Source organism: Diplotaxodon limnothrissa, linkage group LG13 (assembly GCF_057381915.1).
Source record: "Diplotaxodon limnothrissa isolate DT_005_m linkage group LG13, D_limnothrissa_male_GT1.1, whole genome shotgun sequence".
Lineage (NCBI taxonomy): Eukaryota > Metazoa > Chordata > Actinopteri > Cichliformes > Cichlidae > Diplotaxodon > Diplotaxodon limnothrissa.
In genome coordinates this window covers 916,712-1,028,121 of record NC_140608.1, presented here as the reverse complement: position 1 = coordinate 1,028,121, position 111,410 = coordinate 916,712, and the positions used below count along the sequence as shown (strand labels likewise).

Below are 111,410 nucleotides of genomic sequence, written 5' to 3'. Positions count from 1 at the left end.
TTATGTCATTTGAAACTCACCATACTGGAATTAATTAGCAACAGTGACTACGGCTTATGGGGTTTAGCAAATGGTCAGCTTAAATTTAACATTTCCTCTCTGAACATGCTTTGACAGTTTTACAATTGAGGCAATAAGTTGTAACACAGAAGTGACAGAAGACGATGTACTGATGGATGCATGAGTTAGTGCTGATTACACTCTACAGCAGCAAGCCTGCTTTTTGTCAGCTCTGGTTTTTGTGGGCTCGATGCAGTGGCGTTCATCTAAGCAAAAAGGAAAATTCAGGTAAAACTTTAGCAGCTTCTCTCTTACCTTCTCCAAAAGAAACATTAAACATGGTTTGGACAATTGCAAGTATGCACAATCACTAACGAGTGGAGTGGATTCAGCCGTCCACAGCAGCGTCCCGACCTGTGATCGCTGAGCAACACGCCGTTTTATAAAGTGAAGAAAGGGAGCCGAAAGCCTCGGACCTAGTGTGTTGCTGTGTGTTTCTGTCTGACTGTGTGAAAATGTGCATCAAGTGTTTGTGGGACTTTGCCTGTGTGCTTCTGCCAGCGGCAATCTGTGTTCAGTATGAGCTACAATAGAAACAGTTTGGGCGCTAAACTTCTCTGACGTTTTAAGTTAATGTATTTTGTCCTAAAAAAAGAAAATGACTTTTTTTCGTCAAGTGACATTTAATTCAGCTCATAAAAATGTAAAATACCAGATCACGGCATTATCAAAACAGACACATACCACAGAGGAGATGGAGTAACACCTAAAAGGCTGCCCAAGTGATAATATGTAGCCATTACTGAACTCACTGTGACTTTTAAGCGAAAGATCCCACCTATAGCCTCAACACACAAACAGACATGGGTGAAAACTGATCAGACAACTCTGAAAATTGATGTTCGTTTACATTGCGTTCCAAGAGTCACACGCTGTGGTTTATTGGAATGTAGTCCTCCAGTATTTTCTCATCTCTGCCCAAGTGAGCGGGGTACGAAGCTGTTTTAAATCACCTCTTTCTCTGACTAACCCAACGTGAGCACACAGTCAAAACTTGAATTAACATGTATAGCAGATCACTGTTTTAGCACACAGCAGCAACGCTAAAAAAAAAAAAAAAAGAGAAGAAAGAAAGAAACAACAAAGCTTTTCAAAAATTCATTAAAAAAAACAACAACAAATCAAAGCAGGAATTAAAAGACAGAATCCAAGAGAAAAAAGTACAACAGGTCTAACTGAAAAGAAAGGATATAATTCCTTGTTTGTCTTCTTCTTTTATACAAATGTGTTTGTCAGTCTGTTTGTTGCTGGGAAGTGACGCAGCTACAAATTGCCTTGCCAGGAAAGCACCGGCAGGCTGCAGTACCACAGCCAGAACAGCGGGGGCAGCAGGGAGGCCAGGCCCTCAGGCCGTCTGGAGGCAGCCGAGTTTCTCAGGATGGCGTTGGAGGTACTTGGACCATCTATCTGAGGGTCCTGTTAGACAGGTAGACAGAGATTGGAGAAAATGAGCTCAGCGTGGTTCTGAGATGTCCCAGAAAGATTATGTTCACAATATGCAGCTGGCATTGCAGAGGAAATTAGGAGGAAATGCAAATGCCTCAACTTTTGCTTATTTTTATTTTATTTTGTTAATATTATGCCTACATACTCATGTTCACAATGTTTAAAATGTCTTCAGCATTCATTTGGTGTGGCACACTAAACCATGAAAGGTTGTTTTTATAAGTAAAATGCCACCGTGGAAAGTTAAAAAGTAGAAGTGTGTGTGCGTGCTTAAATTTGCATGTGCACCACGTGCTGGTATGTGTATACAGGACTTCACCAGCGGTCTTTGGCTAATAAAGCTGCAAGCTAACGGCTGGGTCATCTCCCCAAGACCTGGCCCTGCCTCTATTAAATGTCAGTCCAGTGCATAACAGTGCCTTATTATTGTACAATGACATTTACAGTGAACTTTAAAAGCCACCAGATAAGCAACGATCCCATTTCAGCCTCAAAGGAACTACAAAGAACAGGAGTTTACAAAGAAGGCAGGAAGGATTGCTGTGGCAATCACTGTCAGATGGAGGTCAGAGACTTTCAGCTGGGTCAGATTAGAATTGGTGATGATATGATAACTTGCCGATTGCCTTGTGGTCTTGAATGAAATTGTCGTATCAAATGAAAGGGCATAACAGTTTGAGCTTTCACCACCGAAACAAGTTATAGGTTCTCTTTGTGTGATACTGTATCTCAAAGCAAATCTTTAATAGCAGTTTTAACCTGTAACATCAATATAAACCAAACGGCCACCGTAATAAAACCTCCCGTCTAAAAAAGCACAGGTCCCCCTCGTGTCACCAAAATAACCCTGACGCTTCGGAGATAGATACAAGACCTTTATGGTGAGTTTTCTTAGTGTGCTGTGGTGTAGATGCGGGGATGTTGGCAGCACATCTTCTGTTTCTGTTACTTTAAAATGAGTGAGGAGGAGAATACCTCACACATATTGTGGGATACTAATTTGGACTCAGGGCTGGGTGAAGACCTTATGATCATGTGAACAAGTGTGATATTATTTATTTGGGTGGTATGTGTCACAGTAACACCCACATGTATACCAGGAACACGTTTCCCTAGCAGAATCATTAAATTATAACGAGATTATCAATGTTAGTTACTTTGCCTGTCAGGGACAGCGTGCTGTGGATAGATACTTGCAGAGCTGTGAAACATACTTTAGATGCATGCTTTCCACTCTAGTTATTAACTTTTACTTTAATGTCAAGGTTTTGGTATAACTCTTATCAGAAGGTCTACATTTTGTTGTTTTGTAGATGCCTTTTTAACCGTAAAAGGTTTACTTAAATACATCTCTAACCTTACTCAAAACACATAGTTGCTCTTCATGTGCTAGACATTCAGCTTATGCTTATTCTTCACTTTATACAATAGATTTGTAGTACAACATTCACCGACATTGAACTTACCACACAGATGACGCCATCGGCACTCGAGTTTGACTGCGATTTCTGAGCCTGCAACAGAAGGATACAATCAAACATCTCAACCTACAATCAAGCTTATATCTGCAAATGGCAGTCGGGTTATACGTTACTGAAGTTTCAAGGTCGAGAGTCTGAAGTGTGCATGTTACATCACAAAACAGAGACTGTCAGCAGAGAATCAGAAGCAATTCATTTGCTTGTTCAACAATCAATGCAGCAATATAATTTTAATTAGACTGAAAATATTCTGTCAATGTGTTTTCACAACAGGTGAAAACACACGGATCGGTGTTCAAACACTGTGACTGTGACTAAACTTCAAACAACTATCACATTCATTCTGTGCATTTATGAAAGCTCGGTGCTGCTCTGATCATAAAAACAGATTGGAACCTGAAGCTGAATTGGAAAAATCTACAGTAACCTTGCAGAGTTTACGCTGAGAGCCTGTTAAACTTTTAAAGCCTCTGATATTTACACAAGAAGAACGAGAGTGAGCGCAGGGGGACAGTCAAACCCCCACTCTGATTTGATCTCAGATTTATCATTCAGCAGCTGTCACACACTCAAATACACTGCCTTTGAGTCCCAGTCTGTCACACACACACACAAACGCTTTCACCATGTGCGTAAATGAAGGTTAGGGACTGTTCTGTGATGACAACCATGACGGATAATTTGAAGGCTTAACTTTTTTTCATGATTATTACGAGAGTACTATTAAAATTACAGCATACGTAGATATCATACCAAACGCAGAAATGCTCTGTGATGCAGAATGCAACTCTGTGGTTGAGCTCAGCCAACCATGACCATCCAGTTTTTCAACAAAATGCTTGCTGGGTTACTTAATTACTACTTAATAACTGTGTGTCAGCTAATATTAGTGTCTTTCATTTTTTATTTAGGAAAAAATGTAGAAATGTATTTGTATTTTGTTAAACAGTGTTGATTATATCTAACAATATATCATACAATCACATAAGGCAAAGGTACTAAACTAGAAATTGCTTTTTACATCTCTAGCTGGTATTTCAATCATACAAAAACATACAAAATACAGTCCTGATCAAAAGGGACGGTCGGTTTAACTGGAAATAACTTTTGTCATATCTAAGAGATCATCTTTAAAGTAAAGAAGCAGCTTCATTATGACAACTGTGGTTTCAGTGTTGAAGTTAACCACCAGAGCCCAGAACGTAACATTACTGAAGGTTATTGTGGCATCATCTTGACAGAAAACAGAACAAAAAGTCAGCAAACATCCAAAGACTGGGAGTTTGAAGTCTAGAATCCAAAATTCAAATAGAACAGAAACTAATGCGCCGCAACCAGTGTTGGAACATACATCAAAACCTCTGAGTTCACTTTGCACGAGATAACTGTGAACAGGGAATACAAAAGAACATATTTAACTGTGTTGAATTCAGCGTTACTCGGCACAGTACATGAAAAAAATATATAATGGAAAAAAAGAAACATATATAACATCGTGACAATCATGTCCTCTGGGTCTAAGCTCTTCAGGCAAATTTCTAAACAGATTAGAAGTGATTACCACTTTTGCTGATTGCAAGCCCACCATGAGCTGATTTACTGATTGGCAGTGTAGACCTTGTAATCAGCATGTGAACATCTTGTATTTTTGTTGTGCATTTGGTGAATTAAGCAGCTGGTTATGAGTTTGCTACCTGTTTTTCTTTTCTACCTCCAAGAAAAGAAACTTTATTTTTCTCTTTTCTTCTAATGACCTGCACACTGAATATATGTATTGAGGATGGATGCTGTAAGTGAAACGCCTGTGTGTATACAGGAAGTAGGTGTGACAGCATAATAAATGGCTCCTGTATACAGTATAGTGAATTCAGGCCAAAAATAGGGACGCACAGAATGTAGCAGGCATAGTATTATAGAAAGTGAGAATGTGTATTTTGTTATTATACCCATGCTTCAGCGCTAAAGTGGAAAAAAAAAGGGTTGGGTGGAATGATGTCTATAAATCATGGTGTATTTGCAGGCCTCTGCACAACGACCCAAACAGCAGAACAAGCTGAGATTTTAAAGCATTGTCAAGGAAAAAATAACAACACAATGACTAAGCACAACTTGCTTAGTCATTGTGGGGTTGTGTTTCCTGATTAAGGCCCATCTGTGTTTACCGCCATTGTGCTAAACGTTTCCCCGTCTCATCACTGAAAGAGACGATAAAGTTTTACAGCTTGTTGCTGAAGTTTCGAATCCCGAGGGCACCGAGTGTTTCGCTGCAAAACGTTGGAAAAGCTTAATCATGTGAATGTGAACCTTACATCGCACATAGATGTAGGCTTCCATCTGCCACTTTATTGCTTTTATGATTGCAACATCTTCATGATGACTAACAAATTCAGCAATTTAGATGCAGATATTTGTAAGATTTGCATTGTTGCAACTGTGAATATTAGTCATTCGTGTCTTTATAAGATTTTCTGGTGATGTTAAAAGTGTAATGTAATAATAATTGTGATTTAAAACTGACAAACATAGCAATTGAAACACATTTATTGCCTTAGCTTCCTCTTGGACTTTTGAGCCATTTAGAGTTTTCGTCTTCTTTTACAAAGACATCAAGTCCGTTAACAAATATGTGCATGGGTGGAGGTCAGTGAATTCAAATACACATCGCTGTTCTTTGTTTTGTTTTTCTGATTTACTTCCCTGTTTGGAAAAGTCACATTAGCATGTAGAACATTTCCATATTTGTCCAGGGTACTTCCTGTCTGCTTTGGAGTCAACTATATTTATAACAACAAAAAAGAAAAAAAGAGAAATCAGGCTGACAAAGCCCTGCGGTTTTTAAATGTGTGCTGATCTGCACACATTTATGTGTATGTGTTTCTCTGAACATGTGTGTAAATTTTAGCCCTTTTGTGTGAGGAAAGAAGAAACGCGGCAATTCTAGTATCTTAATTTCCTGTAAAAACTAAAGAGGATGAAAGCGTCTTCACATTACCGCCAAAACAAAGACACACAGTGGGGAAATTAAACAGAGAGGAAAGTACCCTCTCCAGCACAAGAAACGAAGACAAGAAAAAGGAAGCTGGGTCTCTTCTAATTCAGCTGGCAGCTTGAGAAAAACACTGTTCAGCCACATGTTTGAACATTTTATAAAGGAGCCAAGTTCGATTTATAGACACTGATAATTTGAAAGGTCTCAGGCTGGTTATTCTCCAGCCCCTAAAAATATAGATCTCACTGGGAGGTGAGGAGCTTTCAGCTTTTAACACCTTCAACATTTTTTCTCTCCACTTTAATTTTTTTCGTCTTTCAAGCCGGGGTAAATGCACTTCAGATCTGCCAGATTCTCACTGGCTGAAACTGGAAAGGTTTTGAGTCAGTGTTTAATGGTGATTGTTCTGCATGTTTGTGCGTCTGTGTGTGTGTTTGTACAGGAGAGAGATCAGTGAGGAGAGTAGAGTGAGTTTTCTTGACAGGCCTGTCCCCCGAGTGTGTCATTTCAACAGCATCGTCCGCATTGATGCTTACATACACACACACATTTAAAAAAAAAAAAAAAAAAATCACACACATACATGCAACAGCACTCGAATATACCACACACACACACACACACACACACACACACACACACACACAACAACTCTCTCATTAACTTGTATTTGACGTGGTATCAGAGCAGTGCCAACAGCACACACGCATCAGTACACTACCAAAGCTCATTATCAGTGCAGACTGGGTGTTTGTGTGAGTGCGCTTGCCTTTGTGTGGATTTGTGTGAACAGGCTTGAGTGTGTAATTGCATCTATCTAGAATATCTGTCTGTTAACTTAACTTGCAGGGCTTCATGGCTGCTTATACTGTCTGTGCCTACGTGCATACAGTACAACCTTCCTCACCCACATACATATTATATGTTGCAGCTATCACTTTCACATAGATTAAAAGCTATGCTATTCTCATACTGAGTAAGTAATGTGGAGAACGGCCCAGCATAGCCAGCTACATTGCTACTAAGACACTTTGAAGTGTTGGTGTGGCGCTCGGTAACATCACCTCAGAACCACATTACTGGTTGATTCTTCTCTACATCACTGAAAGCAGCCACTACTGATTTGTCCTGCAGCAACAAGTGTTGTTCAGTGTCAGGTTTAGCTCTTAGCAGACTTTTTCACCTTCTAACCTCTGATATACATACAGCAGACCTTTGTAGGACTTTGAGCACAATGGTATGTAAGCCAGGTTTGCAAAGTCATCCTTTGTCATTCTGGTACATCACTGTAATGCCAGCCCACATCAGATCACCAAGCAACTGGCCGATTTTATAAATGGCATGCTATTTGTGCATCTGCACGCCACTTTGCAACTTGCTCAACTTCCTTCATGCAGTCAGTCATAGTTTGTCTAAATGTGCGTCTGTAGTTTCATAAAAATCAAAAAGATTAAACATAGAAAATATACACAGAACTAAAAGTAAAACTAGCTAAAAGCAAAAAATGGTAAATTTTCATAATTATTACTTTTATTAATGAATTTTTAATGTCACAGTTGTTCTGCCTTCAGTCAGGTGCCCAGTTTTCCATGATTAATGCAGCTCTGGCTTCAGTGTTGTGCTAATTAATATTTTAAATATTTAAATAAAACATGTTTGGTAGGTTAATTAAATTCTAAATTGGCTGAAGATGTTAATAAGTAATGAATGTTTGTCAGTCTTGCTTTATCAGCCATGTGATAGACTGGCAACCTGTCCAGGACGTACCCTGCCCTGACTCTATAACGCTGAACAGTCACGGGTTCAGAGTCCCCCGTGACTCTGAACTCCATAACTGGTTGATTAAATGGATTAGTAACATAAATAATCGATTTTGTTTCTAAAAAGAAATAGGTGATTTCAAATGACAAGGCTACATAGATCTTATGTTATCACTCTTTATTTTGGCCGGTTTGTCGTGGGTTTAAAACCCTCAGCTTTACTACTGTGGTGCACTCTTACTACACCCATCAAACAGGTTTCTAGAAAAAGCAGCAGTAAAAGCTGCAATAAACTCGGCACCAAACTGCAACCAAAGTGCTGACTTAAATCGCTAAAGACCCAGTCATTTCCCTCAGAAGATGGAGGATCTCAAAGGAGGCTTAAATTTATCAATCAATCAATCAATCAATCTTTATTTATAAAGCACTTTTCATACAGAAAAAATGTAGCACAAAGTGCTTTACATAGTTAAAAGCAGCCCACCCCACCCTCCAACTCACTCCCCACACTCTCAATACACATATATCCCCCCACCCCCACCCACACACACATACACACACGCGCACACTTAAAGAGTAAAAATTGGGCTGGGCTCGCATGAGCCAAGTGAGGAAACATTATAACAGGGAGCCGTCTGCACCGGGAGCCGGTCACAGACCGCAGCCTCCGGGCTGGGCACACAGCAGGAGGGAGGCCAAGGAGCCCCCCAACCAGGCTGAGAGGACCCCAGAGACCCAGCAGCCACGGTCAATAACAGCCCCGGTGCAGAGAGCGCCCTCCGAGGAAACACTGGAGATATGAGGCAATACGATATATACAGGGTAAAATGATAAAATAAATAAGAACAGGATACAATATAAATATAAATATAAATAGAGTAAGAAGATTAAAAAATGAATAAGAATAAAATCAAAAAATATTAGGTAAATCCTAAATTAATAATAGAATAACAGGATAGAATAAATAAGCATAAAAAATAAATAAACGCTAAGTAAAAGCTAAATTAAAAAGGTGGGTCTTGAGCCTGTTCTTAAAAACATGTACGTTCTCTGCGGCCCTGAGCTCCTCCGGCAGGCTGTTCCACAGACGAGGACCATACCACTGAAAAGCTGCCTCTCCGTGAGTATGTGTCCTGACTTTAGGGACAATCAAAAGGCCAGTACCAGAGGACCTCAGGGTCCGCGAGGGTTCGTATGGTAAAAGCAGATCTGAGAGATAAGAAGGCCCAAGACCATTAAGACATTTAAAAACCAATAAAAGAACTTTAAAATCGATCCTGAAACACACGGGGAGCCAGTGCAGCGATTCTAAAACCGGTGTAATGTGGGCCCGCCCTCTGGTCTTCGTCAGCACACGAGCTGCCGAGTTTTGCAAGAGTTGTAAAGTTGAAATATTCTTCTTAGGAAGACCAGAGAGCAGGGCATTACAGTAATCAATGCGACTGGTAATAAAAGCATGCATCAGCATCTCCGTGTTGGCCCGAGAGAGAATAGGGCGGACTCTGGCTATATTTTTTAGATGATAAAATCCAATTTTGGTTACATGTTTAACATGTGGGATAAAACCAAGCTCAGAGTCAAAAATAACACCCAGGTTTTTCACTTGTAGCGAAGGACATAGTGAAAATGCCTCTAATTTAGACAAGAGTTTCTCTCTCTGAGCCTCAGGACCGACAATTAAAACTTCAGTTTTGTCCTGGTTAAGCTGTAAAAAGTTTTCTGCCATCCAAGATCTTATATCCAAGATACAGTTAAAAAGGGCATCCATTGGTCTGGTGTCATCAGGAGACACGGAGATGTACAGCTGCGTGTCATCAGCGTAACTGTGGAAGTTCACTCCATGCCTCCTGATGACACTGCCGAGAGGCAGCATATACAAATTAAAAAGTACAGGGCCTAGAACCGACCCTTGAGGCACACCACATGTCATTCTATGGATCTTAGAGGAGCATGTATCCATACTCACCATAAAAGTTCTGTCAGAGAGATATGAAGTGAACCAGTTGTGTACAGCACCAGAGAGGCCCACCATGTGTTTCAGTCTGTTTAAAAGAATAGCGTGGTCTACTGTATCAAAGGCTGCGCTTAGATCCAGTAGCACCAGGACTGAGAGCTTTTGGGAGTCCCAGTTACAGGTGGCCAGAAACACGTCTCCCAGTGAATCGTAATGTTGTGTGTGTCCACTGAATGTGGAAATAAACAGTCTAAAAAACAATGTTAATAATTGTCTAGCACTTGTTCAGTTTCTCTCAAACAGCAGAAAAGAAAAAAAAATCAATTTATGAAAGGCTGGGTTCAAAGGCTGGGTTTTTAAAAACGAAGCTAATTTTGTTAAGTGGAGTTTATCCTCTTTAAAATTTGCTGACTGTGGATTTTTAGCGGTATTACAAAGACGAAACCAAAACTATTCAGAAACGGCCGAAACAGGCACATCATGTGCAAATATAAGATAAGGATAAAACATGGTGTTTACAGTTAAGATTTCTATTCACAAAAAGAAACGATTAAGGTGAAAGTGCCTGTAAACAATAACTTTAACAGTTGCATGCTGCTGCATTGGGTTGTGGTATCGTTATATGTGAAATGGCCCTCTGAGGCTCTGTCATCTCTCTGCTGGTAATCACAGTGTTATCCTCATTTCCTCCCTGACCCAGGAAGAGCCCGTCACCAGTGTTCAGGACTGATCCCTCCATTTAGTCAGCCAGATAACTGTTGTTCCTGTAGTGCAGAAGAAGCTGCTCCAAAGGACAGACTGACAGTTTCAGAGCCTTACAGGCCAAATTAGGGAATGTGTGGATAAATGCATAGATACACACATGAGTGTGTCAGTTAATGAAGGGGCACGCCTAGAAATCTACATAGGGGGTAAACATGAATAATCCCACTAGAGAAAATATTCCTGTCCACTTAATACAATATAATCTCTGATTTGACCTAAGAGGAAAATCTCCCTCCATATCCCCATCGGCAACTTTTTAGTACCAACCTGGCAATATGACAATTAAAAGAATCGTAATGTTGAGTAAAGCTGCAGATGTTAGCTGGTATTCTCAGTCTATTTGGCAGTAAGGACAACACCCCACATTTATTTGTACTACAGTACTCATGGATCTAGGGGGGTGGTCTTCACACGACAATGAGGAGAATACTATGAACCAAAGTTATATAAGATTATTCTTTTTAGAATATTAATTAGAGAGAGAGAAATGACATTTACCAAAGAGTTGCAGATTATCAGGTCAGATAAAAAAGAAGGAAACTTTAATACCTTTTAGAAAAAAAAAAATCCTTTTTTACAAAGTAAAACTATCTTGCACCTGTGCTACATTGACTAGAATCCAGCAAAAATAAATTTGGGGCATGCTGAAGGAGGGTTTCAATCTTGATATGTATAACCTCAAATGTGAGACTCACATGTATGGTGTCATATGGTGTCTAACTGAGAAATAACACCGGGAAAAAGGGAAAAAAAAAGGTCTGAGAATCATTTTCTTACAGACTTCAGCAGTCATTTTTTTCCTTCTTATAGTGCTATTTAATTTTCTTTGTGATAGCCTCTATAAAATCCCCCTGAAAACTCCTTGCCGGCTCGCTTTGTGGTAGTTTGCAATTTTTGAGGGGCAGCATTGGAGGCAAAAGATGATGACAGGTTGAACTGCAGGATGACAGCCTTCCCTGCCATCTTCAAAGCCACTGGATAAACCCAGACTAAAAAAAAAAATAGTACCGCTCCTGCAGTGTTGATCTTTGAAAACTAGACACAATAAAAAATGTTGGAGATTGGCTGGATATGTGGGACATCTGGTCAAGCTAACCTGCGTGTGTGACCCACCTGTAGGCTGCCGCAGAAGTGATAGATTGCAGGGTCTGTGTTAATGTGGTTGTCAATGGTGTTGGGGTTGCGTTCACGGTTTCTTTGGTAGGGGGTGGTGATGGAGGTGGTGGTCTGGACGGGGGACATGGGCTGCCACACCCCGACATCAGTTCCATTCCCGAAGGCCTGGATGGCGTTACCTACAAAGGGAAGAAAAGAAATGATTATAGGTTTCCTGTCCAGAAAACCAAATCCAGGTAAGTTAAGTTATTTCATGGCTCAAATGCACGATAATCCCCGTGTTAAAAGTAAAACTGTATTTTGCCCAAACCACAATTATAGGAGAGTTAGTGGGTACTTAAGTTTTGTTATCACTTCCCTCCATTATAAATTCACCACACCATCAAAAACCTGAGTGCTGATGTGGCTATTTACCATTAGAGTCCATTAGCAACCCTATTAATAGCCTTCTATGGCTTTGATGTAAAACACACACACATGCATATACACACACATCAGAGGGAAGCTGAGCCTTACAGAGCTGCTGTTTGAACGTAATGATATTCTTCCCTCCAACAGTGAATTATGACCCTGAAAACTGTGGTAAAGGAAGGAAGAGCTGATCTGCATAACTGCTCTTTAACCCCACTCAAATATTCATACTTACATGTGCAAAGACACGTGATTATGTCGGTATGATGAACAGCATGCAGTATTTTCATATTGCATGTTCAGGTTTGTTGGTTTCCGCAATTTTCTTTGACAAATCCAACGTCAAAAATTAAAAACGCAGTTGTGAGACAAATTTATATAAATATTAGTGTAAATTATTACTATAATCTGTGTTTAAAATTGATTGCCTACATAGAGCATCAATGCAGAAACGCAGTGTTGCTTTTAGAGGGGAGCTAAAATAAAGTGCTGCAATTAAGTTTAAAATAAAATGTGTTTTATTAGCAGAATAACCTATCAGTCTTTTCTAGCTCTTATTGAGATATATCTGTATTAAAAAAGATCCATCATAATTCATTAATGATAAAAGATCTATATTTGAGAGTAAAAGCAGATTCATGGTTGCAGATTCATGTACCTTAAGGTATAACATGTCATTAACCTGCACCTGCAATAACTTGCAATGCATTAAATACATTAAAAAGATCAGTCAACGTTTGACATTAAAAACTTTGCATAAAGTCCTTAAATACACCCAGCTGGACTTGATAAGTTCATTTGTGAAATGATGTAATGTAACACACAGTAATGTTGTTACTTTGAACATAAAAATGATAAAAAATTAGTATAATGACATTTAGTTGCTGAGTTACAGATGGTGTAGCAGGGGTTTGAGGAGAAATAAGCATACATACATAAAGACAGATATTTTTTGTATTATAGTAAGAAAGCTCATACTGACTAATACATATATGCCTGGTGATTTGCCTTGTATCTGAATATGATGCTGACACCAGTCTATGTTGTTGCTTCTGGAGAAAATGAGGCTTTATTTTCTCCAGTAGTTCAGGAAACATTCACTCCATTAAAGAGAATATGGACACACATCCATAACCAGTTTAAAGGAGGATCTAAAAACCAAGTGAACCTGTTTCAGCCTGCAGACCTGTAAATTTGCTGATTCAATTCCAGGCCTTTGTAGAGTGGCATCCTTTAGACCGGTTGTTTCTTTGCAGGACCAAAGGAGTACCAGCAGCCGTGTTAGCAAAATTAATTTGTGAAAACTGAAGAATGGCTGATATCAGATCTGAGAGAAACAATCCTCGTAGTCTTTTCTGAACACAGCAAGACAGCGTCCCCTAATTCCTGCTGACCCAAATCTACTCGTTTTCTTGTGCAAGAGGAATGATGGGATCCTCGGTGTGTGCCTGGCATCTCAGAAGGTGATAATGTTCTCAAAATGTTTACCTCTGGCTACATGCATTAGAAAAGTCTGGATTTTAAGGATATTTTATGGAATTTTATGCAATCAGATTTTGTTCTGATCTGTTTGAATAGTCCATGTAAAGAAAATGGTGAAAGCTAAATGACTTAGATTTAAACAGAGTTTCTTTGAAGCCACTGAACAAATCACGATCTTCCGCTCCTCTGGTCTTTCCTTTCCTTCCTCCTGAGAAACTGATTTCCAATTGAACTCCCCATGACCTAGAAAGAACCTTTGAGTTAGTTCCAGTCTGCAGATTTAATAAATGTGACTAGTAATCTCGAACTAAGCAAACCCAGAGGCTTCTTCACTTGATGTGCCTTGCCAAAGTGAGCTCTGGTAAGAGAAAGATCTCTGACACAGACAAACAGCATAATGTTTTCATTAATGTAGATTCTATAGAACTTTATTGTGAAGGTCGTTGTTGTGATTTGGCACAACTTAAACAAAACTACTTTTTTGTTTAGTTTAGTTTTATCAGTGTAGAAATCACATATAATGGCAGAAAAAAAAAGGCTATGATTGTGTTTTATTTATTATTAGCTATAACAATAGACATGCCTTTTCTGTGTGTACCTTTCATTTTGACAGTGACAATGCAAAATATTATTCCCTCAACATATTTGTTTAACATTTCACAAGAGATGCGGTAGCTGAAGAAATTGGCTGGCATTAATTTTTGGAGATGCAATATTCAGCACAAAACAAGTAATTTTTGTCAATATCCTGCAGCCCTGATGCGTGCGGCTCTGCTCAAGCACGTGAATATTTAATTTTTCGCCGATGTGTGTGTATGCGATTGCGTAGCTGGTAGCTTTGTGTCGAGACAGCAGAAGGCTGATGGGGATATTGGAGGTGTTGATGGGCTCTTTTTTGTCTCTTCTGTCTGTCTCCTCACCTAAGGCCTAATTACAAAACACACTCGCAGCACAGTGAGCGAGCGTGAAAAACAGGTTACATGTCAAATTAAGGCACAGGACATCAGACCTGCATGTGTGCTCACTCCACTCCTTATTTTTAGATATACAATGTTTTGGAACCTGTGTTTTTTCCTGGCTCCTCTCTGACATTTCCACTCATTTGAAGTGTTTTTGGCAAGGTGACGTCTTTGACTAATTATTCAGCATGCTATTGTAGAAAGAAATAAAAACTTTGTTCAGAGATTAAAAAAAGGATTATTGATATTTCCTTAGTTTCTGTTGGAAGAGCTCACATACAAATATCTGTAAATATATCTACAGTTACAACAGTGGATGCGCATATTAAACATGACCACAGTTTTAAATATTGAGGTCAGTATGTGTATAAGCCAAATACTAAGGATTCGAGTTTTTTTTTTCCATTTTAAAATCACACTAAGAGCAGAATTTCATACTATAGTCATTTTAAACATTAGTGCAAAAGTAGCACTAAAACAGTTTCTTTCAGTCAGAAGATCAAGTGAGTGGCTGCACAAGGAAAAGGAACCAATGATGATTTTGATGTGTGCATCATGCAAAGTCACTCTCGTGAGTTGGCAATGAGGATAATAGTTCCCATTCTCAAAATTAGACAACAACCAAAACTGAAAAACAAAATACAAGCTAATCTTCTCTAAAACATTATAAATGCAAATACAGCTAGGTGTTATGCAAATTATTTTTGCAAAATACCACATTTTAAGCATCAGAGCTGTTTGCTTACCAGCATTTGCAAAATAGCAGTTAATCAATATTTGATCTTCTTATCTTGAATGAAAAACGAAACCTTTTTGTACTTATGTGAAATAGCATGTGTAGCTTTCATTGTGAGTGAAAATGTCATCAGCACACTAACCAACACGAGCATATTATTCACTAAGGTGACACTGGGCAAGTTCACACTCGTACCTCTGACATTCACACACTACCACACAATTTCTATGGTTTCACTTCACTTCCTACAGATTAAACTTCAAGAAGAGAAAGTATTATGTTAAGGGAAAAGCATCAATCCTTGAGCATATTTGCATAATAAACCTAAAGACACTGAGCCTTTGGCTTTCCTCAACACATTTGATACAGAGCTAATGGAAGTCCTGCTACTATTTACTCAGGATACATAAAAATGACTCTGTGGCATACCAAACAAAATATATTCAGTACATTAGTTTTCAGATACTGTTGACTGTATGAGATTTATGTGGCCAGTTTGATGTCACCCGCTGGTTTTGGACTCCACATTCTAAAGTTTCAGCATCAGCCTTTAATATGCACCCATGCTGTTTTTCTGAAAAGAAAAATGGCCGCAGCGACAACGTAGAGCGTTAAATTATCAGCTAAAGCTAGAAAGCAGGGTTGTTAAGCATGTCTGCCAATTAGTGCAAAGTAACAAACTAAACAGGTTAATCAAAAAGAAATTCACAGACTTTTTGAGTGGGCTACACCAGCGGTCTCCAACCTTTTTTGTGCCACGGACCGGTTTATGCCCGACAATATTTTCACGGACCGGCCTTTAAGGTGTCGCGGATGAATACAACAAAATAAAACTAGTACCGGTACCGAAAAAAGAAGATTTATTCATAACACACGTGAAAAGACCCAGGAAAACCAAGTTAATGATAAAAACGATAACAAAATAACGCTGAAAACCGATAAAAACTATACATTTCACACCTGAGCCTCAACTCTCAGGGCCCGGTACCAAATGACTCACGGACCGGTACCGGTCCGAGGCCCGGGGGTTGGGGACCGCTGGGCTACACCACACAGAAAACCATATTATACCTGATATAACTTCATTAATAAAAAACGACTAAAACCACAAACACAAGACGTCCAGTTCAGTGACTCAAACAGGCAGAACTGATGACTAGTAAACAGCAAACAGCCACGTGCATAACTCCAGTATCCAAATGAATGAGTCAAATTAAACCGGAAGCCTTTTTATATACACTAAGTAGCAAATCTCTTTCAAATAAACCTTTCTAAAACACTAGGACAAACAATGATTTAACCTTCATCAATGCAAACGGCAATGTGCACTAGAACAAACATGATATCATCTTCCCACTGCAGCAGATATTGGTGTTAGTAGTATGAGTTTGCCTCATGCAGATGTCTACATTACCACTTTATCTCACTTTACATGTACATGGATTGTTGTAATACTAGAATTATGTTGGACGGCGTGACCTTTGCATATGCAGGAAACAGGGAGGAATTACACTAAAAAAGCTTTGAATATATTAAAGTTACAGTGTCTCCTTGAGAATATTAAAGCAGCGGATCCGAACCTGGGGGTGGGTCACACAATAACCGAGAAGCTGTATAAAAAAATTACAGGATAGGAATGCAGAAGGAGGTGTGTGCTATAATCAACCTCAATACTCTGAAAGCTCACACAACAAAACATACACATTTAAGGAAGTCAGAAGCTTAGAAAGATACAAACCAATGTAATGCTCAAAAAACCTCTTTTCTGTCTTTTTGTCTAGTCTTTGTCCTTCCTCAAGTTACTTTCTAGCCATGACCCTGTAGCTGGTGTGTGTCAAGATTGTCAGAGTTGTCAGTTCCACTTACTGCTGAGCAAGCCTAATGAGAGCAGAAGGAGGGAGGGCATGAAAGGATGGAGATGGAGACAAAGAGTTGGGATGAGCAGACAGAAGTGGGATGAAGCATGAGCTGGAGAACAAGGGAAAAAGAAAGGGTTGTAATGGGAAAAATAAGGGAGCAGTGAAGAAAAAGGAAGAACTGAGACTAATAATGAAGAGTCAGAGGAGGCGTATTCCTTCTCACTTTGAACTATGTTCAACTTCCCCAGTGAATAAAAGCAAATAGTAGATATAGAGGGTGTGTTTTAACCCACGTTAACCCCCTTTGATCTTGGAAATCTCACAATGACACTTGAACACACAAAATCATGCCAGCACGCAGAAGCAAAGACTTACAATACGTTTCATGTCTCCCACGTGCACTAACTGGGTGCAGACTCACACACACGCACGCCGACTGCAGCGGCCCTTATTATCTAGAGCAGAGGAACCTTGTTAACCCTGACTGGTAAAAAGACAACGGAGTAGAGAAAACAAGAAGAGGGAGGGGAAAAAGATAATAGAAGAGGAGAAGACAAATGAAAGCGTGAAAGAGCGAAGAGTTGGTGAAAACGAGGCTGCCTCTTGTTGGTGTTTTCTCATCTGCTAACTGCCATTCTGACAGAGGAAAATCAAACCACCCACTCTGCTCATGTAGAGCCGAACAACTGGCACCAACTCATTCCCCTCATTGTGACTACAGCTCATTGTCTTCAATGCACACCACTTTCTACAGCACACACCCACGCATGAACACCCTGCCCAATTGACTGCTTGCCACACGGGTCTCGTGGTTGATTGCTTCATCAATCGAATACTGAATTTTTAATTAAGGTGACTGTACATCTTGACAGCTGCAAATAGATAGTGGTCAATCTGTGCTATGTTGCACAAAACTAATTCATCATTCAGACCAACTTTCACCCAGTGACAGGTTAAAGCTGCTTGTACCACAGCAACGTGAACAAGATTTCAAAGAAGCTGCAAGTAGTGTTAACTCATTCAAATTGCCACTCGAGGCTTTTTCAGGAAAAAACAAAAAACACTGTACATTACACTGTACATCAGGATCAAGCTGGTGAATACAGAGGGACCTTCAGCAGCTGATAAGACAGATATTCTCACTGGGAGTTGGCAGAGATTAGAAAAAGAACTGAAGGACAGTTAAATATTGAATTAATATCTACCCTGTGACCAGAAACACAGCTAATGGCAGCGTATGAGATGTGATTATAAAGTTACGCAATTCCGCCCAGGAAACATAACTTTCAAATCCTCCTGGTGCACTGCTGGACCACGTCAACAATGGCTGCTATTTGTAAATGCCACTGACATAGTCCTGAAAAATGTACTTGTATGGGAATTTTAATGAACCTCCACTTCTCTTTCAAAGGAACCCCACTTTTATACCGAGGCTCATTCACCAGTGATGATGAGAGCTGGGTTACCATCTACAACACAGTGGGAGTAAGTACCATGTTTAGCATTTATAGAGTTCAACATTCTTATCGTAAAGCTGACATGACAGCCGTCTGATGGACTGGCTACTTGTCAGGATGTACTCAGCCTCTTGCCCTGTTAGAGTTGGGATAGGTTCTTAACCTACTCTGAACTATATAAGCAATGCAGAGGCCGCATTACTGAAACAACAACCAAGTTTTATTTTGATATGTTTAATTTTTTTTTTCAATCACATAAATAACAATTTGCAATTTTAACTGATTTTTGCTTGCCGACATAATTTAAACCAAAATGCCAATTAAAAGTGTCTTAAAGTAAAATTCCAGAGCGCAAGAAAAGCTGGAATCTTTAATAGGAGATTTGTTTTTATCAACACTTAACCCATGTCATACCAGCTACCACACATCAGAAGCTACATTAAACATACTTTATAACTAAAGCAGGAGATGGCAGCGACACTGTCTCATCAAAATCTTTGCTGATTAAATGAAAACATTTTCCAATTTTAAGTTCACCTGATTGTTTTCACCTGTTTTCTGCTCCCTCCTGGTTCTTGTTGAGTTATTAGTCCACTGTGTGTCTGTTCCTGCATTCCTCTTTCCTGAGTCAGCTGTTATGCTTCCCCTTATGATGCTGCCCTGCCTTGCTCTCCCTCTCTCTTGAAATACGGTGACACCATGAGGATAAACATTTGTTTAAGACTCTGCATTTTGAAGCCTCTGCATGCCATGTCAGTTATTTGGAATAGCATTTGAACGAGAGGGTTGCATGCCAAGTTCCCAAGTAAAGCTATTATTGTTAGTTGCATTATACCTATGACGGCACACTCAAGCACACATATCTGGCAATTAGTGCAAAATAGCAAACCAATGAAATATTACAATTTCACTCACAAAAACTGAAGCATAAAAGTGACAACAGCATCTAAAATGCTCTAAAAGGAACCACAGAATGGTCAAGTGGTTCGGGCTCAGGAAAGAGGAAGCCTAGCAGAGAGCTGCCACCTACACCTGCCTGGATCAAGACACCTGTAATCCAAAACCAACCACTTTCACAACTCAAGTGTCTAGAGGGATTTTAAAAACATCTACACACCATTAGGCCAAACCCATATTTTAGAACCAGCTGTAAATGTGCTTTTTAATATTGCTAAGATGGGTATTTAACCTCCTAAGACCCAAACTCTTCCACGACATGCATTTTTTAATTTCTCTTTGATATTTGGGCATATTGGGACCCGATGAAAGTAAAAACAAAGAATTACCAGGTTTTTCTTTTTAACCTGATTTTTGTTTCTAAGATAAATGAGAGCCACAATGAGGATATTCGTTTAAAATTTCGATAGATCAGTGGCAGTATGTCCTCATAAGTGGATATCAGGCCCTTGTAGAGCAAAAGTGAGTATTTTGGGCTAAATAACCCAAAATGTGATGTCCATATATGTGGACGCCAGGTCCTAGGAGGTTAAACATGGGAATGTGTGGAAATGTACTCACTTTTAGAGCCAACCTCAAGTGGCTGCTACAGAAACTGCAGTCTACAGTTCCACACTGCCTTCATTTTCCAGCTGCTCGGTGAGCACATATGCTCATCCAGCATGGGTGTCCTTGAGGGAGATTGTCTTCCAGCTGTGACCCTGTCTCCTGACCTCCGTAGAGGAATCAATTAGGAATCACATTACACTTAAACTGTGTTGGGGAGGAAAGAAGCAGCTGACTGCCACTGAGTGTAGTATCAAAACAGAAGGAGCAGAACCAGTTTAGATTACAAGGAAACTCAAAGTGAGGCTGGCTTACATGTGCACAGACCCATATTAATCTGGTTAGAAACAGGTGTGTTTACACTGAATGTATGTGGAAGAGAGAGAGAGAGAGCGAGAGAGAGTTTTCCCGTCTCCATGAGTTTGAAGACATTTTTAAGACTCCAAAAGTGGTTTTAGTGTCAAGGTTACAATTAGGCTATGGTTCCATTTATGCTAAGGGTTAGTGTTAGGCATTCATTTTCGATGCTTAGGGTTAGGGTCAGCAGCTAGGGAAATCATTTTGTCAATTAAATGTCCCCACTAAGATATGAAAACACGATTGTGTGTGCGTGTGTGTGCGTATGTGTGACTTCAAGTAGGTTTGTTAATTAAAGTCATTGCGTAAGAGGGTTTAGATGGAAAAGCCTCTTTCTGTCAAAGATCTGGAGCAGGAGTTCTGCTACACATTGAGACACTCTGGTGCAATATGACTGGCTTTTTTTCTGTTATGCTGCTGGATAACAATGCAAGCATGGCAATGGGATATATTTGGTAAGAAGGAGATACTGGAAAGAAAGGAAGGGATAAAAGTGCACAACAAGAATATGACCAGCAGAGCAGAGTAGGTGAAAACAGACAGACACAGAACTCAGAAGAGCTGCTAAGACTAATCCACAGTCAAAAAAGAAAATTGAACAGATAACAGCTGGTCAAAGTAGAGCAGCACAAGAGGAAAACTTACGTAGGCAGGTGTTCTCTGTGAAGAACTCAGTGAATTTGTCGCACTCATCCTTATTGTTGCCGCTGTTGCTGCAGTCGCAGTGGGGAGAGACACTGATTTTGGGTGAGCGCAGGTAGTTGGGAGTCATGACAGTACCTGGAGAAAGATGATAGAATGATTCACTGATTATTTTCAGTAACAAATGTGGTCCATAAACAAGGCTTTATTGTAAACTGTTCAACCCTGAATGAGCTGCTAACTACCAATTAAAAAAATAAAATAAAATAAAAATTTAAAGCCTTCAAAATATCAGGTATCATCATCGTGCTGTGTTGATGATAAATGTTTAGCAGTGATGATTTTTATTTTCTACAAGAGAAACGCAGTCTGGTGGAGTTTCTCCAGGAAGCAGAATGCAGAGAAGGTGGAGTGAAGAATAGGCTCTCTCTCTGCGAGGGAAAGTAAATAGCTTCAGTCAGTGATTTCTCACTCCCCCAATGGATTGTTCCCTTGTGCTGGCTGCAGTCCAGAACAGGCCATTTTGTTTTGCAGTAGGCAGAATGAATTGGCGCTGTGTGGACAGTGTGTGTATGCGTGGTCAGGTTTGGCGACTTGAGAGGACCAAATCTCGAGTGTTGCAGTAACTGTTGTCGGGAAGAAATCAAGAGTGGGATTGGTCCACGTTGTGAGTGAGATAGCTACAAAAAATTACAGCTTGGTTCTTCATGTCAAAGCTGTGTTGCATTTTTAACAATGTCTTAAGCAAATTCTCATATTTCAAGATCTTAGAAACTGCAGTTAATCCCGAGTCAAACCTGACCGGTCACAATCGAGCGAACTCACCAATCAGACCCGAGTAGGCAAGGAGGCAGTCTGCATAGTTCTCCTTCAGGCAGCCTGACAGCGAGCGGGGCTCCGGCTGGCAGTTGACAAAGAAGTCAGCGAGTCGTGACCTAAAACACACACAGATCAAAAACTATTTTGTGATTATAGCTCCAGCAGATAAGTTCAGACGGCCAATGCGACTGTAAATGAGCAGCAAAAGGCCCGGTTGAAATTAGTGTCCACTGGAAGTCATTTGTCTCAATTCAATTAGCCTTCTTAATGGCTGACTTCAGTGCAGTAAGATGACCCTTTATGCTGCGGCTGGTTTGTATCCTGGAATGAATGAAGCTACGGACTATTCTCCGCCCAGTCTGTTCTGTTTCATTTACCTCCTTCAAAAATGTTTACACTTTTGCACCAGGTGCAGTGGTTTGTGAAATTGAAATGGTGTTTGTAGTCCCAAGGAATTCACAATTTGAAGTGAAATTACGTGTGATATAGTGGCTCTTTGACACAAAGCTAACACCTTCAGACTCAAACATCTTTAACCATCTTGGTGTGTTGGTGCAGTTTCGGCTATAAATCCTCTCACTACTGTTAAAACGTCAAACTAAGCTGAGACATTTCCCAACACGGTCAGAACAGGTCAGAAAATCAAAAGTTACTTGCACAAAACAGCAGATGTTACTGGATAGATTTTCACATTTTTTGTACATTTTTTTAAAGTAAGTATGACACATTTTTTCCAAATGCTTTTTTTTGGTAAAATACTGTTAAATGGTTTTAAATGTCAGTAAAAAGCTTCGCATAGCTTGTGTTCCTGCACTGTTGCTGAGTAAAAGCAACAACAATAGCCAAAACTGCACATAAAATTCAAAGGTGGTATGCTGAATGTGCAATAATTGGTCTCCACCAACTACTCTTGCTTAATTTGTGTGCGTGTTTGTTAGGACTTGTTTAATACCTGTAGTGACTTCGAAGGAATTTAAAAACTGGACACCAAAGATCGTCTTTAGTTCAATATTTGATCAAATGTGAAATATATTCAGTGGTGTTCTGTTTGATTTACTAGGAACAAAAAAGTCATTGAAGAATATTACAATGCCCAAGTAAAGTTGATCTTTGTAATATAAGTGAGTTTGACCAAGTTCATGCCAAACATGAGATGTTAGGTTTTCAAGGACTTGATGGACAGCCTGGGTTGTATTCATCAAATTCAAAATGAGCATGTTTAGTATTTCTCATTTTCAGCATTTAAGATGCTCTTTATACTAGTTTCACGCATCCAGATACAGTTCAAATGATTTGCAAAGCAGTGTATCCTTTTTCCTCCCTCTCTCTCTTTTGTTCCTGTTAGTTTTTTTGGGCAGCACGGTGGCACGGTGGTTAGCACTGTTGCCGCACAGCAAGAAGGTCCTGAGTTCAATTCCACCATCAGACCGGGGTCTTTCTGTGTGGAGTTTGCATGTTCTCCCCGTGTTTGCGTGGGTTCTCTCCGGGTACTCCGGCTTCCTCCCACCGTCCAAAGACATGCAGCTTGTGGGGATAGGTTAATTGATTAATCCAAATTGTCACTAGGTGTGAATGTGAGTGTGAATGGTTGTCTGTCCCTGTGTGTTGGCCCTGCGACAGACTGGCGACCTGTCCAGGGTGTACCCTGCCTTTCGCCCTATGACAGCTGGGATAGGCTCCAGCGCCCCCCGCGACCCTGACAAGGATAAGCGGAAGCGAATGGATGGATGGATGGATAGTTTTTTTGGACATGGGGTTGTATCTGCACTTGCAGTGTGATCCGTCTTATCACACCAATCTGGTGCAGAGCTGAGCAGTGCCTGGCGAGAGCTGTCAACAGCAGCCAGCATACTACACCTGACATATGGTGAGGGAACTTGTGGAAATGCATGGCTTTAATCTGTCTGTGCTAACTGACAAATGGACCGGGAGGAAGCCGTGCTGCAGTGAGACCTGTTGTTCAAGCCCTGAGCATATGTGTGATGGATTGAGTGTATGGAGGGTTGAAGCTGCCAAAATCAAAAATGAAGAAAAAAAGATAAATGACTGAATATGTAAATATGTTACAACAACATAAAAATAAATGCAGCCATTCATTGTGTTTCGTTTTTGATTTACGTTTATCAATATTAATAAAATGACAAGTCAAAGAATTTGAAAAAAAAAGTATTTATATATGCATCCTTTTCCTCTGCATCCACCATACTAATGTCCTAAAACCCTCCAAATTCAGTATCTTTCTATATTTCTGTAATCACTTTAAAAAATTACCTTATACAAAAATAAATGCAGAAAATTTACATTGAATTCTTAGTATAATAAACTAAATTCTGGCATCTTCGGTCCTTCATAGGAGAGTTCCATTGGGAGAAAGATGGACGGAAGAAGAGAAACTTGCAGTATAAATTTACTACTGCTGCCTGCTGTTAAGCAGAGACAGAGGGTGAGGCGAGAGGGAGGGAGACCTGAGGCCACAGTCCAAATGGAGCTAATTTATGATGCCTAATGCCTCCATTTAATCCCAGAGACCCACAAGACTGCTGGCTCAAGCCTCCGGAGACTGCATAACCACATATACACACACACTAGTGAGGGCAGTGTCAGATGTCCATCACTGAATTACTCTTTTCTGACTCTTAATGCAGGAACCCTACAGTGTACGTGGGTGTGAGTCTGAGACTTGAGGCATAAAGGCAGACAATTTATTACTGCTGGTGCTACACTGACTACTACACAATGTAAAGAGGTGTCTATGGGGCATGTTAATGCACAAATGTGTTTCACAAAGTGGGGACTTGCCTCAGATTTGCAGACAGAAAGCTTGTCTGCACACTGTAAAGAATTCGATTTTAGGCTCTGTGAGTTAAGATTAGAGTAAAGCCGAGGTCAAAGCATATTTGCTGCAAGCCACTTTCGGTGAAATTTCCCTCTAAGTGAGGACATACAGTTTTTTTTATTTAGTTATACTGTTGGAGGTTTTGTTCCATTTCTCTATATAAGGAACGACAGTATGTCAGTGCACTGTGTACAGGCAGCTGCCTTGTTCATCAAAGAGCCAAAACACAAAATGATACTGATCTTTTTTCCAAGCTTGCACATATATAGTGCGTCCTCACCAAACAGAAGGGTAACCCTTAAAAGAGCCATGGTTAGCCTATGGTTTTGACTGATAGGCACAGGATGCTACCACATGATGAAAACTAGTTACACAGTTGATCACAAATCGCTTTTCCTGCATATCCTACATCGTCGATTTGCATCTAATGCCAGCTTAAAAAACACAGTTAATATCCAGAGCACACAGCATTTATCTCAGAAATAAACCATGGCATCACATGGCATCCAAGTTACAGTATATCTGGTACTTATTGACCATATTGACATAAAAAGGGGTTCCTCACTTGCAGATGTAGTTGGTCTTGCAGGATGCCTGCAGCTCCAGACAGTTGGGTTTCTGTTTCTCTTCGTACGAGCAGACAGGAACGATGGTTTGACGTCTCCTTTCAGAGCATGCGGTTTGGTCGCTGAGCGGGCATGAGCAGAATAGCATGCCGTAACTGTGCTTGGGAGGAACCTGTGTGGCAAAAGAAACCACGACATTAAGGATAGAAATTAATTCCTTTATTAAGACCCGCATTATTACTCATATTTTAGCATTATTCTGGGCTACATGTTGTACCGTCTGTGCCTTTAGACACATTTTCTGGATTTCTTTCTTGATGTGGTCTGAAGTAGCTGTTTTCTATTCGTTTTGATGGATTGTTGTTGTTGTTTTTTTTAACTGCTCCTAACTTTATTCAGTATTTATTGGTACAAACTCACCTTGCTGCAGCTCATTTGCAGCAAGATGGTTTAACATCGCTTCAATAAAGCATCAATCAAATCTGACGTTCAAGTTGAAAGAAAATGTAGATGTAACAAATGACAATCGGACCACAATAGGAGAATGTAATGATACTTTAATCTCCAACACAAAGAAAAGCCTAACGCTCAAGGCTCTTTACGCAAAGACATCTCTATTATGATAAAATAAAGAAAAATTATACATCACACAAAGATTAACAATGTCACACTTTCTCTGTAACATTTCTATTTATTCATCTTGTTGCTTTGCAGAAGCAGTGCCAAGTAAAGTTATTCAAAAAGGGGCATCACAGAAGCTGGGTTGTAATTACAATGCTTCACATCATTTTTCACAATATGGAACAGACAGCAAAAACATCTTTTGTGTTTTATGACTGAATCAATGTCAAAGCTTGGCGCTGGAATAGCATACCCTGAACAAAAAGACCCACATGATTATTTATTGTGAGTTTGACAACCCCTCAAACTTATGCACTTCAAAATCGTTCTTTCTTTTGAAGCAGGTCCTTTGTGCTGGACATTCAGCTTTTATCAGATATCAGTCATTTGGAAAACCTCCAGTGTGTGTGTTCTTTTTCTTTCTGTTTGTTTTTTGATAAGCTCGTATCAGAAGTGCCTTGCCTTGTCAAAGAACTGCCGCAGGGCCTTGTGGCACTTCCTCTTGTTGCAGACTTCAGCTGTGGAGACGCGGCTGGTACAGGGGCTGATGTAGGCCGAGCGGTACTTCTTACACGTGTCGTTCAGGTTGCAGGCCTTAGCAGCATTGAGACAGTTGTTCTCTCTGGCCACTGCAGGTTCACCTAGTGACATAAAGGGGAGAGGAGACATTGGGGAGAGGAGAGGATGAAAACAAGAAAGAAGGGTTATAATCACAGAGGTCATCAAGCATGTGATGCTAATGCAAAGCAACCCAGAGATCACTAGAAAAAGCAGAAAGCGCTATCACTGCATAACTTATTGTCACATTCTTCATAAAAGTGACTGTGTGGGAGTGAGAAGGAGGACCCAGGTGCAGACACGGAAGGAGACGGAACTGAGTGTAAACAAAAGGCGAAATGTTTGTTAGGCTGAAAAAACATGAATACGAAAGCAAAGCAAGGCGAACAAGGGGCGAGAACTAAAACTAAAACCTAAACTAGGAGAACTAAACTGAGATAACTATGACATTAGACATGAACAAGATTCTGACCTGAGAAACTATAATGAGGAAGAAACAAGAACATGAAACATAAACATGACCTGAGCAGAATCATGAAACACAGGCACTGACACGGCGTGGTGGGAGGAAACACGGACGACCTGACGAAGACCGAATGAAAACACAGACTAAATACACACAGGAGGTGATCAGGGGAAGTGGAAACACATGGGGAAACAGCTGACTGGAATAAACATAATGACACTGTGGGGGAAGTAAAACTAAACACATGAAACATGGAAACACCAGACTTTTCAAAACTAAAACAGGAAACAATGAGAAACGTAGACATGACAACACCAGCTAGACACTTGAGACGTAAAACACGTGGCGAGACAAACGCACAGGGATAAGTGAAAGTACAACACTGAGGACAAGACAGACCACATAGAGACAGGAAAGACTCATAACTAAGGAGACACAGAAGAACCTAAACTAGACTTAAAACTCAAGAACTTAACATCCTTTCAACTGAACATAAGAAATCACAAATACAAAAATAAACTCAATATGCTGTGTCACAGACCCAGCCCCTGACACTTATTGTATAATGAACAAAGCATACGAATCCTCTGCATCAAAAACAATCACAACAATGCAATACATCGTCAAATTAAAAGTGAAATGTATTAGCTTATGTAACACAACTGGTTTTCTTTAAGGCCATGTGAGGTGGCTTGTTTTCGGTCAACGAGGTTGTATCCTATCTCAGCTCCACATAAAAACACTTTAATTGTGGACCAAGACAATTAGCCAACTGTTCCAAAATAACTGCATTTTCATCTGGTGTAAGAGCTTACTCAGGCAAACACACATACACAAGCCTGGCCTTTTTAATTTGCTCCAACAACATTTTATGCCATTCAAAGTATATTAATGAGTGAGAATTTCTTCCTTTGGGCAATTGGTGATCTAGCCTAGGTGCCAAATCTATGCTATGTGTATCTATATGTGGACAAATTAACAGCGACCACAGGCAGGCTAAAGGAGCTTAAACAAAGCTCGGTGCATAAAAGGGCATCAGCTGAGCCAACAGCACGGAGATCAGCTGGAGTGTTGCATAGCTTCCCTCTCTGGGCTGTTGAACTAATAAAGTTCAATTTGTTTGTGGAAAAACTGCATTAGGACATCATATCTTATTTAACTATTAACAATCAATACGTGTATTACACTAGAAATGCAGCATCTAATAAGCTCTATGGAGCACACAGATTACACCTACAGATCATTACAAAACCGAAGCATATCAGCTGCAAAGGTCTCTCAACAAGAGAAGTAACAAAAGACTCAGAGACAATGTAAGAAGCAGAGGGCCGGCAGTCTAATAATGTTTTCTCAAACGAAGCAGATAACCTCAGCAACACATTTTCAACCTACATCGGTGTTTGTGTGCCTTAGTGTTTGCATTTCTGTCTTTGGAAGTGTATGTGTGCATATGCTTATGCTAATTGTACAGAAGACCCCATTTGGAGTCTCACTTTCTGTTTAGCCTGTAACAAACAGTTGCCTTCATCTCCGTGGCCCTGCAGGCTAACAGGCATGCTTTTGTGTATGCATACAGTCGAGGTTCAGTACTTGTCACAGTCTCCAGTGCAGTGCATCGCCTGCCTGTCAGCCTGCACTAATTGCCAGGGTTGTCCTCAATCCACCATTAATTAACATTTTTATACACCCCCTTAAAATATTTTCTTAGGTTAAAAAAAAGGAACAAAAACAGCATTTTTTTTCCTTTATGACAGCGTCAATTAAAATGGGTGCAGCCCAGTGTGATAAACATACCGATGCTGCAGTGGGGGGGGAGTATGGTAAGATCCGTTATCAAGTCGACAAACCCATTGGCTGATGAGTGCCGTGTTGTCCTGAGCAAACTGTGTTAATGAGATTCAACACATCAAGGCGAGGGTGGAGGAAAAAAGAGGGAAGAAGATAAAAGGGACCCAGAGACATGTGGGGATATGAGCTGATAGTCCAGCGAGGTATTAATTGGCGACATGGTGCTGTTTGCTTTACTACAGAGGAGGAGATCCTTGAGGTGAATGCTTCCCAAAACCTCCAGCCGACTCAGAGGAAAACCAGTGCTGACTCACTCATTGCCAGTTTTTACTATTTCTTTGCTTTCATGCCTTCACCTTACCTTTCACCTTTTTCTTCCAACATGGAAAAACAACAAGCTTTTCCATTTACAAGACTTTCCCCCCTCTCTGTTTGACCTGCCTCATTTGGTCCACACCTCCCTCTGTTAGTTTTCAGGCTCATTTGGTGGTATTAATTACAATGTATGCAATTTGTTTTGGTTTGAATGTTTTTGACAATTTTATATTGGAATCAAGTTTAAATTGCTTCATTGATTATTAATTTAGTTTTAATGCTGTGTGTATAAATGTCTAAACTATGAATAGTGTTATTGTACATCATCCTAAACAGGCGCATTCTCTTCTTTGTCTGCTATTAACATGATACTGTAACAACTCATAATAAAATTCTATCCATCCATCCATTCTTATCTGCTTATCCAAACCAGGGTCCCAGGGGTGCTGGAGTCTATCCCAGCTAACATAAGGCAAGAGGTGGGGTACACCCTGGACAGGTTGCCAGTCTGTCACAGGGCTAACACAAAGAGACAGACAACCTTTCACACTCACATTCGCACCTATGGGTAATTTAGAATCACCAGTTAACCTAACTGCATGAAGGAAGCTGGAGTACCCAGAGAGAACCCACAAGGACACTGGGAGAACATGCAAACTCTAAACAGAAAGGCCCAGGAATTTATTTATTTTTTTTATCTTGCTTTTATTACAGAGTGTTTTATGATCTTATTCTTTCTGTTTTATTTGCATAAACAAAGAGCCATGTTTAAGACAAATTTCTATTCAGTTACTGGCTACTGTTTTAACCCTGTCTCAAAGATGACTTCTGTTATAATGATAAGTCTGACCTAAGCCCCTAAAGATATTAGGACTTAACCGCAGGAACAGGGGACAAGACACAGTCACTTTCAGGTATTTCTTTTACACTCTGAATGGTTCTGTGACATCTATAGGGAAGATTAGAGACAGCAGGTCTAGTTGAGGCTGGATATTCATTCACTGTACCCCATTTCATTTATAGTTATTTTAAATATAGCATGAGAACAAAGACCTGAAAAATGAATCACTTCCAGTACTGTAAAATTTGCTTTTCTAACATTTAAATGGCATTTTTATGTCACATGTTTATTTTACATGATTGTTTGTGCTTTTAACTCCCCCGTATCACCCCCACTTCTACACAATCAAACATGTGAACTTTTTTTTTCCTTTCACTTGCTCAGATCAACTGCCTGACTCCAAAGTGTCCAATCTGTAGTTGCCCCATGCACTGCTTTAAGAGGTTTGTTTTTTCCCTTGTTTATGTTCAACTCTATTAGTACAAACTGATGTAACTAAAAAAAAAAAAAAGCTTCACAAAGCTTCATTTTAGAAAGTCCAAGACTTTTGCAGTTTGGGAGGCTTGATCTAAACTAGAATTAAGTATAAAAAGAGCCTCTTGTTCTCTAATTAGATTCACAAGTTATTTTTTTTAAAGTGTTCTCATCAAAATAGAGTTTTTAATGTTAGGGACGCAATATTTCCTGAAGGAGAAAAAAAAAAAAAGCTTGTGTTGTAGGATTAGTACAAATCAAGACTTTTCAAGACCCTTTGAGGTTGAAGCCAGCTAGTATTTTCAACTATTATGCCTGCCTTAATAAAGGCTTTTAATGTACTTTGGATCCTTACTCTGGCTCAGAGCCTGAATCGTTTTTTAATTTTTCCTAGCATTTAGCTTCAAAAGTACTAGAATTATTCATGGACTAATATTCATGGACGATATATATACATGTATAGAGGTACAGCTGACTGAACCCTTTCCCTCTGAATTCCTTTTTCTTTTCATCAGATATATTACTTTTGCTTTGATATCTCTCATCTGAGCCTGCATCCGCCATAACAGCACATGATTGACAGTCCCATGGACTCTTCTCCCTGACTAGATGAACACGCTACTTATTCCTCTGCCATCAGTTGTCTGATTTTCGGACCGTAAAAATATGGCACCTGTTCAGACAGCATCAAATTTCTGCCAAACTATTCCCTCAGATGAGTTTGTGAATACATCTGAGCCAAGAAATAGGTCATGCACTTGGAAAATTGGGCTTTGTTTTACATCTGTTAAACCGTGTTTAATTGTTTGTTGACAGGCACTTTCAAGTTGCAGCACAGTATGTCATCATCTAAACACTTCTTAGTGAAATCCGAACACACCTGATGTGCTCTGGAATTATGAGACTTAAATGTATCTGCTCCATAAGGAAAGTGACAATTCTGACTAGTTCTACGGTACTCTAGATGTTTGGACTTTCAACAATTAGTCAGTGTTTGACTGGTTTCAAATGCATTTTGAAACATGACAACCTAACGTACACAAGATTTTCCTGGCTCAAAGTGGGTCTTTGAGGGGTGAATGAGCAAATAAGGCAGTCTGCATGTAGTAAAGGCAAAGTATCTGTGTTAGCTTACTCAACTGAAATCTGTGTAAACTAAAACAATTTAGTTAATCCAGGCAACACTAATATATTCAAAAGAGAACAGCTTTATTCATGTGCAATAATTTAGATGTATTGTCATGGTTCTGTTCTGGGTTTTTTCCACGCTTTCTTGTGCACATGGAAAACTAGAGGCAACAGCAAGATGCCCACACAGAACAGAACTAGCATCAATAATATCATGTTTAACGCTGATTAAGTTATTAAATACAGAAGGTGGGTTGCAAAGTGGCCTGCAGATGGCTTGTAACTATGGAGTAGCATAAACACCATGTCCTGTATGAGAATTGCCAGTTGTATGTATAGTGGGGCTGTTCAGTTAGTCAAATTTACCTTCACTTACAGTTCTGGCTGTAAAAAATCTGCATACAACCAGAGCAACAAGCAGCATTCCCCCTACAGAGACTTGATCCGAAACATCCTGGAATCTGTCCATCATTGCACAGAGAGATAGAAGACAATGTAACATGACCTAAATGGTAACACTGGGAAAAGGTTTCATCCAAACAGACTCACTCGGTTGCTCCTCAGTGACCAGTGGTGCTTTGACAAATAGCCGCAGTATCATGGCTTTACCCCAAGGGCCCATTAGGACAAATACAAAGTTGGACTGCATGCAGTGTGAATGTGTGAATCAAGTTTTTGTGGATACATGCCCTTCCTGCATCAATCTGCCCACATCCTTGAGTCTGAATATGTCTGTTTTCCTCACGCAAACATGCACAAAAACATGTTTGTAGTATTTTGCTTATACCAGCCTGCGCCCCTAGTGTCAGCAAATACATTTAATGAACTCCCTTTGCACTCCTGGCAGATGGCATTGTCTCTCCAAAACACAGGCACACACACAAACACACTGCGTGCTATGACAGGGCCCATACAGGGTTGGGGCCGGGGCCATCTGGAGGCCTGGTAGGGGGAACGAGGCCCCCCCAGTGGCTCATGTTTCCGATTCAGCCTCAAATTGATTATCATGTCGCCTGTTTCCTCCAGTCCCGCTGCCACCCTACCCACCACCCCCACTGTCTAATTTCAATTACCACGGGACACCACAGGGTCGAATCCTGACCTCATCCACCTCTGTACTCCCCCATGCACCACTTGTTCAGCCCCTCTTCTCATCTTTTTCTTTCTTCTCCTTCTCTCTTTTTCTGTAACTCCCCTGAATCTCCTTCCCTGTTTCTCTTTTCTGCTTCACTCTTTGTGCTCCTCTTTCATGTCTTTATCCATGCAGCTCTGGATGTATTCCAATCAATACCTCCCTTCCTCTTTCTCCATCATAATCATCCATCTCTAGACTTCTCTCTTGTGGCTTCCATCGCTCTTGTTTTCCGGTATCTCCTCTCCCCTCTGCCATCTGTCCTTTATTTTGTCTTTGGAGTGAAGTGTAGCCATTTAATGGCCTTCGGTGGCCTTTGTATGACTTTCAAATTTTCATTATTTACCTTATAGGAAGGGTTTTTGTACTGCAAAAATTTGTGAATTTAAAACTACCCTTCCTTTTTTCTGTTTTTCTCTGTCAAGGTTGTACTTTTCCAGGCGAATATTGACTTTTGTTTTATGATTGATATCGATTGCTAAGGAAAACTGTGTAAAAATGTATGAGTCAACCCTGAAATCCAACTTGACTTCAACCTCCACTGGTGGAAGGCATGTTTTTCACTCTCCATGTCATTGATATGAGCATACCATTGTCCTTGCCTTGAGCCTTGCTATTGTTGCAGTATGTAACTGTCCTTGTTATAGCTGTTTTAAATATAATGACATTCTGTTTTCCCAGCAGTGTTTGTCACTATCGGTTTTACTCCAGTCTGACAGAACATATTACCGCACTTTATCCAGTCATTTGGGGGTCAGCGAGGGGAAACTGGGAGCACTTGACAGGTGTGTTTGTTTCCACTACTCATAGCTCTGCAGCAGTGGAAACAGTCAGTAGTTCCATGCTGTGTCACTGGGTGACTGCTCATAATTCACAGCCTCTTTGTTTGCTAAGTACAATAAATGCGCAGGGATTTGTCCTGGTGGTGTGGCTGCAAGGGATTAAAGAACAAACAACGTGACACCCAGGGCCAAGCAGACTTCATAGACAGTGAAAGGTGACAGCTTTAAAACACTACATATTAAAGTCTAAAAATAAATATATTTCTGTTACTATTTTAAATATTTGCTTCATGACTCTGCTTTCAAACTGCACCAACTCAATTATTGTTTTTATTAATTACTGTGTGGAGGACTTTCGGCTTTTCAGAGCTGTTGTTGTTGGGTTTTTTTGTTTGTTTTTTTTAAACACATTTTGCATTAACTCTTTAGGAATTGTTGCAAGTGCAAGTGAGCTAGGCCATCAGTAGACCTAAAAAACAAAACAACAACAACAACTAATGAATAATGAAGAGAGAGCAAAATCTTAAAGAGTAGCCAATTCACCATTTTGGTACATTCTTAAAAAGAAGGAATGCAGAGAGTATGTGAAGGCAGCTGCAGTAAATCAGAATGTCACACAAAACAAGAGTGGTAACAAAGCACTAACACAAATTGAAGCAACATGAGCCTCAGTAAAAACAGTAGCTGCTCGGATCTGAAAAAGGGTCGGTACGTCATCACTTAACAAGCAGATATGGGTGATTTCAATCTGTTACACATTATAGGCCTTGATTTTAAAATGTGATGTTCACTTTTTATTTCCCCTTAGAATTTTTCCCAACCGTAAACTTAATTTGCTCTGCTCTTGTCTTGATTATTCATTGTCTAAATTATTTTCCTTGCACCTCCTTCCCACTTTGAGAAATTACCTCGCAGTCAGATTCAATAGAAAAATCTAACATAATAAACGAGGCCTGAGGTCTCTTCTCTGGGAATCTGCTCTCTCCCTCTCTCTGTTGATTATCAGTGGTGAGTTACACTGCCATCTGCTTTAATGGGCTCCACGCTTGAAAGTGCAAGACAAGCAGAAATGGAGAGTGTGGTGTGGTGAAGAAGGAGCCTTAAGGTTTACTCATCTTTCTTGGCCTCTTTCTATTTTTCTTTCCTTTCTAAACTATGTACCTCGTTCTTTTCTCTGTGCTTTTCTGATTCTCTGCTGGCTTCCTCTACCTCCCTTTTACTTTCTTTCAGTGTGGTTAATAATCTCACTCTTCCTCCAAACACTGTCCCAGTGCAATAAAGCCACATGGCACTTGGTGCAGCAAATACCATAACTCACAGTTCCTAGTAATTGATCCCTGTAGTGCAACAGTCTCTTTCTCTTTTCCCTTTCATTCCCACCCTTCCATCTATATCTTTTCCTTCCCACCTCTTGTCATTTGTACCAACTTTTCCCTTCCAATTTCATCAAATGCATTGAGGCTAGTCCAATAAAAATCCGCCAAAGACAATTATTTCTGTCTCTCCCATTAGCTGCTTTCTGTTCTCAGTTTCCTGAAATCACATCGCACTGCAGTGTTATACTTCTCCCTCCGTCAAGAAATCCCTTCACCTCATTTCATCCGTCCTGCTTTGCTAAAATTACAAGCCAGGTCCCGACAGGAGTGCTTACCTGATTACTTAAACTGCTCTCAGACCCTCATCAGGTCTTCCAATTTCATACATGAAAGGTATTTTCTTGCCTGAAATTTTGCCTTTGGTCCAAATTTGTCCTCCTCAAACCCGGGATTTTGAGAGCTGGAACTGAAAGAGGAGCAGCAGTACAACCCTTTGGCAAATGGTGTATGCTGGCTAGAAAAAAGTTTCCCTCCTCTCAGCTTTATGTTGGCCCTATATCCCAGCCAAAACTTATTTCCTTTTGAACCCCCCGGTCTACTTTGCAATATCAACAAGCTATTAGAAGCATACCTCTCATGGTTGAGTGGTTACCTTCAACACCTCTGGAACTAGATGTTCCCCACATGGCTGGAATCCCAGCCGAGTTTTACTCCTTTGATTCCCTTACTTCGACTTTGTCCCAGCTTTCAAAGAGAGGTAAGAGATAGCATGTTAATTGTTGATTTCTCTTTAATGTTTTCTCTAAAACAACTTGTTAATAACAGTTTCATGAATTTGGCTAAATTAGCATGACAGAAAGAAAGAGTTCTAGTGTGTGAGCTAACCAACTGCAGAGCAAGTTATGGGGCTAACAAAAATAAAATCAGTAAGCTGAATAAGCTTACCTTGTTTCCCTGTTAGTTTGTTTGCTATGTTGGGTTAGGCCTTGGGATTCAGAGGGAACAACATGTTGTCAAACTACGATTAAATTCTCTCAGTCCTTCTGGGATAGGAGAAAAGAAACTGGCAGCAGTGAGCCAGTAAGACAGTCATATTGCTGGGACAAAACCCTGAGAAGCTCTCACGTGTTTGAACCAGAAGCACTGCATCACGTTCAACAGAACAAAGCTCTGTGAGAGAGGAAGAAAAAAAACTTGAGGCGGCAAAAGAAAAGGGGAGTGGGAGGAAAAGAGAGGGAGAATTGCCTTGGCTCTCCACAGTGATGAATCTCCAGTGAGGCCTGTTTCATAACCCGTCTGCCAGTGTGGAGATCAGCCGGTAAGAGCAGGCCCTTTGGGGCTGCAGGAGAAATATATGGCTCTTTAATAATCTCCACAAACACACTCCAGTACAGTATTGTACAGTGTACCACCCCCACACAACTCCCACCCTGGTCCAACCCTCTGAACACTATCTACACTCTTAGAGTTCTTGTCATATAGATTTTTGTTATGTATAGATTTTGGTGGCCAGAATGAGGAAAAGTAACCCAATGTGTCGTGGTCTGGGTGGTTTTCCACAGCATCAGCTCCTCCCCACTGGGTGGAGTCTTTGTTGTTCCTCACCTGATGGCAATCGGACCAGCAGTATTTATGACCGGCGCACTCAACTGGTCTTCGCCAGATTATCTGCCAACTTTAGTCAGTTCTCGGCCTCACGTCCGTTCCTTGGTGACTAATCGTGTGTATTAACCGTATCTCTGTTTTTTTCGTCAGCCTCTGAAAACCACCTACCAAGCTCTCCTGGATACCAGTTTGCTGCCACCGGTAATCCCTCTCCGTTTTGGAGCTGCCATTTTCTCCTGCCTGCCTCCCTGCCTTGCATGCAGCACCCACCTGGACCTCTCCTGCCTCCCCCCTCCACGCAACCCCCACCTGCAAGCTTGTAAGACAGCTCAGTGTACTATTTTTTAGATTCACTCGCAACCCTCTGTGGGATTCCCCTGACTGCTCTGTCCTCTGTTTCAGTGCCCGGGCCCGCCACAGTTTTCCCTGCCCAGTACCTGCACCCAGTTATCCCTGCCATCTAGTTTTCACCACAGTATTTTTCTCTCGCCTCAGACACCTAGTTTATGTTCATTGATTCTAGTCTGCACTTTCTGTTAGCCTCTGAGCATTGTAAAAATAAAGTCTCTTTTCGTTACACCTCACCCCTGGCCTCTGGTTTTGAATCTGCGCTTGAGTCCATCCCATGTCCACGGGCCACTGCGCCTGACACAATGTGGTAATGAATGGGAAAAGAAAATCTATTGTCTGAGTTGTTTTGCTTTATATGACCGTTTAAAAAGTGCCATAAAGATGCCACTATGAAGCTTAGCATTTGAGATTTTATTTATATATATATATATATATATATATATATATATATATATATATATATATATATGAATGAGAGAGAGAGAGAGAGAGAGAGAAAAAAAAGACACTGTTTGCCAGAAGCACCTGCTCTAAAAGCAAAAACGGTAAGAATTGCAAGGTCCTTCACTCTCATTAAGTATTTTTAGTTCTGACACAAAAATATACTTCAGTGGAAGATTCAAACACTTCATAATGACTCAGCACATTAACTGATATTTAGAGAGCTTTGCCAATTCCTATACCCGATTAAGAATCTGCAAGTGGAGGGGTCAAGTGGTTGTATGCGCTGGTTTGTTCTAGAAATGTTGGTATAAACACAGATGAACTGCATCATATGTGTCTGCTCAGACCTTCTCCTGTGAATACAGCCATCTATTACCCGTTTTGTGGTCTACGTGTAAAAGTTTAATTTAAAAGTTGCTAAATGAGTTGGGAAAAAAAGGCAGAACATTTTGAGTTTTTAAGTCTAAGTCTGGTGTTGTAAAATAGCTGATACTCTACCTATCACCATGTTGATGCTACTTCTACTGACCATAAACAACACTTCAAACAGTACTAGCCTTCTTATTCTCAATTCACTAGATCCAGGCCATTATCTTGATGCCAGACTTTGTGGCCTCTAGTTCAGTACCTTAAAGCTAATGCATCATCGCCCTACCTCACACCAACTGCCACCCTCATATCTGGAGAATACCCCTAATACCCATTTCCTTCTGCTTAATATACCCAGCCATTCTGCTTTCCACTGGTCCCCTGCTCGAATGGCTTGTCCCTTCTCCCCAGCCACCAATATGTCCCAGCCCTTCTGCCTTTACCGTCCCCAACACGCGCTCCCTCTTTGAACATCAAACAGTCCGCTGCAGAGATGGATGTGGACATCTAACAACTGCTGAACCTGTTTACTCCTGTGTGAGTACAAGTTGCAGCACAAGCACATGGTGCATGAATGTATTCAGCACCTCACTTGCGTCTGTCATATTGATTTACAATAGTGGCAATGATGTGCCAATGAATTTGTTACGCAGTCGGGAATAAGCCGGAGCTGGAGGGGGGCAGTTATTGTTGTCCGTAATTAGTCCTGCTGGTGCCCTCTCAGGTATCTATGTGCGAGAGAGTGGTGAGCAGATAAAAAGAGAATGAAACGGCAAGGGAAGGCCAACAGGAGAGGCAGAAAGAGGATGCAGTTCCCAACAAAAAGTTAAATGCAGAGACTGTCAGCACTTTTCTTGACGAGAGAAATTGAGAAAAGACAGAAAGACAGGATGATTTCTCTTTTTTATCCTGCAAAAAAAAAAAAAAAAAAAAAAAAAAAAAATCAACAAAAACATCACCACATTCCCCATCAATCCAGGTCATAGACTCAGCAACAGCACCACAGCCATGCTTCCTTCAGCCATCGTTCATCTCTTTCGGACCACTAAAAGAGGGAGAAATCTGTGCAACTTTCCCTTTATGACAGGAGGAGGTGATGGCTGCTGAAAGCAATCTGACGGCTCAGGACTTTCCGATCGATACTAAGAGGCGGCAGCGCAGTCAGCTAGTGCAGTACTTGGGCAGAAAGGAAAAAGAGAGAGAGGCTGTCACTGTCGAGCCTGGATAAATAGATCACCGGGATTACCAGCAGTCACATTTGACTGCTAACCACACTCTTTTTAATCTTCCAGCCTGACAGAACTATCTTAACCCAAATGAGAGCTAGGTAGCAATTCATGAATCCAGGGAGACATTTGGGACTGAAAAGTATGATTCACTATAAATAACTTAAATTGCAGGACCTGTGGATCAAGCCCTTTAAATATTCATCCTGCCTAAGTGCCCTGGAGCAATCCAATCCAATCTAATTTTATTTATATAGCACCAGTCCGTGACAAAAGGCGCCTCAAGGCACTTTGTACTATGAGATAAAGACCCTACAGTTTTACAGACAGAACCTGAACAATCAGATGACCCACGATGAGCAAGCACTTGGCGACCATGTTGAAGAAGAAGTCTCTCTTAACGGAAGGAGACCTCTGACATACCGAGGCTTAGGGAGGGGCAGCCGTCTGCTGTTTGATTGGCAGGGTTGGGGCAATAAGACAGAAACAAGGAGCAACAAACAGAAACTAAAAGAGAAAGTAGAGAGAAGCTAATGATATGGAGCAGTAGCATAGAAACTCATGGGAAGTGAAAAGAGGAAAAAGTAGAGGAAATGCTCAGTGCATCATGGAGGGTGTAGGAACCACAAGCATCCCTGCACTCTGACAGCAAAGTTCTCTGTTGAGATTATATAAGGTCTTTAAAATAAGGATTTTAAATTCAGGAAGCCACTGAAGAGTAACTAATATATAAGAAATATTTCTCTTTCTTGTTAAACTGGATCCACTGAATGCTTTTCAGGGAGCCTTCAGGATGACCAAACAACAGCAGTTTGTGTCTAGAAGTCACATATGCCTTTTCAGCATTAATCTGAGAGTAATTTTCCTAATTTCGTCAGCACTGGCAGGTAAAAGAAGACAGTGCAAGGCATGGAACTGCAAAGAGCTCTACAGGTATATAGATAAACATGTGCTCTATTATGTAACTAATCACTGAGACATCAAGGATTTTGTTTAAGGGAGAACAAACAGGTTGCTGATCCATGCCTGAATACAAGCATGCTGCCCTCTGGAGACTTATGCTGCTACTATCATGACTAAAAATATTCCTCATTTGGTGTAAACACAATCTAATGATAACAAAATAGGCAAAATGATTCACATCAAATGTAGAAAAACACTGTTTACCTAATGGAAAATACTATCAAAAGTGAAAACAGCCAATAAAATGTGAGGCACTGTCGGCAGAATGAGATCATTGTGAGATCTGGACAGTGTCTACAAGCAGTTTTAGGCTGCTATATGTTCTATATGTAAACTTAGTATTTTGTTTTTAAGGTAACAACTTGTGTTATAATGAAAACATTAGAGGCAACATTGTGTTCGCACATACTACAGTGGGGTTGCTAACACATGTGTAGACATAAGCTGCTGGGATACTTCACAGAAACTTGGTGTTTTTATTTTTCAGTATTTATTTATTTATTGTCATTGTCAAGAACAATGAAATTGCGTTTGGGGCTTCCATACAACCCAAAAAAAGAGAAGAAAATAATAAATACCCCCTAAAACCCAAGTGTACATATTTAACCCAGTGTGACTCCAATGCAATAAGACAATCCTTAGCAATAATGTTCGTAGAAATTCAGACAAAGACCTGAGAAACATGACAAAATACAACAATGCAACCCATTCAATATTATTGTACTGTGAGATATGATATCAGATATGATAGTTATCTATTTAAGAAAGAGGGGGGGGGGGGGCAGGAGGGGGAAGAGAATAAAGATATGATGCACCAATGCAGACCAGTTCATTGCTATTAAGAAGTTGGATATGGTTATTGTCCGTGAGAGGGGGGCAGAGAGTTCAGGAGCCTCACAGCCTGTGGATACAGGCTGTTGGCCAGTCTGGATGTTCTGGCCTGTATAGACCTGTACCTTCTCCCTGAGGGCAGCAGATGGAAAAGGTGGCGCGCAGGGTGATGTTGGTCCCGCAGGATACTGTGCACCCTCCTCAGACTAACCAAAATGCATTTTCTTAGCATTTTAGCTTTCTGTTGCTTTTCATGGGACTGAAACGTTCTCCCTCTAGTTAGCATGGCTTCAACAGTATTGCATACTTTGTTCTGCTTTTATGGGGGAATGGTGTGTGTTTTATGAGTTATATGTGTGTGTTTCTGTAGCTCAAGTCCTCTACCAGAGGCCTGACAGTTTGAGGGTTCTGTGCTGTATCTTGGCTTTTCGTGTGTTTGCACTCTTCTGGATAGAGACCACTAATGTTCTGCATGGAGTCTGCTGGAGCCACTCTTCCAGTTTCAGGGTTACAGCTCATAATGCTCCTATTACCAATGGACTAGCTTCTGCATCTGCTCCACTTGTTCCTTTAGTCCCTGGTCCTTTTCTACTTTCTCGTCCTCCTTCTTCCTGAAGTTGCTGTCAATCATCACTATGCCCGGTTGGTTGGCCAGCAGCTGTTTGTCTGTCTGGAACTTAAAATCCCACAGTACACTAGCCCTGTTGTTCTAAGCCACCTCTGGTAGCATCTCCCATGGGGACCTAGAGACTTCTAGTCTATATGCAGGACAGGTGTTCCTGTACACTATCCCAGCAACGATCCCAGAGGTTGTGATGCTCAATGTCCGCAGTTATGGCTTGCAGGTACATCCTGCCACTATGTGTTGGATAGTCCCCGGTAAATCTACCTGGGAAGATTATGACATGTTAAGACACACCTGAATGCTTCAGACAAACAAACTGCCAAAACTGTTTCCATATGGAAACAATAAGGATGTACTTACTTTCTCACAGGACTGCAAAAAGTCTTCTGAAAACGTTCTTTTTCATCATAACTATCATCACAAGGAAAGAAACTAAGTTGAATCCTTGGCCATCAGATCAATGAACTGGTTAATGAAGTGACTCTGTGATAGAAGAACTGCTCCCTGGATTTACAGCCCAGATATTGAGTCTATCACATATTGTGATGTAGAGTACATAAACATGGGTTATCTTGAGGAGCAGACACGGACGTGGTCTGTCACTCAGACAATCTCTATACCTCACATCAAGCCAGTGAGATATTTTTATATGTTTACATCTCTTTGCTACTGTGTTTCTTTTGTCCATAAATACATGTCCAAGAAAACAAATCCCTTGCCATCCCAAACTCTTGCCCTCCCTCGTATAACTGACATAGAGATGGGCGATATCAGCCAGTGCTCTCTCCTCCACAAGCCTTTTGCAAAGGCATGGGAAGCTTTTGATTGATGATGTTCATTTTCCAAGCTGTGTCTTGGACACTTTAGCTGCATACGACCCACTTCTTTTGGGCTATATGTTTTTAATTTAACATCCAGACGTGTCAAAGTCTGGCTTGAAGATGGATGAGAACTCCTCTACCTCTGCTGGCAGGTTGAAAGAGGAAAACTGAGTGGGAGGGGTGGAGTTGTAGTTGGGGTGGTGGTGGTGGAGGAGGGGGCTGAATAGTAAGATACAGAGTGTACAAAAGCTGCCTTATAATGAAAAAGAAAGGAAAGTGAGTGCTGCCGACGCTGTCCAGACTGCTGACAAAGGCGGATGAGATGAGAGACAAAACGAGTGAGCAAGAAAGAGAAAGACAGAGGGAGAGTGGAGGAGAATTGAAATGGAGAGACAAAAGCACAACTGGCATTTGGGGAGAAGAAACTTTGTGGGAGATGGGCGAACAATGATGGTAAAAGTGGAAACAAAGAAAGATAGACAAAGAAGAGGAAGAGTGCACGCATTTCCCTCATAGGGGATGTTAGTTGTAACAAAAGCTTTTTTTAAATCACAGGCAGGGCTACAGTGAAACTCATTTTCTAACGAATATAAATTCTATTAGTTTGTACAGGAATTATTGAAGGGGAAAACTGAAGTACTTTAGAAGTCTCCAGTTTTGCACACAAAGTTTGTAGCATACTTGGTAAAAAAAAAATAAATAAATGAAAGGTTCTTTTTTATGGTCCTTGTTTGCATTCTTCTGCAAACACGTGACATCGGTGCTTCCTCACTTAACAAGACATTTCCAACCATTTGCACATTTTATCTTTCTAGATGTTTGATTAGATGTCTTACATTCTTTTCAGAAATTAAAAGTCAAACTTGCATCAAATAGATAATCCATCATGTGTGTGAGAATTTGCAGTAAGCAAACGCAGACTTTTCAGTTATGCTACGATAAACAAATACACCCAGACAGCAGACACATTTAGGCTACACACTTGGGGGCTACTAGGTGCCGTAAATGACGTGACCACAAGAAAACTGCAAATGTTGGCAACATTTGAGCTGTATTTGATGATACTGGTATGACAAATGGAAGACGAGCAGATGATCAGATTTCAGGTCAATAAATACACACAAATCTGGGCTCGTATGAAAAGTAAAGAAGATGCCATTACTGCACTGGGATCTCTCTACAAGTTGAGCACACGTTTTAACAACAACATATAGGAAAGCAGGGAGGACTTGTCTCACTACAGGGGCACTGGGCAGAAGTAATTTAGCAGAAAAGACTTTATTCCAAACAATAACGCCACAGAAAATTTGGTTAACAGAAGTCAGTCTCACAGTGCCTCATTTGCAGCTGCCTAGCTTAACAGTAGAAGACGAATATAACATCCAGGGCTCAAAAGCAACGCAGGCACAGAAGTGCCTTTAACCTTAATGTCCACCAGGAGGCTTCCAGTTCAATAGAAGTCTACGGGGAAATGGGCTTGATTTCCGTAAACACTTTCCTAATGAGTTTATGAGCTCACTTACTCATTTCAGGTCATACTGAATAAAAAAAATCTCTAAATTTTTTTATCATCTTGGTGGCTCTAAGTTTCAGAAAGCGACTGCGGTAATGGTGCTGCAGCCAGTGGACACACAAATCAGTCATCGGATTCTAGACGACTAGTTCATGAATATTTTACTGACAATTTTGTCTAGTTGCACCTCAAAGACTGTATATTGCCAGCATTTCTTGATGAAACAAATTTCCCTTCATGCAGCCTTATCCTAAGAGGGAAATACAAAAGAAATGGTTTTACCTGGAAAGCCAATGAGCAACATGAAACTGCAAGCTGATTTTAGAGTCGTGTACTGTGAAGCTACACCAGACAGTGCTGACATTTAGTTTACAGTGTAAGGCCAGTGAAGATCTGTGCCTGTAGTACCCATAAAGATTTCTCCCATAGCACAGGATCTGGTGGGAGTCTGGGGGCTGGGGAACAGAAGGGTTGTGTGATGAGTTCATGATTAAATGAGATTAGTTAATGATTACCTAATGACTCGACAGGCGACCCCAGCCTCATTTACTGACCAGCGACTTCCCCTGCATACTCTTATTTGGCATCATGAAAACAATGGGTCAGTGTGCTCAGACAAAGCCTAATTACATTGACTGTGGATGCTGTCTCATTTCAAACCTTATATTTCAAAGAGTAAACCCCCAAAAAACAAAACAAGAAACCCACCTCCATAAGCTTAGAATTAGAATTAGAATTAAACTTTATTGTCATTGCACATGCACAGGTACAGGGCAACGAATCTGAGCCAGTTTAGGTTTATATTCTTTGCTTTCCCACCCTTTCTCTGTCTCGCTTTTAGACCGTCTGCATTGCTTACAGTCCATGTTTCATTCAACAACTCTGTTCTGTACCTTTCAGTAAAATCAAACCAAATAAAAAGCACTCAAAGGAAATCAGCAAAGGCTCCAGTGCCTTGACCATCCATTTGGTCTCACTGTAGAGGTTTAAACACAGTGGCTCAACTGATTCTATAAGGCAGTCTGCTGAGTGACTCAGGATCCATGAGCATTTCCCATCTATTACCAGGTGAAAGTGAAATTGACAGAGTGAAGAAGAAAGCTTCTGGAAATATATTTTGAGTGTGGGCTGCCCTTTACTCTTGCTGTGCCAATAAAGTTATTTGTCTTTTTTGACAATCCTGCAGGACTTAGTTTGTTGTCAGTTGCTTCTAAAATTTGAAGCTTGCAAAGTTACAGCTTATCTGCTTTGACCTCCAAAAGTGGACTTTTTAGAGACTTCAAAGAGTTTTTGTAGTTGTTGTTTTTATGTTATTTTATTCCTCAATTATTACTGAACTGCAGTGGAGAAAGCACATTTTGGTATTTTCCACTTAAGCCAAGCTTACAGTATATACATATTGTTTGTTTGTGTGTAGCTGAAGCTGGTAGAAGACGCCAGTTAGTAAGACAAAAAGTTTGTGGCTCAAAGACACTTAAAGTGAAATACTGAACATGAAATATAGGAGTTACTACTATCACATAAACTCATCTGTTAACCTCTTGTAAAAAGTTAGTTTAAACAAAACAACAACTTCTTTTCAAAACAGAGAAAGTCACATTTTATAAAATGAAAACAAAAGTAAGTCTCATCAACAGCAGACAGAACCAGGCAGGACTGACTGTATATAAAACTGTTAGACGGTTTATACACGAATTGGCCAATGGGGGAAACTCATTTGTTTGCAAACAGCAATTAAATTGTGCCAAATCCATCCTTTACATACAGTCTGTGGTCTCACTTCAGCCAAATGATGTTTAAAGTACATAAAAGCTGAATGTAATAGATGGAGCATCCTCCTGATCAAACCTCCCCAAACCTCAACATGAATTTAAAGCTTTAAGCTGTTCAGAAACAGCCGTTTACAGTCGCCATTAAAAGAAATGTTGAGTCACTGACATCTTATAAAGAAACATAAATGTTTCTTTCCATCCATTTTGTTTTGTTCTGAATAAGGCAGCTGAAATCTTAAATATTGGCTTTTTCTCTTGCTAACTCAGGGTGGGCGCGTGTTTTGTTATTAAATTTAATGAAGGAAAGAAAAAAAGAATCCCCTTGTTAAAAAAGAAAAATAATAAAAATCTGTGTTTTTCACGTGTTCAGAACTTTCTATTAGCCTAAATGCATGTGTTTGCTTCAAGTTCCTTGATCAAAAGATTGGCCAACCAATTATTTTCTTATTAACACTTTCAGACATCGTGTAATGCCGTGGAAGTGTTTGACTTGTTCAGAAATCCTCTGTTTGAGTGACAGCTGCGATTTAGCTGCTACACAGCACACGTCAGCAAAGGTTTGTTCATCCGCTTTGCTTAATCCTGTTTGTTATCTAAATCCACTGTTTTCTTTATGACTGAAAAGGGATAGAGGTGTGTGTGTGTGTGTGTGTGTGTCCATGTGTGTTTATAGTGGAGTATAAATTTGCAAGTTTAGCTCTGTGTATCATTGCGCACTCAAACCCCTGTTTATGACTGCATATTTGCCCACGTGTATGCGAGTGCAGTCATATAAATATGCACATTTACCTGTGTGTGTGTGTGTGTGTGTGTGTGTGTGTGTGTGTGTGTGTGGTTACTCGGTTCTGTCTAAATGCCTGCCTGTGGTTTATGGATATTCATTACAGAACCATTACAGCAGAGGTTACACAGGACGGGGGGATGTATTATCTGCTAATGCATAAAATACAGTCTCCCACAAACACGCGCGCACACAGACACACACATACATGTCCATATCTCTTCACATCTCAGGAATGAAAGCATCAATCATCCCGTGTGGAGGATCGACCCGAGCGTCTACGACGCCGTGTAGTGAGATGATGAGAAACAAATCACCCAAACACATTCCTATCTGCTACTTCCCGGACAATTGAATCACTGCAAGTCACAGCGGCAAATCACCGCCTCGCAGGCCCGACATCCGTAAAGACGACTCACTTGTAATTGAGCTTTATTAAAATGGGAGCGCGTCAACGACAAATAGATCGCAGTCGCTGGCTTTTCACGAGGCAAACTTTCATTACATTCAACAGCCGCTTCACTTCCTCACAAGGTCGATCAATCCCGTATTCCTCACCGGATCGATGGGATTGATCTGCATAGCCGACTCCATCATGTGACAATAACAGCTGGCTGATGTCCCGCCCAAGGCGCTGTCAGTTGAAACGATGGGTGTTTTTATTTACTACTTGCTTCATCAAAGTGAAACAGAGTAAAACTGTGCCTCATATGCTCAGGATAGATTTCAATCATTGGAAAAATGAAAAGAATGCCACGGAAGTTATGGAAATATCAATGTGCCGAGATATTGTGATATAGCGGGAATTTTAAATCTATAAGTTGAAATTTGTTCATGAAAAAAAATCCAGAACCTTTAAATTCAGTGATAAAATTATGCCCAGGAATAAATAACAAAAATAAATATTTGTCTCAAATGTGAATGTAAAGACCAAATAAGCAGAGCACATTACTAATAATGGGTACAGAGACACAGTTTCTTAAAACTAGGTCTTTCAAATGTAAGTATTTGAGGTTTCTCATTCCTGCTGAGTTTCAGGCATTGTTTAGTTTAGCTCTTTGTTTGGTGAAAGTTATTACAAAAGAGGCTGAGGGCTGTTTGACTTTGTTAGAGCGAGCGCTCCCCGTGTGCCTGCGGTCATGTTCAGGAGATAAACACAGGACATTAGCTTCAGGTTGGATGAGCCTCAGGGGCTACATGAACTAATCTCCTCTAATAGACAGCAAATATTCACTCATTACACCCGGAGTGTTCAGTGCTGGTCACTTCATCCCTGTTTGACTTGCGCAAAGACGCTGAGCTATAGTTAAAACAAAACCATAAAGTGTGAAGTAGAGCAGAAGTTAAACGTTAACCATTGGCAAGGACATGGCTTATAACCAGAACCAATGACAATGAATAATTATCCTCATTGTCTTAGAAAATCCAGCCTTGACAAGAAAAAAATAAAACTCGATGGAGGTAAAGTTACTGAATGAACAATGATGCCGGCTGTGAGTTTAACCTCATATTTTGAGGTCCTCATTTTTTGGTGTTTATTTTAATAAATTAAAAGAATGGAAAATGCAAATTGATCAGTGTTCATTGTGAACACATACACACAAAACAAAATCTGATCTGCTTATTTAATAGCATCTGTTTGAAAACTCCAGGTACGTTTTGGTTTGTTGTTAAACAAATATTTCTGTTGTTCATCCCTTAATTTTTATCTTGGTACTTAAAGTGTGATTTTCCACTGACAAAATGAAATAAAGATTTAAAGAAATTTTTGAATTCTGAAAGTTGGCGTGTAAAACGGTCGCAACTTGGACAAATACAAAGACATGCGAGTAACAACAACTAGAAGTAGAAATTGCATCATTTCAAGAGCGAAGGAGGCAGAAAAGTATGTTTTGTCTTTTTTTGTGAAAGGGCCTTTCCACAACAGACAGCAGAGAGGAGGAGGACAGAGGGGGAGAGTGGCAGAGTGGGACAGACAGAGAGACACTGACAGACAGAGACAGATGGAAGCTGAAAAGAAAAAAAATGGTATGCACGAGAGGAATGTTCTTAAGGGGTTTTCCTCCCGGACAACGAGAGATTGTTGATTTAAACTGAGATTTAAGCAGCTGCAGCAGTGGATTATATATGTAAGTCGTCTTCTACTGTCCATCATTTCACTTTTTAGCCAATTTATCTACACACGTTCCAGCTTCATTCCATGTGAGCACGTTTTTGTTGTGCATGTTCCTGTGCGTTAACCAGGTACCATATATCTACGAGAGTGTGGTGCAGAGCACAGCTGTGGAAGTGGAACGCACACTGCAGCAGCAGTGATTGACCATATTCCCCCTGGAAGGAAACATAGTGTCTGTGCATCTCTGCATGCATCACGCACCGAGCTGGGAGAACACTGATAAACCTGCCGCAGCCTGATTACCTGCCCGCCAGATTCACTCACTCAACAAATCCCGCTTAGGCCGAGGCCACATTGCAGATTTGTATTCATCAACGAACACTTTACCCGCAGTCAATCTCCATGGTGTGCGCTAATCAGGACCTTCAGAACAGCACTGGAGACTATTAAGCAGGACTCAACACAGTCGAGCCCACTCCATTTCCGAAAGCACGCCTGGAGAGGCACCGATGGAGCCATCACCTCTGCTGGTTGTTAATTCACTCTTTTTCACGCCGTTGCTCCTTGTCTCCCTGTAAGTCGCTCTTTCTGTTCGTCTTCCTGTCTCTCTCTTGCTAACTGCTCCTCAGTGATTTGCTTTTGCCAGGTTTGATTCATACAGACTTCTCGTTGCCTCTCTACAATATTTTTGCTGATTTTCTGTATTTCCTACAGCAATTCTCTCTCTAGTGTCTGCATGTTGATGAGGGGACCTGTATCGAGCGCTGTGGCTGTATTAATCAGGGGCACATGGAGCCATTCCAGGGACTCTGGGCCCATTACTGAAACATTTAATAATTGATCAGGTTACTCAAACACGCACAGGCTCTCGCACACAAGCTAGTACATCCACAGAGAAACTGCATATGTCAACGTTTGTCAGGACTGCAGTACAAATTAGTCATCAATTCGAGAAGGGAGCCGTCAGGTGAGGAGCTGAAAGCTGACAAAAATGTGCATACAGTTACTTAAAATAACCAAATATTCAAAATACACTGTTGTTAAATATATATTTTTAAAAAAAAAACCACACAAAAAGAAAAACTCTCAGCTTCAACTGCTTGTTTTAGTTTTCATGTTTTTTCAGTTTTGTTAAAATAAATTAGAAAAGGCAGTTTTAAGTCAAATAAGCCTTACTGCCAATTTTACATGTCACAGTCAATCACAGAATTAGTTTTATGGAGAACTACTCAGCCCGTGTAAAGAGTCACAGATGTCTACAGCAACTTTGGAAAAAACCACCCACCCCTGGCATCGTTGCCCACCTCTCAATTTTAAATACACGTAGACATTGAGGGCTAGCAGGAGGGACCATGCGCTTACCTGCTGCTCTCTGGCAGGTAGCTCCAAGCCCTCCTGGGTTTTAAATGCACCTTAGAACACACATGCATCAACACTACAATGAGCGGGTGGAGGGAGGTTTGGAGTCTTCTCTCACCCCCGTTCTCTGCGACCTGCTGGAGCAGGGGGGCTAGGAGGAGGAGTTGGCCGTCCGACTGCGGTCTGGAGTGTGGAGCCTTCCTGCTGCTGCGGAGTCGGGGCGGTCTGCCTCCCCCCACCGCAGGGAAAAGGGAAACACCACCTGGGTCTGGGTGCAGTTCCCCCCTCCAGGGGCGAGGGCACCTAGACCCGGTTTGTAGAGTATGCTTGGGGAGTGTGATCGTGTGTACAACGTCTCTTTATGTATGTCTCCACGTTGGTTGAGTGTGGAGTAAGTGCATATGAGAGCATGAGGGTGGGAATGGATGTTTGTATCTGTGTGTGCCTGTATGTCTGTGTCTATATGTCAGGTTGGGTGTCAGGCGCCACCTCTCTGGGGACATCTCAGGCCCTCCAAGGTTTGGAGGCCTATCTCCCCCTACCACCACTTCCCCTGCCAGTGGCGGACCCCCTCAGACATCGGTGCGTTGGTGGTTCTTTGTGTCCGGGGATGGGCGTCCAGGTACACACCGGCTCACTCCTTGGCGGCCGCTTATCGGGGCCTGGAGCCTGGGGCTCGCTCGGGCCACTTCGGAGGTGGGGTGCCCCCGGCCTCTCGGCCTGGGGCTCGGTCACTCAGGCGCAGCTGGCTGCCGGCGGAGCTCACGGGCGCGTCACTGCAACTCCCCCTGGCTTCTGCTCCGCGGCTGCTGAGTGAGCCCTCATCTGGGACTCTCCTCAGCTCTTTCTGGGACAGTGGCGCAGCTGCCCCTCTGTTGGTCTTCCTTGGTCTCTTGTGTTCTGGGGGCCTCTGGATGTCTGGAGTTTTGATCTCCTCCACACCTGCTTCACGCCCTGGAGGACGGGGCTGTGGCCCCCCCACACCCTCTAGCAGATTATTACATGAAGGAACCTTTTAAAAAACAAAAAACCAAGCGCGTCCATGCTCACAGGTGTACACACGGGTGATCACACCCACAAACTACACCCTTTTTGGCTCCTACCTCAAAGCACACTGTGTTCTGTTGATCTTATGTGCTGCACAATAATGTTTAACACAGGGGCGGAGCGTGGGGGTGGCTTACTGGGCTTAAGCCCGGGTTGTTTTGTCAGAAGCCCGGGGTCTTTTGGAGTGTAATTTTTTCATAGTTAGATGCCTGGCTGACAACTGTATAAAACAAAAAGTACACACAATATTCGAAGCACATAGTGCACACTATGGGAATTTACGACTGTGCGTGAATCCCCCCTGATATTGGTATGATCCGAGCTCAGGCACTAAGTGACTGAGCGAGGGGGCGGGGCAGCTGCTGCCTGTGTGCGCTGTTGGAGAAACGGAGCCAGGCATACTAAGGAGAGCTTAAGTTTGACCAGTTACCAAAGAAAATCATTCATACCGTACAAATAATGTAAATATGACGGTGCATCACGAAAGATTGATATCAAACTGATCACTTGACCAATATTACGTTACTCGCTCTTCAAGTGAATCAACAAATGGCGAAATGAAAAGCCGAACAAATGCTATTTTTTTAGAGTCTTAGCTTACGTGTGTTTATTTCATATTTTCAGTTCTTACCCTCCCCGACTAAATCGGTTTCAGTTATGTACTGAAATATAAGAATGGACATTAGAGGCTTCTTTCAAAGAAAAAACTCAGGTAAATGTTATTTTATATATTATGCTTTGTATGTTGTTCAGTATATTTCTATGCAAAACAAGAGGGATTTCAGTACACAGCAGGATATTCACATTTGTAACCAGATATTTACACTTTAGGGAGAAAACATAAAACATTTTTACTGTACAACATCAATTTAGAGTAAACTTTTGTTTTAGATAAATATTGAAATATCTTTTGAATTAGTTAAATGTCAGAATAAAGAGAGAGAGAGCTGTCTATTTTTTATCACTTTGATCAAATTTAGGAGTACATATACATTAAGTTTATTGTTAATTAGTAAGAAACTCCAGACGATTCCATTCTGAGCTGAAGAAGCTTCTGATAGGTTAGTAGAGTCCATGTGAGTAAACTGGTGGCACAGCTGTGGATGCATATAAGGCAAAACACAGAGCCTGTTTTTTTGAAATGGGAAAATCAAGAGATGTCAACCAAAACACCAGGAAAAGAACTGTGGAGCTCCATAAGTGTGGCTCAGTTTGAATACAATTTGGTGCCATTTGCAATTAAGAAATACAGATAGTTTCTCTCTTTACTCTTAAAGTTAACAAATATGTTTTTTATATTTATCAATCTAAAAAAATAAACATTTAGTCCGATTTGATGTTACAATTAAAAAGTGTTTGTGTTTTGATCTGAACAGTACATAAATATGTGGTTTCAACTGTATATTTGATGATTGTCAGCACAAAGAGGGAGAGAGAGGAACAGAGAGGGAGATGGAGAATGAGGACAGAACAGAGATGAACAAGAGCAGGTGAGACACACATGTTAGTCAAATGATTGTTTACCAAAAGTATCATCGTATCATAGGTCCTCATGTATCTCGTACCTAGTGTTTCTTTTTAGGTTTGCTATTTTTCAAATTCTATATTTATTAAGTTATGCAGGCTTGTTCGCACAACAAGGATAAATAATTATATAAACTTTTCTCAATCTAAATAGTGGACTTTGGTAGAATTAAAAAAATAAGTGTAGTGCAGGTCTATGATGATTTTTAGTGCTACTATCATCTAGTTCTGATTCTGGTTCTGTCTTGGTTAAGTCCTCAGTAGTCCTGATTTTGAACTGTTGTAGTCCTGTTTTAATTCAGGATCAGTTCTGCCTGGTTGAATTGGGGTTTAGTCCCTGTGTCTTGATACAGCCCCGACTTTGTTCTGCCTTGCTGCTTAATTAAAAAACTAGTTTAAGATGTCCTGCACATGTGATATATATTTTTCCCTATATGAAGTCATTCTTTTTTGAACAAAACTCAAAACAGAGCCTATTAATCTTTCAGTCATTTCTAACCCCCCCCCCCAAAAAAAAACAAAACAAAAACAAAAAACCACATGCATACTACCCTTTAGGGCTAAGCCCCGGGTGTTTCAAATGTCTGGCTCCGCCTCTGGTTTAACATTTAGTATTTACTGTCATATTCCCATATATCATTGTGATGTTGTTTATTCTATTACTCTTGTTCTCTTCTGCTTGCTTTCTTTTTTCTTTCTCAGCAGGTGATCCAGGTGATTGATATATGCATTTTTTTTTCTCTGCCCGTTCTGTTGGTTTTTGTCTTTTGCCCTTCTCCCCCGTCCCTCTTCTCAGCTGTTTCTCTTTCCCTCTTTCTTTCTCCCCTTCTTTCCCCCAGTCAAGTCTGTCCCGTATTCAGTAAGTGAAAATAAAATAAACAATAAAAGGTGAATCAAATGGACCATTACGGCAAGGCTGGGATGGTCAGTTTGATAAAGTAAATCCGTTGGGCATCTTTCTTTGCCTTTAGACAACAATTCTGATGCAAAAGAGCCAAACGGGACAGGCCAAAAAAAAAAAAAAAAAAGGAAAAAACTTGAGGAGCCTGAGAAAATAACCCACTTTACAACCTTTGCCTGGGTCTGAAGCGTATACATTTCTACAACAAACCATGAATGGATTTCCAAACTTGACCAGTAATAGAAGCCGATAATGTCACGGCCGAGTCCGCTTCAATTCTGACCGCTCTTGCCGTTGCCTCTCAGAGGTCACGCAGGGGTATGAACATGCAATATGAAATCCCTGCAGTATGTTGAGATAACACTGATGACAGATTATCATGATAGCATCATGATTGGAACACAAACCTCCCTCCTCCATCACACTCACATTTTCTTAACTCTGTCCCCTCTGGAAGGTGCTCATGCGGTTATTACCAACAACACCATTTCACCCAGCTGGGGTAATTTCATGCTCACCAGAGTCACACACAAGTGTCCATGTGGACTGTGGCATACATTATGCTGGAGAACTCATGATGTAACATCTGGTAAAACTTTTTTTCTTTTAATCTAAACCACTTTTAGAAAAGTGGAAATTGAGGTAATAAAAGCCCCACATAGAAAGACAGGCAAACTAACTGCTTCCCTCCGTATAAACACTAGGCATTTCAGCCCATCAAGGCCTTAATGAGGAATTTAACATTACAGCACTCTTGTGATTGAATAGCCTGCGTCACGTCTAACAGTGGTATGTCGGTTTATTTATCAGACAGACATACCTCTAATAGGTGGAAAAATTAGGAAATTAGGAAAAAGTACAATCCTTGTTGCATGGCTGGAACATAACATTGATATATTTCTCTGTACACCTGTTCATTGTATTTTTCTACTAATGATAACTTGCAACAATCGAGGAGTAATATCAAATCAAATCAAATCAAATCACTTTTATTGTCACATCACATGTGCAGGCACACTGGCACAGCACATGCGAGTGAAATTCTTGTGTGCGAGCCCCACAAGCAACAGAGATGTGCAAACACAACAACACAAACGAGCAAAATACAAGAATGGCCAACCTAATAAATATATGTACAATATATAATAGTGTATGCATTTCTGGATGTGTATACTAAATATTTTCCTACGTGTGTGTGTGTGTGTGTGTGTGTGTGTGTGTGTGTGTGTGTGTGTGTGTGTGTGTGTGTATACACATTTTTACAAATTAAATAGTAAAAAAAAAAAAAAAAAAAAAAAAAAAATATAATAATAATAATAATAATAATAATAATAAAATATATAAAATATACAGAGTTGAATATGTGCAAAACAAGTGGCATTTATATACAGTGTGGAGTGCATAATGTTGAAAAATGAAATATGAAAAATGCTGCATGTGTTTTGTGCTCGAAATGTAACACAGCAGTTAAAAAAATCCCTGTCATGTGTTTGGAATCGGAATTAATGTATTTCCAAATCTACTGGATTTATTTGTTTACTTATTTTTATTGAACATTGAATGTTCGTCTCTTTTTTTGATCGATTTTCTTTGTACGGTGCCACGTATTACACAACTGTTTTCACTAGCTAAATGACTGAATAATTATCTGATCTCCAGTTGTATAACTGGTGAAGTGGCCCAGTGTGGTTAATACGCCATCGTTGCTTAGAGCTGTGAGCTGATTGGCTGTTACTGTTATGCAAAAACTAAAGTTTATGCAACTAAAACTTTGGGTGAGGTTAGGTGGGTTAGTGTTAGTGTTTTCAAACTGTTGCAGTTTTAGGTCATGAATGAATAAGAAAATGAGTGAAAAATAGATTTTTAAAAAACATCTTGAAACAAATAAAACTTCCTTGCAGTAGAAAATGTCTTTGCATGACTTGACTGAACCCAGAAAGCAGATGTACAGCAGACACCCACCCACCACCCGACTCAGCTCCCTTACTTTTTTACTGCATTATATCAGCAGAAAACTACAGTGCTTTGTGTTCCTGTCTGCCCTGAATAGCCTTTCATGAATATTTCTCATATTTTTTCACACTTTTCATGTTTACTTTGGCTTTAGCACTTTGTTGTTTGCATTTTAAGATGTGTTAATTTAAAAAAAGAAAAAAAAAAAACCTTCAGGAGGACGGCCAATCCAAATGGTTGGAGCTTCATTACCCATCAGTAAGTAGCGTAGGTGATGAAGAGTTTCATATGCGACTCTCTTAAAACCCCTTGACCAGCTACACAGCTTCAAAATGACTGCTTGAAGAGTATGAATGCATCTAAGAGAGTGTTTGCATAACTAAGCAAATAGCTTTTAAATAACCCTGTCAGAAGAGGCTTCAAGTCACCATATATGAGCCCTCTGGTGATAATTTAAGATAATCATGTGAAGCAAGATGAAAAAGGCTGATGAAAAGATGAAGAGTTACTGCTGTAATTCAGTAGCAACCCTGCAGGTATATATAATGCTTCAGCCACAGAAGCGCTTATTATTTCCAAATGGTGTGAAATTCACTGTTATTTCATTTCGATACAAACGTGTCACGAAGAGCTAAAAACAAACGGTTGAAAGTCAAATTCAAGCAATGGAAGCGCTCTTTGGACTTTTTTAGTAAAGAAACAGCCGCTTCTTGGCTTAATATATAAACAAGAGCAGTCTACACTGGCAAAGACACCACACTGTAATTCTCAGTGTGAAACCTTTTTATGGTTCAACAGTGGCACAAACAGGAGGTAATCTCTGCAGGTACAAAACACTTTTCCCACAGGCTGCTTCCTCTTCACTTCCACACAGCATAAATCACATGATGAAGCCACAAAGATGATTTTATGTGCATGTGTGAGACGAGGAATGTGAGCGTGCCACTGGATGAGCACTCATGTGGCCGAGGACAGAATGTCCCCCAAAACTGCTTCAGTTTAATTGGTACTTTCCATTGAAGTGGACCTAGTACAGTGAATCTCTTGGACTTTTTTAATAACTTGAGCTCCAAGTCATCAGTGATGATGAGAAGTTGCATATCCCCAACTCCTGACTCTGTTTTGGAGAAAAATAAAGGATTAAAAAATAAAATGGAAACAATTTCTAAAGTTAAAGTTAAAGTTTGTCCTCCGATTGTCGAGTCCTTGGAGAAAGATGTTCAAAAATCTAATGTTTTGATGGTCTAGAGTCAGCACTAACAGGCCAGCATGATTGCATAGTATTGGTGCCACAGTGAGCTTTGCAGGCCATCGTGTTTTAACAGTTTATGTGTAACAAATAGTAATTGTGGTGAATTCTGTTGCTGCTACTTGTCCTCTTCAAGCCAGCTTTCTTTTCCTCTGATCAGTCTTCTACATTTGCATAGCACCATCAACATCAAGCTTTTGAAAGACAAGCACACAAGTCTTTCTTTATAGCCTCTGCGCTGGTTGAATTCCCACAATTCCTCATTTGCACTGCCAAAGAGACATGTAAACTGACTCCAGTGCTAGAACATAAATCCTACAAAACTTGAATCCAGCAACGCAACTAGAATAAAATCTGATGGGAAAAAAGAGAAATAACAGTTGATCAGATAAGCAGGTAGGCTATAAGCAAGCCAGTTTAGCGTGCTTAAAGCCTGAAACATCTTATTTGGATCTAACTTTTCTAAAACACCTCACATTAAAACACTTTACCATAGAAGGATATGTCTGAATTACCCGTGATACCTGTAACATCGTAAAAAGAGTTCATATACACGTGAAAGTCCTCTCATTAGTTCATTGTCACAGAGTGAAAAAATCCCCTCTGTCCATTAGGTAGACGGCCTGCTATGATGAAGGAGGCCATATAGGAGCAAGTGATGCTCCACAGATCCAGCTGTCTACATACAACCGGTGAGCGTCACACCATAGATCCCTGTCTGTTTGAAAGAAGATAATGCAGGACACATTAGAGCGCACATGCACGTACACACACACAGCTTAACTTGTACATTTGGTCAAATCTGTCATCTGAGGTAACAGAGCTTAGTTCTCTGACACTGTTTAAATAACAATTCCTGACCAAGACCGAGCAGTTCTGCGATGAAGTGAAGCGATCACACTGTGACCTTTGACCTGCAATAGCACTCCAGAAAACAATGACTAACCTCTCTGACATGCATCGTTTTTTTTTTTTCACTTAAAATAAAAATCTCTGCATATACAAAATTGACCTTTTGAAAAATTCAGGACAATTTGTCTCTTATCCTCTTATCCTTAAAAAAAAGTGCTTATCAGGTCTCATAAAGATCTCATAATGAAAGTGATTTAGCGAAATTAAAAAAAGCCTCTTGCACTTTTGAAGAAATGAATAACGGGAAAGATGTGTTAGAGTAGTGTGGGTAAATCTAACAATAGTGTGTTACAAAGTACATCCAGGCTGTTACTTCTACTACTACCTTTAAGAGGCCTTGGAGAGGTAGTAGTTTGTCTTTAAGGCATGTTCCCAATTCCCAGCTCCCTGCTACAGATACCGCTGCACGACTAGATGTTTACTTTTACTCGTAATCCGAAGAAGCCCTTTCCCTCTGTCATTCCTCTGTCGGCGTTTACACCCAAACCCTCCATCTTCTGGACACAGTCCAGATGTCAGATTCTCTCCACCCAAGTGAAAAAGTGGGGATGTTCCCAGGTTGTAAAGATGACAGAGAAGATAAACAACATGGGGGAGCCAGAGAATCAGCAGGAGAGAATAGGGTCCCCTGCTGTTTTGCTTGAGCAGCCATTCATCAGGTGTTCAAGTTGTTGGGCAATCTATTTCTCTATCCTTTTCGGCCATGTTGCTGAGATATGGCCTGGCAGACCTGCGGGCAAAGGAAATGGGCTGCCTTTTTCTTTCCTCCAAGGACCTGGATTTATTTCCTTTAGTGGGAGGCTCAGAGAGGATCCTGCTAAACACAGAACTGGATGAACAAAACAATTGCCGCCGTTCTAACCCATTGCTCAATTTATACTCTGCAAGGGGCTGAAAAGAAAACTGCATAACAGCTATTCAGTCAAAGCTACTAAAAGCTACTTATGCATGACAACAAGAGTCCCTGAGGATGACCTTTTGCAGTCATGCATTTAATGATTGCACTCTCCAAGGGTTAACAGCAGCTACAGTGTGACGTCAACCATAGCTTGCCGTAAACGTCTTCGGGAGGAAGTTGAGTTTTACGGTTGAGCATATAAACCGTCAGACTTGAAGAGCTTCACCAAGTAGTTAATTGTCACAGTTTTAGATTTTGGTTGTGTGTCAGTGTCATTTTTTCCTTTTTTTTTTGCAGGACTTACAGGGGTCTTGCAAAGTGCTAACAAAGTTAGCTACCGTATGAAGACTTCTTAAATTAGTATCAGTGACACTAAGCACCTGCCCTTTGAGCTCAAGCTCATTTTGGAGGTAAACTTCGACCTGGACAGGCTTTTAAAAGGGAATGAATAGAAAAAGTTACACAACAAATCAAATACACACATTTTACATGGCTTGATGATAAAGATCTTTCAAACAAGAACAAATCCATGTGAATGTCTAGTTATTAAAAACTGCTTTATATTTGATATAATCTTTCGGTGCAGAGGAAGGATTTAAAAAAACAAACAAACAAAAACTAATGTTAACATTATGACCACAACAAGATGAATAAAACCACAAAGACCTCAAAGACACCAAAGCACTTGCCTACAGGCATAAAAGACAAATGCGTTCCAGTGTACAGTGTTTTTGATCAACTAGTGCATCTAAGGCATGAAAGAAAAAACGTAAGGCTCAGAGTCAAAGTGTCAAGGCGCCACGCTGATGCACTAGAGAGAAACTTTCAGCGGGTCTAAATAATATTTGACAAGCTAAAACACCTGACTTACCGCGGCTCTTCTGCAGCACTGGGTTCCACTTAAGTAATATGTTTCCCCTGACCATTTGTAAAGCGAGAGCTGCTCTTGTTTCTCACACACAACATTTCCAGCCGTGAAATACAATTTCAATCTATCCAAATAGTGAACCTGTATCTATTTTCCTCTTTATGTGGCCTCAGAGACAGACGGCAGTGCCAGGGCGGCTGGTGATAAAAGCAGGAAATCGGGGCGGTGGTTTTATGATCACCTGCTGAGTTTTTGATGTGTGTCAGTGGCCATGTGAACATGATGGTTGAGGGGAACAAAGGAGCTGCTCTTGTGAACTTTGGTTCAGTAGGAAGCTGATTGCAGCTGTTGATTTAAGAATAGGTGAAAGCCTTTTCATTTGCAAGTGGGCCACAGCTGAAGACTAACACAGACACAGGGCTGGGAAGCAAAGGAGTGGATGCACGCAGCACACGTGAGAAAAGCATAATCGACATAAACATATGTCAGTGCGCCCCAGGGTGGCTGTGGCTACAATGTAGCTTGCCATCACCAGTGTGTGAATGTGTGTGTGAATGGGTGGATGACTGGATATGTAAAGCGCTTTGGGGTCCTTAGGGACTAGTAAAGCGCTATATAAATACAGGCCATTTTACCATTTAAACATGCAAGAACCGGCTTGATTTCCTTATGGACAGAATTAAATATAAAGGAGATTTACTGTGTCCATAAGGATAAGAAAATACAGCACATTAAAAGAAACCTAAAACTCTATCATATCCATTTCGCTCCAAGCTATTTATGCAAGAATCCCAATCAAATGTACCTTTTATTATCATGGTTGGCTCTAATAATCATTCTAAGAAAAAAAAAACTATTTGAGAAAGCAACAGCTTTATTTATTCAATTAAAGGAGACAATGTCAGAGCGGAGACTTAATTCTCTTTTAACCGCTGCCAGCACAATATGGCTCAACCGACATCCATATTAAAGACCCTAGTGCATTAATTAAAATGTGACGCAACCAGTGCACTCAACTGCAATTTGAGCACACAAAAGAATCCATTCATTTGGCCTAAAATAATCATTAAATGCCGCATATCCTGTTCCCTAACTCATTGCCGAGTTTTCCTGTTATTTATTCATTGAATGTCTATTAACCTGAAGGCATTTCACAGAGAGTAATTTATTATTCAATAAGGGTAACACTGGGGTGCAAACACTCTGAAACAACATTTATTTGAGACAAATGTGAAATAAATCTCTGCTTGAAGGACCAAGAGAAGGTGAGGAAGACAGAAGAGAAAAGAAAACTTTACCAAGATTTAAAAAAAATAAAAAAATAAATAATCAAGTGCTGAATATACCAGTGTAAAATTTCAGTTCCAATGAATCAGTGTGCATGTTTTCGTGTGCTCTGCATGCCAGCAAACATTCCTAACAATGATGCGATTTTCAGCCTCCAGGCTACGGCCAGCACAGCTTCACATGTTATTGACCGTCCAATTTGCTGGATATGAGTTGACCTTGACATACACATACAGATCTGGGTCAAACAGCTGCACATGCTAACATACATGCAACGTACACACATACCATCAGAGCCGTAACAACCCCAAAACCAATCCCTTTCCATCCCTGTAGCTATATTTTAATTTGGTAAAGCTCACGCAACTCAGGCTCATCTATTTTATGTCATGTTCAGCATCGTAATTCAATTCCTTAACATGTTATATGACCCAGTTAAAATGTATTGTAGGCTTGTACAGTGGGAACAACAGTGAGCTGTATGGACACAATGAGCCATTGAAAGTATTTTTCCTGTTGTGAAGATCTCTTGTATTAGTCGCATTTTGTTACCAGATTTTAATTATCTTGAGAAAAATGCATCACATGATCAGAAATAGTCACACATATGCAAAGACTTATGTCACATAACAGAACATGACAATATTAGGAGGATCCCCTCTCTATGACATCATAAAGATCCAAGAGTCAAAAAAACATTGTATGAAACTGAGCTTTTTGCTCACAAGAATTCCTTGTGCACACACTGACATCATTACTTGGTAGGACCCACTTTTGTAAAAGCTTTTATTTGACAAATACTAAACAAAATAGGCCTTTAAGTTCATAAGTAATTTTCATTTTCAGTCACCTTTCAATTCATTGACAGCAAATTTTTCTTGCATGACTCTCGGAGAGCAATATCATCCCACTTTGATAAAGATGTATTATTACAGTTGCAGCCATTGAGAAACAGCTTCATATCCTGCATCTTTTATTCAAAAAGCTGAATCCATATATTTGCCATATTTCCACATATATCAGGAAATGGTAAAGCCCCAAGTTACAGTAAAGCCTGATGGAACATTTCTTGCACCTCTGGACAGGCTTAAATCAAAATCATTTTTTTCTCAGAGGTATAGGAACACTTTCCTTATAGCCAGTGCTGAGGTCCACTTTTTATACTCTGCTTAAAAGTGCAATGCTTATCATTTTTGATAAGTTTTCTGCAGACAAATGCAAGTCATCCCACCCAAGTGCACTCCAGGTGGACTGTTGTAAAAGAAGAAGAAAAAAATAGCCTCTCAGACTCCATTATTTCCTTGGCCGTCTTCCAGTGTGTGGACACGTTTCAGCATTTAGCCAGAGTAGTGAGAGAAGATAAAACAAGCGCACTGCGAACTGTTTCCGTCAAATTTCCATCGTGCAGTATGATAGCTGCAGGTGGAGAACACAGGCAGCGTGTTTCTCTCAAGAAATCTTTCTATTTAATTTCCCAGGCTGCCCGCCTGCTGCCTGCCTGCCATCCAGAGAGGATATGTTAAATGTGCTTGGCCTGGGGATGTTTGATTTCTCTCTGCTGCGCTCCCTTCCATCTGACAGATTGGAATAATAAGGAGAGCTAATTGGAGAGGCTGCTCATATGCTTATTAGATGGGATTTTTTAAAAAGCTCCCACCTCTCCCTTTTTTTTCTTTTTTTCTTTCTTTATTTATATACATTTATTTATATACACACACACATACATACATACACACACATACATACATACACACATACACATATATATATGTGTGTGTGTGTGTGTGTGTGTGTGTGTGTGTGTGTGTGTGTGTGTGTGTGTGTGTGTGTGTGTGTGTGTGTGTATGTATATATATATAACCCTATATATGTACACATGTATATACACGCGCACATATACATTTTCTGTCCCTCATAGTTCATATACTGCGGCAAACTGAGTGTGTGTGCCTGTCTGTGGGCGTACGTCTGTCCTTATATATGTCCAGAGCTTTGCCACGACTCTCTCCAGCTTTCTCCAGCCAGCTGATAACAGCATATTGGGACACATTTTCAATTTCTACTACTTAGCATTACAACGCTTCTTAATCCGGGAGAAAATCAATGCCTAATAACCTATGAAAATGTACAATTGCTGTTTTACCATTGCCAGAGGCCTCGTCTGCATCCCCTGGGCATCAGGCTATAAATATGCCTACATTAGCGCTTAGAAGAAAATAAAAAACACAGAGACAGGCTAAAGACTGAGCTAATACTGAATACTCGAGCTGGGCAGAAAACAAACACCCCTCTTGCTCTTAAAGTTGTTTGAAAGCATATTGTAAACTGCTTTTAAGGTCACACCATTTGTCGGTAACATGAATGTGTCTGGTAATGCTACCTTGTACATTTTAATGATGGAACTTGTGCGCCACTTTGAAATAAATCTGAATACCTAAGCCACTTAAACATTAATGAATTTAAAATATACACTGCATTCAGCACTCATGCACCAGTGCTCTTCATTCAAACAAGAACAAAGACCACACAGCTCCTTCAAAAGATGCATTTTATTTTGCTCTGTTTTTTGAGCTGAATTTTCCAGACCTGCTTGTATGAGCTCTTTACTTTTGCTTCCAATGCACAGTATATTATTTTTAAGCAAGCTTTTCATTACAAATTTGCTGTCTGCCATTTCTCTGATATGGAGTTAATATTGACTGATGTTAAGCAAACTGAACCGCTCGTATGGATTTATCCTTTGAACGTCATCTCATGTGTTTTCCTGTGCAGCGATGAAAGTGTGGCTTCTGTTTAGCTTCAGGAACAGAGAGAGTTTGCTGACAGTTCAACCGGCTGAATTCATTACTTTAGCTCATCTTATTTGCCTTTAAGGTCAGATACCTTCCTGTATGTTACCTTTGAAGTGCTAATTACACTTTTGCTTTTTTTAACTACATTATTAGTTAAAAGCATGATTTAAACCCAAGCATGTGAGATTGTTGCATCTACATGCATGAACATTTTCATTAATTATTAACTGATAAAACTAAAAATCTGTAGAAATTCTTGACAGTTTATGTCATAACCTAGTAATTCATAACCCAGAAATACCAAAGATTTGCTAGTTCAAAGAACTATACATGGGTTTTGCAAATGAACAACTAATCTGAAGCAGATATAAATAATCTGTCAAAAAAAGGGTTTATGTTCTCATTATAATCTCAAAAATAACATGGATGGTGTAAATAAAGTGCCAAAGTTAAAGTTTAGTGGTGGAAAAAAAAAATCAAACCAGAACATCAGTGCTGCTGTGGGTGAGCTAGCTCATGATCCATCACAGTTTACAGGTGTTTGCCTTTAAAATGACAAATGTGATGCTGACCTTCAGCACAATTTGGGTAAAGAACCATTAGGTTGCAGGTTTCACTTTAATTAATTTTAAATCATGCTTTTTATTTGTTCTTGTTTCTAATGTCTCTGTAAAGCACTTTGAATCGCCTTGTTGTTGAATTGTGCTATACAAATAAACTTGCCTTGCCTTGCCTTGCCTTAATTTGAATATTCAAGGAGGATTAGAGATGAACTGTGAATGGACAGGATGGACAATGGATGACTCACCATGGCCTGAGCTTATCGGCTGGATGAGCTAATGAAAATATCCACTTTTAAAAAAGAGGGAAAGGGGGGAGATGCCTCTTCAGCTCTGTTCCTTTTTTCACAGTACTTTCGAATGCCGCTTCCTGCGCTAGTGACATTGTATTTATTTGAACCTCTTTTGGCCATACAAAGGTTTTCACTGAGAAGCCTAAGTAGTACTATTTCAATTCCATCTCCTATCAGTTGCTGATCATTGTCACATACTTTTCACCACGTCAACAATTTGAACCAAACTCGCAGACTCAAGATCATTGTTGTACCCGAGTCTAACTGGGCTAGGCCATTACCCCAGCTGTGATAATGAAAAAAAATCAGAGCTCTCCTGAGCCTGCTGAAATCAGGGTGGGTGCAGCATTCTCCACAGACTGTTTGCGCTACACTTTTTTTGCTGATTTTTTTTGTCAAAGCAAAGTGTTATGGAAAGTGTTAATTGTAGATGAGAAATTTGCTAAACAGCAAACTTCAGTTAGCTGAAGATTTTTGTTACAACTGAGAGTGAGACAGACATCAATCTGAGATTGTAGATATTAGTAATTATTTCATGAACAATTATGCAAATCTCCCAAATTGAAAAAAAAAAATCAAATGCTTTCCCCTCACTGACCTTTGCCTCAATACTTAAAGTGCAGTTTATTATTAACACTTTAAACAGACTTACTTCTTTCTGTTCATCAGTTAAGCACTGTGACAGTATAAACCTTGCCAGACGGCACCTGTCTTTTTGTCTGTGTGGGTCTATGCACGCATGTTTGGGTTCTCTGCAGCAGTTTATCTTGTGTTTTGGTGAGTTGGAGGAGAGATTTTCCCTGGTGACACAGAGCAGGAAAGACCTGGCTTTACTGGATGTAAACAGGCATGCCGGCTAGGAGGATGAATGACTGCAGAGCTTTGCTCGGGGCTTCATCAACGTACCCACACACACACACACACACACATCACATACAGTACATCACAAATACCTGCCACCTCCTGCAAGCAAAGCTCTCCATCTTAGGGGAGACAAAGTTCAACTTTGCTCAGTTCTGCTCTCATGAATGCATATGGATGCTCGTTGCAGTCCGAAGCTCATCGCTAGCAGGTACGCTATGAAATCCATCAGCTCTTCCTCCTCCAGAAGAAAGTGTAGCAGCATTTCCCACTTTAAACACTCACACGCAGGGTGACAAATCAGTTTGCAAACACAAACACACCTCTGAGAGAAACACAGGGCCCATGTGAATATCCACAACCTTACATAAGCAGAATGAAGCAGTCAATTAGTCATTCACCAGAATATTTATCAATAAAGAGCTCAAAGAATTTGTTTTCAAATATTACGCACACAAACTTAAAACAGCAAGCCAATCACATACATATGAATAGCATCCAACCATCCATCCTACCCTCCTCTTCAAAGCATCTTCTTAATAACGTTCATAACTTGTGCCTGGCAAGAGCACTTCTGCCTGGCCTTGACAACTTCGATAGCTCTTTGGAAAAAATCGATGCTCAGATAGGAATCTGAATCAGAGCCTGAGGCTGAAAGAGAGGAATATGGCACAAGTGTAGTTTTGAAAGAAAAGCTACTATGGAGACAAAAACAAGAAGGGCAAGAGATAAATTAAGATGTTGGGAGAATGAGTGTACAAAGGAGGAAAAAGGAAGTATGCGCTTGACAACAAAGGATACTTGTTCCAGTATATTTAATTTAACATTCAGCTGTATTTTACACCTTTTAAGATGAATCTTACAGTCATCTTACAGTGGTTGCTTATTGAGCCAACAAATAACATATTTATTAATAAGGAGATCTGGAATCCCAGCCTGTTCCCAATCCCAGGGTGTCAAAACTTGTTGTTTTGCCAAAGCTATGGCCGACTATGGAAAGTGACATTGTTTTCACTCTCTACTCTATGCTTTTGAAGGACATCTGGGTATCAGACTTTATTTGGCAAAGTGGAACCTGGGTGAACAGTGTAAAGAGACAACTAGACCAAGGAGTAACTGGTGCCTAAACCTCCCCAATGACTACAAGTGGATGTACATGTACAAGGAAACAAAAGTAAAACAAAGTCCCAAACAGGACAGACATTGCCGTATCTTAGATGTTTCTTCCAAACCATCATCCCCCCAGTCTCCTACTACAGGCTTCGCTGCTCTTTAAAAATTGACTGTTGTCTCTTTGCGTTGAATATTGCCTCAGCTAGTGCGCAAACATTAAAGGACATCTTGAGCATATTTTTGTAACATCAGTAGCATCTAATAGAGCAGCAGTATTTGAAGCCTTGTGATAAGAGTGCTTTAGTAATCCACAGCAGACATCTGTGTTTAGCACGGTAAAGAAAACATTCATGATAATAGGTAAAGGAAACATTTTCCTCCACAAATCTGAACCGTGGTTTAGTGCCTACTCTGGTCCAGGAAAGTTTAATAGAGCATTTAAATAAAGTGCTCTTCTAAAAGCACCTAACCAGTGAATGCTCTGATGTAAATGGTTAGCAATATATAACTTTTATTTTATAAAGGAACATATAAAAGTGAAAACCATCTTACAAAAAGCCCCAATTGGCAGCTTTTAGAAATCTACACCACATTTATTGCAAGAATTGTAGCTCTCCATATCACAGGCCACTCTTCTTGTTTCTTTGAATATTGTGTGTTCTTAACTTGATGGAATATGGACCGAGTCTACAAAGACTTTCTGGCTCACTTTGCTCTGTAATGTTTCCTGTTTCATACATTTATAATTCAATGGACAGAGAGCTTATGATGGGGTACAGAGAGGACCTGTGGTACTGCGTGAGGAAGTCAGTAGTGGCAGAACAGTATGTGAAGCTGGTTCAGGACACCACTGTCTGGTGCGAGACAGTGTTGAGGTGTGCGATAAGAGTGGGAGATGGGTTTGAGGTGGGGGGGATAACATCAGCTATCGGCTCTGAGCCACTTGTTATTTGCAATGGTAATGAGCAGGTTGACTGAGGAGGTCAGGCAGGAGTCTCCGTGGACGTTGATGTTTACAGATGGAACTGTGATCTATACTGAGAGTAAAGACAGGGTGGGAGAGAGCGTGAAAAGGTTGAGGTATCCAACTAAGAGAAGAAGAATGAAAGTCAGTAGAAGCAAGATATAATATGCGTCTGTGAATGAGAAGGAGACAGAAAAGGTGAATATTCAAGGAGCAGTGAAGCAAAGCCACAAACAGTGAGCAAGAAAGGGAAAGCATGGAGTGGGTGGTGATGAGTGTCAGGCGTGGACGGATATCAGCAAGAGTGAAGCACCATATTTACAAGATGGAAGTGAGACCTGCACTGGTGTATGGTTTGGAGATAGTTGCACTAGTAAAAAGACAGGAGGCTTAACTGGAAGTGGCTGAGTTGAAGATGTTAAGGTTTTCATCAGGAGTCACCAGGATGGACACAATTAGAAATGCAAACATCTAAAGTACCAGCTCAGGTTGAACAATTTGAGGACAAAGTTAGAGAGACAAGATTAAAATGGTTTGGACATGTGGAGAGTGGGGATAGTGGATATATTGGACAAAGAGTGTTAAATATCGAGGTGCCACGCAGGAGGAAAAGAGGAAGATGAGGGAGAAGATTAATGGACAGAGTGAAGGCGGACATGCCCGTGTGACAGAAGGGGATCCAAGAGTTGGGGTAAGATCAAAGGAGATGATCTGCTCTGGAAACCTCTAAAGGAAACACCCAAAAGATGAACAAGTAGTTAGTAGTTATTTCTGCTGGGCTTTATTTTTTTTTTTTTTTTAACTAGTTGTGGCATGTTTTTTTATTACTGTTTTGTTTGGGGTTTTTTTGCTAGTGCACTTTTTTCTCACATATTCAGCCATCTATACATTTGATTCCCTATCCAATTAGGTTAACAGAGGGTTTGAACCTGGACCCTTGATAGGTTGCCAGTCTGAGTGATGTATGTAGCTTGTTAAAAGGTTTACTTAGCTACTTAGCTTAGGTTTACAGCTATGCTACCTAGGAAGTTATTTCCGACAAGAGGTTGGAGGACATTTTTCTATACTTTAAAAGATGGATGTATGATAGTGACTGAGTGTAATTAGTTTAGAGTAGATTACACGAGAGGTCCTTCATCCAATGTCCAATGTGCTCTGACAACAGGCCTGAAAAAGTACAGCTCTAACTCCTAAATGATTTTGTATGACAGACAAGTGCAAGAAGAGGAAATAAGAGCTGAGGAGATAGAAAGGATTTATTTCTACTTAAACGATAAGAGTCCAGTTCAGCAAAGTTGAGGGGCGAGATATGTGAGATGGGGATGTAATTCAGGGTGGAGCGAGGGACGTGAACTATTTCATGAGCAGATGACAGCTCAGATTAGAGCAAGAGATAGGGTGTTACTCAGATGCCCGGACCAAACTGGAAAGGTTGTTCTGCCACGTTGTTAGTAGTGACAACAGCAGTGGTTCAAATGTTTTCTTCCAAAGTTCAGTGTTTAAAGAGTTAATGGAGGTTCAAAAGTAACTAAAAGACCGTTCAGTTTCAACATTGTTTTCTAAGTCCATAGCAGACTGATTTACAAGGAAATAGTTTTGAGTTTGTTTCTCTATTCAAATTACTAATGAAAGCTGAAGCTGGGAGCTATACTGAGCACCCTCAACATACGCATCAAGATGTCATGTAAATAAATAAGATTATGACTCAAACAAAGCTATAATTATACTCTACATATAGACAGAATAATGACACAGTGAGGTCAGCATTTCTTGATGTGGTGATGACAGCTCTGCTCTACAGGAAGAAGGAAAAATGCTACTTCTGGCAAGATTTCACTACATCATCAAAGAGTGATTAATGACTTGGGATTTGCTATTGGTAGAAAACTAAGGAGAACCATTTCCATGTATAGAAACTCTCTCACAGACCTTAATGATTAGTAATTAGGCTAAGTCATGGCCAATCAGTCAACAAAATAGATGTAACAAAGTGAATCTTTCCATAGAGCAGTTGTTGCTTACCAGCATGCTGCACGTAACAAGAACTGCATCAATTTAGAATTTGAAATGACATTTCAGTATCCTGGAAATGTAAATAAAAGGCTAGTTAATGTTCAAAGACTAGCAGCATTAATTTGGCGACTGATGCACAATTAAGCAACTTTAAATTCTGACCAGATACCTGAGAGGCAACACGTGCTTGTACAACTTCATGAAAATCTAGTGGAAAGGGAGGGTCAAGGCCAGTAGTTCAAATGAGGAGCAAGAGAACTAAAAGTATTAAAAGCTTCATTTCTCTTTTTTAATTCATCAAAGAAGGAACATTTCATCCAAGTTTAAAATATTTTTACATGAACTGTCTCCATCTTTAATGAGAAGTTCCTAAATGGACTGAGCTCTACAACCTCGAAGACCTTCTCCAGCACGTGTCTATCTCAGTGACTCTTTCTCTGGTATCTGTCTGTATTATGTGTATCTGTGTTTGTAGTCATATGACGATCAAGACGCTGGGCAACACATTAGAAAGTAGCCTTTCTGGGTAAAGCAATGAAAAAATATTTGTCTATAAAAATTCTGCCAGTGAGTGGATAGTGGATAGCCCAGAATTGAGGTGATCACACAACCTGTAAAGACTCGTGGTTGTCTTGTTCTCCTTGGTACCAAGAAAGCAACAGAAACTAATTTTAAAACTTACATCCAAATCTCCCGAAGTGAAGGAAAGCTGGTCTAATCATATACCACCAAGTGCTTAATTACTTAAATGCAATGCTGGCTGAAAGAAAAGCCATTGAACTGTAATTCTCTGTGACTCACAGTGACTCAAACAATGAGTCAAATAAGTGCACCACATTAAATCATGTGACTTCCAGCAGTGTACCTTTATGTTCTAAATGTTACCATTATCACATCATATCCATAATTCCCGTGTCCCAGTAAGATCCTTCACAGGACACTTTGTCCTAGCATGTTTTAAGGCGCTACACTGAACATGAAATTTGTATGCTAATAAAATCTGAATCTTATCTGCGTTACCATGGCAAACACATCGCAGGGGTTCTCTTTCTCTTTTCTTAAAGACAAAGTCAGTTACATGGAAATGAGTGAAATATATTTTCAGACAGGAGAAGACAAACAGTATGCAAACATTGCATTAGACCACCTCTTTACCTGTGAGCTGAAGATATAATGTACACAAATGATTCCTGCCACAGAGCCTGTGGGGAAATCCACAGCAATTCCAACTTCAATTGACATTTAAGTCAGAGGCGTGTGCATGATTGCAAACGCCTGTGTGCAGATTTATGTGTCTAAGCATCCACGTTAGTGTGTTTTATGCGTTTGAATCTATCTTTTAGATTGCATGTTTTCTCTTGATTCACGCTGCTCTCCCCACACAGCCGGAGTATAAATGTGCTCCTCTCCGTCCGTCAATCAGCGTGCTTATTAGATCGAAGTGTCAGCAACTAAACAGATTATTCCAGCAAGAGGAAAGCACGAAAGCAATAACACACTCCCAGCCTCAATCTGTTGCTTTTAACTTCATTTCACAGACAGACTCCTCTCACTTTCAATATCTCCACCAGCATCACAATTCACCTAAAAGGCAACAAGAATTTTTATTGGATCAATCGTTCTGCCACAGAAAACACAAAACATAATGTTTATGTTTTCCATTTAAAGGGAAAAGAGGAACCCTTTGCACTTACTGTATAACTCTAGTGCAATGTTGCTCTGGATCAAAACAAGCAAAATGAGAATTAAGGGACCATTCAAATATTTGTGCCCACTGAGTGGCCTTTACAAATATTTATTGTTAATGTTCAGACCACAGGAAGTATTAAAGAGCCAGTCAGAAGCGGAAAACTACAGAGGAATACTAAGCTATCAGCTAACGCTAACAACCTCGGTTAGCAAGCAAGTGCATGCATGAACGACCAACAACAATGCCGACTACTCTGTACTACAAGAGTTTCACTAGACTAAATGAATTGGCTGCTGTACAGTATAGGCCGTATTACATTATTTATAACAGAAGTGCAGAAAAAAGGCACCGGAAGTTCAACCGCTCGCGTTAGCAGAAATGAAGCCTAGCATAAAACAACTGGCCACATCTGCATGAACTGACTCATGTGCGAGTTAGACAAAGAAATAAATATATAATCTGTCTTACAACTGTTGTACATTCAGCTCTATAGATAAATATAAAGGAAAAAGAAGACAAATTTTATATGCCATCAAACAAATGAAGGCAAGGACTCACTGGGCTTCTAATAGTATAAATAATAATCATTTATTTGTTTGTAAGTAAGGTCAGTTCTTCCTCATGTCATTATATAATCATAAACATATTTTTTTAATCAGTTCCAATCTCCTCATCAATACAAGCACTTTGCACTTCAGCATTTCAAACACTTTTGCAACATCACCAGTTTTGTTTTTTATCTTTTTGATTTTCTTTTGTTCAAGTTCAAAAATGTGCATAATGCTTGCGTGACTTACTTATGGTGTAAAAGACTCCCTGCAGAGAGCTTCTCTAATTGGCCTCCCTCTCTCCAAGACCAATCAAAATAGCTGATAATTGGAGCAGCAAGGGGTGGGCGGGAGGTCAGGCAGGACACTGCCTCACTTCTCATCGGTGTCTTCTCTAATTCACTCTTTCTTCCTGTTGGTCTCTGCATCTCTCTCTGGCTCTCAGTATGCATTTACAACCTTAATTTGGCTACTACTACCTCAGCAGTAATGTCCACATGTTGTCTGCCAAGTCTGCCTCTATTTCCTCTCAATCTGCTTCCTTTGTGCTACATCCACTATAATGTATTCTGTCTGATTCTCATTTTCCTGAGGTGTGACACCACAACATTGTTTCTGTGTGGGCTCACATGCTCATATTGAAAAAGCAGAATCATCCGTAGATACCATTAAGTAGAGAATGACTGAGAGGGTGTGCGACAGAACAGCTGAATGCATGAATAAAACCTGAGAGCCAGGTTATGTCATCAATATGTATTTTTTTTAAGCTGGCTTTGTATACATATATTAGCTTAAAAATTGTGTTCACCTGAGTAAAAAAGTTCAACTTCTGATAAGAGAATTTAAATGTGAGCCGAGCCCACAGTGGTGCCACAGGGGTGCAGTTACTTTTTTGTTTTGGCAACTAAATTCCTCCGCATAATCTATTTCACCACCTCCCACTCCCCATTCCAGCCGACGTTAAATTCAATCTCTATAACGTGCAGCTGCTACTTGTTTTTCTGGATCTCACTTTTCATTAATCATAAACGGCATTACATGTCTGTGGTGAGTGACTGCATTTCTTCTGACAGGATAACAGCAGTTGGGTAATGGTAGGACTGCAGATGCCTTTGCAGGGGAAAAAAGGCTCAGATGAGCACTAGTACCCTTGTGTTCTTCTTCATGTGTCCAAAAAAAGAGGCACAAAATCAGCGTCTCGCCTATGCAGATAATTGGTCCTCCGAGATTTTACGCTAGCTATCTGTAATTAACTTCACCTATGTCTGTATGCTACATGAGCCGCTATATGATCTTCTGTGTAGACAATAAGATTAGCAGCGTGGCCATGCCGAGTCAGGCCGAGTCACATCTGTTCTCCACATCTTGATTTATGGTTTAGAAATGATGGCCTTCCATACTAAGCCCTTAAAGACACACTGGGGAGACTTTCAGAGTCTGTTTGCCTTAGTGGAATGGATTTGGCTCGGGATTTCAGTAAAACTGCAAAAAAATAAAAGGAAAAAAAATGTAAGACATTCAATGAAATATCCCCCCCAGGGAAAAAAAAAAAAAATCAATCAAGAAATGAAACGTGTGCATATGCAAAAACAAAACAAATGCCCTCTTTACCCTTGAGGCAACAGCTATTCTACAACCAAATCCCCATATTCATTACCTTCCTGGAGCCTAACGGTAATAAGAAACAGTTTCAGACCTTCGTCCACTTCATTCAGTTCTTTACGTTAATACAACGTAGGCCAGGGAGCAGAGCGCAGGCAAGCTGAGCATAACTGGCAGCTTGAGCACGTAATCCCAACTACAACATGGCACAAAAGCAGAGAGGAGGAGAGAGGGGGACTGAGGGGAAGGGGAGAGGAGACAGGGATAAAAAGGAAGGAAAGAGAGCAGAGTTTAGAAGAGGAGAAAAGAAAGAATCAGCTGAGAAAGAGAAAAGTGGGCAGATACTTAGGAGATCTAAAAGGTGTGTTATTCATTTACAAAGCCTTTAACAAAAAGGCAAATGAGCTTGTCGTTAAGAGTGAAAATATATAATATATATCATCCAGGATTGTAAATTTTACATTAATGTTCATCCAAACCAGTGAATCTGTGCTGCTCGCTTGCATGTCAGACATTTGGGATCATTCCGTATTCAGTTACAAAAATGAAACAAAATGCAGCCGACATAAACACATCATACTTCTTAAAAAGAAAAACAAAACAGATGTCTTAGAAGGAAGAAACAGCTGCAACACTAAACTAATGTAAATCACTGCAGTGTGAATGTGTTTACTGACAAATCTGCATTGCAATTACAGGAAGTTCATGTGTTAGAAAATGTCATATTTTTCCCCCCTTTTTGGTTTTTTATGAGCGATCCACGCTTGATAAAAAACAACAAAAAACAACAACAGAATTATTGTTTCACTCGGAACTGCAAATAAAAATAGAAGGCTTAAAGAAGGCCAGAGTTAAATGTATTTACAAGCAGGTTTTTTTCTTTTTCAAAATTGATTTCAAGCCACCGCCACCACTCCCCAACCCACAAATTCCCCCACCCCACAAGAAAAACAATGATGACGGTTTCATCATGACAGGTGTAATCTATGGTCAAGCTCCAGTTTGTTTATCCGTCTGTCAGGCACACAGCGGACAGCTAACAGGCATCACCACAGTGGAGATTTCACCCAGGTAACATGAAAAATAAGACACGAGCAAACCTGCAGAGTCATTTATAATGCAACCTGATCAACAAGCAACCCGGTTGTTCAGTCTGACGTCACTAGCCGTGTCTGGGCCTAAACTCCGCTGCAGGTCCATATATCAAACGATCACTATGGCATTACTGAGAGTTGAAAAACTGTCTAAAGTCTTTCATCTTTAATAAAATGATCAGCGTTCTGCTCTACCAGGTGTAACAATTGAGTTTAACATCCAGGCATCCATGAAAACGGAATTTATGACATTTAACGGAGTTAGAAGTTAGCAGGGAGTTAGCTCGCTAGCTTCAATCTAAATACAATATAGCATGTCCTGACTGCGGGGTTTTGGAAACAAATTAAAACGTACAGCTCTGCTATCACTTCCAGCATAAATGAAGACAGAAAACTAAACAGCAGTGACGTTTGTAGGGTTACTGAAGTTGGGCTAGCTGGTATATAATGATGTGCTACGTGACCGCTAGCGACACAGCTATGTTAGCATAATATAAACAAGCTAACTTTTTTTCCACTCGATAAAAGTTAACGTGAGTGTTCTCGGTGGTCAGGGACAAATGTAATCGCATGGCAGGATGCTGTAAAAGGACCAAACTTCAGCCAGGAGAACAACTGAGATAATCCATCCACAATATGAGGTTAGTCATTCATATACTGCTGCATGGGCTGGGCTGTAGTTACATCCTAAGGTTTTAAAAACTGAGCTTAAATAAATGATTAGTGGTAATAAAAGCCGAGGGAGGTCAACAGTGATCACTGACTGTTTTAGGAGCTTTTTGAGATCAAATAGAAGAAAATACATAACATTAAACATGTTAACAACACTAAAGCCATATTAAACGCAGACTACTTTAGACCCGGAAGTAGGATTCGTCGCGTCATCACTGAACAACCGGACAGTTACTAGCAAGAAACAAGTTAAGCCATATTATCAACCGTTTCCATCCACCAGTGTGTTTCATACAACTAAAGCAGCTTAATATCTTTGTTTGTGAATAAACTAAAATGAAGGAGCAACTTCCAGATTTAAGAAATTAAGTCCACACATACAGTGTAGTTCTCTTGTGGGCATTTGGGGATGGCTCCAAAAGTGAGTCCATTCCCAAAATGCAGAACTAAAAAGTATTATAAAAAACCATTTTTTGTTATATCTCCTTGGGTTAAAAATAAGGTTTAAAGCTAGAAATGTTGTTTCAGTGACTGACAGTGGTGACAGCTGTGGGCGCTGTGGCTGATCCCTTTTCGCTAGATCTCAACTCTGCTAATAAGAATCACTAACCTTGATCTGATCTTCTTTTGGACTACTTTTAATGCAATTATATAACAAATGATGTAGATTGCTGAGATACATCAAAGCATGGTAACATCAAAGGTGCTATTTAAATAGTTAGTGACTTGTACATTGCACTTTGCAACCAAGCTTGATTAACTCAAATACTTAAACTTGTGGCTCAAAAAAATAAGATTAAATAAATAAATAAATAATTCCTTTCTGTTCGGTGGCAGATTAGACAGATTACATTTGTCTAATGTGAAGTATTAAACTACTGAGTACAATATACCGGGTTTAAAAGCTGACTGGAGGGCATGGAAAACATATTTAAGTTTCACATCCATAGTTCTGCCCCTTAAGTCTCATGCACATTTCACCTTAATCTGCAAAGCGAAGAGGCCTTGAAAGTTATTGAATTAAAGGGTTCTTGTCCCTTGTGAGTGTGAAGCAAAATTGCTAAAATGACCTCAGGCTCCATCGGGATCAAATTTGCTCTTGACCAACAAATGAACTACTGCATTAATGCATACTTCCACACTCATTTACTCACTGCACGAGCCGTTACTTCGCCCGCCTCGTCTGATTTCCATAACTCCACTGCTAGTGAGGCTAAAGTGGTTTACCTCAATGGAAATATTAGCAAAAACATTGCTTTACCAGCTGAGTGACTTTACTGTTTAATTCAGTGGTAAGTATGCACACAGGCGGCTAATTCCGTCTGAAAGTGCATGAGCCAAACAGCTGCGGATGAATTAACTTATCGTATCGTGGCCTGGTTATTCCAGGGTGTAAATCTTTAGTCAGGAAAACAAGTCAAACATCTTAAGATGGAGCGTGGTTGAGTGTGGGAATACATTATTTTGAGTTCCCACTTGTAAATGAAATTGGTTTCCTTGCCAGTCGTAAGCGCATTTGCACCGAGTACATTTCAACCTTCACTTCCCCAAGTTAAGATGCAGGAGCACCGGCGCTTTGCATGTAAATCTCTCAAGTTTAAGCACACAGCCTACGCTTGCTGGCTTGATCTTTCTGTCCCTTTCTTTAACTCACACACACACTGTCTCACACCGTCTTACTCTCGCTCACACACACACAAAGCTGCACGGCAAATCCAACTCTTGACTTTAACTCTCTAAAACTCAATAACTTGAATTTCCCATGAAATACACTGCAGGGCAATTCCAAAACAAGTCGCTGGCAAATTCAACTACACACAGACCTAAACACACACACACACACACACACACACACACAGAGCTTGTATATACACTCATTAGCACAACTGCTTCAAGTCTCTGGCAAGTAGATACAGACACCTACGCACACAAATCAGCGCTCACCCGTCATCTGAATAAGTAAATGTAACAAGGCAAGTTTTTTTCAAATCAGGTAAAAACAGACCAGGTGCTTATTTATTTATATAGATAATATAGCATACTTATTGGAGAAGAATAGATACGTGGGTTAATATTTATGTGCTTGAAAAACACACTATAAATTTGCTAATAATATAAAGTGTATATAAATTGTTACAGTATTTCATTTTAAAAAGCAGTAGAAGGTTAAAATAACAGTGAGAAAGAAGGACTTTGTTCCTGAGTCCTTTTTCTTCCATATCTCTGGCTAATTTATTAAATGGTGGTGGCGGTGTATGTTGATATAATGTGGGTCTGTTGAAATCTTAGCAGTAAAACCTCACCGCTTCATGAAAGCCACAAATTACAACCATGGCCCATGACTTTGACCAATGCAAATCAACCACTGCTTTAAAAATACCCGACAACTCAGCGGACTCAATTCTGACGGCATAAAAACCCTGTGTTTGATTTACATTATGAGGCTGCACAGACCCCAGTGCTGCCAAGGAAAGCAAATTCTGTTATGACATTCATATGTCAACATGCAGCCAGGTTTAGAAATCCAAATCAAACCAGAAAATTACTCCAACGAGCACGGCCAAAGTTTTTGCTGCAGAATGAACACACAGTGGGTCCAGAGGTCCAATATTTACATCATTATCTCCTCCATTTTCCCGCACTCTAAAAGCTCATTCTGGCCTGCAGCAAACTGGCACAAGAATCCTGCTCCCGTCATGTGTTTCTCCATAATTAAATACACTTCATTTGATTTGCTGTGATGGTAAGTTGTCATATCTTGTAGGATTTTGTGTGCATGTGTGTATTTACATTTATTTTTTATTTGTTTAAGTGTTAGAAGTTTTCATACAATCTAATATTTAAGGTGACACAAACAAGTTTTGAAGTACATAAAAGTAACGTTTCCATGACAGCTTTTAAAGACACATTTTCAACCCATTTCCAAGTCAATACCAGATCTTTTGAAGTCAACTTCAGCCTTTCTTGGGACTTTATATTCCAAACCAACATAAAGCCAGTATTTTCAATTAAACATGTATTTTTGTCTTTACATTGTCTCTGTGAAGCAGAGTTTAAAAAAAAAAAAAAAAAAAAAAAAAAAAAAACTACCTGCAGACTTTCCCGTATACCTGCTAGTTTGATCATATCAAGGCTTGATCCTGTTCTCCGAAATAAATAAACAGCTCTGGTGTTAATCTGGAACCAGACCAGGACCAATTCCTCCAAAGTGTCGTGATGTGGCTACTTTGGTCCGTACAAATGAATGAACCACGCCAAGAGGAAGTCCAATCTAAACAGACTATACAGCACAGGTGAGAAAATGCCCCAAATGCTTTAGTCAAATGGCTGTAATCTCACCTGACGTTCAAATTGAAGTTATGTTTTATGGAACAGGGAATATTTGGCTCATTACAATGCTGCCTGTTATAAGACAGCAAAAGTATTACAGAGTTGTGGTTTTCTTTTTAAACTGCATTACTAAATCCATTACTTAATTACGCTTCTGCACTACAGTAGAAAACCTGAGATGCATGTTTGCAATATGGTGTTGACACGCAGGTATCAGCTAACCAATACTGAGGACATACATCTTTGAACTTTATTATATTCTCCACCCCTCTAAGATGGAGACCAGTCTACAGAAGACTTCTCCACCCCCCATACAAACTACTTACCACATACCTTCCATATAAACTAACACGAGTGTGTAAACACTGATTATTTATTATTTTCCCCCCAGCTGCTCAGTACGTAGGTGACTTGTTACAGATTTAGGTTATGTTTATTCATGAAGTCATTTCCAGTTTTATGTTGTAACCACTAATCTCTATTCCTGTCTGCACTTTGTCTATTTTCCACCTACTTCATTCAGTACATTTACCAAAAGTAATTCTCATCTAATGAGCCAGATTCATTTGTGTCATTTTTCAACAAGTTTCCACATTTTGGTCATTTCTCAGCTCGTTCATTTTTCCTGTATCTCCCACATTCTTTTAACTGATTTCTCCTTAATAGCCAACTTTTAGATTACCCCGTTTACCCCAGATGAGGTGACTGGAGAGAACAGCCTGGGCTTCTCTGCTCACACCCAGTGTATGTTTCAGTGAGGCATCTATGTCATAACCTACGACATAACAGTAAACACCTCTGAACCCCAGACTCTAACCTACGATGTAAGCTGACGTGCACATCCCAAGAAACGTAGCTACTACACAATCACATGGTACTTCACAAGTAACGCACCAGCACAAGCATGAATGCAACAACGTCAGCCATAGGTTACATTGAAGGATTTACAAAGATTCCCCACAGAAGTCTAAATCAGGCTGCCCCTCAACACGGTCAGGGTTAAGAAGAAAATGGATAGATGGGTGATTTGGCCTGATTTCTGAATCCTATCTTTGACCACCTGTTATTAACCTTTGGCTTTCTGAATGAACGATTTAGATTGCCAAACTCTGGTCTTTCATCTGTCTGAACTGATGCAGTTAAATTGTTTCACTAAAGACAAAATTAACCGTTCCTTTTGTAAAGCATACACAAAAATAGTAATAAGTTATGCTCTTCCCTGGCAAGTGTACTGTCAGTATGGAAGTAGTACTTTTTATGTTTTACACCATAAAAGAAAATCATTAATCTTCTCAGATCAGTATTAGCTACAATGCCATCGCTTCTAAACAAAATGCCCAGCCCCTAACTTACCATCAGCTTGTTCTCAAGAGCACAATGTGGAAAGCCAAAATAGCTCTGCAAAGCCACGTCAAAGTGCCCGCCAGGGTCTGAACCACCACCACAGGATTTCCGTTGACACGGCATACTGATATCAGTGGGAAGGAAATGCCCCCACTCATTCTTCAGTCCACAAAATGAAGCAGAGGCAGCAATCTGGTGGGAATGTATGTACGTGTGTGCGGCGTGCCAACATCAGTGATTTAAACGGGTATGCTCCACAGGCACGACAGCGGAGTATTGTGAATTACCCATCAGGACGTCTTTCTCTCTGCAGTGCACAAAACAAGGCCAACTCCGTGCTCACACACAGACACACAAACACCTGCACACACACACGCCCATGATGCACATTAGCACGTTTGGCTGTGCAACTCTCATGCTGGTCCAATTGCACAGTATGTCCCTTTCACCTCTCCCTCCCTCTGGCTGGACGGTGATAAGTACCCTGCTCTCAGGCAATGCAAAGCTGTGAATAATGGATGAAGTACAAGTTGCGAGTGACCACAGCAGAGCGCTCACATGACAGACACAATGACAGACATGGCAGGGACAGCAGGCATCTGTCTTTTTCAGCGCCTCTTCTCCCCCATGTCTGTGTCCATTTGCCACTTTCTTTATCTCCATGTTTATTAGAACAAATCAGCAGGATAATACTTCTCTTTTTATTTCAAAATAACATGATTCAGACTTCTGAAAAACTAATTTCACTCAGCAAGTTTTCTTGTCTGACAGCCTCCAGTGATTTGACCCGGGGTCGGCAAGCTTCACTGTTTGCTATCTCATTTGACCTTAAAACCACTCACACCATGTCTGTCTCAATTTATGAATAACGGCAGCATCAACACACATGCACAAACATCACCCTCCGTTCCCTTAAGGTGGTACGGTCATGCCAGCTCTAATTCTCATAATACTTTGTGTGCTTTATTTCAAGCTGTCCTGGAATGCTTTTTACCATTATAGTCTCTTTTAGCGTTCATGTGCACAAAGTACACACGCGTGCTTCAGCGCAACTCTGAGTCCGAACGCAAAGGAAGGGCAGTGCATGTGACATTTTGCGAGGTCTTTGAGGCTCGGTGCCAGTAACCTGTGGGGGTGGTGGTGGGTATCTCGCTCCCGCCTGGTTAGCTGACTGCCACGGTTACCTTCGGGGCTCACAACACGCTCAGTGACCTGTGCTGCTCTACTTGAGCAAATAACACAAGAGGGGGCGGGCGAGCAGAGGAGCTGAAGAAGATCTTTAGTAAACACCACATTATAATGTCATGTAACTGACCCAGCCCTGTTTTGTAATTTCGCCTAATGAAGTTTGTGGGTTTGTTGGTTTTCTCAAACCTCTTTAAATATGCACTGTTCCAACAGTCGGGTATTTATCTTCCTGTAGCCGCGGACTCTGCCTGATGAATTGCTCATCTTTATATTCAATCATTTTTGCATCAAATAAACAAGCAGGAAGAGAACTAACTATCTTTTACTCAGGCCAGATGCTTGGATACAACTACAGACTTTATCCAAACACATGTTATTTTGATTTGATGTAAATTTGTAACATCCTGTGAGGCTCGACATGTGATTTGTCTTCATATGTAAGAAAGTTGGCCTCTTTTATATAAACAGAACATGTAAACATGAAAACTCAGACGTAAGTCCTTTTCAAACTCCATGCCAATACTATACGCTTTTTTTTTCACCTACTCTTATACTGCCATTCACACTGACCACTTTATTTCACTGGATGAATTGACAACATGTATTTTTTCAAAACAAACTGGATTTTTAAAAATTATTTGGATATGAAATAAACTGATCTGACATTCAGACCATTATGTTTGGCAACAAGTGCGCTTGTAACTCAAAACCTGCACCGGTATGAATATGCAAGAACACGGCTAGATGCTGCTTCTGGTCAATCAGCTTTCTGAAATTATTGCTCTGCCTCCTCAAACGTGGTCCTAACTCAAAACGCCGATGGCAAAATGCCTCAGGCACACCACAGTTTCTCTTGCAGGTTAAAAGATGTAACCTGTAATATGTACGACTTGACAATTGATCAACTAACCCAGTATTTAATTTTATGAGGTTATAATCCTCAGATTTAGCATCTTGCTTGGCTACTCTTTTCATTAGCTGTAATCTTACACCCACTGGCCAGAGCAATGTCAAAACTGTTTTACTGACGATCAGAAATGATCAAGACTGTGACAACATTAACATGTGAATAAGGTCTGGGTGTGGTTCACAGTGTTGTCATATTGGTTTCTTGCTCTTTAATTCGAGTTAATCTTAGTTGGCCTTTTTCAGGTTGTTTGATTAAATTCTCAAATTCACAATATATCATATACTGAATTGTACCTGATATTTTGACAGTGGGCATCTCAGTCGAAACAGACGTTTACATTACAGCAATTATTTAGGAAAACGTTTAATATGACACAACATCCACATTAAAAGATGCATTTTTTTCCTTTCTCTTACGCATTTGTTTTATACAGAGTGTATTTTCTTGGAATGTGCAATAAGTTTGCTCATATGCTAATCTCAAGCATTTAACACCATTACACAGCAAAACAATAGATTTACCTTGGAGCTCTGTTTCTAATTAATCATCAGTATTTATATTAAGGCTGTAAAAACTGTGCAAAGTCTGTAAGAATGGAACCAGAGGATAAACACTCTGGGCGTGGCCCATCGTAAGCTCCTCTGAGTAAGAACGCTGATTTAAAATAAGCTCTCTCTTTCAGACAGTTATGACTCATTGGTTTGGGAGGAGATTTTAGGCTTTCTCGTTAAATGATAATAGCTCATCCTAAAGAGTGCGCGCCGGTGGCCAAATCTCCCGAGACGACAAAGCTACAAGATGATGACAGTGTGTTCTGTGTGGTAGAGAGGATCGTGAAAAATTCCCCTAGTGTGCTCACACAAATCAGTGTTTTGTTTTTCAAAACTTGAGGAAAAGGATAGCACTGTATTACAGAGAGTGGTGATCATTGCTCCAATCACAAAGTCAAGGTAAAACACTGCAATGTTAAACACTTCAAGTTGTCTGAAACTGACTGAAAGTCGAGCTTAAACCACTGAAAGAATAGACTGATGTTGAGAGCCACTTTCTCAAAATTGGACTCATATACCAGCGAGAATGTCTAAAACTGCTTCAAGAATTATTAAAAGTCTCTGGGCTTGTTATTTGTGACTACACTGTGAACTAACACTCGACTTTTCCAACTTTCTCCTCTCACCTTCTTTCTCCTTCTTCCTCCCTGGGAACTGCACAACTCAACCTCTTTTTGGTGATGTGTTTTTTTGCAAAAGAAACCCTCTCATATCGCTTTCGGTGAAGTTGAACAGTTCGCAGCATAAGCATTCTGACCTGCCTGAAAAGAACAAGAACAAAAAGGCCCAGAGTGAAGTTGCTAGCCGACGGCTGTGTTTTGAATCTGACACTTGGCTGCTCTTCACATGACAGCATTTGGGGACAAGAAAGAAATCCTCAAGGTGGTTGATGCAGTGAAACACTGGTGTCATGCATCCAAATGGTTGCATCACTAAACCACCTTTTCACATTCAGTTAAAAGTGTGGTGTGGTTAGAAAGTCTTCACTGAGATGACACTTTTGAACTCTGAGCTGATCTAATCTAATGGCAGGCCTGATTGTGACATTTAAGGTTGTCTGACATACATTTTTAATGATAATCTTTTAATGTTTGATATCAGAGCAGCTGGTCTCCCTTGGGCTAACATACCCAGCTGTCTTACTGAGGGCAATATTTATGTTTAATCTATTTTTTTACCATGCTTTTTTTGTTGCTTAATTTCTTCTTTGTCATTTAATTTCTTTAAGCCGTTATACCTCATTAATCCATTTTTCAAAGACTAATGATGAAATGGAGGGACAGTTTACACAGTACGGCCTTCTTTGTCAAAGGCATGTATAAAAATTAAAACTAAAGTAACCAAGTCATGTTTGACTTGAAACAACTGTGTCTTACAGGAGAAATGAAAAGTCAGTTCACAAAGTCCGTTTATTTCTCCTTTTCAAATCCTCGCTGCAGGACCATAAACGACAATTATTACCTGAGATGATGAATCTTTTTAAATGACAATTTTGGAGAAACGGTATTTACAGTTAAGCCCTCAGCCGCATCCATATTCCTGTCAGAGAACAGAGGGATTGAAGTTTTTAATTAATCTGAACACCAGCATCCCTGAGGATGCACAGACATAAATACTCACTCTGTCTGTCTCTCACACACACACACACACACACACACACACACACACAAACACACACACACAGAGAGAGTATAAACCTTTGCATACACGTCTCTCTGAGACACTTTGTCAAAGTAAAAGTGTCTAAAGAATGAGATGGAGCAGTTGTGCCCATTTGAAAGTGCTACAAAGCTGTGAGACACAGTTAAGAAATGTACATACATTTACATCATCTTCAGTCGGGGAACACATCATCTATTGTTTGATGACTCTGGGCATGCAGCCCGATATTTTAGAGCTTCTGCTGTTCTCACCAGATATATGGGCCAAGACTTCCTGTCCCATGCACTGATCAGTGTTTACAAAAACGTAGAAATGTATGAAAAAGCTAAATTATCCGGTTGTTCAGTGATGACGCGACGAATCCTACTTCCGGGTCTAAAGTAGTCTGCGTTTAATATGGCTTTTGTGTTGTTAACATGTTTAATGTTATGTATTTTCTTCTATTTGATCTCAAAAAGCTCCTAAAACAGTCAGTGATCACTGTTGACCTCCCTCGGCTTTTATTACCGCTAATCATTTATTTAAGCTCAGTTTTTAAAACCTTAGGATGTAACTACAGCCCAGCCTATGCAGCAGTATATGAATGACTAACCTCATATGTGGATGGATTATCTCAGTTGTTCTCCTGGCTGAAGTTTGGTCCTTTTACAGCATCCTGCCATGCGATTACATTTGTTCCTGACCACCGAGAACACTCACGTTAACTTTTATCGAGTGGAAAAAAAAGTTAGCTTGTTTATATTAAGCTAACATAGCTGTGTCGCTAGCGGTCACGTAGCACATCATTATATACCAGGTAGCTCAACTTCAGTAACCCTACAAACGTCACTGCTGTTTAGTTTTCTGTCTTCATTTATGCTGGAAGTGATAAGAAAGCTGTACGTTTTAATTTGTTTCCAAAACCCCGCAGTCAGGACATGCTATATTGTATTTAGATAGAAGCTAGCGAGCTAACTCCCTGCTAACTTCTAACTCCGTTAAATGTCATAAATTCCGTTTTCATGGATGCCTGGATGTTAAACTCAATTGTTACACCTGGTAGAGCAGAACGCTGATCATTTTATTAAAGATGAAAGACTTTAGACAGTTTTTCAACTCTCAGTAATGCCATAGTGATCGTTTGATATATGGACCTGCAGCGGAGTTTAGACCCAGACACGGCTAGTGACGTCAGACTGAGCAATCGGATAGTCAGGCAATAGCCAGTAGCCATAGACACAGACACAGACCGAGAACCGCAGCTGTGTAAAACAACAGCCAAGCAATCGCCCAATCAAGAGCAACCAGACGTTCCAATATTTCCTGTGTTTGTTATCTTAACTTCACCGTCCGCAAGATCTCTCAAATCTATGTCTGAGAAAGGGGGTTTATTGAATAGTTTCTTATGCGTGACATTAAAAACATACGATCTGGCTCCAAATCCTCATCAAACAAACCTTTCGCCTACGAGAGGATAAACCCTCACTCAGCGTGGCCACACACGACACATGGGTGCAGCCCAGTCAGCCAGTGAAATCTGCCTCCTTAATGATGCTGGTGACATTTGTGCATTTAGCCTGCGCGATAACGCCATGCGGATTGTGATTGTGATGGCTTCTTGTAACCCTAATGCAAAGTTTGATCATTTACGAACACAGTTTGACATCTTTATGTAAAAAATCCATAGAAAATAAACAAAGATAAATATATGAAGTATAGTTTTTGTTTTAAAAACTTAACAAAAAACAAAACCCTGGTTTTCACATGTAGCATCACAAATGTTCTCCTGCTTTTGCTCTTCACATGGATTGTTTAGTGGCATGCAACCAAAGCCCACTTAAACATGATTGGTCAGTACCCATTACTACTGACCACTCAATAAGTTCATTACAAACTGAACAAATGCTAAATGGTAAATGGCCTGTATTTATATAGTGCTTTACTAGTCCCTAAGGACCCCAAAGCGCTTTACACATCCAGTCATCCACCCATTCACACACACATTCACAAACTGGTGATGGCAAGCTACACTGTCGCCACAGCCACCCTGGGGCGCACTGACAGAGGCGAGGCTGCCGGACACTGGCGCCACCGGGCCCTCTGACCACCATAAGAACAACAAACTACAACCATAAAGCTTTTAGAACTATTTTGATGTACACATAGCTGAATATGCAACAAAAGTATTTATACAGAGAGCCACCTTTTTTCTGAGCATTTCGTTATATTAGTGCTACTGAAGTCGGGGTGCCAGCACTGGGCCCCAGAAAGACTCCAATCCAGCTCACGGGATGGCTTTAGAAAAGTCATTAAGGAATAGATGACAGTCTGATTTTTCACCATCTACAATAGAAATGTCTATATTTTAAAGTTGGTCCATATCGTTAAAAAAAAAAAAAAAAAAAAAAGAATGGGGAAAAAAATCATGCAAAAACATTATTATTTACTTAGTTTCATTATTACAAAACATTTTTGGCTGTTACTTTTTCTGTAATTTTACACTTTTATTGGTCACAGTTTAGTCCCAAAGTGCTGTGCTGACAGATTTCTTCCATTTACTATACAAGGATTTATTTACCATGTAGAAAAACAGACATGCTGTTACCACGCATTGACTCCCTCAGTTAAATTCCTTAAAACACTGACAGAAAGGGGAGTTTCACTGGTCTTCACAATGTAAAATGACTTTGACATCCATGCTCTATAGTGTCTCTTTTAGCAGAGCATGAACAATGCCATGGAACTAGCAGCTTCCTTCAGTGTACTCTGTAGTCAAGCAGAACTCTTACGTGTTAACATCTTCCTCCAAGTTTGCTCCTATGCTGAGACCTCTTTACAAAAGTAAGAGTTCTCATGTGTGTGTGTCGGCTTACTTGACCGGTGCAGCTCATTGTGATTCTAGCTGTAGGGCTGTATTTTAAGGTCAGATGCTGAAGCACAGATTAAGAGGGAAAAACAGACAAACTTTACTCAAGGCTGAAAAACAATTCTAAACACTGCAAAAATTGTAACACAGTGTGAATTATGTATAATAACGTGAATTACTCAACATGGCTTAACAAGTTACCACTCTGGTCATTTACTTCTTTCAGCCTGGTGATGTTGCAGTTCTGCATCTCATGCAGACATTCATTTTTCTGTTACAAAGGAAACAAGTCAGGAAGCTCTCAAATGCAGACACAGGTAGCACTTCACTGCTCATTCAAATGTCGTACTTCTCTTAATGCGTGCATAAAAGCCAGTGGACTGAAAAGTCCTGCTGAAATCAGGAGAGGAAAGAGGAGAGAGAGAAGATGCATACTGCCCCTGAGGTTTTAGTCAGAACACACAGTTCAGCATGATTCAGCCTCATTCAGCTCGTTGCCGTTATCCCCCTACAGCAAGACTTGGAGCGGGTATGTGTATTTGCCAGTGAGTGTACGTCTCTGGTTAGTTGTGCAAGCACACAGATGTGCACCCACACGTGATGGTGTCAGTAATAAATGATCATGATTTCCAGTCCAGCCAGACAATCTATTAGCATGACACGTGGCTATATTTGTGAGTACATATGCACTCCGGGTGGATATTTACTCCAAAATGCGGTGAATTGCAAATTCGTTCTTAGCAAAGTAACTTTTCAGCAGGCTCTGATGCAAAATGAAATATTTCGCATATACATTGGCGCTGCCTGCAATAAGCTGTTTTAGGCCATAAAACTAATGTAGCAGTCACAGACATTGACTGCCCTCTAAAATGGAAATTCATAAGCCAAAATGGCATAGTGGGAATATCAAAATATGACACATCCTCTTCTTCTTTCAGCCCTCCCACTTCTCACTGGCTTCTGCCACCTCCCCATCCCTACCCATATCTTCTCCTGGGTTTTCCATCTGTTGTGGAAGTTCTTCTGAAGGACATGTCAGCTCTTCCTGACACAGCTGACTAAGCAGAGAGACGGACAGACTGGACTGACACCTCTCTCATATGGTCCCGAGTGAATTCTATAACTGGCATAATCACTCACCAGTGTGGATGAAATCAGTATTAATATCTTAAAGTCAATTTTCCTTGGATCTGTTAAGTCTCATATAACAGAGTAAAATTGATTATATTCTATTATATTTTTACATTAAATAAAAATACGAACTACGAGACACCGAGAACATCTTAGTTTTTGTTTGGTTTAGATATGGTTCCCTGTGGTAAGTGCAAAAAAACATTCAAACATGTAGTCTCATGGGTATACACAAAGATGACATTTAATAATTTGCAAAATGAGGCAAATCAAGAGTGATGTAATGTAGTCAGGCTCCCATAATAAACTTAAACTACAATCAAATTTAGTTTTTTAAATATGAAACCTCATTAGATGACAGATAAACCCTGAAGTTGTGCAACCACGACTGCTGCTGCTACTATTTAATAATAATAATAATAATAATAATAATAATAATGGATACTTTATTGATCCCCATGGGGAAATTACTTGTTTTTCTCTGCATTTGACCCATTCACTCAGTGAAGCAGTGGGCAGCCCACTAAGCAGGCGCCCGGGGAGCAGTGTGTAGGGACGGTACCTTGCTCAGGGGTACCTCAGGGTAGCCGTTAAGTGGATTCGAACCGCCGACCTTCCGATCATGGGGCGACCACTTTTCCTACTGAGCTATCCCTGCCCCACAGTGTTTTAACATCACAAACTGAAAACACTCTTACTTTATCTCTAGAAAACATCATGCATGATCAAACACACACACAACTCTATTTCATTACCCAGAATGGCCCAATTGGGATGAGCTCTCCTGTTTCTACTGGGATCCTGAAGTTCCGTGGAGGAAGGGCTCCCTCTGCCCAGAGCAGGCTCTCTGCCCTGGGAAAACCTGCCCTGGGTGCCCCCCCTGCCCAGAGCCGAAGTGGCAGAGGTGCTCCAAGGTTCCCCACCCTCTGTAAGAGATGTGCTTCATTCAGGACCACCAATCAACATCCATCAGGGTTCACAAAGGTCACAGGGAGGTCAAGATGATAAAAGGGAAGCTTACAGAGCAAAGGGAAAAGGAGAACAAGAACCAGAAGTGAGCATTCACATCATTCAGGGTGTTTTCTAGGTAGGAAGAAGGGGCACAAAGGAGCCAGGCGTCTTGTGATGCTAGGTTTTACAAAAGGAAGAAGTCTAGGACAGCTTAGTGTGCTACAGAAGAGAATAAGGAAAGAGGAACTGTAGCCTGTCACATCACTGAGGGAGTATAGTTCTTATCTGCAGGCAACAGAAAGAAGAAGCTCTTTAATCAAGGTAATCACAGCTGGTCCAGATGCTGCTCTGTACCTGCTCAGAGGGATCGCAGCAAGCTCCACGACTGACATCTATGTGACTAAGGAACAATTGGCTGGTTTTTACCCATACTACCAATCGACAAAGTGCACAGTTGTGTTGGTGGGGATCACTCTTTGGCTAACTTATAAATGAAGAGGTGTACATAAAACCAAATGAAATCAAACAATCACATTAGCCTGACAATTAAACAAGTCAAGAAAGGAAGAATCTGACACTGCCTGGAAAATTGGGGGCACGCAGTTATGGAGTTTTCGTTAGAGGAACGGTTGTGGATGAAACAAATGCAAATTTATGTATCAATGCCCTCATTTAACATCATGGAGAGCAAAGACTCAGACAGAACAAGAGCTCAGCTGGATGCTTGTCTGTGTGTGTATGGGTGCCAGCGGGTGCATGCATTCCCCAACATTTGTGTGCATGTGTGTGTGTGCGTGGGAGTGGGGGGGTGCACTCTCAGTTCTTGGTTATGTGTGTCTGTTTAAGGCTGTGTTTGCTTTTCAGGGATGCTGCTGTTCTGTGATCAAAAGGAGAAGCACAAAGGGAGAAAGGAGAGAGAAAAGGGGCAAAGCTATTATTCTCCAAAGACAGCTGTTTGTTAGTTAGAGACACAGCTTTAATCAGACGTGCTGTGGCTGTTGACAAACACGATCACAGGGGGGCGAGTGTAAATTCCTTTTCCAATTGACCAATGGGGAAATGAAAATGTGTACAGAGCGTGGAAAGGAAATTTGTACTGCCGTGCTACTCTGAAGCAAAAAGTTTAGTAGAAATAGAGACTTTAGACTATTGAGAAAAGATATCACTACACTACAGGTTTCACAGCTAGCTGAGAAGATGTGCATGATCATCACAACCAGCTTACTACTAATAAGTGCAACTACTAGGGGCGATCGTGGCTCAAGAGTTGGGAGTTCGTCTTGTAATCGGAAGGTTGCCGGTTCGAGCCCCGGCTTGGACAGTCTCGGCCGTTGTGTCCTTGGGCAAGACACTTCACCCGTTGCCTACTGGTGGTGGTCAGAGGGCCCGGTGGCGCCAGTGTCCGGCAGCCTCGCCTCTGTCAGTGCGCCCCAGGGTGGCTGTGGCGACAATGTGGCTTGCCATCACCAGTGTGTGAATGGGTGGATGACTGGATATGTAAAGCGCTTTGGAGTCCTTAGGGACTAATAAAGCACTATATAAATACAGGCCATTTTACTGCAAGATGCAAACAGAATAAGATGACAATAATACTCAGGATTTGAAAAACAAAAAAGTAGGACCGTGACTTTTAATGAGTTTGCAAATTAAACCTCTCCAAATCAACTGTTGGACTGGTTTTGGAGAAAACACATACATACAGTGCAAATACTAAAGTAACACCAGTGGTTTCGTACAGTACAGTGTGATGCTGCCCTCCCTCAAAGATAAAAACAAAGAAAAGTCACCGCATAATTACTAAAATAATTCCTAAAAGCCATTCTTGGATTTAAACAAGTCCATAAGAGGTCAAACATTCCAAAGATTTCGAGCAATGGAAGCAGAATAACTTTACAAATCCACTCCTATAAAAGAATGAAATGGTATAGCTCATTGCAGTCCCATTTGCTTTGGGAGAGTATGAAATTCCATTAAGACACACCGACACAAGTGGAAGCCCTGACGGCTGGAGCCGAGGCGAGTTAATCCTGCGAGTTGACTGTGTGCAGCCGAGGGCTTAGAGCAGCAGCTTAACACAAGGCCGCAGCTTTGGCACACCTGCCAGTGGTCAGTCACGCCTCAGCCAGCTGAGCGAAACACAATGTGATTATAACACATCATTATTAACTACACTGTATTAAATCAATTTTATCCTGAACGATTTAAAACATTGTTTAAATGTATTTGAGCATGGTGAGTGACGCAATATTAAAGGTAGGAGCAGGCAACTCTGTGAGCGCTGATTTGGGGACACATTTAGGTTGAAATTGGCTTAAATTTTGGAAGAGTTTTAAAAGTATTTAAATGACTGAAAGTCAAAATAAGCCAGACTATAGACCATGAGAGGTATCCGACTCCTCTATGAAAAAGAATCTAGCTACACTCATTGAGCATTGGGTTGGGTAATTAATCACATTTGTAAAAATGAATAATTTTTGCATTTATTTTGCTAAAGAGTCTGCGTTTCATAATGAAGAGCACAGCGTTCCTTTACAACAGCGGGCTCTGTAAACTTACTAATTCTGTCACGATCTGGTACAGGGATTCAAACGCAGAGCGGTAAGGTATCTCCAAGGTGTAGTTTATTTACAGTGCCAGTGCAATATATGTACAGTGAAGGGATCCAAAACTCCGGGGGAATCACAGGGTAACTCGCTCACGTCTTCTTCGCTCACACTCACACACGTTCCCGCAGCAGGGAGGTCGCAGGTCCCGGGGGGGGGGGAGATCTGAGGCAGACGAGAAGGCAGGTCACCAACTAATCACAAATCACGAATATGAAGCACAAGAGCTGTGAGAACACTAACGTTAGGGGTACAATCATCCAGCGACGAGAGGATCTGTGTTCCAGCCTCAAATAGTGCTCCCGGTGATGATGGGTGAGTGTTGTCAGGTGTGTGTGTGGGCCAAGGGCAGGAGCCCACAGTGAGCTCCGCCCAGGCAGAGAGGGAGAGAACAGAAACAGCAATTGTAGCCTTGTGGGGCCGACCGGGCAGGCACGGAGACCATGACAAATTCTTTAGTTCAAGAGCCAAATTGGGACAGAGAAGACCAAGTCTTCCACTACGGATACAAATACCCAAGTGAAATTTGAAAAGTGGAGAACTTTTCTAAATCTTTAGGCATGTAGTATTAGGTTCAGAGTGCAATTTACACTTCCAGCAAGCAACATCTGCTCAAGTTTATTTTAACGTGTACTGTTATACGAGGCTAAAAAGGGTGTTCACGCTGCATAAAAGAGTCTTTCAACCCCCCCGCCCCACGCAACTCTTTCTTGAAAACTGATCTTTCCCAACTTGTGCAGTTTAAGCTATATTTTTGCAGTGCAATTTTTGCTTGCGAGTCTTGCTTGACTGGATGTGCACACATAGCCGTGTATAACAATCAGCGTAGGTGTCTGCTGCTGTGTATGTGAAAAGTTAATTGTCCATTTTTGCATGCAGTATAAAGCAGCAGCGGGAGGCAGACCTGGCACATGCTCCCACCCGCTGATTTGAGCTGTCAACCACGTTTATTAACTATGATGAATCACCCCTCCACTTCACATCCAATCAAAGACCTCTCAGAGGGACTCAAATCTGGTCACCTTTAACTAAATGATTTTCTTGGCCCATGGTGCGGCAGCCAGCGATTGGACTGGCAACCTGATGATATGGCTGCTGTTAGAATTATTCTGCCAATAGCCCACAGCTGGATCAGTCATTTTTGAAACAGTGTGGTGAATTAAGTGGCCAGCTGACATGCCGCTGCACGGTTAGGAAAAAATTTAAAAAGCTTGCTTGGCATGTTAAAGCAAAAGATAAAGAGCTCTACATACTTGGAATATAAAGGTGTTCTCTTGACCTTGCCTTGAGGATTAAATCTGTACTGGGTTTCATCTCTGCTGCATAATATAGTACATTTTACAATATGAGCTGACAGGTACCACTGAATCAGAATAATCTTTCTTCCACAATGTAGAGGGATTTTCCGTGAGTCTTGCTTTTTCTCCCAAACCTCCCGAAATCCATCTATTTTTAACTAAACATGTATTTGCACATGTTATACTAAAAATGTCAGCAGCACAGGGAAGAGACAAGGTCAATGAAAACACAAACCCCCAACTGACCAAGTCCTTCTCCCAGATCAGAAAAGTAGACCTTGGCGTGGAACTGTACACCTTGAACGTCGCTGAAGGATAAAACCTTTGATCCGGGCCTGAACGGAAGAGCTGGGGCAGCAAAGACAGAGGGAACTGCACAAAAGGAGAGCGATCAATAGATTCTTGTAGACACGGCCTCAAGTTTCCAATCCAACACAATGCTGTATTGATTAGATTTCAAGGAACAGGGATCAGAATGTCAGCAGTGGATTTGGGAGTCTTTAAAAAAAAACTACTGCGCAGAGGATGGAACAATAGTATATAATGAGGCACTTGCTTATGCACTGCAAACTAATAACATACTAGACCTGCAAGATAGTAGCACAAGAAGATGCACCAGAAACATGCCATGTCGGTGTAATACAGAGGGTTTTAAAAAGTACCAAGGACAGCAAAGGTCTTCCACTACATGCATCAGAGAACCAAACAAGGGAAGTTATTTTCTGCAAATATTAGAAGCACTGGATAGCCACTGTGCAGAGAAAGAGGAAACCATCATCATCTCAAAGCAAACAAACAGAAGCTGCAAGGTAATTGGAGTAACTGTGGTCTAAAGACAAATACTGTCTAAAAAGTTATTATAAATATATGCTGAAATGTTATCATTGAGTATCTCACTAATAACTTGTTCTAAGTCTTCCCATTAATCCCCATGTCATGCTGAGGTAAATGGCTAAAATAATTAGTAGTAGAGGTGACACGATATGACTTTTTTATGTCCGATGCCGATACCGATATAATAAATTTGGATATTGGCTAATACCGATATGAATCCGATATAGTGTGTTTTTTAATCAATAAAACTGTTTTTAATATCTTGCTGCATTTTGTATAAGTTCATACTCAAGTTTAAAAAAAAAAAAAAACACTAAAGCTATTCTGTTACACCTGTATGCAAAACATACACTGCACCCAAAATATTTCATAGTTCAGCAACACTGATTAATCTAATAAACTTAAACCTACTCCATCCTCCTTATTCTGGTATTTTAAAGAGTAAGCAACCTAACTAATAGGGTTCCAAACTCCCAGCAAAATAAATAAATAAATAAATAAATAAATAAATAAATAAATAAAAATAATAATAATAATAATAGGGAACCACCCTCCAACTCATGATGCTTAATCGACGTAATCAACTTTAATTTGATACAGTGTGGAAAAAAAATGCACAGAATCAATTATTTTTCAAGAATAATTAAATAGATTCAACATCTTTCTTCAACAGAATTGCAGACTGCACAGATGGAAAAAGTAGTATAGCTTACTAGGGTATATTAGACTTAACAGTTACCATATACAGTAATGGACTTCTATACATTTTACATCAGATTAAAACTTTGGGTGTAAAATTCCGATAAAAGCTAGACATTTTAAATGAGAATAAGAAAGAAAAGTATGTCTTTGTGCCTCCTGCCTTTTCCCTGTTCATGCCCTATCGGCCCCCCTGGCTAAACTTTGCTAGACAGTTGCTAGCCATCAGCTACGTAGAAAAAGATCCTGGTGTAGAAAGTAATATTAAATAAATTCTAACAACAGATTATCAAGCTTAAACGTGCTGCTGTTGTTCAGCCACTGGTTTCCACTTTCTAGCACAAAGTGGGCCAAAAACAAACAAGAGAGACAGACTCGCGACAGAAAAGCCGATCAGCTGATCATTAATCAGTTTCATGATTGAAGTAGCAACAGGAGAGGGAGGGAGAGAGAGAGGCAGTCGCTCCATATATCGGTTGTTAAGCTAAACGCTGGAATGCTTTACAAACATTCAGAGATGAACTTACACACTTGCTTTACTTCTCTCTTGGATAACTTTCTCGGAGATGAAATGCCGGTTTGGTAGCGAGGCTCCAAATACTCAACCAGACCGCTGACAGGTCTCGCACACCACAGCCGCTCTATCACGTGAGCACACTGCTCCGACGTGCTATGGTTATGAGCCAAGTTACGCCATGTCGCAAGTTTTGTGAGGTGCTTTTTTGATATTTAATGGATCGGATTACTTTTTTTTTTTTTATTTCTCTCCGATATCCAATCCAGTAATTTAGGTCAGTATCAGACCGATACTGATACGTAATATCGGATTGGTCCATCTCTAATTAGAAGCATAATAACACCTTACACTTTTAGACCAAAAGAACACCTCATTGTATTTTAGAGATAAATGTAAATACAGCACTGATAATACATCTAAACTGAAATAAAGCTACAGTTTAGTTGTTTTCAAGACATGCTAGCTTTGCTAGGATTCTGCTAAGGCATGCTGATTGGTCTTTTAGCATTTACAAAATGTACTTTCTTCATGGCACCCATTTAAAAACAGTAATTAGACAGAAACACTGCAGTTAAACTAAACCAGAAACTTAAATGTGTGTTTAATAAGCATCTGGTTGTGGTAACTTAAGACAGCTGTTATAAGGAGGATGCCCGAAGACAAAATGGCAGATGTTGTAAAGTGGTGTTGCTATGACATTGTATCCATAAAATATCTTGACCGTTTCAATCCAAAAGCATGATGGACACTGCTGAAAAAAAAAGAAAAAGAAAAGAAAATGTTAATGCTATTAAATTTACATTTGGGGGGCTGCAATTCCATTGGGCCCTCTTCACTCTGTGATATGACAAAGTGCACCGTACTAAATATCATATCCGTAGAGCACGCTATTATCTGACACTAACTGGTACTAAAAAATTATTATTGCTTAGAAGCTCACTTGTAACATTAGTGATATAGTGTCGTATTTGCTACCACCAACAGACACACAACTTCAAACTTGAAGTCAGGCAGGCGCACAGGCCCTCCTCATTAATAGCTGAAGCAGTCGACTTTCATGTCACTAAACAACCCGTCAGGAGGAATTTTGAGACTTCAGTAGAGCTCTCTTATTTGAACAACACTGAAGTTTGAACATTTATCAAAAATGTTAATCTAGCCATTAGCTGCTTAATTATTAGCAATTACCACACAGACACAAAGCCAGCCTCAGGGAGTCACAAGCTAGCATAATTCATAGAGGCAACACCAAGTTAAAACATGTGGATCTGTTCCCTGTGGAATAGGAGCAGCTAAAAGTACCTTTATCTGCTAGCCACATTAGCTGTACTAACACAAATAATAATGGCCTTCCTATCTATAATAGTTGGTGTTAATTTAACAGGATAGCACAATTATTTGTGTCTTAAACATGTTAAGTTTTATTTAAACCCAATAACTTTTGTTAACCCTGGCTTTAGGCCTTGTATTTTTTAGGCTAACCCTCAAACCAGCTCCTGGTGAATCCAATACATCTCCTGGTGTTTGTTCAATACAATGCCTATGAGCATAATCTAGCCAGCAGTTACATATTCCTAAATGTAACTGAAAACAATTTAGGCAAATAAATTTGCTGCAAAGGTAGGGCAACCCCTTTCTAGGAAGCCTGAATGATAACAGCTCCAGGCATGAGAGTCATTCTAGCTTACAAAGTAAAAGTCATTTTCTGAGAAATGATGGAAAAGGTTTTTAGGAATGCTGATGAGGTCAGAAGTGCATGACTGTGATACCTAAACTAAAGCAGGAAACTCATGACTTCATCAGCTGCTCTGTGTGTTCCTAGAAAAACACATGACCGCTCTTTCTCTTAGCTGGCATGAGGACTGAATAGTGATGGACAGATGTTTCTTTATGTCATGAATCTTTACGCAGTCTCTCAACATGTGTAATTCCTTGGCCTTGTTTTTCTTGTGAAACACATCAGCTATGGAAGGCTTCTTTGGACATTTTGTAATAATTTAAGGCTGTCTTAAGGGATTTTGTACATTTAACAGTTATAACTGCTCAAGGTAGCAACCTATTTTACCTGTGTCTGCACTATAGAAACTGGGTAGTCGTTGGGTCTCTGCTGTTAGGATCTTGTTAGCTCATACTACTTTCTTAGCATTAAAGGAGCATTGAGTGACATAGCTGTAGTTGGGCCAGGTAGTGCACACTGATCGGCAAACACTGCAGCACCAACAACTGCCATTAAAAAAGTAATAACATATTAGTTACGTTAACAGCGAATCTGGACACGGGCATTAAAAAACAAAACAGAGAAATACAATGCCACACTGACTCAGAGTGAAATACTTGCCAGCATTTGCCAGGAATTGCAAGTCTTTCACAACATAACAAAGCAATGTAGGAATAAAATGAAGAGGCTCAAACACGATTTCAGGGAAAGCAAATGAGTACAAAATACAGCAAAGGTGTACTTCTAATCACTAGCTGACTATAAAAGCACTTAAGCATTTTTATTATGAGTGTGGATGCAAAAGAAATAAGGCTTGGAAGGTATGTTGTTTCTAGGGAAGTTCTGAAACTAATCTGAAAAGAGTCTAAAGGGACTTTTATGTGGTCTGGCCACTAGTACTCCATCTGTTTTAATAACATCAGAAAACCAGTCACAACCAGTGTTGGAATGGTCCATCACTTAAAAAAAAAAAAAAAAAAAAAAAGAAGTGATAAAGTCCTTTAAAGGAAACTGTTATGTCCAGAGAAACTCCCAGCTGTAAGTCTATTTGACTAATAAGCATGAAGCAGGAGGAAAAAAAACGAGTAAATGCGCTCAGTCAACTAAGAAATAAAAAAAATCAAGTTAAGAGGCAGGATCCTCTCTCATTCGCTCTCTCTAAAAGATTCGGCACAATTAATGATGTTTCTACCTCCCTTAACTCCTCTGCATTTCCTCCCTGAGTTTCTCTTACTCTCTTAAACACACACACACAGATGCAGGCGTACACACAAACACAAGCAGGGAAAGAGATAGCGATAGGCACTCTTATCTCTAAACATTGGCAGCTCATAATGAGAGTGACTTCCTCTGTAGCCAGTGGTTGAGTGGTGCTGACAGCTTCTCAGCACTGTGTGTCAGCACGGGGGGATTTGAAGCGCTGCCTTAGCTTGACAGCCAGGCCACGCACTTACAGATGTTTTCACACTCACAACACACACATATGCGCAGACGTCGCAGCGACTACGCTTCAAGGTTGACTTCTGTGGGGGGGAGGACAAGATCTGTTTGAAGTCTTGACACATGGAAGAGACACAATATTGAGCTTTGGTGTATTGGGGCTTATGAGTGGTGAGTGGGTGATATACAGAGAGCTGCTGTAGCAGCCAACTGAGGGGAGGACTGAGCTTAAGGAGAGAGTTTAAGCCAAGCAGACATCAATACACGGCGACAGGGAATAAATTCATTACAAGCCAGAGACCACACTTTCTGATTACTGCAGAAAATTTGGAACATGCACAGGTTGGAGATAAATACCTTCAACACCTCGGGTGAATTTAAGCAACACTTCTCGATGCCCTTGACATTTAAGTATAGGAAAACACACAGAGAAAGGTTTAAAGAATGTAAACATTCTGTCATGCTATACTGAATTTATTAACCCTTTAAGACCTACCATAGAACCAAGTCCGCCAGAGCTTATATTATATTTTTACATGCTGTGGAGCCATTTTTGGGAGCATTTCAAGTTGCTATACATCAATACAACCATTATAGCCCAGATTTTAATAATATGTATTCATTAAGTGCATAGTAATTACATAAATTGCAAAAAAGTGCAATAAACTACAAAAAAATTGAAAATCGTTTTTGATTTTTTAACATATATTTGTAGTTAGAGAAATTTAAGAGGCTTATCCCTCAAAACTGTAAATACAAAAAAGTTGCACAAAATAGTTTCCCACCACAGGAAATTTATTTTGAGTGTCTTCATAGTTTTATTTTTGAAATACACCAATTTTTATACACTGCAGGAAAAACGAAAATAAATATTATACTGCAAATTTGCAAAAAAGCAGCATCTGCATCAAAATAAACTATTTCCAGCAGTGCAATATGAGTCCTAAGCATCCCAGAAACGACACAGAAAGTCATAAAGTCAAAGATAACTTTTAAAAAGAGCAGTATAGGCCCTGAGGCCCTGATCGCAAAAAAGACTACATTTCCGCCAAAATGACGTCACTTCCGGTTTCGGCCAGGTAATGGCGGAAATGCAAAAGTTCGCGCTGACGTCTATTCCAACGTAGGAAGTGTTTTGAACAGCTGATCGGACCAGCAAAGCGTGTTTCTGGAATATTATGTTTTTGTTCCTGCAAGCGCTTTTTATGCAGTTTTTGCAAAGCTTTATGTGGAAGGAAACCGTGACCTAGGACAAGCTGATGGCATCAGATGTAAGTACAACTCCTCCGGTTTCATATGCAAAAAAAATTTTTGCGCTAGCTTACGTGGTTGCAGTGCTACCGGGATTTAAAAATAGTTACGCATAACAGAGCGTGCCCGCTCCGATCGGCTCTAAAGGGTTAAAAAGTGCGCTGTTTATTTTAAACTTTTGAAGCAGTGGTTTAAGATAAGTGCTGCCAAGCTGAACACTATATTATCACCTCAGAACTGTCAACTGTGAAAGGTCAGTCTCCAGGCCAACGTGACAACGATAGTTGTGTAAACTCATCTTTATTCATAGGTTTCACGTCCTGGAATCTATGACGCTCTTATCCGTTTTCCACCGCTGCCACCCTATCATTTAAGCAGTGAAAGTTGTTTTTACATTAAGTCACCTTTGGCTGCTGGCCTGACAGTCGATTAAGGTCCGTGTCACTTTCTGCCCAGTGCAATGTTTCTCTCACCTCTCATCATGCCGGTGTTATATGATAATTGTCTCACACAATAATAACAGTCTTATCGGCAAACAGAGGGATCACGCAGTTTAATCTTTGTGGCGTCACGTCAAAATATATACATCTGTTTTTAGATAGGAAACAAATAGTGAAGTTCATGGGGAGACCTGGGAATTTAATATGCACCAATCAACCACAAAATGTATACAATTTAATATTTTGTGGTTCCTCCATTATGCTTACGAGGCCTCTAAAGGTGTTCTGTCATTACAGCCATCCAGACATTAGGCAGATCTTCTAAGTCCTCGCACCTGCTGGGCGAGGCTTTCATGGACAAGACTTGCTCAGTTTTGCCAGGTGTCACTGCCTCCCTGACTGCCAGTCCAAGTGGACACCTGACACCTCAGTCTCTTCGTGCTGCTGTGTAAATAGAAGAGACGTAAGTAGACAATAGCTGCCAGCGGTGCCAGCCAGCCTCTCCTGGTACTGCCCCCTGAACCCTATGCTCCATCCCTCCCCTGCAGCAAAGACAAAACTACACCCTGCCACTACAATTATTCATATTTTTTGAATAATATATAATATAAAACGTTTTTTTAAGTTCTTTCTCTCATGTTTTATTATCTGACTCGCTAGCAGCTTATTGTTGTGGCAATTGCCTGTATCAGCTACATTCCAGCAGTCCAGCTGAATCCAACTTGACAATGTTGGACTGCAGCTGCTGGTCGTAGTCCTTCTGCTGTCCTGGAAAGCTGCTGTGTGCTGGAGGCGACTCTAACCAGAACCTGAAGCAGATGGAGGACTGGCTCATGCCGAACCAACTCCACAAAGCAAAAGAACGACTACCGCCATCAGCTACACATCACAATAGTAGTTTTCGTGTCCATTGCAAGGAAAAAATGCTGCAGAAAATGTTAATCAGCTATTAATCTGCCACAGTGAAGTAGATAATTAAAATATTTGCAGATAAACTGATAGACAGAGCTGATTGATTTAAGACTGTTTCCTTTCCTTGGAAATGCATGCACAAATACAAGTGTTTGTATCCTCCAGCACATATCTAAATCTGTGGGAAACCATCATGGTAAATGGTAAATGGCCTGCATTTGTATAGCGCTTTTCTAGTCCATAGGACCCCAAAGCGCTTTACACTACATTCAGTCATTCACCCATTCACATACTGGCGATAGCAAGCTACATTGTAGCCACAGCTGCCCTGGGGCGCACTGACAGAGGCGAGGCTGCCGGACACAGGCGCCACCGGGCCCTCTGACCACCACCAGTAGGCAAACATGGGGTTAGTATCTTGCCCAAGGATATTTGGCATGCAGCCAGGAGGCAGCCTGGGATCGAACCACTGACCTTCTGATTAGTGGCTGACCTGCTCTGCCACCTGAGCTACAGCCATATTTAGATCAAGGGGATTTGAATGTAAACATCAACACTCTGAACTCTTTCTCATGTTCTCTACCCATTTCTGAATTGCCATCTGGAAATGCCGCTGGCTTGAAATGATGTATGTAGTCAACAGCAATGTTACGGTATGTTTCAAAGCTACATTCACATGAATGCAAGGACCCAGGTTATTGCCCAGCGTTGCCCATATTATTGCGGCTCTGATGACTTGCTGTTTTTTCTTTGTTTTTTTTTGGGGGGGGGGGGTTGTAATTCTCAGCATTCAGTCTCTTCGTTAAAAGACACACAGGAACAGTAGCAGGTTCATGTGTCCATTGCAGGACCTAAAAATCCCTCAACATTAACATTTATGCCACCCTATGGGGAGCAGGCAGATACTGTAGCTTCTATAGTAGCTCTACTATCCGATCAAACTGCACAGATGAGCTGCTGACCGTCTTGTTGGTCCATCAATTCTCCACCCTTTTCTAATGTTTTGTAAGTACTAACCACTGTGTACAAGAAACACTCAACAAGACCTGCCATCTTAGATATCTGACGCAGCTGTCCAGCCTGCATGACATGGACCATGTCAACTTCGACTTCAACATCTGACTGTTTACTTCCTGCCTTATGCTTTATAACGCATCCCTTGGAAGGTACCATTTTAACAAAATAATGAATGTTATTGGCCTGTCCGTCTTTATTGTTGCAACTGATTAGTGCATTTACAGAATGAAATTGTCAAATAACAAGATAATGTGGAAGGCACAAGAAACAGAAGGAGCCACTGAAGAGGAAAAAAGAGAAGCGCCCATGGAAACATGAAAGGTACCTGTAGCAGCAATTGTTCATGAAGATAATAATAAGAACATACCCAGGCTGTGTATTCATCCATTTCCTGGCCACTTTGATTTTCCAGCACCCCGGGCCAAATGGCGTGGCAGTAATTCCAAGTTCACTTGAATCTCAGAATAATATGCTGTGTTTCTGTGTTGCTCTCTCCTGCATGGATCACTGATTCATAAACATGGGCAAGTGGTGAAGAAAAAGGCAGCTATTTCATGTAAAGTCTGCTCTCTACTTCCTCTAGGCTTAAACGGACTCATGCCGTGTGATAGAAAATTGCTTTTTCCCCCCTCCTCTCAACGCGACGTCTACCTTTTTTGTTTACCAATTTCCAAAGCCTGTCACTGCAGTTCAAAGAAAGGTTACACATTAAACTGAATCGAGTATGTATACGTTCGATGAAAAGATAACACATGCAAGACATATCGATGAAAGTATCTGCATCGTCTATATATGTCAAATGAAAACAAGATTTTTAAAATAAGCGGTGGTCTCTGCAGTTTCACAGATAGCAGAAGACATGTAAGCACTTTAATGAAGTAAAAGACCAAGTGAATCAGACAGAGTTGCTAAAGAGAGATGGGAAGAAAGGGCTAAAGCAACTGAAAACTTTGATATTTTAAAGAGGAAGGAAACTGATTAGTGCAATTGACGGCCTAATTTAAAGACGGGTCTGCTCTATCCTCACACACTTAAGCCTTGTTTCCTTCCACCACGCACAGTGGTTAAATAGTTAAGCACCAGTTTTAAATATTTCATGTGCAGAGATCGCATTTAAAAAAGTTCCAGACTTAAAGCTGTCATCACTTTGATACAAAAACAAGCATTTAATGGAGCTGCCAACCTACAGGAAGATATGGTAGTGTTGCCAGTCCGCAAATGACCTCTAGCAACTTCCAGACAGCAAAGAGACATTAATCTGCATATATGAGAGACTACAAAAACAGACAAGAAGGCATTTACTCTTCATTGCTTTTGAGGTCTTTTTTTTTTTTCAAAAGCTAAACACCAGTGAACACAGCAACAGTAGGTGCTCATCTTTTTGTACCTCACACTTGATTGTCAGTCACTAGACTGACAAGAAGTAAAAGGACTTCTCAGGTAAAGATCTGAGCTAAAATCTCCTAGAAGCACTGTGCATGTAGTATTATTTCATTATTTTGAGAGTACTATCATGTCAATAATATATGTTGGGTGATTTAAATATTTTTAAATGTTTAAAAGCCACTAACAGAGATTTGCAGTTACTAACGATTGAGTGAAGCCATGAGGAGGAAAGTGCAATGGTGTTGTGATAAACAGCATCATGCTCTCTGCTTAAAATTCCTGTTAAGCTTTCTTTAATGTTTTTCTCAAAGTCAGTGCACATATACTGTACATTTATGTTGCATAAACTGTGCATCTGCATGGCTAAGACAACACTCTACGCGTCTGTCTGATAAAATCAGACTGAGGTTTATGGGAGTGTCACTAGGAACAGGTGTTCAAGGGCGGTGCAGTGTGTGTTTGAGCATCTGTGCACTGTATGTATGGGTGTCACTAGAGATTAGTGGCTTAGGTCAGAGACACGGGGTCGATTATGGAATTACAGGATCATCGGGGCTGCCTATTGTTCCTATAGCCTGGGATCACTGCCACGCTGCCTCACTGAGACAAACACGAAGCACATGAACAAGAAGAGAGCCTCCAGAAGCGGAGGGCTCATCACAGATCAGTAACTCGAATCATCTGTACATTACAAACAGATGTCTCAGAACCTGAGTGCATTCTGCAAGAATAGTTTTCTTTTATTCAGTAATTTGTCTCACAAATGAGTAGAAAAGCTGTCCCTAACATTTTGGGATGCAATTGACACAAGAGAAAGAAAATGTGTTCAGTAAGAACTTGAAAGTGATACAAGTCACCAAAGAAACCTGTGGAAAGACGATGAGAAATGCATGCTGGGTATTGTGCCGAACCATAATATGCTTCTTTAGAAAGTTCTGGCAGAACGGGATCAAAAATTGCATAATTTTAAAAAATGACAATCCCCGAAGAATGCTGTTCATATAGTTCTCCTCTCAAAGTCTGTATTTTTTTTTTTTTAGCTTTTTTTGTATCCATTAATATTCTTTGCTCAATTCAATGTAGGGCTGCTCAATTAATCGAATTTTAATCACGATTACGATCTGGAATTTCAACGATCATTAAAAATGACTGAGCCGATTATTAGCCCCTCCCTCATTTATCCGCGACACCTTAAAGGCCGGTCCGTGAAAATATTGTCGGGCATAAACCGTCCGTGGCGCAAAAAAGGTTGGAGATCGCTGATTAAGAGGACCCGAGGGAAGCTCGGAAAGCTAAGCAGAAGTTATTTGGAGAGGAGAGTGACTGCTGTTGGTTGAAAAGAGGTAAAAAAAAAACAACTTCAGTGGTGTTGCACACTATGTTATATTATTTTTTAAAGTCATTGTTAACCCTTTAAAGCCGGTCAGAGCAGCAAGCTCCGTTTTGTGTAACTATTTTTAAATCCCTGTAGAACCTGAACCGTGTAAGCTAGCACAATAATTTGTTTTGCATATGAAACCGGAGGAGTTGTACTTACATCTGATGCCATCAGCTTGTCCTCGGTCACGGTTTCCTTCCACATAAAGCTTTGCAAAAATTGCATAAAAAGCGCTTGCAGGAACAAAAACATAATATTCCAGAAACACGCTTTGCCGATCTGATCAGCTGTTCGTAACACTTCCCACAGTGAAATGATGCACATGCTGTTTTCTTTGCAAATTTGCATCATAGGATTGTTTTTTGTTTTTCCTGCAGTATATAAAAACTGTATCTCCAAAATAAAACTATGAAGACACTCAAAATAAATTTCCTGTTGTTGTAAACTATTTTTTGCAACTTTATTGTATTTAAAGTTTTGAGGGATAAACCTCTTAAATTTCTCCAAGTAGAAATATATGTAAACAAAACAAAAGCGATTTTCAATATTTTTTGTAGTTTATTGCACTTTTTTGCAATTTATGTAATTACTATGGACTTAATGCATACATATTATTAAAATATGGGCTATAACAGTTGTATTGATGTATAGCAACTTGAAATGCTCCCACAAATGGCACTACAGCATGTAAAAAAAATAATATAAGCTCTGGTGGACTTGGTTCTATAGTACCCGTTGCCTACTGGTGGTGGTCAGAGGGCCCGGTGGCGCCAGTGTCAGGCAGCCTCGCCTCTGTCAGTGCGCCCCAGGGTGGCTGTGGCTACAATGTAGCTTGCCATCACCAGTGTGTGAATGTGTGTGTGAATGGGTGGATGACTGGATATGTAAAGCGCTTTGGGGTCCTTAGGGACTAGTAAAGCGCTATATAAATACAGGCCATTTACCATTTACCATTTAGGTCTTAAAGGGTTAAATAAATATCGTCAAATAATCGTGATCTCAATTTCAGTGAAAATAATCGTGATTATCATTTTTGCCATAATCGAGCAGCCCTAATTCAATGTGCCACACTGTAGAAGTGAAATATAAAAGGCTGTCTGAGTGATCAAAAACAAGCACTAATCATTTCTGCCTCGATCCTTCTCCTGTCACCTTGCCCTTTAATTTCCTGCAGAAAGCGCACAAGAGGCAGAGTGAGCGCAGGCTTTCTGTTTCTGTGCTCCCTGTCCTCTTAGCCTTATCCTGCTACTCACTGATTAACCCTTACTCTGCAGCCTTCTTCTCTCACCCGTTCTTCTACACTTTGAATCTCCTCTAATGATAAGAGGCTATTCTCATTCTAGCGATAACTTCCTGCATTATCCATCTTTCCCATGCTCATCACCACTGCACATTCACTCGCCATAGAAAGAAGTCATGCTCACCATAACTGCGGCTTAATGACAGACTCGGGCTGATCGGATATTAGAGTAAGAGATATATGTGGACATAAAGAGGTATCTGGACGAGCACGGTTAAAACTCGTCAATTAATCCGGTGCTTCCCAACCAACTGCTCGGGACCTCCCAAGGGGGTCCTATGATAAATTGAAAGAGGGTCGTGGGAGCATTGAGGAAATTAAAAACTAAAGATTTATTAACATTATTCAAACTTTTCTTTTCTTTCCTCTCTTGAGCTTATGAAAATCTGTCAAGTCCAAACAATTGTGATGATAAAAGTAATTCACCTCAAAGCTTGACAGGAGGGGGTCACATTAAGACATTGTTTCATTCATTTGAGGAGAGATGTGATGTGAACTATTAAATTATGCCACAGCAATTTTGCATTTTTCACATTTCTGATCTTTCACTAAAACAAAAGTAAATACAAACTTGTCAGCCTAAAATCATCACAAGAATGAGACCATAAACCTGTCTGTTCTCGCCCCGGGAAACCACAGCTTTGACAGTCTAGAAGTGGCACCTGCCTGTGAAGTGAACTCTGATACCGTGCCGCATGTGTTTCAGCACCGATGGCCTTTTTCAGACTGGCTGGCATACTAAAAACCACAAACATATGGCGTTTCTCCTTTGAATGTACTTCCTTTTTTTTTTTTTTTATAAATAGAGAGTAGGAATAGAAATGATTGAGCTTTACACAAACACTGGCTTTCCATCCAGTATTTCTAAAGAAGATAATTGGTCATGAAGTCGATAACCCAGTCTAAGATTTGGCTTATCTGCATCTTGCCACCCACATTATGATCTCACCCGGCTGGGAGAAAAGCACTGGTTTAGGGCGAATCAGCCTATTGTGAGATTTCACAAAAAAATAAAAAATAAACCACACACAGATGACAGAGGAAACAGAAGAACCACCTCTCTTTCAAAAGGGGTCACAATATCAGCCTTGTTCTTTGGAAATGTGGAGGCAGAGCATGTCTGTTTGATTCGTCATGGCGCTGATCACCTGCAGAGTAATAATAACAATGTAAGCAGCAACATGATTGCGCCACATACATACGTCAGCCTGTCTAATATCCACAACAGTCTCAACTGTGGGACCACAGAGAGCCTGAGTGGCTGCAAAGAAGGGAATAACATCGCCATCTAGAGGCTCGAGTCAGCATCTTTCCCACACACAGCTCTGAACAGAAAAAAAAATGCTTGTCATGCTCTTCCAAGTTACTCACAGAACTACTCACACACTTCTCAACAAGTGGATTCAAACAGCCGCAACAGGAAGCTGCCCACAAAACCGCAGTAAAATACACCTCAAACAGCAGAGAGGCCCTTCAGCATCGAAAGATTTACCCACTGCTCAATGAGACTCAGAACTATAGCTCCCCATGCAAGGTCACTTCCAGCCAGCATGCAATATTGCTGGGGTGAGAACAGGGGGAGAGAAAGACTGATAGCAGAGATGATGAGGGAGGATAAATACTTGACACACAGATAACCTTCGACGAGAGCATGCACAGCTTGGAGCTTATCTCAACTGAGACAGGTGACAGTGAAACAATGGCAAAATAAATGGCCAGAGATGGAGGAAAAGCCTCCACGGGCGGAGAATTTTTAAATATTCTTACCTATGATGGGAGCCAGACGGAAAATATCAGACAGACGGCTGTTCACGGGTTCATATGGAGAGTCTTCTAAGAAATCATTACCTGCAAGAAAGATGACAGCATGTTATAGATACATTTTCAGCCTCCTTCTTGTGTTGTTAATCACCCTTCAACCCATACACTGGCCTGCATGTGACACGGGTTATTTGGGTCAGTCGATATCCACGCTGGCGCACAGCCACATGCTTGATTAGGCAGGTTGGTCAGCTGTGTTGCGCAACTGGAAGTCGACTCGCTGGCGATGAGCTGGGTGTAGTTTGGGGACTAAAAGGCCCCCCTGCTATGATCGACACTTTGAGATGGCACAGCTAGCGCTAAGGGGCTTCACGCTCTATTACCCGCGAGGGAAGTGATTTGAGAGGTCAGAAGGTATCTGAAGCTCAGTAGGACCAAGTCAAGGGGGCAAATTTGTGTTGTGCATGATCACATTGGTTGTGCGCTACTTGTTTTGTTTTTTTTCTTCTTATGTTTGTGGAAGCAGATAAAAGGAGACTCGTACTTTAGAACTAGAACGAAAGGAAAGGAGGGCGAGGGCTCATTTCGCTTCCGGAGGAGCTGGAAACCAATCATGTCACCCACTTTCAAGACAGATCAGAAGGCTTAAGCTGTTATAGCTGAAAGCCCTGAGGTGGGGCGGGGGGCTGACTGGGTTTGTGACACCCCCCAGAAAATTATAATAACAACATTAGATGACAATGAGCTACTTTTTAAATTCTATGATAGACCTTTAAACTATAACAACACAAATCTATAGTTTAATTAGAAGATGGTTAAATAGTTCTAAACATAAATCTGTAGCTCGGGGTCGTTTATTTTGTACAAGAACACACAAAACAGTTCCACTAAAGTCTAAGCCAACCTTGTAAACTCTGATACATCCCCCAGTAAATGCGCAGGCAGTTCTTCTCCTTCTTCATGCCCCTTTTACACCGGCAGTTGTACAGCGGGCTCTGTTTGAGCGCGTCAATCGCGCTCCGGCACTCGTCCTTGGCTTCCAGGCCGGCCACCATGCTGAAGTTGCTCTCCTTGCCGCCGGCCACGCACTGCCTCATCGTGCGGTACTTGGTGCTGCACGCCTGCTCCTTCAGACACTGCTCATTGGCCCGCACGCAGTCCAGCCGGGTGGCCCCGGCACGCAGGTTCTCCTCCGCGTAAGACAACACATCTGAAAAATAAAAGTTTTATCCGTCGCGTGTTTTCTCACTTTCCCAGTAAACACTGGAAGCTTAAGCACTTTTCAAGCTGCTTTAGGGATTAAAATATTACACAAATATGAGCTTTTATTATGAACACGCCACAAAAGAGTACACGGGCTATTTTTTGGAGCCACTATTTTGGAGCAGTTATGCACATAGTTGCCTAACTGGCACTTTCATTCAGCTGAAAGTAGAGTATAAATTGCTGTCACGTTCACTGTTGTTTGTTGAGGCACTGACAGCTCCTCAGAGTTTTTTTTCTTTTTGGAGCAGTTTACTGCACAGTTGCGACCACACTGTACTGCGAGCAGCCGATGCGTCTGCCGGGCGCCTCTTTATTAATAGAGCGCAGAATGTCGCTACTAAATATTTGATGAAACTCTATAATCAATTCGAAGCGAGCAGTTGCTGGTGCGAATCAACTTAAACTTACCTAAAACAGGAAGAAGAACATAAAACACAGCGAGGATCATCGTTTTTCCTCTGCGTGGGAAACAAAACCCGTTGTTGGAACGTAATTTCTTAAGTTGATGCGAATTAACAATCGTTAAATTCCCAGGGTACTTCCACTGTATTGAAATCCATTGAAAAGGTGCAGCACTGCGCGCTCCTCTGTATACAGGACAGATCCGGCTCGCCTCATGCGAGAGATAATTTCCCCTCCAAACAAAGTGTCCAGTCCCGATTTCTGCTCTTTCCTTGACTCAATAGAGGGAGAGAGAGGGAGAGAGAGAAGAAGCGCTTCTTTTTTGTCTTTCCCGGGCGGGTTTGTCTTCTCACCGCGAGGAGACAAAGACAAGGGATGAAAGCAGCGGTGGAAAGCGAAAAAACGGGCGAGTGTCCTCCAACTCCAGCCAGTGGGATGCTTGCGTCTGTGCGTCTGAGCGCACACAGCCAACTGGAGTCCCACTGCTGTCTAGCGCATTCAGCAAGGAGGAGAGTGCCAGCTTCCCCCTCGCGCTAAAGTACAGTAATCTGATCATAAATTTACAATGATAGACCTTCCCATCAGAGCAAACCCCCCCCCCCCCCCCTTTTACCACAATCTCAGCACAAAAACTCAATCGTGAACTTTTAGCCCACTTAACTCAATAATGAACCAAATAATGTAGAATATGCTTTAGCGTTATGATCCTTTTGTTTTTAATAAACTTTCCATGACAAGTACTATTAAAATGGCCACTTTTGGTGTATTTTAACTGCTGCTGCGTGCACGTGATTACATTTAAAATAAAGGGAACCGACTTTAACAACCATTGATGTGAATGTGAATGTGTGTGTGTGTGTGTGTGTGTGTGTGTGTGTGTGTGTGTGTGTGTGTGTGTGTGTGTGTGTGTGTGTGAGAGAGGGGGTGTTCACATTTGAGTGTGCATAAGCTGCACTGATGGGGAGAGGGCAGAGGGAATGGCTCCTGTGTATGTTTATGACATGATTAATATAGCAACACGTGTAGATGCTTATATGGCAGGGTTTGTTTTTGTTTTGTTTTTTAGATGTGAAGCACCTTTTGAACCTGGAGCGAGAAGGTGGGACGGATGTATTTCAGCTGTTTAGTCAATACTCCACACATATCACGCATTTGTGACTCCTCCCAGCTTCATATCGTTTTCATATTATTTGCAAATACCAAGATTAGAAGAAAAAAAAGTGTTATGCAACAGTAGTTACCAGCTGTGAACACAGAGGACTGTTGCGTGTTTGCTCATGTCAGAGGTATGATATAATGTTTTTGATGGCTGACAGCAGCCTGACAGCGCTGAGCTGAGAAAAACCTGCCCTCAGTCTGACACAGAGGAGAGCGGACACTGTCGCCATCTGTTGGTGATTTGAAAGAAAAGTCACTTTGGTGCTTCTGGTGATGGGCAGCTCAATTTATTGTCACATGTATAGAAAGGCAACAAACTGATTATTACAAAAACAGGGATGATGCATCATGGAACTGCACTCTTCCTGTAACTCATTGATTGCCTGTATGGTATATTTAGGGGCTAATCCACTTGGATAAATACATATGTCAAGGAGCCGCTCTCTGCATTAACGACTGAGGCTGAATCAATCACGCATCCTGCGCCCAAAGCAGTAAATCAACTGCACATATATATAGAGAGAGGCAAGGAGCAGGTTCATTCACAGATGGGCTGTGAAGCAACTGATTTGAACATCAGTGACTTATCCCTTATTGAAAAAGTCCTGGATAGGTTGGTACAGGTCAATCCTGCAGGCTACATTGACATGACACAGGCCATGGATATTATTAAAAAGAGAACATGACTGGAAAAGAGACAGAAAATGAGATGAACGGCAGTCTCAGTCCGCACTGTGGGATAATTGTCTGCTTACAATTTGATGACTTTGCTGTTCTAACGTCTCCAAAGGGAAGTTTGCCAGTCAGGGGGGAGGCTCAGGCTGGTGATTTATGAAAAAAAGCCCTAATCAATATTTGATATTAATTTTGTAAATGAATGTCAGAATGATGTAGCCCTCTGGTCGTTTAACTGTTTCACGCAGTAATGTGTTTTATGGCACCGGATCAGAGGCTTTTTCTTTTCTTTTTTTTACTAGAAACCTGGTCAAAGTCTGGAATTGTGTGACAAATGTAGGCAGCAGGTGTAGATGGATTACTCTGAGAAAGCTGACTGCGCCGATACAGCACTTCATAACACTCAACAGTCAGGCTGAGTGGGGACTGATAAATGTCAGTGTACTGCCGGTCACTATAGTTAGGCGGTACTTCTCTAATTTATATTACCAGCAGATACAGGACAAGGATGATGACTCTGAAGAAGGAAAACGTCAATTTAATTGCTGACTTGAAGATTTAACACAGGTTGAGTTGTGATTTATCTGATAAATCCATGAACTATCTACAGTTAACTGAGGCTATATCCAGGACATAAATAATTAGCTGATTGATTGTGTTTTTTTTGTTTGTTTTTTTTAAATTTGTATTTACTTAGCGAGGATAGGTTAATTGGTAACTCTAAATTTCCCATAGGTGTTAATGCGGGAGTGAATGTGCGAATGGTTGCCTCTGTGAGGGTCCTGCACAGTATCTTAGCTGCTCTTCTGGATGGAAACGTTGGATGTTGTTCCTTGGATCTGTTGGAGCCACTGGCCTAGCTTGGGGGTCACTGCACCTAGTGCTCCAATTATCACTGCGACCACTGTTACCTTCACCCTCCACATTTTCTTGAGCTCTTCTCTGAGCCCTTGGTATTTGTCATGTTCATGTTCCGTCTTCCTGATGTTGCTATCATTTGGTATTGCTACATTTATCATTATAGCTGTTTTTCTGCTTGTCCACCACCACAACTATGTTCAGTATGTTAGCTTTTACCAGTTTGTCTATTTGTATGATGATATTTGTGGGTGTTACATACTGTGCAGGGGCCTGTCCTTTCATGATGGTTCCTCCTCTTGGAGGAGCACAGTATGTAACACCGGCAAATAGAAGAAGTGGCTGATATT

General features: G+C 40.6%; 1 protein-coding gene across 1 annotated transcript; it reads right to left on the bottom strand.

The window, feature by feature from the left end:
• Nucleotides 1-1,323: 1,323 nt before the first annotated feature.
• gfra1a (gdnf family receptor alpha 1a) lies at nucleotides 1,324-108,415 on the bottom strand. Its single transcript, XM_085368993.1, has 11 exons — nucleotides 108,376-108,415; nucleotides 107,606-107,911; nucleotides 106,708-106,788; nucleotides 87,953-88,123; nucleotides 26,282-26,460; nucleotides 25,198-25,370; nucleotides 21,803-21,912; nucleotides 20,981-21,115; nucleotides 11,569-11,750; nucleotides 2,973-3,020; nucleotides 1,324-1,476 (listed from the first exon to the last, which is right to left on the bottom strand). Exons 1-11 carry the CDS (start codon nucleotides 108,413-108,415, stop codon nucleotides 1,324-1,326), a joined length of 1,578 nt encoding a protein of 525 aa, XP_085225119.1.
• Between the last annotated feature and the right edge of the window lie 2,995 nt (nucleotides 108,416-111,410).

Bases quoted from the DNA above. Each gene is read 5' to 3' on its own strand.
- gfra1a (XM_085368993.1), bottom strand. From the start codon at position 108,415: ATGATCCTCGCTGTGTTTTATGTTCTTCTTCCTGTTTTAG. The intron at 26,461-87,952 runs GTAATGAAATAG...TTATGTCACTAG, and splicing joins TCCCAATTGGGCCATTCTGG to GTGAACCTGCAGTGGCCAGA. The intron at 21,913-25,197 runs GTGAGGAACCCC...TGTGTGTTTTAG, and splicing joins AAGACCAACTACATCTGCAA to GTCACGACTCGCTGACTTCT.